General features: G+C 38.5%; 2 protein-coding genes across 4 annotated transcripts; both read right to left on the reverse strand.

Moving 5' to 3' along the window:
* Nucleotides 1-14,029: 14,029 nt before the first annotated feature.
* On the reverse strand, nucleotides 14,030-51,309 carry NIT1_1 (Nitrilase). 2 transcript variants are annotated; one of them, XM_051217056.1, is made up of 11 exons: nucleotides 51,253-51,309; nucleotides 44,418-44,726; nucleotides 44,219-44,374; nucleotides 43,162-43,296; nucleotides 42,000-42,107; nucleotides 40,620-40,793; nucleotides 33,541-33,787; nucleotides 25,519-25,632; nucleotides 21,929-22,104; nucleotides 16,511-16,579; nucleotides 14,030-14,539 (listed from the first exon to the last, which is right to left on the reverse strand). In XM_051217056.1, the coding sequence occupies exons 2-11, from the start codon at nucleotides 44,601-44,603 to the stop codon at nucleotides 14,435-14,437; spliced, it is 1,470 nt and encodes a 489-aa protein (XP_051065689.1). In that variant the 5' UTR covers nucleotides 44,604-44,726; nucleotides 51,253-51,309; the 3' UTR covers nucleotides 14,030-14,434. The 2 variants fall into 2 exon arrangements, with proteins under 2 accessions (XP_051065689.1, XP_051065688.1); XM_051217055.1 differs by lacking the exon at nucleotides 51,253-51,309 and having other exon boundaries at nucleotides 40,620-43,296; nucleotides 44,219-44,382; nucleotides 44,418-45,145.
* A 2,332-nt stretch (nucleotides 51,310-53,641) lies between these two features.
* Nucleotides 53,642-109,337, reverse strand: ARHGEF6_1 (Rho guanine nucleotide exchange factor 6). Of its 2 annotated transcripts, XM_051217058.1 has the most exons (20): nucleotides 109,302-109,337; nucleotides 108,995-109,201; nucleotides 106,108-106,234; nucleotides 106,010-106,074; nucleotides 105,860-105,957; nucleotides 105,724-105,819; nucleotides 105,533-105,652; nucleotides 97,848-97,983; nucleotides 96,432-96,491; nucleotides 94,476-94,556; nucleotides 86,479-86,685; nucleotides 78,678-78,753; nucleotides 73,369-73,637; nucleotides 71,219-71,741; nucleotides 69,486-69,821; nucleotides 67,029-67,085; nucleotides 65,045-65,140; nucleotides 58,195-60,420; nucleotides 57,203-58,154; nucleotides 53,642-53,856 (listed from the first exon to the last, which is right to left on the reverse strand). In XM_051217058.1, the coding sequence occupies exons 2-18, from the start codon at nucleotides 109,055-109,057 to the stop codon at nucleotides 59,918-59,920; spliced, it is 2,913 nt and encodes a 970-aa protein (XP_051065691.1). In that variant the 5' UTR covers nucleotides 109,058-109,201; nucleotides 109,302-109,337; the 3' UTR covers nucleotides 53,642-53,856; nucleotides 57,203-58,154; nucleotides 58,195-59,917. The 2 variants fall into 2 exon arrangements, with proteins under 2 accessions (XP_051065691.1, XP_051065690.1); XM_051217057.1 differs by having other exon boundaries at nucleotides 105,533-105,819; nucleotides 108,995-109,337.
* Nucleotides 109,338-144,179: the final 34,842 nt, after the last annotated feature.

A 144,179-nucleotide genomic window follows, 5' to 3' on the forward strand; every position in this document is an offset into this window, starting at 1 on the left:
ACAATAATAAGTGCACTTCATACACTACTCACAACCACAACTTATCAGTAGACAAGAAATGTCAACTAGCCTCGTTCACACCAAACCCATCGTTGAACACACTCAATGAAACATGCGATCGAGCAAGCGTGCGAGCATGCGAGCGAGCCAATGCGTGAGTGAGTGAGTGAGTGAGTGAGTGAGTGAGTGAGTGAGTGAGTGAGTAATTAAATGAGTAAGTGACAGTTGACTTCATCTGTGTGTTGAGGATGGATAAGATTTGATTTGCACCCAACACATCCGACCACCATACTACTGTGCAATTGATATTAGCCCCATGTGTAGGGCTGCCAAAGAAAACTTCGATTCTTGGTCGACGGTTCTTACCATGCAACAAATCACAAGAGTAAAACCGTGACGGTTAATCCGAACCGCTCACAGTCTACCAACCCTACTATCAAACAACACCTCACTCCCATTCATCCATTTGCAAATTAATCATCTCTGTCAACACAACCACAACTCGACAACAGCAAACACAACACTAATAACTCCTCACCACTACATTCAACACTAATACATGCATACACGCCTGCACACAACCACTGGGAAACCATAATACACCACATACTAACACCAATCTCAACAATAATAAGTGCACTTCATACACTACTCACAACCACAACTTATCAGTAGACAAGAAATGTCAACTAGCCTCGTTCACACCAAACCCATCGTTGAACACACTCAATGAAACATGCGATCGAGCAAGCGTGCGAGCATGCGAGCGAGCCAATGCGTGAGTGAGTGAGTGAGTGAGTGAGTGAGTGAGTGAGTGAGTGAGTGAGTGAGTGAGTGAGTGGTGAGTGAGTGAGTGAGTGAGTGAGTGAGTGAGTGAGTGAGTGAGTGAGTGAGTAATTAAATGAGTAAGTGACAGTTGACTTCATCTGTGTGTTGAGGATGGATAAGATTTGATTTGCACCCAACACATCCGACCACCATACTACTGTGCAATTGATATTAGCCCCATGTGTAGGGCTGCCAAAGAAAACTTCGATTCTTGGTCGACGGTTCTTACCATGCAACAAATCACAAGAGTAAAACCGTGACGGTTAATCCGAACCGCTCACAGTCTACCAACCCTACTATCAAACAACACCTCACTCCCATTCATCCATTTGCAAATTAATCATCTCTGTCAACACAACCACAACTCGACAACAGCAAACACAACACTAATAACTCCTCACCACTACATTCAACACTAATACATGCATACACGCCTGCACACAACCACTGGGAAACCATAATACACCACATACTAACACCAATCTCAACAATAATAAGTGCACTTCATACACTACTCACAACCACAACTTATCAGTAGACAAGAAATGTCAACTAGCCTCGTTCACACCAAACCCATCGTTGAACACACTCAATGAAACATGCGATCGAGCAAGCGTGCGAGCATGCGAGCGAGCCAATGCGTGATGAGGAGTGAGTGAGTGAGTGAGTGAGTGAGTGAGTGAGTGAGTGAGTGAGTGAGTGAGTGAGTGAGTGAGTGAGTGAGTAATTAAATGAGTAAGTGACAGTTGACTTCATCTGTGTGTTGAGGATGGATAAGATTTGATTTGCACCCAACACATCCGACCACCATACTACTGTGCAATTGATATTAGCCCCATGTGTAGGGCTGCCAAAGAAAACTTCGATTCTTGGTCGACGGTTCTTACCATGCAACAAATCACAAGAGTAAAACCGTGACGGTTAATCCGAACCGCTCACAGTCTACCAACCCTACTATCAAACAACACCTCACTCCCATTCATCCATTTGCAAATTAATCATCTCTGTCAACACAACCACAACTCGACAACAGCAAACACAACACTAATAACTCCTCACCACTACATTCAACACTAATACATGCATACACGCCTGCACACAACCACTGGGAAACCATAATACACCACATACTAACACCAATCTCAACAATAATAAGTGCACTTCATACACTACTCACAACCACAACTTATCAGTAGACAAGAAATGTCAACTAGCCTCGTTCACACCAAACCCATCGTTGAACACACTCAATGAAACATGCGATCGAGCAAGCGTGCGAGCATGCGAGCGAGCCAATGCGTGAGTGAGTGAGTGAGTGAGTGAGTGAGTGAGTGAGTGAGTGAGTGAGTGAGTGAGTGAGTGAGTGAGTGAGTGAGTGAGTGAGTGAGTGAGTAATTAAATGAGTAAGTGACAGTTGACTTCATCTGTGTGTTGAGGATGGATAAGATTTGATTTGCACCCAACACATCCGACCACCATACTACTGTGCAATTGATATTAGCCCCATGTGTAGGGCTGCCAAAGAAAACTTCGATTCTTGGTCGACGGTTCTTACCATGCAACAAATCACAAGAGTAAAACCGTGACGGTTAATCCGAACCGCTCACAGTCTACCAACCCTACTATCAAACAACACCTCACTCCCATTCATCCATTTGCAAATTAATCATCTCTGTCAACACAACCACAACTCGACAACAGCAAACACAACACTAATAACTCCTCACCACTACATTCAACACTAATACATGCATACACGCCTGCACACAACCACTGGGAAACCATAATACACCACATACTAACACCAATCTCAACAATAATAAGTGCACTTCATACACTACTCACAACCACAACTTATCAGTAGACAAGAAATGTCAACTAGCCTCGTTCACACCAAACCCATCGTTGAACACACTCAATGAAACATGCGATCGAGCAAGCGTGCGAGCATGCGAGCGAGCCAATGCGTGAGTGAGTGAGTGAGTGAGTGAGTGAGTGAGTGAGTGAGTGAGTGAGTGAGTGAGTGAGTGAGTGAGTGAGTGAGTGAGTGAGTGAGTGAGTGAGTGAGTGAGTGAGTGAGTGAGTAATTAAATGAGTAAGTGACAGTTGACTTCATCTGTGTGTTGAGGATGGATAAGATTTGATTTGCACCCAACACATCCGACCACCATACTACTGTGCAATTGATATTAGCCCCATGTGTAGGGCTGCCAAAGAAAACTTCGATTCTTGGTCGACGGTTCTTACCATGCAACAAATCACAAGAGTAAAACCGTGACGGTTAATCCGAACCGCTCACAGTCTACCAACCCTACTATCAAACAACACCTCACTCCCATTCATCCATTTGCAAATTAATCATCTCTGTCAACACAACCACAACTCGACAACAGCAAACACAACACTAATAACTCCTCACCACTACATTCAACACTAATACATGCATACACGCCTGCACACAACCACTGGGAAACCATAATACACCACATACTAACACCAATCTCAACAATAATAAGTGCACTTCATACACTACTCACAACCACAACTTATCAGTAGACAAGAAATGTCAACTAGCCTCGTTCACACCAAACCCATCGTTGAACACACTCAATGAAACATGCGATCGAGCAAGCGTGCGAGCATGCGAGCGAGCCAATGCGTGAGTGAGTGAGTGAGTGAGTGAGTGAGTGAGTGAGTGAGTGAGTGAGTGAGTGAGTGAGTGAGTGAGTGAGTGAGTGAGTGAGTGAGTAATTAAATGAGTAAGTGACAGTTGACTTCATCTGTGTGTTGAGGATGGATAAGATTTGATTTGCACCCAACACATCCGACCACCATACTACTGTGCAATTGATATTAGCCCCATGTGTAGGGCTGCCAAAGAAAACTTCGATTCTTGGTCGACGGTTCTTACCATGCAACAAATCACAAGAGTAAAACCGTGACGGTTAATCCGAACCGCTCACAGTCTACCAACCCTACTATCAAACAACACCTCACTCCCATTCATCCATTTGCAAATTAATCATCTCTGTCAACACAACCACAACTCGACAACAGCAAACACAACACTAATAACTCCTCACCACTACATTCAACACTAATACATGCATACACGCCTGCACACAACCACTGGGAAACCATAATACACCACATACTAACACCAATCTCAACAATAATAAGTGCACTTCATACACTACTCACAACCACAACTTATCAGTAGACAAGAAATGTCAACTAGCCTCGTTCACACCAAACCCATCGTTGAACACACTCAATGAAACATGCGATCGAGCAAGCGTGCGAGCATGCGAGCGAGCCAATGCGTGAGTGAGTGAGTGAGTGAGTGAGTGAGTGAGTGAGTGAGTGAGTGAGTGAGTGAGTGAGTGAGTGAGTGAGTGAGTGAGTGAGTGAGTGAGTGAGTAATTAAATGAGTAAGTGACAGTTGACTTCATCTGTGTGTTGAGGATGGATAAGATTTGATTTGCACCCAACACATCCGACCACCATACTACTGTGCAATTGATATTAGCCCCATGTGTAGGGCTGCCAAAGAAAACTTCGATTCTTGGTCGACGGTTCTTACCATGCAACAAATCACAAGAGTAAAACCGTGACGGTTAATCCGAACCGCTCACAGTCTACCAACCCTACTATCAAACAACACCTCACTCCCATTCATCCATTTGCAAATTAATCATCTCTGTCAACACAACCACAACTCGACAACAGCAAACACAACACTAATAACTCCTCACCACTACATTCAACACTAATACATGCATACACGCCTGCACACAACCACTGGGAAACCATAATACACCACATACTAACACCAATCTCAACAATAATAAGTGCACTTCATACACTACTCACAACCACAACTTATCAGTAGACAAGAAATGTCAACTAGCCTCGTTCACACCAAACCCATCGTTGAACACACTCAATGAAACATGCGATCGAGCAAGCGTGCGAGCATGCGAGCGAGCCAATGCGTGAGTGAGTGAGTGAGTGAGTGAGTGAGTGAGTGAGTGAGTGAGTGAGTGAGTGAGTGAGTGAGTGAGTGAGTGAGTGAGTGAGTGAGTGAGTGAGTAATTAAATGAGTAAGTGACAGTTGACTTCATCTGTGTGTTGAGGATGGATAAGATTTGATTTGCACCCAACACATCCGACCACCATACTACTGTGCAATTGATATTAGCCCCATGTGTAGGGCTGCCAAAGAAAACTTCGATTCTTGGTCGACGGTTCTTACCATGCAACAAATCACAAGAGTAAAACCGTGACGGTTAATCCGAACCGCTCACAGTCTACCAACCCTACTATCAAACAACACCTCACTCCCATTCATCCATTTGCAAATTAATCATCTCTGTCAACACAACCACAACTCGACAACAGCAAACACAACACTAATAACTCCTCACCACTACATTCAACACTAATACATGCATACACGCCTGCACACAACCACTGGGAAACCATAATACACCACATACTAACACCAATCTCAACAATAATAAGTGCACTTCATACACTACTCACAACCACAACTTATCAGTAGACAAGAAATGTCAACTAGCCTCGTTCACACCAAACCCATCGTTGAACACACTCAATGAAACATGCGATCGAGCAAGCGTGCGAGCATGCGAGCGAGCCAATGCGTGAGTGAGTGAGTGAGTGAGTGAGTGAGTGAGTGAGTGAGTGAGTGAGTGAGTGAGTGAGTGAGTGAGTGAGTGAGTGAGTGAGTGAGTGAGTGAGTGAGTGAGTAATTAAATGAGTAAGTGACAGTTGACTTCATCTGTGTGTTGAGGATGGATAAGATTTGATTTGCACCCAACACATCCGACCACCATACTACTGTGCAATTGATATTAGCCCCATGTGTAGGGCTGCCAAAGAAAACTTCGATTCTTGGTCGACGGTTCTTACCATGCAACAAATCACAAGAGTAAAACCGTGACGGTTAATCCGAACCGCTCACAGTCTACCAACCCTACTATCAAACAACACCTCACTCCCATTCATCCATTTGCAAATTAATCATCTCTGTCAACACAACCACAACTCGACAACAGCAAACACAACACTAATAACTCCTCACCACTACATTCAACACTAATACATGCATACACGCCTGCACACAACCACTGGGAAACCATAATACACCACATACTAACACCAATCTCAACAATAATAAGTGCACTTCATACACTACTCACAACCACAACTTATCAGTAGACAAGAAATGTCAACTAGCCTCGTTCACACCAAACCCATCGTTGAACACACTCAATGAAACATGCGATCGAGCAAGCGTGCGAGCATGCGAGCGAGCCAATGCGTGAGTGAGTGAGTGGTGAGTGAGAGTGAGTGAGTGAGTGAGTGAGTGAGTGAGTGAGTGAGTGAGTGAGTGAGTGAGTGAGAGTGAGTGAGTGAGTGAGTGAGTGAGTGAGTGAGTGAGTGAGTAATTAAATGAGTAAGTGACAGTTGACTTCATCTGTGTGTTGAGGATGGATAAGATTTGATTTGCACCCAACACATCCGACCACCATACTACTGTGCAATTGATATTAGCCCCATGTGTAGGGCTGCCAAAGAAAACTTCGATTCTTGGTCGACGGTTCTTACCATGCAACAAATCACAAGAGTAAAACCGTGACGGTTAATCCGAACCGCTCACAGTCTACCAACCCTACTATCAAACAACACCTCACTCCCATTCATCCATTTGCAAATTAATCATCTCTGTCAACACAACCACAACTCGACAACAGCAAACACAACACTAATAACTCCTCACCACTACATTCAACACTAATACATGCATACACGCCTGCACACAACCACTGGGAAACCATAATACACCACATACTAACACCAATCTCAACAATAATAAGTGCACTTCATACACTACTCACAACCACAACTTATCAGTAGACAAGAAATGTCAACTAGCCTCGTTCACACCAAACCCATCGTTGAACACACTCAATGAAACATGCGATCGAGCAAGCGTGCGAGCATGCGAGCGAGCCAATGCGTGAGTGAGTGAGTGAGTGAGTGAGTGGTGGTGAGTGAGTGAGTGAGTGAGTGAGTGAGTGAGTGAGTGAGTGAGTGAGTGAGTGAGTGAGTGAGTGAGTGAGTGAGTGAGTGAGTAATTAAATGAGTAAGTGACAGTTGACTTCATCTGTGTGTTGAGGATGGATAAGATTTGATTTGCACCCAACACATCCGACCACCATACTACTGTGCAATTGATATTAGCCCCATGTGTAGGGCTGCCAAAGAAAACTTCGATTCTTGGTCGACGGTTCTTACCATGCAACAAATCACAAGAGTAAAACCGTGACGGTTAATCCGAACCGCTCACAGTCTACCAACCCTACTATCAAACAACACCTCACTCCCATTCATCCATTTGCAAATTAATCATCTCTGTCAACACAACCACAACTCGACAACAGCAAACACAACACTAATAACTCCTCACCACTACATTCAACACTAATACATGCATACACGCCTGCACACAACCACTGGGAAACCATAATACACCACATACTAACACCAATCTCAACAATAATAAGTGCACTTCATACACTACTCACAACCACAACTTATCAGTAGACAAGAAATGTCAACTAGCCTCGTTCACACCAAACCCATCGTTGAACACACTCAATGAAACATGCGATCGAGCAAGCGTGCGAGCATGCGAGCGAGCCAATGCGTGAGTGAGTGAGTGAGTGAGTGAGTGAGTGAGTGAGTGAGTGAGTGAGTGAGTGAGTGAGTGAGTGAGTGGTGGTGGTGAGTGAGTGAGTGAGTGAGTGAGTGAGTGAGTGAGTGAGTGAGTGAGTGAGTGAGTGAGTGAGTGAGTGAGTAATTAAATGAGTAAGTGACAGTTGACTTCATCTGTGTGTTGAGGATGGATAAGATTTGATTTGCACCCAACACATCCGACCACCATACTACTGTGCAATTGATATTAGCCCCATGTGTAGGGCTGCCAAAGAAAACTTCGATTCTTGGTCGACGGTTCTTACCATGCAACAAATCACAAGAGTAAAACCGTGACGGTTAATCCGAACCGCTCACAGTCTACCAACCCTACTATCAAACAACACCTCACTCCCATTCATCCATTTGCAAATTAATCATCTCTGTCAACACAACCACAACTCGACAACAGCAAACACAACACTAATAACTCCTCACCACTACATTCAACACTAATACATGCATACACGCCTGCACACAACCACTGGGAAACCATAATACACCACATACTAACACCAATCTCAACAATAATAAGTGCACTTCATACACTACTCACAACCACAACTTATCAGTAGACAAGAAATGTCAACTAGCCTCGTTCACACCAAACCCATCGTTGAACACACTCAATGAAACATGCGATCGAGCAAGCGTGCGAGCATGCGAGCGAGCCAATGCGTGAGTGAGTGAGTGAGTGAGTGAGTGAGTGAGTGAGTGAGTGAGTGAGTGAGTGAGTGAGTGAGTGAGTGAGTGAGTGAGTGAGTGAGTGAGTGAGTGAGTGAGTGAGTAATTAAATGAGTAAGTGACAGTTGACTTCATCTGTGTGTTGAGGATGGATAAGATTTGATTTGCACCCAACACATCCGACCACCATACTACTGTGCAATTGATATTAGCCCCATGTGTAGGGCTGCCAAAGAAAACTTCGATTCTTGGTCGACGGTTCTTACCATGCAACAAATCACAAGAGTAAAACCGTGACGGTTAATCCGAACCGCTCACAGTCTACCAACCCTACTATCAAACAACACCTCACTCCCATTCATCCATTTGCAAATTAATCATCTCTGTCAACACAACCACAACTCGACAACAGCAAACACAACACTAATAACTCCTCACCACTACATTCAACACTAATACATGCATACACGCCTGCACACAACCACTGGGAAACCATAATACACCACATACTAACACCAATCTCAACAATAATAAGTGCACTTCATACACTACTCACAACCACAACTTATCAGTAGACAAGAAATGTCAACTAGCCTCGTTCACACCAAACCCATCGTTGAACACACTCAATGAAACATGCGATCGAGCAAGCGTGCGAGCATGCGAGCGAGCCAATGCGTGAGTGAGTGAGTGAGTGAGTGAGTGAGTGAGTGAGTGAGTGAGTGAGTGAGTGAGTGAGTGAGTGAGTGAGTGAGTGAGTGAGTGAGTGAGTGAGTGAGTGAGTGAGTGAGTGAGTAATTAAATGAGTAAGTGACAGTTGACTTCATCTGTGTGTTGAGGATGGATAAGATTTGATTTGCACCCAACACATCCGACCACCATACTACTGTGCAATTGATATTAGCCCCATGTGTAGGGCTGCCAAAGAAAACTTCGATTCTTGGTCGACGGTTCTTACCATGCAACAAATCACAAGAGTAAAACCGTGACGGTTAATCCGAACCGCTCACAGTCTACCAACCCTACTATCAAACAACACCTCACTCCCATTCATCCATTTGCAAATTAATCATCTCTGTCAACACAACCACAACTCGACAACAGCAAACACAACACTAATAACTCCTCACCACTACATTCAACACTAATACATGCATACACGCCTGCACACAACCACTGGGAAACCATAATACACCACATACTAACACCAATCTCAACAATAATAAGTGCACTTCATACACTACTCACAACCACAACTTATCAGTAGACAAGAAATGTCAACTAGCCTCGTTCACACCAAACCCATCGTTGAACACACTCAATGAAACATGCGATCGAGCAAGCGTGCGAGCATGCGAGCGAGCCAATGCGTGAGTGAGTGAGTGAGTGAGTGAGTGAGTGGTGAGTGAGTGAGTGAGTGAGTGAGTGAGTGAGTGAGTGAGTGAGTGAGTGAGTGAGTGAGTGAGTGAGTGAGTGAGTGAGTGAGTGAGTGAGTAATTAAATGAGTAAGTGACAGTTGACTTCATCTGTGTGTTGAGGATGGATAAGATTTGATTTGCACCCAACACATCCGACCACCATACTACTGTGCAATTGATATTAGCCCCATGTGTAGGGCTGCCAAAGAAAACTTCGATTCTTGGTCGACGGTTCTTACCATGCAACAAATCACAAGAGTAAAACCGTGACGGTTAATCCGAACCGCTCACAGTCTACCAACCCTACTATCAAACAACACCTCACTCCCATTCATCCATTTGCAAATTAATCATCTCTGTCAACACAACCACAACTCGACAACAGCAAACACAACACTAATAACTCCTCACCACTACATTCAACACTAATACATGCATACACGCCTGCACACAACCACTGGGAAACCATAATACACCACATACTAACACCAATCTCAACAATAATAAGTGCACTTCATACACTACTCACAACCACAACTTATCAGTAGACAAGAAATGTCAACTAGCCTCGTTCACACCAAACCCATCGTTGAACACACTCAATGAAACATGCGATCGAGCAAGCGTGCGAGCATGCGAGCGAGCCAATGCGTGAGTGAGTGAGTGAGTGAGTGAGTGAGTGAGTGAGTGAGTGAGTGAGTGAGTGAGTGAGTGAGTGAGTGAGTGAGTGAGTGAGTGAGTGAGTGAGTGAGTGAGTAATTAAATGAGTAAGTGACAGTTGACTTCATCTGTGTGTTGAGGATGGATAAGATTTGATTTGCACCCAACACATCCGACCACCATACTACTGTGCAATTGATATTAGCCCCATGTGTAGGGCTGCCAAAGAAAACTTCGATTCTTGGTCGACGGTTCTTACCATGCAACAAATCACAAGAGTAAAACCGTGACGGTTAATCCGAACCGCTCACAGTCTACCAACCCTACTATCAAACAACACCTCACTCCCATTCATCCATTTGCAAATTAATCATCTCTGTCAACACAACCACAACTCGACAACAGCAAACACAACACTAATAACTCCTCACCACTACATTCAACACTAATACATGCATACACGCCTGCACACAACCACTGGGAAACCATAATACACCACATACTAACACCAATCTCAACAATAATAAGTGCACTTCATACACTACTCACAACCACAACTTATCAGTAGACAAGAAATGTCAACTAGCCTCGTTCACACCAAACCCATCGTTGAACACACTCAATGAAACATGCGATCGAGCAAGCGTGCGAGCATGCGAGCGAGCCAATGCGTGGTGAGTGAGTGAGTGAGTGAGTGAGTGAGTGAGTGAGTGAGTGAGTGAGTGAGTGAGTGAGTGAGTGAGTGAGTGAGTGAGTGAGTGAGTGAGTAATTAAATGAGTAAGTGACAGTTGACTTCATCTGTGTGTTGAGGATGGATAAGATTTGATTTGCACCCAACACATCCGACCACCATACTACTGTGCAATTGATATTAGCCCCATGTGTAGGGCTGCCAAAGAAAACTTCGATTCTTGGTCGACGGTTCTTACCATGCAACAAATCACAAGAGTAAAACCGTGACGGTTAATCCGAACCGCTCACAGTCTACCAACCCTACTATCAAACAACACCTCACTCCCATTCATCCATTTGCAAATTAATCATCTCTGTCAACACAACCACAACTCGACAACAGCAAACACAACACTAATAACTCCTCACCACTACATTCAACACTAATACATGCATACACGCCTGCACACAACCACTGGGAAACCATAATACACCACATACTAACACCAATCTCAACAATAATAAGTGCACTTCATACACTACTCACAACCACAACTTATCAGTAGACAAGAAATGTCAACTAGCCTCGTTCACACCAAACCCATCGTTGAACACACTCAATGAAACATGCGATCGAGCAAGCGTGCGAGCATGCGAGCGAGCCAATGCGTGAGTGAGTGAGTGAGTGAGTGAGTGAGTGAGTGAGTGAGTGAGTGAGTGAGTGAGTGAGTGAGTGAGTGAGTGAGTGAGTGAGTGAGTGAGTGAGTGAGTGAGTGAGTGAGTGAGTGAGTGAGTGAGTGAGTGAGTGAGTGAGTAATTAAATGAGTAAGTGACAGTTGACTTCATCTGTGTGTTGAGGATGGATAAGATTTGATTTGCACCCAACACATCCGACCACCATACTACTGTGCAATTGATATTAGCCCCATGTGTAGGGCTGCCAAAGAAAACTTCGATTCTTGGTCGACGGTTCTTACCATGCAACAAATCACAAGAGTAAAACCGTGACGGTTAATCCGAACCGCTCACAGTCTACCAACCCTACTATCAAACAACACCTCACTCCCATTCATCCATTTGCAAATTAATCATCTCTGTCAACACAACCACAACTCGACAACAGCAAACACAACACTAATAACTCCTCACCACTACATTCAACACTAATACATGCATACACGCCTGCACACAACCACTGGGAAACCATAATACACCACATACTAACACCAATCTCAACAATAATAAGTGCACTTCATACACTACTCACAACCACAACTTATCAGTAGACAAGAAATGTCAACTAGCCTCGTTCACACCAAACCCATCGTTGAACACACTCAATGAAACATGCGATCGAGCAAGCGTGCGAGCATGCGAGCGAGCCAATGCGTGAGTGAGTGAGTGAGTGAGTGAGTGAGTGAGTGAGTGAGTGAGTGAGTGAGTGAGTGAGTGAGTGAGTGAGTGAGTGAGTGAGTGAGTAATTAAATGAGTAAGTGACAGTTGACTTCATCTGTGTGTTGAGGATGGATAAGATTTGATTTGCACCCAACACATCCGACCACCATACTACTGTGCAATTGATATTAGCCCCATGTGTAGGGCTGCCAAAGAAAACTTCGATTCTTGGTCGACGGTTCTTACCATGCAACAAATCACAAGAGTAAAACCGTGACGGTTAATCCGAACCGCTCACAGTCTACCAACCCTACTATCAAACAACACCTCACTCCCATTCATCCATTTGCAAATTAATCATCTCTGTCAACACAACCACAACTCGACAACAGCAAACACAACACTAATAACTCCTCACCACTACATTCAACACTAATACATGCATACACGCCTGCACACAACCACTGGGAAACCATAATACACCACATACTAACACCAATCTCAACAATAATAAGTGCACTTCATACACTACTCACAACCACAACTTATCAGTAGACAAGAAATGTCAACTAGCCTCGTTCACACCAAACCCATCGTTGAACACACTCAATGAAACATGCGATCGAGCAAGCGTGCGAGCATGCGAGCGAGCCAATGCGTGAGTGAGTGAGTGAGTGAGTGAGTGAGTGAGTGAGTGAGTGAGTGAGTGAGTGAGTAATTAAATGAGTAAGTGACAGTTGACTTCATCTGTGTGTTGAGGATGGATAAGATTTGATTTGCACCCAACACATCCGACCACCATACTACTGTGCAATTGATATTAGCCCCATGTGTAGGGCTGCCAAAGAAAACTTCGATTCTTGGTCGACGGTTCTTACCATGCAACAAATCACAAGAGTAAAACCGTGACGGTGATTTCGAGCAACTTGCAGACCACCATGTTTGAATACCATGAATTTATCTGTTTGTCATCAATTTTTTTTTTCTGGAAGTTCTACATGAGCGCACATTTATGTTTTAATGATTTTACGTACTGTTTCTTTTTGAATTAACTTGCTTAATTGCTGTCTGCTTTTATGATTGACTTCTGCGGTGAAAATATATGTTACTACTGTTTCATAAATATCGCACTTGTCAGTGAAGTTTATGTTTTACTAATATCGTGTACGTAGAAAAACTGCCTCTGCATATTGTAGTTGCTACTGACAATTCCCTGCTATCATATATCTTTACTATAATATCAACACATATAAACCGTTTTTGACATAATATTACTGCTACATGGATTTGTGGAATCATTTTGGACTTATTGCCTCAGAAGTAACAAATTGCACACTTGTTTATCATTGTTAAGTTACTTTTTGTATTAATTTTCACGTGTTTTTCATAAACTTGGTTATAAATTTGTAGGACACCGACACTATCTGAATGGCGCTGGAAGCCAGACAAATAGACTAAACATAACATAGCTACGGTAAATTTAGTTATAAACTGAAGATGTCTATCGACATTTAATTGAAGTCAAAGTAGACAGATATAAAGATACGATACCCGAAAATCAACTTAAAGCACAACACTTTTAAAGAAATTGAGACAGAAAGGCTTGTATTTATAGTAAGACAAATACATTTTCTTAAAATAATATAAATGATTATTAGCTCAGTCTGAAAGAAACTGAATGCTAAATCAAATATCAGCAACAAACAAAAATATTTTTATGTCCGTAATAAAGAGAAATAACTAAAACTACAATAACAATCTCGCTTCTAAACAAATTACGCTTTCGTGTTACCGCATCTAATTATTCAGCATCGAAAATAGTAAATACGAAAGGGTAGTTAGAAAGGTAATATAGACAACAAACAGTACATAACATCAATAGCAAATAACTAATGCATAATTAACATGAAAGTGAAAATTAAAACAGAACAAAGGAATGAACGAGGTACATAGTAGGATAGAAGGAAGAAAAATATTAACGGTTTGATGAACGTTATGAAGTGTTTTGGTAGTATAACTGCCGAAGTTGTTTGGCTTCTGCACTCATTACATCGTGTGATCGATAGACGCGATCCCTCACTTTATCATGACTTTGTAACTACAATGAGAACATACATAAAATGAAATGTACTTCTTAAAAATTTATGTGAATTACAAGATTTACATTTATGCATTAGTTTTTCTCGATATACTAAAGCAATCTGAGAGTGCTACAGATCACATATTGCAATATTCAGAGAGATAGTGTAGTACGCTGTTAGAACCCGACCGTTGTTGCTACCTTGACGTGGTGGTCGGGCTTGCCTATCGTGATGAAGCAATCGAGCTATACTGACTGGAACAACTGTTCCTCAAGGTCCTACCATGTCAGACAGGTCGGTTGAAGAGCGGTAAGACTAAAAGCAACAAACCCAAGGTCCGAACGCGAAGTCGTACTGCTGACTGTACAGAGGTGTGACAGCAGTAAGGTGTTTCCTTCAGACAACCAGCATGACAGCGATGCTGCCTTCCCACCTTGCCTTATCCCACGGATATCCGTCTCTGGCGGTAAGGTCCCAAAAAGTACGGAGCTAACACAAAAATTACCCATAAAAAGGTCGTGTGTGACCGACCTCAAGCAGTTGTCCCTTGGGCAGTACGGTCAAGCTCTCAGGTCACTAAGACCACCTCTAATCCAATTTCCTTTTCAGGTACCTCCAGAACAACCCTTCCACGATGTGGGCAACCGGGAAGTGATAACCGCCTTCATACCTCTAACAGCACTCAAGACTGACGCTGTTAGAAGAGTATTGGATAAACAGTAAATAGAACTCGATACAGTGGATAATTGATCTTAAAAGCTATTACTTTCCCTGATATTCAAGAAAACCAATGCGTCAAAACTGGAATGAAATAGCTCCGTAAATAATGGTAACACGTAATGACCTTGGTACAACAAAATTTGCGAATTCGAAGTAACGACAATAAATAAGATAACAGTCATTGTGAAAATACGAATTAGAAGTGTTTTCACAGTAATCCACACCAGGTAGGACTATCTCTTAATGACAAAAAACTGGATTATATGATCGTTCCTTTAGCAGTTTTACTTCATTACAATTATAGTGTTTAGGGCTAGATAATAGTTAGACATTTGTTACTTTTGTTGCCCTAGTAAATACAGATTAACAACTAATTTAGATCCTTAAAGTTTAGCTGTACACGCAATACCACTAGTGCTTACTCAGTAGTCTGAGCATATGCAATTTTTGATTATTCACCATTTCGAGTGTAAAAGCTGCATTAGCACAAAACCCACATTGATCAGTAAACTTAAATCTCCATAGACATCCGTATACCATAGATAGTATATGTAGAGAATGTCAAAAGTACTTATTCTAATCAGATTTAGGCTATTATGGTAACAAAATTTTCAAGGTTGATGTGACTCTTGAATTAAATTTAGTGGCTTAAATGTTCTGCAATCAAACTAGACGCTTTTTTAGCTCAAAACTGGGTCAACTATCTGACGCCTCTAACGTAAGATATTAAACATGTTTATACTTCCACTCAACTTGCTTAAAACACTACATTTTATTAATGTCTTCATCAATTAAACTATAAAAGCTTACAGTAGTTCGGGCAATATCCGGTTGTTTAAGGTTTAATATGGAACAATAGATTGTAAATTTCGAGACTTCACTTCATCGGTTCAACCTTTGAAGTTACTTGCAAAAAGCACAACCAGTGAATAGAGGACAGAATCAGATGTAAGTTGAGATGTCTTTGTTTACATTCTGGTAAGGATAATGTAGTCACAATTTACGCTAGACTGGCCACAAAATCAGGAATATGTGAACAACTTCTACTTTATTGACACAAAGATAGACTATGATAGAATGATGTGAAATTTACAAAATTGGTATTTGTAGGAGTCTATTTGAGAATATAAAGCATTATAATTAAATAAATAAATAAATAAAATGTTAAGTCCGAAAAATAATAAACTTAGTATCCATTTGGTATGATAACTTAGAGGAAATGATTATCATTAACGGAAAGAGAACACTGAACAGTAGAAAGTACTTACTGCTTTATAAATATCATCGTTCTCTGGGAAATCATTTGGTTTTCTTGGCAATACATGGACGTGAACGTGCTGATAATAATAGTGATAATAACAATCGTTATAATGAAATAGAGAACCATCAAAAATGTCAATCATAATGGATGGATTAAAAACAAACTAGAAATACGTTTGTGTACTATTTATACAAAATTTGTCAATATTAGAATAAATAGTTCGACAAATATCGGACGCCAAGTACAGAGAAGACATTATATATTTGAATTAATCTAGGGCAATTGAAATTTAAGTAATTCCAACGTTTCGTTCAGCAAACTTGTCTGGACTTCTTCAGGGTAATAATCAAAATTACCAAAGAAATATATACTATTTAACAATCAAATCAAGTTTCTACTGTGCTTATCTAATCATATTCAGATGTAAGTAGGATAACATGAGCTAGCTATATGAGAATCATGTGAATAGTTTACAATGTGGAAATAAATGAATGATTGTGTATAGGCATATTGATCCTAGGTATTGATTTGTTTTTACATGAAGTAAAAATAATAGTGCTAGTTGAAATTGTTTTTTGAACCGTCTGTGAGTATGTAAAATGAGAATCATCACGTATATAATTGTAATGCTAAAATATTCCAATTAATTCTTGTCAGAATAACGATGCATATGAATAGAGATAGAATTCAGTTACTTGTTAATGAACATTTGCCATGTAGTAGATAGTTGAATACCATCTTCTCTGTTCATATTAGCTCACATATACAGCACTTCCGTTGCCAATCTTTCTTTATATGTAATAAAACCTTTCTGAAGTATTTTGATACCTTCGAAAGTGATCTAGTGCCCAGTTCCTAATGTATGTAACGCTATTACCGATCTATTCTCAAGTTACTTCAGATTAACAGAGGATTTGAAAACATTTTTCATTGTTTGTGTTTCTTCAACCTTACATCTGAATATGACTGGATAAACACAGTAAAGATTTGATTTGATTGTTAAACATCATATATTTTTTGACAATTGTGATTAACACCCTGAAAAAGTTCAGACACGTTTGCTGAACGAAATGTTTTAATCATTTGAATTTCAATCGCTGAGATTGTTTCTCTTATGTGAGGTCCACAAATTATATTGAATTCCAAAGGATTTATCATTATGACTTCAATAGTTAGAAGAAGAGTACATTTTTAAATTATTGAGCTACACTTTACTCAAACATATGCTGTGTTCATGAAACAGGCATTACAACAAAAGACTGAATTATTACACCAGTTAAATGAGATTAAAGAGTTACGAGCACGGAAACTATTCGCGTCACATGGAACAGTCTAGAAAGATTAGTAGTGATAAGTTCGCTACTTAAACGCTTGTTTCTAACTTTCTAGCCACTTCCTATAGCTTCAGACTACTCCTACACTTCAACGTGAATAGGTAAACAGAGCGAACAGTAAGACGTTTACCCAAAGGTTAGTCATATACAAAAAAACTGTGTATACTTATCGTCCCGCGTGACCTCAGGCTTCAAGAACATCCTGGAAACATGTCAAAAATATGATAACAACATAGGCAATGATCCAATCAAAGCGCGATACATCATAATCCCTCATTTCTAGATGCTCCTGAGAAACTTCTATTAAATGCTGAATCATAAGTTTCCAGGGCTTCTAGAAACTTTGACGAAGGACATTATAGGAATTCCCAACAAATAGAAACTTAAAAACTACATCGACCAAAGAGAAAATGTCACACATTCTAAGTTGTGATTTATCTTAAAATTATACCTTTCAAAGCGTAAGTACATTAGCAAATGTTTAAGGATCAGTCAGTCAGTCAGCAACAACGCAGAACTTTGTACGTACGTACATCAGTTCAAGTTGCCATACCACATTACCACACAGATACAATTGTCGATTCAAATCCCGGTAAGAGTAGAGGATATTCGTAGGTTACTAGTATTCGATCATAGGTGTCTTCGAAACATTGCTCGTATATCATGGGACCATCGAGTAAGTAACACAGTTGTTAGGAAACGGGTACTAGGTAAGGATGGCAAATCAATTGATGAAGTAAAACTGCATCAGTTGAGATGGCTGGGACACGTGTTACGTATGCCCAACGACCGACTACCTCGACGTGCTATGTTCAGTGGTATAGGAGTAGGTTGAAAGAAAGCTAGGGGCGGCCAAACCAAAACATGGCACAAGTCCATGAAGTCACTGACAAGTGGACTGAGTCATGTTGGTAGGTGTAGACTACCTGGTTGGGGAGCGCGAGATGATAGCAACCGATGGTTAGAGACCCTGAATGCCAAGGCTCAAAATCGTTTGCAATGGCGCAGGTGCATACACTCTTTGTGTTCTCCCAAATTCTAATCTTCTAAATTCTTCATGTCCCTTTTTTCCACTTTCCAAATTTATTTCACTGGATTATACTCTTTAAATAACATCTCCAAACCCTAATCTTCCCGATTACTGCTTATACTCTTATTACCTCTACCACTACGGGATTTGAATCGACAACTGCATCTCTGTGCTAATGTGGTGTGGCAACTTGAACTGATGTACGTACGTACGAAGTTCTACGTTGTTTCTGACTGACTGACTGGCCATCGGTGGCTGATAGCAATGTGATCTAGTTAGGTTCGACGTTGGGACGAATTAGGGGGTCGCCATGTTAAAAGATGTTTTCCTTATGCTTAAAGTTAGTATTTGCAAGGAACAGGCGGTTATCTGAGCATATCTACAACAGATGATCGCCATCATCTGTTCTTTGAGCCACGACAACATAAAATCCAACCAGGTGTCTTTCCCTATAGCTTAGTCTACCTACTTGAGCATTAAAGTCACCGGCCACTATTACTACATCAGAGCACCTAACTTCTTGGAGAAGGTCAGAAAGCTTTCTGTAAAACTCATCTTTTACATCATCTGAGCTGCAGTCAGTGGGAGAGTGGGCAGAGACGACGAAGAAGTAACGACGTGTGTCCCTATCTTTCTGAGTCCTTACTGTTCCGTTTAGTCAGACAGCGCACAAACGACTGTCTACTGGGATCCAGTCTAGGAGAGCTAGTTCCGCCCTAGAAATCATTGCCACACCTACACCGACGAGGCCATGGGAAGCAGAATCAGGGCTTCCAGATACACGAAGCGTAAATTGAGTCGGTTCTTTATTTTGACATGGTGAGGTTAAATGAATGACGCTACTCGGATCTTGTATGCGCGTTTCGGAGACGCAGCACACATCGATAGTGCGAGATTCTAAAGTCCTAGCTAAGGAAGCCTGCTGTCCTATTTGGCAAAGTGTTCGGATGTTAAAAGCTCCTACATGTAGTTAAGAGTGTGGTTTCAGGAGACCAGGAATAACGTTTCGCATACTCGAATCGTTTGCATTAGCGGCGCGAGGCGACAAAGGGACTTGAGAAAGGTAGGAAGAATTTGATTATGACAAACTTTGTCTCGTGCGTTGTTACGGGTATGAGGTCCGATGTCACTTCCCGGCTGCCCACACCGACGAAGGGTATTTCTTGAAGCTGAAAAAGGAGTTGGATTAGTGTTAGTCTTAACGACCTGAGAGCGCGACCGCAGAGACGGGTCACTCACAGCTTCTTTGTGGGAAGTTTTTAACGTGTTAGCTCCGTTCATCAAAAGGCCTTACCGCCGGAGACGGGAATCCGTGAGATAAGGTGAGGTGTGACAATTTTAGGGTCCACCTTTTCCAATCCCTTCCTTCCTTCTGAGAAGGCAGTATCGCTGCAGATGCTGGTTGTCTGAGGGAAACACCTGAATGCTCTCACACCCGTCTACAGTCAGCAGTACGACTTCGCCCTCAGACCTTGAGTTGCTGCTTTCAATCTTACCGTTCTCCAATCGACCTGCATGGCATGGTAGAACGTACAGGAACATATGTTCCAGCAAGTATAGCTCAGTTGAGTCATCACGATAGGCAAGCCCGACCACCACGTCAAGGTAGACGCTGCGGTCGGGAATGTTTAAGGATAAGTACGTCTAGACATAGATTGGAGTAACTATTGACCTTTTCTAAATACCTTAGGAAAAGGTTAATTGGCCGGAATTATTCTAAGTGAATTCGATATTTTCATTCTAAACATTGAAAACCTAAATATTTAAACAACTTTTGTCAATCGATTGATATCTCATTTCTGTTGACTATTAGAAATTCAATTGACTAACGATTAAAAAAATGGTCATTACAGAAAACTAGTTACAGTAATTTCTGATAAATTACAGAGTACAACCATATGATCATAATTTACATTTGAATAAATGAGTAATTAAGAAAGCATTATGCAAATGAACCAAATTCATTTGCTTCAATCACAAGTTGACTGATACTTGAGGTAGGCTAAAGTACAATAAAATACTAATTTAAGATTGGTCAAATATATGCACAATATTTGTTAATCTGACAGTTTACTTGAATGGGTTTGGTAGAGATTAGATTAGTTTATAAGTTGTATATATCCCGGTTGTCTTATTCAAGGTAGCACTAGAAACAAAGGGGCTCTATGAAATAAATAGACAGTCGGCCGGTAATAATCATGAGTTGTTGGGTATCATTGATGAAGCAAACCCTTGTTTTAGGCGTTTTAAGGGTGATCATACGAAAACTATCCAGCCCTTATTGATTTTTGAGGTTCATCTTTTCTTAACATTAACTTTGGCTCCAGCTTACGAAAGGAAAATAATACATATTTTTAACGTGAGTCTACCCTTTTACACGCAGATGACATGAAAAGGTAACATAACCTAACAAATGTAATGGAATGTAGCTACTCTTATATATCCGAAATGCAGTTATCCTATTGGTATACGATAAACTACGCAAGTCAGTTCAATATCATCAACAGAATCGCCATATGTGAAAGACAGTGAGTTTCGTCCAGCAAATAACCAAACTTGAATGACATTTTACAGCAAACAGCATACAGGCTGTGATACACACGATCAATGAGATTGTATACAATGAAGCACAGCTATGGTGACTAATCAGGAATATTTATACCTAATTATTAGCTTACTAACAAGTTCACCAATCCATCAAATATTGATAACCTAGTTAAATTTTCTAGTGAGATATGAGTGTTATACAATGGAACATTGAGACTACGATTGACCAGCAAGTTAAATATCATATCAGTAGAAATAAAATTAGGCTACTAAACAATACTACTTAATTGTTTAATGCTGAATACAGAATAAAATGAAAAATTTAGCAGTTCAAAACGGTTCTTTTTACTATTACTACGACTACCACTAATGATAATACTTGGATGTCCAAACTGAAAGACAGGATTTCCGTTAGTTGGAACACAAGCATGTGCTTCAATCGCTAAACTATTAAGGCATAATTATTTTACAAAGATAATCTGAAAGAATAACATTTTTTCAGTAAAAAACTTACTGACACACTTTGACCAGCATCTTCTCCATCTTGCATAGATATGGTTAAGCTTGTAGCTGAAAAATATCCAGCTAGTCGTTCAGCAATCTGTCTGACAGTCATATAAAGATCAGCGACTTGTGCCAAATTTAGATGACAAAATCTTTGCACACTAGCAATCGGACAAACAAGTATGTCTATATTGAAACTTATTCGTCAAAAGAAAATAAGCATAATCTGATTTGTGATATGTGTTTAGTAACAATTACTCTAGTAAAAGTAAAATGTGAGAATGATACCATCAGAATCGAGAAAAGGAGCTAGGTTTTTGCGCAAAATACAAAACTGGCCTAAAATGAGTGGTAATAATCTTTATATGGTGTTCAAAACGCTTAAAACAAAAAACTTCCTGTCATCGTGGAGTAAAACTGGTGCTAAATGTATCAAACACTCAATTTTTCCTATGTAGATTGCACATTACAGGGAAAAGAACAATAATTTCTAGTCTTGAAATAAACCTTAATCCAGTGGTATTATAATTTAAGGACGAATAGATGAGACTCAGGATACAATATATTGGATTCTTGCGACAAATCCATCCACCCACATAGTTACAAAACATCTCTATAGTTGAAGCCAGTTCGTAAAGAGCACCTTAACCATTACCAAAAGCAATCTGAAGACCGTCAAAAGTCTATTTGCCTCCATTTAGGGATATGAGAAGACGAGTAAACCATATCCATTTGAACGAACGTGGGTCTCCGCTTTTCTAGTTCATAGCCAAAGTAACATATAAAGTGCTTTGACAAATTAAGTAATTATGTAAACTTTTTTACACTCGATGTTATAACAACAAATACTAAAAAGTTGGAACCAGTTTTCGAATTATTGCCAATTATAATTGGTAGGTGTATGGAACTGGATAACATTCATTGTGATCTTTTCCTTTTTTGTTTTGATAACCCTGGATCCACGAGATTCTTATCACATAAGTAATATTCGTGCTTCTTTGGACAGCATCAGTGTACTTCCGTATGTACGAAGTATTTCATTCTTCACAACCAGTGTACAAAAGAATCTACCACGAAACTAATCTTTCCTGTCCAACTTTCGTACAATCGGTTTCACTTATTTCGAGAACCACCAAGTTAATTTACCTCATTTTCGTAGCTGTTTGATTGATCGATCTCATACATTGTCCGGACATTCCATGTACCTATATTAATTATTGCTATTGTTGTTAGAAGGGTATAAATGGTTTAAATCTTCTTCTCTTGGTCAGTGTTTTTTCGCATGCTTGCTGACTACATGCCCAACTATCCTCATTTCCCCGTGCTTGGGAACTGCAGTAACCCTAGAAAAGTTACAGGAGGAGTTAATTTGGTCATTAAATACTGCTAATTTAAGTCTCCCCTACTTTAGGTGGCAACATTTTACAGCCATAAAGTGAAACAGGGACAACTTGTGAAGCATCCCCGACTATTAGTATGTAGACGAATATTATGCCGATGCTACATGTGACACGGTTGGAGAAAGCCAACCAAGCTTTCTGATAAAGCTTACAAGATGAGTGAAGTGGCCGACGCACACAAATTCTTCATTCACTATAATCGATCTACAGGTTGAAGCAGACCAGGTTGTGTTTGAAAGAGAAATGAATCCCCAGAAAGTTTGCATTGATACTCAACACGATCAGAAGATTTTGTCCTTTGACAGCGTCTTCAACAAACAGGACTGTGTCATTTACGTATTCTAATTCAACAAGTTAGTTTCGTAATAGATCGATTCCTAATAAGTCAGATGATAAAATCGCTGTTTTTAAAAACGTGTCTGTGATAAAATCGTGTATAAACGGTGGCAGCGGACAGTCCTGATGCCTTTCAAAGACAGACACTGTTATAAAACATGTTGATCAACTCAGACACATGTGTCAAACCCTTTACAGCTGATGTTTCACCTAGACAGTTGAACTCTATGTCAAGAAATATAACTAGTTGGCAGCTGGTAGATATTTCTGTGTCCCAGAACGTGACGAAGGGCAAAAATTTAGTCTACACATTCCCATTCAAGTCTCAAACCATCCTGGTTCGTTCTTCATGAGCCCCAGTTAAGTATTGGATGGTAACTGAGACTAATGTTTTAGATAATATATTAGTCAAACTGATTTTCCTGTGGTTAACACAACAGGACTTCTGATATTTCCTATAAACTAGAATAATCAACGACTGTGTCCAGTCAGATAAGATTACAGCGAAACTATAAGTTATGGAGGAACCAATCAGATTCAAGACAGATCTCGGATTTTAGTGCGAAATCCATTCAATTATTTGGCTAAATATCATTTTGGTATTACAGCTGTGGTCAGTCCCTAAACTCAAACTGCTATCCAAGATAATCAAACTTCCAAAAAACCGGACCACCATCTTCACAGAACTACGGAGTTAATTTATCAAAACCTGGATTCTCTCAGTTTAGATTAGTCATGGATTTTTCAATATCACTAAGAGTCGAGGAGCATATGTTGGTATCCCATTCAGGTTGCTTGGTAACAGTAGACAACTGGAGGTAGCTGGAAAGCAGTTAAACTGTTCTTCAAAGTTTACCATCCATCGTCCCAATACATTGGGCTGGGTAGAACATTGTTCGATCTTTTCCGCAATAAATTCATTAACTACTGGATTTTTGGTTTTTTTCATGAGTTTTGTTCCGAAATAGTCTCACTGATAGCTGAATATTTAACATCAGTTTCCTCGATGAACCGTAAAAAATATGTGGTTTTACCTATCGCCACTACCTTATCTTTTCCATTTCTCCTTCATTACTCATAGCTGCTCTCGACGAGACTAAACTTCTTGTCCGTTCACATTGTCACTGTGTGCGAAATTACATCGTTAGATAAATGATAGTTGTCTAGTCGATAGCAGAACGCAACTTCTTGAAAAAGGCACTAAAAAGAATACCTTTTAGTGGATTGGAATATCATATACGAAGAAAGTATCTTTTAGCTTTTAGACCCCCAAATGCCCTGGTACGGTCGAGGGTGGGGAGAGTCAACTCTCCCTCTCCAAATGCTCTCACATGGCCACGTGCATACAACCACTGACAGGGAAGTCCCACTCAATGCCTTCTCGCGGCATTACTGTTCTTTACGAAATTGAGAAAACGAAACGCGAATATCCGGAGCTTTAACCGGTTTAGTGGGTATAGAGGGTCTACACAGAAGAGTCGAAAAACCCTGATTCCAAACAAATGATGCACATGGGCTCCAGTATATTGAGGGAACAAATTGTGTGCGAACCAATCGTTGGTCACCGGCAACCATGAAACTGCATCTCCCTACGTCGCTCCACTGCCTTGTGGACCAGATCGTTAGGTCAAAGGCTCCGGGTGTGGCCTCCTAAGAAAAAACCACCCGCTTCAGTTTCGGCACCCGGGCAGTATTACAGCCCTCACACAAATCGAACGATTTATGTGGTGCAGATCTATTTGGTGCCTCCTTGTACCAATGTTTATGTGTTTAAATATATAAATAAATAAATTTATGTTTTGTTTTCGACAAACATTTACTAGTCCTTTAAGATGTAGATAAAATATGATACAAAAAAGGATACGTCCTGGTACCAATGGACTAATATTTACGAACGCGAAGCTTAACTTCGATTGATAAAAGACACAATCCGATTTGATTATATGAGGACCAAATTTAAAATCCACAGACTGTATAGCTATTTTTGCAAATAAAATTGGACAACAGCAAAAAATGTTTAATATAGCTGGTTTAAAATAAACTTACATGATTATTTTTTATTATTATTATTATTATTATTATTATTATTATTATTATTAATGGCTTTGAGTCATTTTTATTAAGGATATAAATACATAAACGAAGATAAAAATAGTGTTAACCTGAGATCAGGGTTATAGAACAGCTGAATAACTGACTTGGTTGAGACATTGTAACACTTGAAATAATAAAATTAGTAAGAAGTAACTTTAGGCATGTGGAACAAGCAACAACACGAATGAGTAATATAAAATGGTTTGGCAAAATCAACATGAATACAAAGCCATCGTTTAGTAGAAAATGATCACACATATGACTTAATTTTCCAGATGTTGGCATTTTGACAGAACATATTCGCTGTATCAGCAAACCAATTTTTTGATCTGCTCATAAATTTCAAGGGGACACATGCAACTACAGGTAATTAAGTTTATTGTATTGATTTCAAGATGAAATGAGAGGAGATGCCTTGGTGTGTAGGTATGGAGATTAGATGCAACTACAACTCACTGAAAGAAAATAGCAGTCGCTTACAATTGATAAAGACTGATAAGATGCGGTAACTCATGCAGTGTTTCACATTGAGGTTATCTATTTCGGATAAATTTTGGGTACTTATTGTAAAATTAGATAACAAAGCTTGTGGTTTGAAACCTGAAGCATTGATTTCAGTAACACTGAGATGAGAGAAAAAAATGGATTAAAATCAGAAGCGAAGAAGAAAATAAGTAGACGAGTAGCATATAATGAGAAAAACAAGTCAGTTAGAAATACCATCAGAAAGAGTTCTTTCAGTTAATGGAGTTCTCATCAGTTTCTATGAAGAATGCAAAGTAAACCACAATGGGATCGCTATTACCTTATGTTCTCAATTATTTCTGATCATGTTTCAACCCACTGAGTCCTACCATCTACAGGACCTCAAGTGAGAAGTTCTACACAGCGTCCTTCCATACTACGGTGTTGAGTCATAAACTGACTATTCGCTTTATCTACCCAGTTTCAGGGTTCACAAATCGCTGAGATAACATTTGTAACACATGTACAAGCTACCGGAGTTAGTATTTTAAAGTAATGATATCGACTGAATTATTGTCGATGTGCTAAAACACACATTGCTAAACCTTAGCATTACTAACATGGCGTTACCACGGATGTCAGCAATTCTTTGGAGACAAGAACAATGGAACGATTCCCGAACATCCTTAACTCGGAGGCCAGGTTTCACAAGTGCAGAGTATGAATACTTGGCTTGAATGAGTTGAAAGAGTTTCTGATAGTTAAGATGCAGCTGCCACTTCAATCTCGTTAGTAATCTCCGACTACCAAACTTCTCAGTCAGTATGCAAACTTTTTAAGAATTTAAAACTGCCGTCAAACTTACGGTTAGTTGAAGTAGACTGAAGTGTCTCACAAAACCGCAAGAGATGCGACCCGCTATTTCCAAGGCATCATGCAAATCCTGATGGACTGACTACTAGACTTAAACCTAACTCGGTTCGGTATTGTGATTGCAATGGAAGCCTCAACCAATTCACCTATGTCAATCGCTTTGGGATGAGACGTCCGTTAGTCATTAAAAAGCAAGGTCAGCTAAGTGAAAACAAGGACATAATCAGAGTCCGAATAGGTACTCCAAAAAGAGCGGCAGTCCGATGCACAACCATACAAAGAGTAGTTGATAGGGATTTGACCAATATGAGTTCAGGGATGAACTGGAGAGGAAGGAGTTAAGGTAGCACATTAGTGATGCCCTGTTACGGTCGAGGGTGGGGAGAGTCAACTCTCCCTCTCCAAATGCTCTCACATGGCCACGTGCATACAACCACTGACAGGGAAGTCCCACTCAATGCCTTCTCGCGGCATTACTGTTCTTTACGAAATTGAGAAAACGAAACGCGAATATCCGGAGCTTTAACCGGTTTAGTGGGTATAGAGGGTCTACACAGAAGAGTCGAAAAACCCTGATTCCAAACAAATGATGCACATGGGCTCCAGTATATTGAGGGAACAAATTGTGTGCGAACCAATCGTTGGTCACCGGCAACCATGAAACTGCATCTCCCTACGTCGCTCCACTGCCTTGTGGACCAGATCGTTAGGTCAAAGGCTCCGGGTGTGGCCTCCTAAGAAAAAACCACCCGCTTCAGTTTCGGCACCCGGGCAGTATTACAGCCCTCACACAAACCGAACGATTTATGTGGTGCAGATCTATTTGGCGCCTCCTACCTATGTTCATGTGTTTAAATGATAATAAATAAAAGATAGATGACTGTGACAGAAGTAGGTGCTGGCCAGAAACAGATTATTTATGGAACGTTTCAGAAAAGTCATTCTTATCTGACCTGGGACAACGAGTTTCATTTGATCACAAATGACTCTGCTCTGAGCCTAGATGCCCGTACCTAGGTATTTAAATCTCCAATTAGCACTACCATATAATTGTCGAATGCGCTTCCAAGAGATTTTATTGTTGATAGTTCTCATCCTTGATTCCAACCAAACTGCTATTTATCATTGCATAGGCAGATATTTAGAAGAGACATTACATACCATGCCATTTTCTTCCTATTGTTATGAACTTTTCTAACCCTAACATCACATAAACGACTGTTAATGTGGATCCAATCGATTAGTGATGGCTCTAGTCTGGTGCTAAAGGAAACACTAACGCCAGTCAAACCGGATGAAAATAATAGCCCCCAGATAAATCCACATAAAACAAACTTTTCAGATAGGCAGATGAAGAACGAATTCGTCTTTAAACATGGTTTTTTGGATAAAGAGCAAACATTAATGTTAAGACCTTTCAAAGACCTAGTCAAACCTATATGCTGACCAATCTACATCAGTTTGAGGACGTTGAGGGTGGATAATTTAAATAATACAGGCGGTTTTAAGAAGTCTGATCTATACATCACATTCAGTGGTAGCATTCCGAATTTCGACTAGACAGAGACTTAAGATAGTTTAGGAAGGATAGTACTTTCAACACATACAAGGTACTGAGGGGGTTGAGAAATAGAAGTAAACACCGAATGGAAAGAAAATGGAATGGGAAAGTAAAGTAAAACAAGTATACTTGAACATAATGGATAGCAATTATCCTTTGAGCTAAAGAGGACGCAAAGTAAATATATCAATCTTTTCATAATTTTGGTTACATTTGCATAAGAGCTAGGACACTTTTCGATGGCAAAAACAGATGCAAGTGGTTTTCTTAAGGGATCACTCCTTAAACTTGAGATCTAGGGCTCCAATCCACAAAGGGGTGGAGCGGCGTTAAATAACATCCTATGGTAGCCGGTGACTAAAAATGAGCTTATGTGACATTTGTTTCCTTAGAATTCTGAAGTTACTGTGCACAACTGATTCGGAATCCGTTCCCCAACTCGCCCGACAACCCAGTTAAAGCGCCGGATGTTCGCTTTTCGTCCTCTCATTTCTGTAAACACACCCATTGCATGAGTAGGGCTTCTGTGGCAGTGGCTATTAATGCATGGCCATATGAGAGCATTTCAAGAGGTGGAACGGACTCCCCCTAGACTTTAGTCGTACCAGGTGGTTTGAGGTTAAACACTCAAAACACCTTAGCCATCTAGCGAGCTTCCTCAGTTAGATGTGACTGTGCACCGGACAAGTAAGTGTCTGTTCACTCCATGATGTTAATACGCATGTGCACAAGAATAGAGGTGAATCCACACTCACACGCACGGACATACAACTACACAGAACGCCGCTGACATATCTCCAGTTAACAACGTGTACTCAGCCAAAATCCGTTATGCACTGAGATCTGATTCATTCAGCAAGTTTCCCAACGCATGCTCATCCAGCTATGCAAAGGGAGACTAAAAATGAGCTAAAATTGATGAAACCATACACAGATCAAGCAAACACAAATATATTTTTATACATAAATATACATCACTGGAGTAATCCAGATATATGGGTGGTGACTTTTGTCAGATGAATAATCTATTAATTAACAATAAGCCTAGACTTCTCATATACCAAGTGCCCTTGTGACAGCATGAGATCTGTTTGGACCCGATCGACTTATTTGATAGTGAATTTACAACATGATAACAATAACCCCCATCAATGGAGATAGGTTACAGTATAAAATATTTTTTCTTGAAACTAAAGACAGATATTAAAGGGTTTGTGATCAGTAACCACGGTAGATTTTCTTCCAAGTAAAATTTTGTGGAATTCTTACACTTCAAAAATGAGAGACAATCCTTCCCTCTCGACCCAACTACTGTACTCAAACATTCTTAAAACAATGGGATATTACAGTGTCCATATTGTAATAGAGGGCATCGGCAGCAAATAGAAAACTGAGACTAGGATAATAATATATAAAGATCATATCATATATTAGTATTGGCATGTGTTTTGCACCTTCTAAGTGCAAAACACCTTTACACGACTGACAGGACCGTGATCCTGCACTCACCCTGAGTAGTGAACAGGCAGTAACTAATGTTATATCCGGTGAAGATTAAATTACAGGTAACTTCCAAGGACTATTCATGGACTAATATTCTATAAATATTCTTATTGTATAACTACTCAACAATTACACTATGTATATTTATATTCCTCTTATTATAAGCTTTATTTTGACCTATATTTTATTACTGTACGATTTACTGTCCCTAAATTATGCTCAGTCTATTAATTACTGTCCCCCTCATTTACAGCCACTTTTTGGCTTATTTGTGCACAAATATTATTTCCTATTTTATGGTACGTTGTGGTCTGTCTGATTGATATATAAACTGGGTATGTCTGAAATAAACGATCTGGTCTGATCTGCTCTGATTCGATTCATATTACGGAAGCTGGTATTGCGTTCTGGACTCAAGTGGAAGGGCTCGGAGGACATAGGACCAATAAGGACGCTAAACTGCCCACACCGGTTGAACGTCATTGGTTGGCCTAGTTTGAAGGTTCGTATAAGTCGTATTCGGATTGGTAGATAAATCGTGTGATAGAAAAGCCAGACATTCAAGGTCATAACAATTAATAATAATAATAGTAATAGCAACAGTAATATTATAATAATATAATAATGATATTATAATACTATAATAGTAGTGATAATAATGCAATATATAATGTAGTATAATATAATGATAATAATGGTGGAAACAGAAAGGTACAAACAGAAGAATTCTTTCAGTTAAGGAAGTTACGACCACTTTTCATGAAGAAAGTAAAAGATTATGGCAGGATCGCCACTAACTTCTATTCTGATCCATTTCTGATAGTCTCTAGCCACTGTGTTGCACCATCTCTCGGAGATTCGTGAAGGACTGGCTTCTGTTGGTCCTTCACGACTCCTTAGTTGGGGTCCTAGAGATGGTGCAACACAGTGACTAGAGACGTTATTAAACATGGCTCAGAGTATAAGTTAGTGACGATCCTGCCGTAACTTTCTTCTACTTTCTCCATAAAAGTGATCCTAACTTCTCTAAGTGAAAGGATTTTTGCTGGTTGTATTTTTCGTAACTGAACTGTTTCCTCCACTATTGTTCTTTCACTCCCATAAATTAATTTTGGTTCGTTGTTGTTCTTTATTTTACTATACACACTTTACATCATCTATCTCTTCACAACCTCATTGTTGTTGTGCGTCGCATAAGTATTTGGTGCCCCATCGTACCAATGTTTGTGTTCAAATAAATACTAAATAATTGACCTCAACATATGAAACGATTTTTGACATTCAGTAAACCAATTCCATTTCGCACTTTTGAACAGAAAATAACCGTGTGTCTGCCAAATTTTTAAATTCTAAAGTAAACCGAGTTATCGATGAGCTAAAGGATTTATACCAGTAGAATTAACCACTTTCGTCACAGCTCCTAATTTCAAAAATTAGCAAGATGTGGATTCTAACCAGAAATTTCGCGTTACTTTGTGGCTGACTGATCATTGTGGAACAATCACATGAATGGAATTCATCACTCTACATCAACTTCATTGACTACGAAAAGGCATTTGATAGCGCGGACAGAACAACACTATGGAAGCTTCTTCGACACTACGGCGTGCCTCAGAAGATAGTCAATATCATACAGAGTTCATATGATGGATTACACTGCAAAATCGTGCATGGAGGACAGTTGACAAAGTCGTTCGAAGTGAAGACCGGTGTTAGGCAAGGTTGCTTACTCTCACCCTTTCTCTTTCTCCTGGTGATCGACTGGATCATGAAGACGTCAACATCTGAAGGGAAGCACGGGATACAATGGACATCTAGGATGCAGTTGGACGATCTGGACTTCGCAGATGATCTGGCCCTTCTATCCCAAACGCAACAACAAATGCAGGAGAAGACGAACAGTGTGGCAGCAGCCTCAGCAGCAGTAGGTCTCAATATACACAAAGGGAAAAGCAGGATTCTCCGATACAACACAGAATGCACCAATCCAATCACAATTGACGGAGAAGATTTGGAAGATGTAAAAACCTTTACATATTTGGGCAGCATCAATGATGAACAGGGTGGATCTGATGCAGATGTGAAGGCGCGGATCAGCAAAGCAAGAGCAACATATTTACAACTGAAGAACATCTGGAACACAAAGGAACTGTCAACCAACACCAAGGTCAGGATTTTCAATACAAATGTCAAGACAGTTCTACTGTATGGAGCAGAAACCTGGAGAACTATGAAAGCCATCATCCAGAAAATACAGGTGTTTATTAACAATTGTCTGCGCAAAATACTTCAGATCCATTGGCCGGACACTATTAGCAACAATGTACTGTGGGAGAGAACAAACCAGATCCCAGCGGAGGGAGAAATCAGGAAGAGGCGCTGGAAGTGGATAGGACACACATTGAGGAAAGCACCCAATCGCGTCACAAGACAAAGCCCTCACATGGAATCCTCAAGGCCAAAGGAAAAGAGGAAGACCAAAGAACACATTACGCCGAGAAATGGAAATAGACATGAGAAAAATGAACAAGAATTGGATGGAACTAGAAAAGAAGGCCCAGGACAGAGTGGGTTGGAGATTGCTGGTCTGCGGCCTATGCTCCATTGAGAGTAACAGGCGTAAGTAAGTAAGTAAGTTGTGACTGACACTATGTTTAACGACGATAATTAGCTCTTCCAGTAGTAGACGAGGACAATACTGTAAAACACAACAATGTTAGCTGGACTAAGTCAAAGGGTATTTTGCAAATAATAGTTTCGATTTTGCATCAACCGAGGCGACTCAACAAAATTACTGAGAACCAAGTAGCAACAAATACCTATTTAATTTTAGTTTGATACTTCAGTAGTGACTTTATTATCAAATAACTCAACTGAATATTATTTCTAGTGCCCAAGAGTGATATGATGAGTGCATGTTTTAAGGAGCCGTAATCAGTGTAGTCGAACGATATTGAAGATCGATCTCTCAAAGGTAGTTTGATAGTTTTCGAGTAATGTGGGTTTACAGAAGTCTGGTGTGAACCATCGGCTGATGACAATATGTTTATTGTGAGAACCCGAAAGTTCTGAACCACTTTTCTTATGCGGTCAAGGGTGTACACCACTAAGGGGTACCAGGTTGAAAACATAAAAATGTCAACTACCTTTGTATCAGTTTTCTGATTGGTATCAGTCGGTGGTAAGCAGATTCCTTAAACTAAGATCTAATTGATTTTACTAAGTTGCTCCATTTGTAAGTTTTTTTAAAAATTTCTAAATATTTTAGTAAAAGTAGTAGCCTTCTTAAAACAACGATTTTGATAGAATTGTATAACTATTTTTACAGTTGTGAACTCCCTATTACTGAGTAAAATGAAGGACGAAGTAGGTTTGAATATATACACTTACAACGAGGATACCCACTGTCAGACATTGGAAATAAATCGAATCGTCTATGATATTCCACAGGCATTGATCTTCTTACATGATAAATTTTAGGAATAATAGATGTTGTTGAATTAACCATGGTAAATGGACCTATTTCACATGTTAATAAACCAGGACCAGGATTCATCTGTTCAGTGATAATTTGACCCCAAGGATCCACAACTAAACTATGCCCATATGAAGATCGTCCTTCGTTATGTTTACCTTCCTGCACACAAAGAAATCACAAAGAAACTTTCATAAAAATACATACGGATTGTGAGTATAACAAAGAATATAGGCATTACTCTAAATTCATGTATATGTTGATATATTCATCATTGATAGCAGGATAATGTTTGGGGAGATAAAGACAACTGAGTTCCATTTTGAATATTTGACAATTTAACTTCACCTGAAGCATTGATGTTTTCTCGAAAGAGGCACAACAAGCACCCATAAGATGAAAAACCTACGAGTCCGAGATTACCATAGCATTTTTCGAGACAAAAAATGGATTATAATGAACATCATCCAGTGCTACCCATCTCCATCAATGGCAGCAGCGATGATAAATACCATCTCTATTGAATGTTGCAGTCCATCCTAGAAAAATACTAAGGAAGCAATCTGACGCTTCTGATGGGGAACCTAAGCACTAAATCCAGCGAAACCAACAATTTGTAAAGACGCATCAATGGGAGAAATGGAGAGGGAGAAAGCAGAAAGAATGGTAGGTCTAGGTGGTTTCAATAACACATAGGTGGTAGGATTTCTTAATACGAACATATGCATAAACCTACATAGGTTTCGCCGGACCGCAATATAGAAATCTAGGTTAACCAAGCAACACTAAATAAGAAATTCCGAAAGTCTACAAAAGACGTACGAACAAATAAAGAAGCTGATATAGCTTCAGCATTGCGCAATTAGACAAAATTACGAAAGTTTAATACAGCCTTCCTTTCAGATCCTAACAAGTTACAAGACTTAAAAGATCGTCTAGGAGAAACCACTATGAGGAACGACTGGAAAGAAATTAAAAAAGCAGTGACTTCAATATCGTAGGAGGTGCAACTGGAGAGTATCTGGAACTTCAAACAAGTACCAACCAACAACAAAGTCAGAAACTTTAATACAAAGGTAGAGATAGTTCTATTGCACGGGGCTGAAACTTAGGTAACTACTACAACCACCAATGGTGCATATGGGCTTCAGTATCCTGTGGGAACAAATGGCGTATGAACCAATCGTTGGTCACCGGCTACCATGAGATTGCATCTCCTTACGATGCTCTATTGCCTTGTGGGTTAGACCTTTAGGTCAAAGGCTCGGGGTGTGGCCCCCTAAGATAACCACCCGCTTCGATTTGGGCACCCGGGCAGTATCGTAGCCCACACGCAAATGATGGACTCTCTATATCTATGGGAACTACTTTTCTCGCTTCGAATAACAATCAAATGATTCAAATGATTATTATTATTATTGTTATTATTATTATTATTATTATTATTATTATTATTATTATTATTATTATTATTATGTCTAACAACAACTATTAGAAGAACATTTAACGCGGCAAAACTGCGAATATCCTTCACTAGTAGAAACTTATTTTCTGTATCCATAAAAGATAAGCTTCCGCGTCTGGTCGCCTCCGTGTGCATCTACCAGTTCACCTGCTCTTGTGGAGCAAGGTACATTGGCCGTACCCAGCGCTCGCTTTCGACTCGGATACGAGAACATATCCCAGCTTGGTTCTATAAGGGTGAAAGGAAAGCAGTTAGGAGTTCTATACTTGAACACCTAATCGACTATAACCATTCAACGGATCCACAAATTGACTTTAAGGTTGTTTATATGATTCGTTCAAATCTACCCAGATTTCTTCGTATCTAACTTTTTAAAAAAATAGCCGAAGCTCTTACCATCCAGGAGCTTAAACCAGAACTATGCGTACAAAAGAAGTACGTCTTATCGTTATCGTTACCTTGGCCTTAATTATTTTGATTATTATTATTATTATTATTATTATTATTATTACTGCATTCTCCCCTTTACTTATGTCTTATATTCTCATTGTTTTATTCGTGAATGCTCATCATATCACCTTATTTATTTTTTACACCTCTATGACCTTTAACTATTATAACAAAAAAACATTTTAATCATCTTATTATATTCACTAAATCTATTGTTATTATTCATATTACGTAATCTTGTATTATAACCCTTTTTTATTAACTGTGTTCACATTTCCTCACGGAATTAGTACTTTTACAAAAAACAAGAAAATTTCATATATATACGATTGTACAGCTTGATAATAAATACGTTGAAAAGAGATCCCTTCGCTGAAATTCATGTTTTAATTTTAGTGTTTAAATGGGAATTATCTGTCAATATTATTATTATTTACCACATCATTCACCCTCTTTTATACTTATACTGCGGCTCGTCTTCGGTGGAAATTCGACTCTATCTAAACGTTTTCGAGTCACTGTCCGGTTGAAAATTGTATGTTACCACCCAATATGAGTACTGAAGCAGTTTTTCTGAAACCACATGAACCATTCAAACTGGCTGCCTTCAACGTTCGCACACTTATGCAGGTCGGACAACAGATAGGGCTGGCTATGTCTTTGGAAAGTCTTAATATCGATGTCTGCTGTCTATCCGAGACTCGTATTCAAGACTCTGGTGAAGTACTGCAAATTCGATCTCCATCTGTCGCTTCGAAAAGCTTGTTTTACGTGCGCTTATCCGAGGGCCCTGTGGCATCTTCGTCTGGTCTTGCTGGCGTCGGTGTCGCACTAAGCGCTAGAGCTGAGGCAGCACTAGTCGATTGGATCCCCATTAACAGTCGGTTATGTGCTGTTAGATTAGAAGGTTCCAGCAAAGTGAGAAGAAATCGGCGTGAGAAACGATGTCTTTTCGTCATCTCCGCCTATGCTCCGACAGATTGAAGCCCGGATGCAATCAAGGATGAGTTTTACCACCAGTTATCTGTTCTTCTCAAGAAAGTGCGTTCGACAGGTATTGTAGTACTAGCCGGAGACTTGAATGCTCAGGTCGGGCGTCTAGGCACAGAAGAGAGTCGTTTAGGTGGCCGATGGGGACTTGTTGGTCGCAGGTCAGATAACGGGGACCGTCTACTGCAACTGCGCACAGACCACAACCTGTTTCTGGCTAGCACTTACCTCCGGTTCTTTTTAAAGATGGTGGTGACTTTCTGACTAAGGAATTGACGACGTTGTTTACAAAGGTTTGGGAACTAGAGAGTGTACCAACGTCATGGAATGAGTCGAAAGTAGTCCTTATCTTTAAAAAGGGTTCACGTCGTTCCTGGGACAACTATCGGGGGATAAGTCTACTACCTTTGGCGCCTTCGTGATGTTAGTCTGGCTGTAAAAGGTCGGATCTACAACGCGTCGGTGAGAGCAGTTTTGCTCTATGCTTGTGAAACCTGGCCTCTCCGAGTTGAGGACGTTAGACGACTCTCTGTGTTCGATCATCGTTGTCTCCGAAGGCTTGGTGACATCCAGTGGCAACACCATGTCAGTAATGCAGAGGTTCGGCATCGTGTGTTCAGACACAGAGATGATAATGCAATTGGTGTCACTATTTTGAAACACCGACTTCGGTGTCTTGGACATGTTCTACGAATGTCGTCCCAGAGAATTCCACGTCGTGCATTATTTGCCGACTCTGGGACTGGTTGGAAAAAGCGGAGAGGTGGTCAGTATATGACATGGTGTCGTGGGATGAAAGAAAGCTGTAAAGGACTGGCTTCTGTCGGTCCTTCACGATTCCCTGGTTGGGGTCCGAGAGATGGTGTTACACAGTGGCTAGAGACGTTATCAGATATGGCTCAGAATGGAAGCCAGTGGCGATCCTGCTGTAACCTTCTTTTACTTTCTTCATAAAAAGTGGTTGTGTCTTCCTTAACTGAAAGATTTCTTCTGATTGTACCTTTCCGTTCCCTCATTATTATTATTATTATTATTACACTACCTTACACCAACCTCTTTGTTATTGTTCTCTTTTTTTCACGCTCCTTACCTTTTTTCCTTTCTCTTCGAATTCTCATTGTTTTGTGTGGCGTATATATATTGGCGCTCTCTTGTACTAATATTTGTGTTCAAATAAATAATAAATAAATAACCACCAACGAAACTGTGCAAATATTTATAGACAGTTGTTTACGCAAGATACTCAACATCCGTTGGTTGGATACCAACAGCAATTACCTACTATGACAGAGAACAAATCAGCTTCCAGATGAAGAGTAAATTAGAAACAGATGCTGGGAGTAGATAGGACAAACACTGATAAAACCATCAAACTGCATCACAAGGCAAGTTCTAACATGCGATCCTCAAGGGAAAAGGGAAAGAGCCGAAGAGGGGATGGAAAGCATTCAGCAACAGCTGGAGAGTCCAGGGGGGAATTGATTGGAGATCATCAATCGACTTGCCATCCTTACCAAGTACCCTATTCCTAACTCAGGCATTGCTTATTCCGTGGTCCCAAAATGCACGAGCAATACATCGTGGACACCTATAATCGCATACACTACAAATGCCGCGAGTTGGAAAGAGCCAATCGGACCTTCTTAATCCGTACCGAGATTTCGTTGGACACCAAACTATCAGTACTAATGAGACTTTCAAGATAAGTGAAGCAGTCAATGCGTCCAGCTATTCCACTCTCTATCACTAATTCAGGCAATGACGCACGTCAATTTTGAAGTAACATTTCAAATTTGGAGGAAGAAAACCCTATCCCAAATATGCTTGCATTGCTGCCTAAGGCAATCATAAGATTATATTTTGTAAACGCTCTCACTAAACAGAACTATATCGTCTGTACGTCCTAAGTCAACAAGTGAATCTCCCTGTAGAAGACCGACTCCTGAGAAGTCAGCCGATGAGATATTATCCCTAAAAGCATTCTATGACAAAGTTAAATAAAAATGGAGAAAGACAACCCTGAAGAACAACACTTGAAGTAACCAATTCCGATAAGTTCTCAATGAGCCCTGACTCGACCAGTAGTGTTCGGGTAGATAGCCTGTACACCGTTAATGTACTTTTGAAGGACTGCAACACGACCTCACAACCAACAGTCAAACGCTGCCTTAAGGTCAAGTATGTCTATGTTCCGGAGTCTGCCGAAGAATTATTGAGGCTAATATTTTAGACATTATATTAGTCCAACTGATTCCCCTGTGACTGACACGAGAGGATTTTTGCCCTTTCTTATAAACTGGGACGATCAGAGATCGAGACCAGTCAGATGGGATTACGTTTAGTTCCCAGACTTCAGCTAAGATTTCAATTAATCTAACTGCTAAAACTTGATCATCATTCTTAAAATCTCAAGGGTTAGTCCAACAGGTCTTAATGCTTTCTCTCACTACAGATTACTCATAGCCTCTTCAACCTCACTAAGTGGTGGATGACTAACATCAATTTACCATTCAGATTACTCGGAGATGTTGGGTGATTGAAGTGTGGTTGACGACCAGTTGGACTGTTCCCCAGGGTTTTATGCCCATCCATTCAATCTTCTGGAATGAAAACGAATAATATTCCTCAGATAGTTTCACTAAGAGATGGATTTTTAATACCCGTTTACTTGAAAAGTCTGAACAGTTATCTACTTTTACCTATCGCTTCTGCCTTTCCTATCTCTTCTGCTTTCGCTACCCACCGCTGTTCACGACCATTACGTAGGCTTGTTAACAGTCTATATTTAAGCTACCTCAGCTCCTCATAGTGTTTAGAGCCAGACGGGATGAGTTCCTGAGTATCCATCAGTTCTGCAGACGCTGCTGAAAACCGCTGATTCTTCCTAACCTTTTGGTTTAAGTTATTTGTGAATAGCACTGCTGTTCATAGAGCTTTTTGGATATCATACTAAAGCATCGAGGCTACGGGAAGTAGCAGCGGAAACCTTAGATACTCGAAGGGTAAATCGTTCCGGTTCTTTATATTGACAAGACGAGGTCAGATGAATGAACATACTTCGATCCTGTTTGCGGATTTCGGAGTCGCGAAATGCATCGACGGAGCGAAATTCTACATTCCTAGCTAAAGAAGTTTGTTTTCCTATTGGACACAAAGTTCGAAAATCAAACGCTCCAATATGTAGTTTAGAGCGTGGTTTCAAGAGACTGGGAAAAACATTTCATGAGCTCAAATCATTAACAACTGTGGCGCGTGGAGACAAAGATAAGTGAGAATGGTTAGTTGTGGGGAAGGAAGAATTATAGAGAGATGAAGTGGGGGATCGATCGTGAACAAGATGATTTTAGGTACTATTAGAAGTATGGGGGCAGTTGTCACATCCTGGATGCTCACACTGTGGAAAGATATTTCTTATTGAGGGAGGTGAGAAAGAAGCTGAACTAGTGGTGGTCATAGCGACCTAGGTAAGTGATCCAAAGCCCAAGAGCCAAGTTCTTGAAGCCAGTCACACATGGCCTTTTTATGGGGAGTTTTTAATGTGTTAGCTCCGGACTTCAAAAAGTGAATACCTTACTTCTATCGTACCCCTCTATAGTCAACAGTACAACTTCGGCCTGGGGCCTTAAGTTACTGTTTTTAGTTCTATCGTTCTCCAACCGACCAGCTTGGCATGGTAGGGCCTAAAGGAACATATATTCCAGGTAATTTTGTTCGGTTGAGTCATCACAATAGACAAATACGACAACCACGTCAAGATAGAAGATGCGGTAGGTTGGGTCACTCAGGGATCGGCTAAATGACACCGCGTCACAATACATATTCAGTATAATCCATTTTGAATCAATACACTAGTTCTTAATCATATATCAGCTGACTAATATAAAATACACTGTGAAAACTAAAAATTGATGCGCCTTAATTGATCTCAAGAAAACATGATGTACATAATTTAGACTTGCATCAAACAAACAACCAACATAGATACCCCCGGCAGTTAAATTAGCAAGAATATATTAAATTACTAGAAAAAAGGTACAAATTAGGTGAGACAGTTCATCAGAATGAAAAGCACAGGAATGAGTAGGTTACCTGGGCTGCAGCAACTACATAACACTGATTCTCAATAGCTCTGGCTCGAATCAACGTATGCCAATGACCAGCTTCTCCTGTACGTGTAGTATAAGCAGATGGATAACTTAGAACATGAGCATTCTTAGCATATCGAAGATGAGATGCTAGTTCAGGAAATCGCATGTCATAACACTAGGAAGAAATCGATTTATAATTAGGATATCTATATTATTTGGAAAGAACTTTTTAAATATTAATTATTGATTGAGCGTAAAACCTAAGAGGAATAGTGAAATACACATCTGACAAAGAACTTGTAATAAAAACAACTATACACTCACACAAGCACTTAAATCTCAACTGCTGAGTTACAGGATCAGAACCCACCCCATCCACAAACATACGAACAACTTAGAGTCACTATTAACAGGCTTCATACGATGGACGTTCCAGATTACTGCATGATTTTGAAAGTGACTGCCAAATTACATAATAGGCATTAGTATCTTCATAAAATGGAATCGGTAAGAGTTGAACGCTCCGTATAAAATGTCTTTAGTCGAAACCAGATAAGCAGCTATGAATATGGTAAACAGACGTACAAGAAATCACGAGAAGCGTGTACCATGTCTGTCATCCGATATATTTCAGTCATACTGAAAATAAATATCGGATGGTGTTAATATCAATTCTTAAACCTTTGTCAAAAACAGTTCTTGGAGAACCAGTAAGTTTGGAGAACGCTAAATTACTCCTCAAAACATTGTATTTTCTTATCTCATTGGAACTGAACAGGCACATAATTCACTATTGAAACGGCAGCTACTAGCGAAATCCTTGAGATTTTACGTTGATTTTTACCTTTGAAGATAAAAGCTAAGTGATGCACATAAACTGAAGCATCTAACTTTATTACCACCTAACTTGTCTGAGATTCAACGAGCTGATGGTGTTAGCAGTCGAAAGGTCAGTCAAACTACCAGTGTCACTAATATTTACTTTTAGAATATAATATTAGGACACCTCATTGGATGGCTTTTATTGGATGAATTGCGTCATAAACTTATCCAGTCATATTAACCTATATGAATACTGTAAAAGATATTTTTACACTATTTATTTTGTCCCCCTGACCCCATCTATAATCTTTAATATTAGCTATGCAATTATTTTAGACTTGTAAAAGAAAAGAAGATTTTTTGCAAACTAGGTGGTCTTCACCAGGTGAATAACTAAGAGTAATACACATTTAGGAATATTTCTTAACCTGGAGTTTCAACTGAAAAGTAACGTATACTATTATGTGTCGATGTTCTGTTACTGTCTGATTTTTGACAAATTTAACATGACACCAGTAAAATTGTGTCAGATATAGACAAAATAATCACTGTTACGTACGATAGCTAGTCCCAAATTTCCAATAGGGGTGTTTTGGATTACGATTGGAGCCTCGGTACCAGCACATATCGCTTTCGACTCAAAAAACGATGATCGCGTACATGTTGACTACAAAAACAAATTTTTAATCGATGAGTTTAATTGTAAATAATCGACAAATGAGTCAGAATTAAATGATAATGTAGCAACGAACACTTATAAACAAAATACACGAGACGATGTTGAACCAATGGTCTATCAGGTAAATTTGTATTATAGTAAAATAGCAATGAACTGTGACTAGCAGATACATTGACTTAGGTGATGCTAATTCAATAGTAAAAGGAAAAATATAGAGTATATGGTAACTATTTTCGTACATTCAAGAGCTACGCTGTATTCGGTTAACAGTACATGCTTTATTACAAACCTCTACAGGCAAGTTTATGGTTTAAAAAAAATGCTGAATAATCTGTTAAAGGCTTTTCATGTTACTGGATAGATTAAACGTATGTCAAATATCTCGCAGTCACCCTATAAAGTCAGATTAGTCTTATAACGGACATAAAATTTGGGCTATCAATTTAATTTACTGATGATAAACGACTTAAAGAAACATCAAAAGGAATTACATTAGTATAACTCCACACGGCTGAACCTTACCAGAACCAAATACTTTATTTATCTATTTATTTATTTGAATACAAATAATGGTAAAGGGGCATGGAATACATATGGGCCACACAAGTCACATGATTTCCGTGTAGGCTGTGATAGTGCCTGAGTACCCAGACGGAAGCAGGTGGTTTTCTTAGGGGGCCACACCCCGAGCCTTTGACCTAAACGACTAATCCACAAGGCAGTGGAGCAACATCAGGAGATGAAGTCCCATGCTAGCCGGTGACCAACGATTGGTTCATACGCTATTTGTTCCTTCAGGATACTGGAGCGCACGTGTACCACCGGTTTGGAATGAGGGTTTTCTAACTCCCCTAAGTGGATCATCCGTACCCACCAGGCCGGTTAAAGCTCCGGACATTCGCGTTTCGTTTTCTCAATTTCGTAAACATCAGTAATGCCACGAGAAGGCAGTGAATAAGACTTCCCTGTCAGTGGTTTCCAGTACATCAACATAAAACAATAGATAAGAAAGATTAATTATAGAAAACTGAATGAAATTAACTTCTGTATTGGGTGTAGTTTCGTTTGTACTTAAATTGGCATCGAATAAATGGACTTTATGATAAACACCCACTATTTGACCATCTGAATTAATAACTATGTGAGAATTGTACAACTGATCATCGTTCTCTGTGATCTGGATAATTTGGAAACAAAAACGAACATGAAATTAACGGTTATACTTGTAAAAAAGATTAATATTATTTGAGGGATTAACAAGTAACCAAAAATATAATTTTTTTTTTAAATAATGTAGTAATTATTAGTCGCGAGTATTTACACTGTGGCTGAAAACAAAGAACGTGTTCTGACGGCAGTTTAGTCAACATACAAATTTTAGGATTAGTCAATCAAAGTTTTTCATATTTTTGTACACTGCTAAAAGCAGTCTTCTTAGAAATACTTTAAGATGCATGGCCTTTTATCCTTTATGGACTGCTAGTCGTCACAAGCCATTTTAGTCAAGGTAACTGAGCAGAGTTACACGTAGCATAGGAAGAAAACAAAACCTAATTCTCAATAAATCGAAATGACTCACGTACATATGACCCATACCTACCCGCATACATGAAGCATAAGTTACCTGACATTGACGAATACTAAGGTCTTCACTGGTAGAAAAGAGAAGAGCACAATAAAAAAGGGTAAAACCCACACAACTCGATCCTTAACAGTGAAGGGACCTCCTAAGCTTGAGTTGAACTTAAGTGATATGATCCAAGAACTGGTCGGAGCATCGGAGATGCACTTATCCCATATTTACTACTCTATGCCCGTACCCACTAAACCGGTTACAACGCAAGACAATCGCCTGTCATCCTCTCAACTTCGTAAACAACACCCTCGCCGCAAGAAGGCAGTGAGTAAGACTTCCCTGGCAGTGGCTGTATATATGTTGCCATATGAGGGCATTTTGAGATTAAGCTGAATTCTCCCTACCGTCAGCCGTACCTGGGCAGTGGGGGTCGTAACATGCATTAACTTCACACAAAGACAATGTAAATGTGCCAAATAATTGCAAGATAACTTAGTCATTTGAAAGATTTCACATTGCTTACCCTAATATGAGCACCACCAAGACTAATCCAAAGGCTTTCTCGAGAAGCTAAGGCACGGTATTTTGTTATCAAAGGTCCGTCTAACACTTCTGAAAGATCAAGTGTCTCCTCACGTGACCGACCAACAAAATCAAAGCATTCAGGGAGGAAAACGATCTGAATTTCTATTAATGATAAGATGTTCGATATTTAAACTGACCTTGACTCCTGATGCTATGGCCTGGTTAATATACTTAACCGCCTGGTCGAAATTCCGTTCCTTATCTGCTGTTGATTGCATTTGAACTATACCAACTTTTGTTGTCATGTTTCTTAGCAGTGTTATTCTCGAAGACTTGGCAACGCAGACAGCACCCCAAATTGCTTTCAGCGGAGTAAGTCGCATAAGATCAACGTCCAACGCGCCCTTCAAATGGTTCAAATGGTTGTGGACGGAATAGAAGAAGCTTTCGCTCAACAGGCTTCCGTGTCTAGTAGCAGTGGATCACGAATACCTACAGGCAGGAACCTGGGTATATTAACAATGAAAGAGGAAAAGGAAATTATTAAATCATAGTAAGATACTATCCTTAGTCCTTAAGAATAGATCAAGTTGCCTCTTAAAAGGACTCCTGGGAAGTCACTTGGACTAGCTCAGCCGGCAGCGAATTCCAGCATTTGACAACCCTTAAGGAGTAGAAGTTGTGTCTACAGTCCGTTCTGCTATGTTGTGTCTCCAATTTCCGGGTGTTACCCCTTAGGTTTGTATTGGGACTAAGTTTAAGTAGGTGTTTAAGAGGATGTCCAGAAGTGTTAAGGACACTGTAAGCCATCAGAAGGTCACCTCTAAGACGCCTATGCTCTAATGAGTAAAGGTCAAGTGATTAGAGGCGCTCTTCATAAGGTTTAGATTTGAGTCCTCGAACTGATTTCGTGGCTCGCCGTTGGATACGCTCCAAAGTGACCTTGTCTTTTTGGAGTGAGGGGGGAGTACTATGTTTCCGTACTCTAAATGGGGACAGATAAAACTGTTGAAGATTATATGAAAAGTTCTTCTGTCGAAATAGCCAAAAATGCGCTTCAATGTTACCATTGCAAGGTTTGCTCGAAAAGCATTTTTGTCACAGTTAAAGTAAGACTTTGAATCGTGGGGCACCAGCACTCCTAAATATTTTTCGACTTGGGATACTACTAGAGAGGAGTTTCCTATAGTTTCCTATAGTCTGCGACATGTCGCAGATGGACTACTTTACACTTTGAAGTGTTCAAAGTAAGCCCGTTATCGTCTGCCCAACTTTGAAGTCGAGTCAGATCCTCCTGAAGCGCCTGTATATCGTCTTGGTTGCGTATCTCTCTCCAAAGTTTCACGTCGTCGGCAAAAAGTAATAAGTCTAACGTTATGTGTTGAGGAAGATCATTTATATAAATCAAGAAGAGAAAAGGTCTTTGTACTGAGCCCCAGGGGACCCCACTAGGACACTCCATAGCCTGAGATAAAGTGAAGTTAACCCTAACCTTAAAATGTCGATTCTTCAAATATGAAGTGATTAGAGGTGGTCTGATACCCAATCGTTTGAGCTTTTTGATAAGACATGTATGGTTAACTTTATCAGGACTAACACAGGCCATCAGGCCTCCTGTCCTTCCCAAACTGAAACTGAAAAAGCCTTTGAGAAATCTAGGTAGATGATATCAACCTTCCCCTTGTGATCGGGGATGCTTGTTCATCTGTCCACCGCAGTCAGAAGGTTGGTTATACAAGAGTAACCCTTCCTGAAACCATGCTGTTGGGGTGAGAAGAAATTTAAGGACAGTAAATAGTCATTTATACCATCGCATATCAGGGACTCCATGACTTTTGGAGGTATTGAGAGAAGAGCCACCGGTCGGTAACTTCAAGGTTCGCTGCGTCGACCTTCTTTGAAAATTGGTGTGATGTGAGCCAACTTCCAATTTTCCGGTAGTTTTCCTCGGCTGAGCGAGTGTGAGAACATCACGCTAAGCGGCATCGTCAGTATTGAGGCTGCTTCCCTCAGTATGGCAGAATGAACCATATCCGGGCCAGGAGAAGTGTCGATTCTTAAGTGCTGCAGTTTCCGGAACACCAAGTCAGCGCTCGGGTTCACTTCGGAAAGTCTTTTTGAGTTGCAGATGAAGCTTTTGTCAGTATAGTTTATGTGAGTGGGTTGAAATATCCGAGAGTATTGTTCAGCCAAAAGGTTAGTGGCATCGCCGTCGTTACTGGTCGGGCCGTTAGGACCTAGCAGTTGGGAAACTCCAGTTTTGGCTCGACGAAGAGAGGCTGCATAACGGAATAAGCCTTTGGATTGGAGACAAGTTTATCCGTAAGCTTTGTCTGGTACTAAAGTCCGTCTTCCCTTATAGCCTTCGTGCGTACGCTCCTTATACGTTTGTATAGCCTGTACGCTCAACTGTACTCTCCCAACAGTGCCTTTTGCGGCTTAGCAGGCGAAGAGTGCGGTTCTTGATGATTGTAGGTTGCTTGTAGCAATTGGAGACCGTTTGAGGGACTGACTACTTTGTAACACATAAGAGCGTGTGCAGTAAGAAGTCCCAATGAGTATCCAAATCGAATTGAGGGTGAACATCTAATCCTTCTGTTGTAGATAGTCCTGTAGAGCTGACACATTCAACCGTTTGAAACTCCAGCGCCTGTTGTTGGTGGGATATCTTAACTCACATTTGCTGACGAAACTGAAAGCTATAACGGCGTGATCGCTTTTTCCCAGGGGAGCCAGGATTGAAAGGTTGTCAAATAGAAATTCTTCGTTTTTAAATACGCAGTCTAAGCGCGATGGCGTCTGACTGTTCTTCCAACGAGTTACCGACTTCACATTTTCGTATAATCCCAAATATTCAATGAGGTTAAAGAACCGAGCTTCAGTTGAGTTTTTACCTCCAATATACGTATGTCCCGCGAAATTCACTCTAGGGAGATTGAAGTCCCCTATAATCAGGATATGAGTGAATCCGAGACGCGTAGAGATGTATAGTCCTTCCAGCATACAACTGCCATACTCGATATCGGCAGTGGGCTTCCTGTATACGACACTGACTAGGCACCTCGAGGTAGTAGACAATCTTACAGAGCACCATATGGATTCCTCAAGATTTTTAAACTTGAGGTTGTGAACTTGGTGTACCTCCAAGCAAGATCGTATGCATATGGCTGCTCCACCCCCAATTCCTGTCTTTCTGTCGTTGCGAAACCAAGACATCCCAGGTATTGCTAGCTCCTGGTCCGAGAACTGAGAAGATATCCAAGATCAAGGTATTCCTATCAGATGAACCTTATTAGCATTGTTAAGTTGACGTAGCTCATTCATTTTGTTTGGTAGACTCGCGGCGTTCATGCATAAGCAGTTTATGCTTCTTCCTGTTTGTCTGTATGAGCCTTATGTGAATGGACAGGTATCCTACCTATATAAGGCTTGACGAGACGGCAGGCCCTGCCTTTTGCACGTTTTTTTATTATCAAGTCAGTCCACAAGTGGGATGATCAGCTCCGACTTGCATTTGTGCTTGGTCCTGGCTTCATATGGCCTGTCCGGGTGCATATGGATTCCAGTTGGCAATCGACGTCTGTTGGCACGAAATGCTTCCAGAGTTGCAGCCGCCATATGGGAGGATGGGAAAGTTATCCTCATTAGCCGGGGTCTAGAATCACCGTCCTTCTTGGCTAGTCTCGTCAGATGTTGAGTCAGTATGTTTTTGAGCCTCAAGGACTGTTTGATGAATTTCCGTTCCCTAATATCAGAGTTTGCTTGACTAGGGTCCTTGTTTTCCGATACACCTTGCACAATAATATTTCTTCTGCGAAAAAACTTCCGAGATTCTTTAGGTATGTTTCGGATGAAATTGCGCTCAGAATACGTTATGTTGGGCAGTATCCTAACGTTCCCATCGAATTTCAGTAAATGACTAGCTAGCAGGACATCATCTACGTCGGTAGCATTCTCAAGTGTTACACGAAGTAGCCTCGGGTGATTTTGATGCTTAGATTCCTTTCCCCGAGTGAGCCGTGTGACTGTCAAAGTCTCTGTTCTAGGAAGTTCAAGTTTCTTGTCCAAATTCACCCCAGAGCATCCTGTCATTTTTGTCCTGCAGACTGAGAGGAAGGTCAGGGTTGTATTGGGGGTTCGTGATTATGAAAGAGTCATCACGAGCCGTTATTGTTTTCCCATGTTTTCCGGTGCGTTCAGGTTCAGCACCTTGTTGTTTGGAGGTCGAAGCACGTTTCTGAATCCTAGGCTTTTTGATGACCAGGCGGACATTCTTGAGAGTAGACTGTGAGATCAAATCACCAGTTGACTTCCGTACAACACTTGAGGTGTTCAGCTTACACGGGGACGCCTGGTTATTTTTAGCTCTGTTAACGTGGGTCCAATCATCCACAGAGTTTTTGGGAACCACTGTTGCATTCAAGGACCCGAGTTTACTAAGGGAGTCTATTGCCATCAACATGATGATGGTGCTGAGTTTTAACATGTCATCATTAGTGTTAATGCATGGTCCATCAACGGTAGACCTTTCGACATCCTCATTCTTGTTTTCGTCGCGCGCCCTTGTTTGTCTACCCGTTTTATGACTGTCTTTTTCCAAGCTTACTAACAACTTATTCCACAGACCTTTCAATAGGACAACGACGTTACTCAGCCCTTCAGTGTTCAATGTCTTTGTGACAAGCCGGAGTAAATCAAACCAAAACCCAATATTCTTGTGACGAGATTTTATAAACCAAGTAACTCCTTGGCTCTCAATGTTTGTTTTTTCGGTAGCGTTACGGGATTTTTGGAGTGTTCAGTGAACGGTAGTCTAACCATCCGATTCCACTAATTATAGTTTAGTAGTTAATTGTTGGTATGTATATCTTGTAGTCTAAGTAAGTGCTTTTGTCTCATTTCAATACACAAAATCACTATTTACTGGAGTACAAGGAAGATCTAAGGCATCACACAACTATGGGGAACAAATATGTAAAGATGCCACAAGTATTCGGAGTTTGACAATGGCCTAACTATTAACACATTTATAATCGAAATATACCGACCCAGTCATATCAGAAGTCAGAAGCGAAGACGTTCGAAGATATAGTTGATAGAATACGGATATATTTAAATGTGACCAACTTGGTCTCGTGTGCTGTCACGGGTATGAGGGAAGCGAAAGCAAGAGAGATGGAAAAGGCAGCGGCAATGGGTAATAGCAGACAACTGTTCAGACTTGTTAAGGACATATTATACATTCTCAATCCGGGAGATTGGATCGATGGGCAGAACACTTTAGGGATCAGTTAAACTGGCCTACAGCCACACTTCGGTTTCCCACGATCTCTAGTCAACCTGAATTGCAAGGTAATGTAGATCCTCCAATTCTTTACGAAGTTGAAAAAGCCATAGGAAATCTGAAGCGAGGGAGAGCAGCAGGCCCTGACAGGTTTACTCCTGAGATTTTTAAGGATGGTGGTCCAGTATTAGCAATGAGATTAACCGAGGTCTTAGGTAGAATTTGGGAACTGGACGTAATCCCATCTGACTGGTCTCAATCACTGATTGTGCCAGTCTACAAGAAAGGATAAAAGTCCTCTTGTGACAATCACAGAGGAATCAGTTTGACTAATATAGTGTCTAAAATATTAGCCTCAATAATACTTCGACGCCTAATCAAAGCTCATGAAGAGCAGAATAGAGAAAACCAGGCCGGTTTTCGGCCTGGACGTGGTTGTATAGACCAGATATTCACACTACGTCAGGTTCTAGAACACAGACACTCGTTCAGACGCCCCACAATGGTAGTATTTCTCGACCTTCAAGCGGCATTCGACTCTGTAGATCGTGAGGTTCTATGTCAGTGTTTGTCACTGAAAGGAGTACCAAAGAAGTACATTAACCTTATAAAGGCTCTCTACTCGAACACAACTGGTAGAGTGAGAGATTATGGCGAACTGTCATCAGAATTGATTACCTCAAGTGGTGTTCGTCGGGGCTGTCCACTCTCCCCATTCTTGTTCAACTTTGTCATTGACGTACTTTTAGAGATAACACTTTCCTCATCTAAATTTCCAAGGGTTGAACTTCTACCGGGAGGTTCACTTGTTGACTTAGAATATGCTGATGACATAGTTTTATTTGGTGAAGACGCTGACAAAATGCAGAGTCTTCTGACCACTCTAAGCAACAATGCAAGCATGTTCGGGATGCGATTCTCTCCCTCGAAATGCAAAATGTTGCTTCAGGATTGGGTTACATCGACACCCGAACTAGTGATAGGGAGTGAAGTAGTTGAGTGTGTCGACCGCTTCACTTATCTTGGAAGTCTCATCAGCCCTTGTGGTCTGGTGTGTGACGAAATCTCAGCACGGACACAGAAGGCTCGACTAGCTTTTGCCAACTTGCGTCATTTATGGCGTAGGCAAGATATCCGTCTATCAACTAAAGGACTGGTTTACTGCGCAGCAGTTCGTCTCGTCCTACTTTATGGCAGTGAAACGTGGCCGGTAAGAGTAGAGGATATTCGTAGGTTACTAGTATTCGATCATAGGCGTCTTCGAAATATTGCTCATATATCGTGGGACCACCGAGTAAGTAATGCAGTTGTTAGGAAACAGGTACTAGGTGGGGATGGCAAATCAATTGATGAAGTAGTAAAACTTCATCAGTTGAGATGGCTGGGACACGTGTTACGTATGCCCAACGACCGACTACCTCGACGTGCTATGTTCAGTGGTATAGGAGTAGGTTGAAAGAAAGCTAGGGGCGGCCAGACCAAAACATGGCACAAGTCCATGAAGTCACTGACAAGTGGACTGAGTCATGTTGGTAGGTGTAGACTACCTGGTTGGGGACCACGAGATGATAGCAACCGATGGTTAGAGACCCTGAATGACACGGCGTCAAATGTCGAAGACTTACAGGACTATTTATTTCGGGGATTTATTTACCGCTGCATATGTCAGGAGAGAACAGTGTACCAGCACAACAGTTTATATTTTTATAATTAAGTCACCCTGTCATAATCCAAAAGGGAATGCTTACTTACGAAATAGTCCCATGGACCACTACTTTGTAGTGTGGCGTCGAGTCACGTCTGACTATGATCACCACTACAAGGAGACTGCGTACCAGAACAGGCTGAACCTCCGAATAAACCAGAAATCAGAAGGCGATTGAAGGTTGTTGCGAGATATATTTGTTTGCGAAAGCATACCAAGATCGTGCCAAGGGAGCACAAGCGGAACTATTGAGCAAACGTAAGTTCGTGCAAGGTCACAATCAACGGAACGAAGAATGTCTTCTGTACAGTTAAACAAAAAAGTACAGTAAAACAATCACTGGTACAATTGGTTATAATAATAATTGTTCCCATTACACCAATAGAATTCTCTTGATAAAAGTAGGTCGTCACAACTTCATGAAGATACAGTTTTCTAATGTCTCTCACTTAAACTCCCATTTCTGTCTTCAAGTCTGCTTGTCGTACTAAATCACGCATACTAGGTACTACTCTTTGCATGAGACCTAAAGACCACTTATCTCTCTCTGAGAAATCAGAACATGTCACTACTGATTCACTTCTTATACCTCTCTCTAGCCGATTTTATCTGTATCTGCATTGTAACAAAGAAATACATTCTTTGGACGACCACTTTCAGAATACTCGTATCAAACAATTTGCTTGCTTCCATCCTTTAGAATATCTGTTTTTTAATACAGTATCACAGAATTCCCCGATGTTCTCTCTCAACAATAACGGCTAGGGCAGTGTTATAGCCTAGACATCATTCTGATCGTCCGTAGTAGGAACCAGGGGTCGATCGATAAAAATACTTCACGCCACTATCACTACAGTTCATTTACCAATAGACTTGATACCTCACAAATAGAGCGAATCATGTGCTCCCAGATTCCTCGCCAGTGACTAGCAGTCGGAGTGTTGAAATGTCAACCCTCAACCTTTCTGAGCAAGTCTGAATGTATACGCTGTCATGCTCAATCATAGAGGCACTTCTTCGATTGACTTTCAGCTTCCACCAAATACGGCCCATTATTATGATAGATCTGTTTTGGATAGATTCTTCTACTGAAAAACCTCGTTAGTGTCATGTTTAACGAGTGAGCAGTTAAATTGTATGCCCTCTACAGATTCACAGTCTTCGTTCTTAGACAATCAAATACATTACAATCATGCTTCTCAAAAATTCCACCTTGCTCTACCATGATAAGTCCGATAAAACGGGTCGTCAGCATTCTCTATTCTGACCGATGTTCGGGGTGCTGCTAGCTGTTGAATAGCACACAGGTTTCTTTTTTTACAATAAACAGTTCCTCGTCAATGTTCTCATGAGTACACCAACTTCAAATAACCAAACCTTTTGTCGGACTGTTGCCATCACCTGTGTAGCACTGACATGTTTTTCTAATTAAGTAATGTGCTGTAAAACTAGATCCGTAATTGTATGCTTCAATGAGAACATGATGAGATATGTCCTGAATTCAAGCCAATAAATGTCAGGAGGACGACCACCAATGCATACTAATCCATTCATCACCAAAGGATTCAACGTTCGTGGTGGTGAGTTTGTAGAATTATGGTCTACTATGATATTAGTGCTGCTCCAATAATAGACCTAATCCCAAAATCATACGTTTGTCATGACGTAACTGCCTAATGTATAATATCTTACGTGCAAGTTTCATCATATGATGTGACAATATAGAAAATATTGTCTACACCAACTCATCACATCGTACCAATCATCAATATATGATAGAAAACATACTTAGGCTAGAGATAGAACAATATATTTAATATGAATAAAAGATTATGTTACAACACCTAAGAATCACCACGCCTGCAAGGCTGAGCCATGCTATCCGATCAATTAAGATTCACTTTATTCATTTTTCCCGCCTCCTCCATCGTTGGGTTTGTCTCCGCGTTAAATATTGAATATCTATTTTCCCAGTTGTCTTGTGTTCAGCATTGAGGATTGTGTGGTTATGGGCCAATGCCATTACAAGATCATCACATTTATTTTCAGACTTGTCTCAGGCGACAAAGGGTATCTAGTCTCTTTTCCAAATACTATGTCTTAAACAATTCGAATCCATTATAAAACAGCAAAATTTGACTCGCTAAACCTGAGCATATCCATCTGAATAGGCCAATCACATACCTTTGGCACACCTCGATATACTCCAGAAAGAGATATCCCTTGGTTAATCGAGATATCAGGTCACTGAGACGAACAACATCATATCTGCAGATCACCGACGTAGACGATCTGTGTCGAGATGATTGGAGGCCTAATCGAGTTAGACGTGAATGGTGTGACAAACTAGCTAACGTTGAAGTCACACCTCGTGTTCAGCACCTTACGTGGACTACCCCATTGACGTATCAAGGTACCATAGATGCTTTGAAAACAGTACAACACAGAGGACGTTATTACAAAAATACGTTAGTTAAAGTAGATACAAGTGAAAGTAAGGCCACTGCCGCATGGGCCAGTCGATGGCATACGATTAATTGATGAGCGTTGGTTGTCCTTGACCTTGAAGAAGACCGATGATTTGATCGATATTCAATAGCCCAACTGCTGGATGATTTGGCTAGGGCTTAGTGACATTTCCCTGGCCCTACATATTAACCATTTTACAAAATACTCTATAATCCATGGAAATTCATACAAGTTAACGTAAATATGAACATATAATTCCAAATCAGATATTAAACCACTAATGTCTTTACTTACCGGGAATTTTTCCGACTTATTCTGAACTACCATTTTGCTAAAACACATTATTAGGCTATACCCAAGAGGATAGTACGCACTTTTCATCCTCAGAGTTGAGATCACCATTTTCGAGAACAGTTCATAACCCTCAGCCACTCGAACGTATCATAATAAAAACCAATGTTTTTTCGACCTTCACAGTCCATAACGAACATTGGTATAGACTGCATATAGACTAATAACTCGGTATTCTTTATATACTAAGCTGATATATCATCCTTCCGAAACTGATGATACAATATGTCATGTAGATTGTGTGAATCTGAAATCCGCTTATATACAAATTCCTCAGGCTCACTGATCTACTGGTTAGACCTGTTTGTAGGTCAAATATCAGAAGGCGGTTGAAGGCTGTTTTTAAAATGTATTCGTTGGCGATCTCGTGGTATCGAAATAATGCCGAAATCGTGTCAAAATCTACAAGCGAGACTTACGAACGTACAAGAGTTCGTGCAAGGTTACAAACAACGGAAAAGCATTTTTCTTACACCTAAACAAACAGGTATAGTAAAAACATCCCTGTTACAGTTGGTTATTATAATGTTTTGAATTATTTGAATTATAGCACGAACTAAGAGTCCCAGAAATAACGCAATTGAATTAAGAAGTGAGACACAAGCACAAACGAATGTATTGTATTTGGAATTCGAAATCAAGCATTCAACAAGTACAAAGGTATCATTAGTCCATTCAAGCACCACAGTTATAATAATTGTTTCCGTTATACGAATCGCGTAGGTCATTACAATATCAATCACCGCCTTATATCTTGAAAGTATATGACATCATATGATTCTAGTTATGCGCCAACATATTCTAAGTTTCATGGTAAACTATCACTAATATAGCCAGCAATATGCTCATACTTCTCAAAATATTCTGCCATACCAAGGTCAATCGTATGATTAAATTTTTAAAGTTCAGAGCCTTTACTATTCAACAACGTATCATCATTCATGCAATAAAGGAAGCCCCCGGATTCGTTAGTAAGTGATGCACAGTTGTTTATTCCCTATTCCAAATCATTATGCAATCATGTCCTCCTTACCTCTCAGGTAGATGAATAACCACACTGCATGTGTTCACAGATACTTGTGAATTCACAGACGAACGACTTTTTAACTCACTGGGAAAACAGGAAGCCCATCCATTCATAACCATCGGTCAATAATTCGAGTAGTTTACAGCATTCCCTGATAGTAATGTCATTTGTTGGTCCGATATCTGAATCCAGTTAAATCGAACCACTAATGCCTCTAACCTTCGTATATTCTTAATTGATTTAGTTTGAATTAGAGACTAACGGAATAAAATAAACCGAGTACAAGAATGAATTTTGGTTACGTATATTTAATACATTCATTGGTTCAGACAAACAACCAGAGAAATGAAACGAAACGAAACGAAATGACGCGCATAAGAGAAAGCGGGTGGGCCACCGCGTTTTGATCGCGAGTGACCTAGTATTTATATCCAGACAAAAATAATTTACTGACGGGTGATGAGTTGGGTAAGTAATTAGCACACATGCGATCATATAAAAACAATCGGAGTTATTAAGCGAACAACCAGGAGAGTCGAAACGTCGCTTGGGGCGAATGAATAAATTGGCCTGTCCAAAAGCTAGCATACACTATGTGGACTGGATAAAGTACCAGCCACTACAGTCACATTTAAACTATTTTGGCACGAATTCTCGTGTCGTAAACACAGATGAAGAACTAGTCAGTTTCCCTAAGGTTCTTTACTCGATACATTAACACCAAAATAACCTTATCGATTGTAAACCGAATCTCTTAAACTATTTTTACGTAGTCCCAACGTTGTAACAACCTGTCAATAAGGTGAGCTGTGTTTATGAATGCAGTCTGTAAGAGACTCAAATCAAAGTGACAATATCACTCCTGTTTCAACTTGATCTTTTGGGGAAATCACAATTTAACCGGAAATCAATTCTGTAGTTATTTAGCTAAATGTCTAAAATCACTATTAACAGATAATCCAGGTTCTGATTTCATTTCAGCCACCTAACTATCATCCACCGATCCAAAGTGACCACAAAACATTTCTGATGTTCTCATGTTCAGTGTTGTTTATCGTTCATATCCAAGTGCCTCGCTGCTCCTCAGTTCCTCTTTTTTTAAGAATCATGTTCTTAAAGCACAGCTATGGAACTCCTGACATCTGGAACAAACTAGACGTACGTGTTTTCCCAAGGTCATAGTTTACACCGACGCTCTACAAGTCTACTTTCTAACAACTATAAACTTAAAAAGTTGCATTGCATAAATACTTAGCACGACCAAAATCCTAACACAATAATGAGGAGATTGGATCTCGTGTGTAACGTGGACGCGATGCCACTTTGGAGAATATTTTGAAGATTACTCAGTATATCTGAAGGAATGAACTAATATTCCTTTTTATAGACTATAATTATTTAACGTGTATACTAAGAAACGATAAATGTTGCAATTTACAGACCATGCCTGTAAAAATGGCATATACCTGCCATTGCAGAAATATATTATTGTTATATCTTCAACAAAATACTATTCAAGTATCCGAATTAACGTGCTAACTATGAATCTAGGGAATAACTCAACTTAAGACTGACAGAACTGGACGAGCACAACTGGAAGTAAAATATTTAGAATCCGTGATAAGCGCCCAATCAATTATAAAGGAATCATCAGCTAGTACAAATAACACATACGCTCATTAAAATCCTTGTAATCACGATTGTTCAATCATTCTAGATCCTGTACAACATAGTGCGTTGGAAAACAAGTCCTCTCTTGGGCACTGAGGCCACCCTCTCAGGTCACTAAGACCACCCCAATCCCAATTTCTTTAACAAATACTTCTGGAAGCTTTTAGTCTGGGAAATAAAGATCGATTGTTAGGAGTCCCTCCATAAAGTCGTCAAATAATCGATATAAATACTTTAGTAATCAGATCAGTTTTATACAGCCATGTATTGACGTCGCTATGTCCAATTTTCAAGTGTACAAAATAAGATAATGCACCAAAAGATGTTTTAAGAGCTAATTGTTATCCAAAAAATTTGTGTATTCCTTGTTGTGTATTATGGAAGACCATACTATTAAAATTCAATTTATATGAATTCCATATTGATTATCTGAATACTAGTTATTAACATCTAAAGAAATCAATTTGAATCCTACTTCTTTTGATTTTGCTTTCAAACCCAGCAATGACAACAGATGACCGATATCAACAGTTGTTTCCAATTGTATGCAAGGAACGGCTAGACATCTAGTTATTTGATGATAACCACCATTGAACACGGGAGTGTTTACTTCGTATAAATTGAGCAACTGCTAAGTCCGATAAAACAAAACAACAATCTATTGGTTGTTGATTCGCCATAGGACCGCGAACTGTCACTGATAATAAACATGATTGTAATAAACAGTTTTCATTCATTTTCTAGTTTGAAAATCTAGCACTAGAAAACATAACTCCAAGTGAATTATTCGTTATCAATCAGTGAGTTAATTCCAAAGTATTTAAAAAACTTATGAATTAGCGTTTTTAGAAATTAAATTTTATTCTAGTGAAAATAAGCAATTTTCTATGAAACTCATTAGTGTAATTTTTTCGTCCAGTGAGAATTCGATTTGTTGTGACGTAGATCGCATAAGAAAAACGGAACTAAAGGTTTTACTATGATTTGTTCAGTAAACAGGGGCTCCAAAGGTCCTAAAGGAGCCGAATATTTTCTACCTGATCAGAATTTGATGGAGGTCTGAAGAATATTAACGTGGCATGCTATGAACGGACAGTAGCATTGTGGTGTCTGCTACTGATGTCGACAGATATAAGTAGTATGTATAATCAACCGAAAGTGAAATGTTTGGCAACGGAAGGTTAAGAAGAGTGAAGGAAAGAGGACGAGAACAAAGAGTGATTGCAGTAGAAATTGAAGGAAGAGTGCAGTCTGAGACAATTCAATGACATTTTTGCTGATTAAGCACTTACTGTTTGGTTCTCAGATTTTGCTAAGAAGTCCTGTAATTCATTCCATTGTCCCCACTTGTGTTCTCGTTCACTACAGCAAACTTACCTCCTTGTGGATTGGCTGAATTATAATGATGTTATAACCAACGCTAATAACTATAAATACACATGTTTTTTGTACATTTTTGATTCTTACTCAACAACCACTTTTTCTGCTTCTTGTGTCTTCTTATTTGAGACTGTGGGGGTTTTATACGTTCGAGTGCTATCAGCTGTATATAGTATTCTGCGTTAACCAAGTACTGAACGTAACAATGGACTCAAATATTAATTAATTTTATAGGTTTTGTAGAGGCTTGTAAATTCAATATTAATAGTGTACCTAAATGGACAATCGGTAGATCCAACTTCTGAACATGCATATGGGCCTAAAAGTTTATAGAAACTTAGTTTTATCAGGATAAACACAAGCACTTACTATATCACGATGAAAGTTCGAGAAATCAAATGAGCTTCAAATGTTATTGAGTCATTTTCCCAATCTAGATGAAATGATGAGTGGTTAGTCTATATTTTAAAAATAGTTGTTTTATAGTAGTTGTATCCGGATGAGAACAGTGAATAGACGAACACTATACGTCTACTTTTATCGTATAATTGTTCAGTAACTAAACTATCCATATTCGTGTTCCTCTTATTATGAGCTTTAATTTGGCTCATAAACTATTACTGTATGATTTACCGTTCTTGAATTATGCCCAGCCTATTGATTAGTCTTCCTCATTCACAGCCACAATTGGCCAAATCTTGTATAAATGTTTTTCCCTATTTTATGGTACGATTTGGTCTTGAAATAAAGGATTCACATCGCGAGGCTGAGATTGGTGTTCTGGACATACCTGGCTGGGCTAGGTGGGAAGCAGGACCAATAAGTACTCTAGACTGCTTGCACGGGTTTTATGCGTCATTGGTCCGATAGATAAATCACTGCTCTCTAATTGTCAGTGTCGTTACGTTATACATTAATAGGATACAGGGCACAAGTTATAACAACAGTATAAACTAAAGGTCATGTCTGAGATGGGTCTACCAAATAGAATTCCATTTATGTTAGTACGTCCATCAACTATAATTAATTATAACTTACCACTTCATCTTTTCTTACATGAACGTGGAACTTAACAGATGACACATGTTATGTGCACTTGAATTGTAATCGACATAATAAGTCACTACTGTATAATTCAAGCACAACATAAATATCCATTGAAATAATATTTATTATGAATCTATAACCGTAGAATCTGATGAAGATATTATAAACAATTGTACCTTTAAATATTCCTTGTCTTTGGAGTAGTGTGTAAAGAATTTTAGATAAATTGTCACTACTTTTAAAAATTTAACTTTCATAAGAAAAAAGAAATTATGAAACTGATTTCAATCTTTATTAATAGAATAATGTCACCAGTATAGGTAATAATAAAGATAATAGTGATAATAATAATAATATCACTAGGAGTAATAGTAGTGGTAGTAGTAGCAGTAGTAGTAATAGTACTAGTAGTTGTAGTTGTTGTTGTTGTAGTAACAATACCATCAACAGCTAAATTGAATAGTGAATACACAATAAAACAAATTCAATAACTTGAACAAAAAGACAAATATTTATCATTAATAAAAAACAATGATGAAAATTATAAGGATATTGAGAATATTATCGCTTAGGTGTTAAAAGAAGAAAAAGTAAATGAATGATGATATTAATAAACAAATAACAAATACTAAATCCGATAACAAAACAAGTAAATAACTAAATGCCTTAATTTAAAAATAATGAAATGAGCCGTAATGATAGAGATGAAATTGAAGTAAACAAATATAGATCACAAAATAATAAACATGGATAATTCATTAAGTTAACGGCGACCACTGTGTGTTGGTAGAATTACTGGAGGTGGTGAAAATGTTTTTAAAATTGATTCACATTGTATGTTATGCGTATAACTGGAAGATTGATTAGAATTGCATGGAGTACAGTTAGTACAACTAGAAGTAGTTGTAACACTGGAGATAATCTTACTGTTTGAACTGATCACATTAGCTGCTATATTCTGATTCAAACAAACCGTACCATCTTGTGATAAGCACGTTTGTGATTTATTCTTTGATTCAGATCGTTTCAATGATGCTTTCGAACTAAACATAGAAAGAGGTAAGCTTTGTCGAGACAATTCAAATATGGAAGCATCTGTTATATGTGAGTCTTGTTCTTGTCTTGAATGCATACCCGAAGATGATGTGGATAGAAATGATGTAGACGGCTTTTTAGGATATCGGAAATGTTGTAATAATGTTCGGCTTTCAACTGGCGATAGAATACCTTGACCACCTATTTGACATTCATTTTTTACAGAGTCCACTAATTTTAAACATAGAGAAAAGAAAAATCCGAAAGTGCAAAGATTTATATAACTTAAATTACAGTGCATTATTGAAGAGAACCGGAAATATTAAACGAAGTATTTAGAATGTTAACTCCGCCTGTAGCTCTTCTAGAGTTACTGCCGGTCTCAAGCCCGGGTAAAGGAGGAGGGTTGGGCATGTGGTTAGCGTCCCCATCCCGTAGAAAACTAACTCGCTAAAAAAAACGCTTACCAGAAAAAATAATTCAAACCATTTTAACTCTGCCCTGGGAGTTAGAAGGTCCTCATTTAGATGAACTACGACGCCTCATGGTGAAAGCCGAGTTCCTTCGGAAGCCACGAGGCCGATGCCCCTTCTAACAACCAGAGCAAAAACTTTTGTAGGTACATGCAACGTCCGAACAATGCGGGACACCGGGAAGACCAGTCAAATATCAATGGAAACGAGGAGATACAACTTAGCAGTACGGGGAATCAGCGAAACCCACTGGACCCAAGCTGGACAGAAAAGGCTAGCTACGGGAGAGATGCTGTTATACTCCCGTCACGAAAAGGAAAATGCTCCACACACTCAGGGAGTCGCTCTAATGCTGTCCAAAGTAGCACGAAATGCACTTGTAGGATGGGAATATCAAGGATCCAGAATCATCAAAGCATCATTCAAAACAAAGAAGGAGGGGATCACAATGAATATCATCCAATGTTATGCACCCACCAATGATAGCAACGACGACAATAATGACCAGTTCTATGGGAGGCTGCAATCAATCATAGAGAAATGCCCAAGAAAGGACCTAACCATTCTGATGGGAGATCTAAATGCCAAAGTCGGAATAGACAACACCGGATATAAAGATATCATGGACGACATTGACGGGGGGAAAGAAACGAAAATGGAGAAAGATTTGCAAATCTATGTGCATTCAACAAATTGGATATAGGGGGCACAATATTTCCACACAAGCGTATACACAAGGCAACATGGATCTCACCGGACCACACTACAGAGAACCAGATAGATCAAATTTGCATCAACAAAAAATTCCGAAGGACAATGGAAGATGTGAAAACTAGGAGAGGAGCTGACATAGCTTCAGATCACCACCTAGTTGTAGCCAATTTAAAACTGAAGCTAAAAAAGAACTGGACAAGTGGACAAACAGCAATACAAAGGTTCAATACAGCCTTCCTTCGAGATACTGACAAACTCAATGAATTCAAGATAGCTCTCAACAACAGGTTTCAAGCCTTACAAGATCTACTGAAGGAAGAAGAAACTACTATGTAAGACAACTGGAAAGGCATCAAAGAAGCATTAACTTCAGCGTGTCAAGAGGTTCTGGGCCTAAAGAAACACCATCATAAGGAGTGGATCTCTATAGAAACTCTGGACAAGATCAAAGAAAGGAAGAACAAGAAGGCAGCAATTAACAACAGCTGAACACGAACAGAGAGAGTCCAAGCACAAGCTGAATACATAGAAGCAAACAAGCAAGTGAAGAAGAGCATTAAAGCCGACAAGAAGAAATACGTGGAAGAACTAGCAACGACGGCGGAAAAAGCTGCAAGAGAAGGAAATATGAAACAGCTTTATAATACAACGAAGAAACTACCAGGGAAATACAGTAAACCAGAGAGACCGGTCAAAGACAAAGAAGGCAAGCCAATCACTGAAATTCAAGAACAGCGGAACAGATGGGTAGAATACTTCGAGGAACTCCTAAATAGGCCGGCTCCAATGAATCCACCGGACATCGAAGCAGCACACATAGATCTTCCTATACATGTCAATCCACCAACTACGGAAGAAATTAGAATGGCCGTCAGACAAATCAAGAACGGGAAAGCAGCAGGACCCGACAATATACCAGCTGAAGCACTGAAGTCAGACATCGAAGTAACTACAAACACGCTTCACCTTCTATTCAAAAAGATTTGGGAGGAGGAACAAGTGCCGATGGACTGCAAAGAAGGGCACCTCGTCAAGATTCCAAAGAAAGGAGATCTGAGCAAATGTGAAAACTACAGAGGCATTACACTGCTGTCAGTACCAGGGAAAGCCCTTAACAGAGTGTTGCTGAACCGGATGAAAGATGCAGTAGACGCCCAACTTCGAGATCAACAAGCTGGATTCCGTAAGGATCGGTTGTGCACAGACCAAATTGAGACAATACGGATCACCGTCGAACAATCAGTTGAGTGGAACTCGTCACTATACATCAACTTCATTGATTATGAAAAGGCATTTGACAGTGTAGATAGGAGAAAGTTATGGAAACTTCTTCGACACTACGGAGTTCCTGAAAAGATTGTCAATATTATCCGGAACTCATACGACAGACTACAATGCAAAGTCGCGCATGGAGGACAGCTGACAGATGCATACCAAGTAAGGACCGGAGTCAGACAAGACTGCCTACTCTCTCCCTTCCTCTTTCTTCTGATGGTCGACTGGATTATGAAGACCTCAACATCTGAGGAAAAACACGGAATACAATGGACAGCTCAGAATCAACTAGACGATTTGGACTTCGCAGATGACCTAGCCCTCCTACCGCATACACACGAACAGATGCAGACAAAGACAGCCAGTGTGGCAGCAGTCTCTGCATCAATAGGCCTCAAAATACACAAAGGGAAAACCAAGGTCCTCAAATTCAAGGCGGAGAACAGCATTCCAATCACTCTTGATGGCGAAACTCTGGAAGATGTAGAATCCTTCACATACCTGGAAAGCATCATCGATGAACAAGGAGGTTCAGATGCAGACGTTAAGGCGAGGATTGACAAAGCAACGACAGCATTCCTTCAATTGAAGAACATATGGAACTCAAAACAACTTTCAAACAACATCAAAGTGAGAATCTTCAATACGAACGTCAAGGTAGTTCTACTGTATGGAACTGAAACTTAGAGAACTACAACAACCACCATCAAGAAGGTACAAGTATTTATAAATAGCTGTCTTCGCAAGATACTCAACATCCATTGGCCGGATACCATCAGCAATAGCCTTCTGTGGGAGAGAACAAACCAACTTCCAGCTGAAGAAATTAGGAAAAGACGATGGAAATGGATAGGACATATATTACGCAAATCGTCAAACTGCGTTACGAGACAAGCCTTAACTTGGAATCCTGAAGGGAAACGGAAAAGAAGAAGGCCTAAGAACACACTACGTCGGATAATAGAAGCAGATATGAAAAAGATGAATAACAACTGGAAAGGACTGCCCAGGACAGGGTTGGATGGCGAATGCTGGTGAGCGGCCTACGCTCCTTCACGAGGAGTAACAGGCGTAAGTAAGTAAATAATTTAAAATTTTAACCATAGAACTGAATAATATTTCAAGAGATCTAAATTAATATTCATAAACAAATCAGATGATCGATAAGCGTTTCATCCTATTTGGGACTCGTCGGCTGGATGTACCTGCATCTCAGAGTTGAAGTTCACTCTGGAACTCGAACGCAGTACCGTTCATTTCAAACGCCATCGCGTTTTTCACTTAGCTACTGAGTCCTGATAGCCACCTGTTAGGCGGTGCAATGCGGTTAAGTTATATTTACTTGGCGTTGTTTATTTGTAATTTCGCATTGTTATTTAGGACTGCGATTGATCAGTCTCTTACTGGCAGATGTGCGGACTGCCTCGATATTGTGAACATCAACTCTGAGATGCAGGTACATCCAGTTGACGAGTCCCAAATACGACAAAACGCGCTTCCTCCATTCCACTGTTAGCCACTATCGATCTTTGCTTATAAAGCTTGTGACTTCAGGCAATATCGAGGCAGTCCGCACAAGATGTACATATGCCAATAAGAGACTGATCAATTGCAGTCCTAAATAACAATGGGAAGATACAAGTAAACAACACTAAGTGAATACAAAATTAAATGTTTATAACTACAAGGAAAGTTTGTAGTATTTATCCTTCCTCTGACAGATGGATATTGAACACTGTATTCGTTATTAGATACCAGAATGGGAATCAAATCTTTTGGTGATCGGAATTTACGTTTCTTGGTCGATATTTTTCGATTAACATTAGCTAAAATAAGATGATGTTTTAAAAGAAAGTATAGGACAACGAAAGTATGGTATTAATCTATGTAGCCTGAGATTGTAAACTTTTTCAAATTACAATCAAGCTACGTTAGGTACTAACTCTAAATAATTAGTACTGATATATAGTTAAGCTGGAAATTTAGTTGACTAAATAATACGAAAGTTTAATTTTGATTAAAATCTAAATATGGTTGAATTAAATCCCCGGTTAAACAACAAAGGAAATATTCAATTCCCATTTCATTATTAAACGATAAGCAGAACAAGTGTTTACTGCTTTCAAGGACCACTCATTGCGTATGTATGAAAGCATAGCCTAATTCAACTCACATTAGCCGTGAACAATTTAATATCTAAAGTTTTTAGAAATATCAACCGTGTGGAAATTGAACATACGATCTGATAGCATAAGCATGATATGTGAATGATAAACTAGACTTGCGATTTAGTTATTGAAGAAAGTATCTAGAAATAGTTCAATTATTGATTTCATCTATTACAAGTGTGTTAAACGTAAACAATATCCCACAAAAAATAAACATTAGCTTACATGTTCGATAACTAGGATGTGTCCATGAACTAGCGCAATATGCTTCAATAACTTGTAAAATTTTTGTATCATCCGCCGTTCGAAGTTCATTTTCATCTAATTATTGAAAAAAAACAGGATGACAAACGAGAGGAGTCATAAACTAAATTAATTTATTCATTGATTAGCTTAGCACGATTCACATTTAAATCAAATTAAAGAAAATGAGATATGTACGAGAAGATGAAATGAACAAATAAAGACAAACAACATATTTACCACGAACAAATCAACTAGTGAGTAAGTAGGCAAAGTCAAGTATTTGATTGAAGGGATTAAATACGAAGGGAAATATAATCGGATTTACAAAAAAAGCATATATACATATATATCATGAGAAGCTCTATGATAATTAAAGTGTGTAACTGTAGTGAACAAGAACAGGAGTTGGTACAATCGAATGTATTTGAGCACAAAATTACAGAACATCTCACTAAAATCTGAGAACCATACAATAAATAGTTAATTTGCAAAATATCAATCCATTGTCTCAAAGGTGACTGTTCCTTTTGTAAATATCAGTCCATCGTCTTAGATTTAACTGTTCATGCATTTTTATACTAATTGCTTTCCGCTCCCGTTCTTTCCTACTCGATTTTCTACTGAAATACATTCTATTCCTGACCATCGTTATATACTACTTATGTGGATATAAGTAGCGCACACCACATAGCCAATAAATTTATTTGTGACCAATCTCCCAACATTTTATCGTTAATAAGAATTTTAGCAGTGTATTCATCACTTAATAATTAATAATGAAGTTGGAAGATATAATTCAATTCAAAATAGAAAAAAGAAGAATATTATAAAAGTAATCTATGTGCTTTAGATACGAAAAAAATGTTATCCAAGATACTTATCTAAACGTCTTTGAGATTGTTGCCATAACAACATAAACACAGACAGACAGAAATTCTGATATACTACATTGTACAAAAGTGAAATGATCTATTAAGCTATACTTGACACGTTAAGAAGAAAATCTATCGACTAAATGACAACTATACTAAATCAATTAATGATGAAGCGATAGCGATAAGAAAAACTTAAACCAGATCTAGGTATTCAAAAAGATACAGTAATAAACTTATTACCTCTAAAATGATCACACAATTTATCTTAACTGTCTCTAGAACCCACCAACTTGGTTCTAACACCTAGTAACCTCTGACCTGTTCTTGAATATATATATATATATATATATATATATATATATAGTTATCAATTGTCAATTGTTCCATGCTATTTCTTACCTCTATGTAAAATTCTAATGCATATTTGGTTGTAAGCAGCTGATGAGAAACCACGAAATATGATGAATTCATACTATTCTGCATCAATATTTTTTTCTGGCTTTATTTAAATTCATAAAGGGAACTAATTGCATGAAATGATGATTTAGTTATTCTATATACTATACATGACTCTTTTCAATAGCTTTATGGTAAAAATTAAACTGTAGTCAAATAGCGCTTAGCAAAATATTGAGTTCTGATATACTTCATCTTAATTTAAGGAATGAGTGGATATACTTGTAATTTGAATAATGATTAGTCAAATATAACTTAAGGGATCTAATAACGCCTTTAAACAAAACAAAAAAGTAGTAGTAATCACATTTGAGAAACGTGAATTCACTAACATTGACGAAATAAACCCATTCAATTTAACTTGATACATTTGAAAATATCTCGTCTGACTTCTAAAAAGGTTGATGATCATAAGCTAGTTTAATCGTGACAAATTCATTACAATCATAATTTGAATCTAATTAAAAGAATTGAACTTTGTAAGTGCATGCATAAACAAACTAGTACATACAAGAATAGTTATAGTTAAAAGCCAGTTTGTATTTAATACAGAAATACAAAAAAAGTAGAAGACAATAAATTGAAACACTTCAATTATAATTATAAAACAATACATGAACATTATGATTTACGGATTTTTCCAGTTGAACGTAATACATCTTCTGCAGTGATAGCACTTTTCTGACGATCTAAATTAAAATTTAACATCACATTACAATTATATATATATATATATATATAGTGTAACAAGGTATTTTTAGTCAATGAGTAAACGAAACTTATCTTGTTTGCTTGATGATCATTAGCCATGTGGTTCAAAAAGAACATTTCATTTCATTTCTGATTCAGAATGAATAAGTCTATTACGTGCAACTCATAGAGTAATGAACATCTGTTGTTAAAGAGATGGCTAACACGGACCATTGAAGTTTAACACAATGGATACCTTAGTCGATTCATATATAGTTAGTGGTTAAACCAATAATCATAAATGAATCACATGTTCAAACCCTACTCCTTTAATGTCAGTTTGAGGAGTTAAGTAGTATTACAGGACCACACAAAAATATTTTGACTCGGAATCAAGTACAAAATTTGTAGCGGTTACATTATTAATTGATTTTTTTAAGGAGAAAGTAGGTAAGAGAAAGAAATGCACCAAATGGTTTGAAGCGGTAACATTTTTACATCATATTTCTAATGACCGTGTCCTATACATATATGCAGTAGATTGATAGTTATTACTTCACATATACATGAAAAATGTAAAACTAGAGGTATGAAAAAGTTGTACACAAGTAGAATATTATTATTATCTCGAGGACATAGCATATGAATTCAAACAAAATATATCAGAAACAGGAAGTTAATCAGAAGTAGCATGATGAAAAGATCAATCAATGGCAATCAGAAGTGACCTAAAAGTCAGGTTTATTTCATTGGCTAACGAGTGGATGAATTTCCTAAGGATTAGAGTGGTGTTTATATGAGTATTTATGCATTTTATTCGATCGTCGAAAACACTTTCTCGTTCAAGTAGTCATTTCGGGGATTAGCGCATAGTATACCATGTACCAGTATAAGTTTTCGGACACCGCTCATCACAACATCTTTTTAAAATTTTTCTCAGAGGAAATGACTAGTTACATATGCACTTGTCACCAATGAATGGAGAAATAAACTAAATGGGAAATTGAGGCAAACGCGTACATTAAAAGTATGAAGTAAAGAACAACTTACTATTACATAAGAATTGTACAGTTCCTAAAGGGAATATATGTATATATCCATTTTCATTCGTAAGTTATTGAAAATAAGAGACGAAAGCTTAATTTTATGCATAATAAGCTAATTAATTTGATGTCGTGTTGTAGATTACAACAGTTAATTGCGGTAGCACATTATTTTTTTCTAATTCACCCTTAGTGAGTCAGTAAGCATCTCTTATAGTGCTTCAAAACAAGTCAACAGTGATCATGCTGCAGATAGAACTAAAGCATTTAGGCTTATTTATGATATTTTGTTCCATATTTCTAGAGTAGTTTTCACGTATATTCCATAAAAATTGATAAATACAAGGATATGAGAAAACAGTCTTAATCTTTGTATTCAAGAGACGTATAGTGTCTTCACCCCTTATGTAATTAAAGAAAATTTAATAAATGATCCAACCAACTGTTTACTCATTTAATCAACCTCTTTCCGTGTCTCTACAATAATTTCGGTTTTAAATATTGTTAACGAAATGGTGGATTTGTAACTCACGTGAATGATTTAGGTAGAATTTTGTTTTCTGAGATAGATGAAGAACAATGAAAGCTTCAAGAACAAATCATCCAGCTCAGAGAACAAAACTCCACCTGAAACACTGCTTATTCATATACAATATATCATTTAGTAGTTTCTCTCTCTTAACATATTTGTTTTGTTTATCATGATAACCTTGTATGTGTTATTACCTTCTGCATACTGCACACTAAGTTAAGAAGTGAGAGGGATCAACGGGGATGCATTGTCATTTTTTTATACGTCAGGTATATTTTAGAATTGATTATATTTAGTAGTTTAAAAAAACAAATTCACTGTGACATACATCTCTATATAGGATGCATGAAATAATATAGAAAAAAGTTAGTAAGTTCGAAGTTGCTTAAGCATAAGCGTACTCCCATAATGTGAACCCTATCAGCCTAGTCAAAAATTGTTTAAATTCTCCACAAACAAGATGAAAAGAGAGGCTAGATGCCCAGTAAGTAACGCTCAAAGCCAATTTGTGATGAATAACTTTTAAAATCCTAAAATCCCGATTCATATGGCACACAAAACATCTAATGATAAACAGGCTTAATAAGACTATGAATATTACTGAATATTTATTGGTTCAGTTAAAACTCATACTATTATGTATTATTTTCATGTCAAAAAGTTTAGTTTACTCTATGAGCAGACAGTGTAAAAAACCATATGGTTAGTGAAGTAAATATTCAGTTATACAGTATATGTGCTAGCATATGAACAATAAGATTTATGGATCAAAGATAAATGACAGTAAACAAATAAGTTTATAAAAAAGCAATTGATTAACATACCACCACGTTTACGATGCGATTCCTTACTTGAATCGGTAACCTTAGGACTTTGAGCTCTCACACGGTTGTGTTGATTTTTGTGCGAAATAGAAAAATCTAACAACAGACCAGGAATATTCTGATCAATAAGCAATCCCAAATTATTTAATGCATTAACTGAACCGATTCTATCGTCTCTATTAAAATCTAATGGACCATCGACACGAAGACAATGAATTGCATGAATTAAGTCATTATCAGATGATAATTGTTCATTATTTTTATAAGGAATAATACCAGGCAAATCAATCGATGTTGAATATGACTGTCGTGTACCAACTATCGATTTATCAATATCTAAACGGAAAAAATATATATTCATATGAATAATAAGTTTCGTGGTGATTATTTAATGTCATTGAAACTGTATTAATACAGAAGAAATTTTCCTTACAGAAAAGACACCATACAAATATAAAACTGAATTAAAAATAAAACAAACTTAGTTAAATTTGGTTATGTCCAATTTGGTGATGAATACTTATTGTAGAAACTTTGTAAACACATGTCACTCAACTAAAGAGGTCAGTCAGCTACAACGTAGGACCAGGCACATATATGCAACGGTCCAAGTTACCGTACCTCATTAACACAACAAGATGGACAACGGATCCATAAAAGTAGTTAATTCAGAGGTGGTAATATATAAAAGAAAGATTGAGATAAGGAGATAGTACAGGAAGAAAGAATCAGTTCGTAGAAAGAAAGAATGAAGCAATTTTAATCTCTTAGTCTAAGGGAAGACAGAGAGTGTATACACCGACGCCATTGTGATCGATTCTGAGCCATATCACCAAGAGTCTCCAACCATTGGTTACGATTGTCACGCGGACCCCAGCCAAGTAGTCTGCATCTACCAACATGGCTCAGACTAGAAGTTAGTGACTTCAAGCACTGATGCCACGTTTTGGTTTGGCCGCCCCTAACTTTCTTCCAACCATCCCCTACACCGGTTAGCATTGCACGTGGTGGTAAACTGTATTCAGGCATACATAACACGTGGCCCAACCATCTCAGTCGATAAAGATTCACAACCACATCGACTGATTTACCATCATTTCCTAATACGCTGCGTCTAACCTCACTATTACTTAACCGGTGATCCCAGCAGACGCCAGCAACATTTCTGAGGCATCTGTGGTCAAATACTAGTAGCTTACGAGTGTCTTCTACTCTTAATGGCCAAGTTTCGCTGCCGTAAATAAAAACAGAACGAACTGCCGCGCAGTATACTCGTCCTTTTATTGATAGACGGATATCTCGCCTTCGCCATAGGTGACGTAAGTTGGCAAAAGCCAAACGAGCTTTTCGAATCCGTGTTGAGATTTCATCAGACACCAACCCATTAGGGCTGATCAGACTTTCAAGATAAGTGAAGTTGCCAACGCGTTCGACTACTTCACTACCCATCCTTAGTTCAGGTTTTGACGCAGACCAGTCCTGAAGCAACAACTTGCATTTAGAGGGAGAGAAGCGCATTCCAAACATTCTGGCATTGTTGCTCAGTGCAACTAAAGAGGACTCTGCATTTAAATTCATCTACAAGGTAAATAGAAGGTTATCAAAGCCACTTATATTCCATTTTCTTAACGTTGACGAACCAATAGCTATACATCTACAAGAACCAAAATTGTGTCCAAAACAAAATGGTACAACCTCTTCGAAACAGTAGATTCTGAATGCAAAGAACTTACCAAACCAGAGAACATGGGCATTAGTAGTAATTCTATGCGGTAAAAAACGTAAGCCTGAAGATGATGTTAATACATCTGAAGTTAGAACCACTGTGCAGGTGTTATCCACTGGTGCGAAGATTTGTTTTGATTGAGGGTCAATAACGGATGATTGACGATGTTGACTTTCATTGTTTAGTTCTTCAGCACATATATTCGATGGTTCAGTTAATGGTCTAAGAGCTTTACTTTTTTTCAATGATGAAGAGAAGCGACGTTTATTATCATCATTATTGTTAGTCGAATTGCTGATGAAATTATAAATATCTGTGATTTTTACAGCATTATCATTATTGACAAAGGATATTTTAGAAATATCTTTTGTGTAAGTGTGTTGAGCAGCCAAATTGTCAGTGGAGTCAGGAGGAAACTTGAAACTTTGAGGATCTTTCATTGACAATGTCGACATCACCAGTGTTGATTGATGCTGATCAATCTGATTATTTTCATCTCTTGTTATTTTTGATGATTTTAATTTTTCATTCTAGAAAGCAGGTAAAACATTCGTTAGAAGGATAGGAAATACTAAAGAGATCTGATTCACTGCCCAAAGTTAACATAAAAATAAGACTAAATAACTTTCACTGAAGTCCCATTCTTTGCCCTGGTTGATTTAATAGTGAAGCTTTCAATATTTTACTGAAAAACACTATTAACATAAACTTCAGGTGGAAAATGACATAGAAACACCAACAATAACCAATCAAGTTTGAGATCGACAGGACAAGCTGTCAGTCATATATGGAGAAATTCAAGTAAACCACTTTTAACTGAAGTCGGTGCTGATAGCGTTGATCATCCAGCACAGAAGATAAGACTTCACTAAAATCATCCATTTATGAAAAAATACAATGAGAAACAACTTCAATTTTAGGAAAAATATACTGGGATAATTACTCTGAACTAACAGAAAAAATTCTCATCTTCAAACATTAGGACATAACTACTGATGTATTAGAACCATGGTTACTGTGATTATCCGGTAGACACGTTGTTAATCTAACTCTTTTTGTCATATTTGTCGTTCTTGAGTACCGCATATTTCTGGATATCAGAGACGTTGACAATTCCTGTTATTCGGATGAAATCTGCTCTATCTTTAGAAAGTTCAAATATCAAAGTTAAATAAAATCAAGTCATCTGCCACCTACATAGAGATCTTTAAGGCTAGTAAACGAATTGCAAAAATATACAACCTAATTAAAACCTTATTTATTTCACTCTGAGCTTCCGTTCAACGATAGGATTTACTGTATACACAGTTATACACAAAGTCTTTAAAGTTCAACAATTTTGTTGAATCTGGCACTCTAGCCATTCTCCCGTCTACTAGGTGAGTGATTGCTGAATATCGGTGTATTTTCGCTAGAGATTACATTCGGAACAGTTGGAGTTGCACTCGTCCGTCTACTATGAAAATGTCAGTGCAGTACAGCTCAACTTGCTAGACAGAAAACAAATATAGCGAAATATAAGGCTTTAAATGAAATCGCTAAAACATTTTCACTATAATATGCAGTACTAATGCAATAAAAGAGAAGATAAATAGTCGGAGGCAATGGATACAACAAGTTTATTGAACAATGAGAACGCTGTGGATAAACTTAACAAATTTTCTGTATCGTAAAATTTATAAGTTGATCTTAATATAAAGGGAATAACTTTTAACATTTTGTACGGTGAATAAAACAGTGATTGGACCTACAGACTAATCATTGAAAACCAACTTGGAAAACTATTGAATCACAGATTTCGCATTTTTGCAGTATTACTCGGATAAGAATCTACTCTAATAGATGGTTATTTATGATCGAAATAGTCCACTTTAAATGTAATTGATTCAAGAATCGAATAATGCAAAGTTGGTCAAGTAACGATATATGGTGGAGACTTCGCTGAGGAATTACCCAATTACCAATTACAAATTAGTGGAGTCAGTTTCGAAGCACACAATTTGTGGGTGTCCTAGTGACAATATCACTACTGTTAACCCACCGCCTTTTGAAAGTTGAAACAATCAACGGTTTTTCGGAAAATTCTTTCATTATCACCCGTTCAACCAATTTCTTAAAGATCTCAACAACAAAAAATGATAATAGTAAAATTTTTACATCTAGTGTGTCCTTTCGTAAAGGTAAAGAACTTAGAGATGTATTTCCATGTCTGTCCAAACTATTCGAATCAGGTTGACTGAAGAAGTCCAAAGAAATACTCTCATTTTTTGTATGACATTGATCAATATCTGGTGACTGTTGTTCATTCTGGGTCTGATATTGTATTAGGTCAGTTAATGTAGATACCAAAAGATCTCTAGCATTTTGATCTGTACATGCAAGTGTTATTTGACAAGGAATAACATCCATATTCATGGAATTAAGATCTAAATGAGAGACAAACAAACCAGGGGAAATATGGAGAGAGTACATACATGAGAAATTTACTGTAAGAAGAAAGATATTTTTGTAAACTTTCAATCAGAAGCTCTGTACACGAATATCCTAACGGTTAATTAAACCAATGTAGTAATACTTAGTATGCAACTGATAAAACAAAAAAAAAATGAAATGAAAATAATGACAATATCAACGGTAGTGGGAAAAACTAAATATTGATGAGTAAATTTCGAAAAGAAGGGATAAATTCGGGGAATAAAAAGTACGAACTAATTTTGGAGCTCTGCAGTTACGGATATGTAAAGCGTAAATGCACCTACACCGTCGTCACTGACTCCGATCCATGTTATCCGACGTTTCCAAACACTGATTACGATTATCGTGTGGACTTCAGGCAGGTATTCTGTGCCTACTAACACGCCTCAGTCCAATAGTTAAGGACTAGTGTCACATCCTGGTTTGGCCGCGGTACAAAATAGTTTATGTGCATTAAACACGCCTCTTCGCTGACAAGAGAACCTTGTCTATATCAACGTAATAGGGTTTCCAGGATAACTGTTATAACTCTCTCTTTTCTTACGGTTATGACCCAGCTATTCCTATTGCTTAGTATTCTCGGACACCGATTCACTCGACAAGTCCCCAAATCAAAACACGGTTGAACAGGAAGAGAATATATTCCAAATAACAAGGTTAGATGGAAGTAAGGAGCAAGTCAGAAGCACAATAGGGAAAAACGTCAGTATATTTATAGTTTTTACATAAGAAGATTCCAGAATATTCTCCAACTATCGACTAGTGCTGATTGGATAAGAATTAGCCAATCAGCGTGCACCAAAGCAATCATGCATTGAGCATGCTTTAATCTAGTCTATGTCCCGCTAACACCTCCCCTCTGAGCAGATTCGTAGGATCTGGTGCTAGGGTCCAACTGCAACTGAGTGACTGGCTTGTGCTTTCGATTAGTTCATCGTCTAGGCAATAAAGAATTGTCACTTTTTTTCTTGCACAGAGACTGACATGTCTGTTCCCGGCGTTTTGATTTTTTTAAAATAAAAGTATGCATAACTTTTAGTTCTCCAACATTCTCCTCCTCCGCGAAACAATGTCGGATCCATATATCTCCAAGTTACAAATAATAGGACTTTATTTAAACGATGTTTCTTGCATTGAATGTCGGATCCACTAGAAATGACTAGATGATAATGAACGACCTTTGATTTGAGGTCAGAGTTTAATTCTTCTGAAGCATTACTTTCAAATCCATTAGAAATTTCATCAGTGGATAATGGATCATTACGGAAATCAACATCTAACAAAATTAAATTAGACTTTTGACCATAATTTGACTCAGCCGACATATCTTCCTCATTTTTATAAGAAATTTCATCAAAATTACATGCATTATTCTTAGAACCCATATCTGATACATTGTCATTAGAAATCGGATAAGCTGATTCGGTATAAATTTCTGTTTCACAATGATTTTGAGTAACATTCAGTATATTTGGGTTCATCGTGTCACTGCAGTTATTTTCTGAATACGAGTCCCCATAGCTTTTTCGGCTAATATCACGTGGACCATAATTTTGTTCTAGCTGAAGTTTATTTTCAGAGCTAGACAGGACCAGTAGTGTTTCATTCAATTCTGGACTCCGGGCTTCATCTACAGGGTCTGGCTCTTGATCATCTCGTATTGCCACAACTTTATGAGCATTCAGCACAGTATTTTCTTTCTGTGAGCCGGACACGTTACAAATATTACGTTCTGATTCAGGTATAAAAGGATTTGAACCCTCCACTAGATATGCTTCTGAAATGTCTGTTACTGCATCATAAACAGATTTCTTATTTTCTGGTCGAGTGAAAAGTGTGCTCAATAGTTGTTGTTGCAAGGCTAACAACTTCTGCTGGTGCTGTAATATTAACCGCAACTGTTCTAAAGAAATCGCCATTTTTCTTTAGTTTTTCACCGTCGCCACTGTTATAAATCTCTCTTTTCTTACGGTTATGACCCAGCTATTCCTATTGCTTAGTATTCTCGGACACCGATTCACTCGACAAGTCCCCAAATCAAAACACGGTTGAACAGGAAGAGAATATATTCCAAATAACAAGGTTAGATGGAAGTAAGGAGCAAGTCAGAAGCACAATAGGGAAAAACGTCAGTATATTTATAGTTTTTACATAAGAAGATTCCAGAATATTCTCCAACTATCGACTAGTGCTGATTGGATAAGAATTAGCCAATCAGCGTGCACCAAAGCAATCATGCATTGAGCATGCTTTAATCTAGTCTATGTCCCGCTAACAATAACCAACGGTGTCCACGCACTCAAATAATTCACTCTCTATAACCAATTTAGGGGGTCATGCAGGCTAGTCGTGAGACAGTATTTTGTATCTAGAGAAAGAGAAATGTATACCAAACATCCTTGAATTGTGTTCGGAAGACTTTGGACGTATTAGGGTTTCTACCTAACAGAACTACATCATCACCATATTTCAAGTCAGTAAGTGATTTTCCTGATAAGAGGTCAATCCTTGAAAAGCCAGAAAAGAAAAGAGATTTGACCAAATGAATATTCATGGCAAAGTTAAATGAAACTATAGGGAGTGGCCAATCATAGCGAACACCTCGTAACGTTACCAAATTTAACGACAGTTCGTCATAAGCTCTGAATTGATGAATAATCACATGAGATTATATCCAACTGCACCACTAGTTTCAGGTTTCTAACAAACGTCTGACATGTATATACAGCAGACCCCATACTATGATTCGCTACCTCAATATGCATACACACTACATAGACAATGTCTCTCCATATGACTAAAGTTGGTGCTCTGCAAAGATTAAGCGGTCGTATCGGCATAGTCGCAATAGACGATCACCGTCATGTGTTCACTGGTTAAGGACGTCAAAAAACTCAACTTGAATTAGCAAACAGACTTAGGTATTTAAATTACCTGCTACCATAACCACGTTTCTGAGCCCCGGGGATTCTGAAGGATCGGAAAGCTTTCTATAGAACTCAGCCTTGGTGCAGACATTGGAGGGTGTTAGTAGAAACGATGAAGAGGCAACAGTGTGTATCCGCGTCTTTCTGAGTTGTTATTTAACCATCTAAAGGGACAGCATGTAAACGACAGTGAAAAGGAATCCAGTCAGAGAGTACCGACCCTGTCATTGGACACCGGTAGAACCACGAGAAGAGACGGTTGTCACTTTTCTATTGCCCACACCGTAGAAGGATAATTCTTCCTGACAGACGTGGAAATGGAACTGGACCAGTATTGGCATTGTCATAACCGAGACGGCTAGGAACCAACAGCTCGAGGTCGGTCACATACGACATTTTAGTGAGTAATTTTAAAGCCCATGTAACAAAGCCTTACAGCCGGTGACAGAAATTTCTGGGCCAAGTCAAGGCGTCCTACTTTAAAAAGTTAGACTTTTCTAACCCACACTTCTGAGAGAAAGTGGTATTGCTGCTAATGCTGGTCATCTGAAGCAAACGCCTTGATGCAATCACACCGTACACCTGACAGTATTTCGACATGGAGTTGACTAACAAACTAACGTTTTGAAGATTAAGGAAATTACGAGAACTATTATTACAAATCATAAGGATGGAAGCCACTTCCCTCTATTGAATTTATTCCTTCAAAATATGACTCCTTACAAGAGCAGACAGTAAGTCAGTAAACAACGCAGAACTTCGTATGTACGTACATCAGTTCAAGTTGCCACACCACATTACCACACAGATACAATTGTCGATTCAAATCCCGTAGTGGTAGAGGTAATAAGAGTATAAGCAGTAATCGGGAAGATTAGGGTTTGGAGATGTTATTTAAAGAGTATAATCCAGTGAAATAAATTTGGAAAGTGGAAAAAAGGGACATGAAGAATTTAGAAGATTAGAATTTGGGAGAACACAAAGAGTGTATGCACCTGCGCCATTCCAAACGATTCCGAGCAATGTCATTCAGGGTCTCTAACCATCGGTTGCTATCATCTCGTGGTCCCCAACCAGGTAGTCTACACCTACCAACATGACTCAGTCCACTTGTCAGTGACTTCATGGACTTGTGCCATGTTTTGGTCTGGCCGCCCCTAGCTTTCTTTCAACCTACTCCTATACCACTGAACATAGCACGTCGAGGTAGTCGGTCGTTGGGCATACGTAACACGTGTCCCAGCCATCTCAACTGATGAAGTTTTACTACTTCATCAATTGATTTGCCATCCCCACCTAGTACCTGTTTCCTAACAACTGCATTACTTACTCGGTGGTCCCACGATATATGAGCAATATTTCGAAGACGCCTATGATCGAATACTAGTAACCTACGAATATCCTCTACTCTTACCGGCCACGTTTCACTGCCATAAAGTAGGACGAGACGAACTGCTGCGCAGTAAACCAGTCCTTTAGTTGATAGACGGATATCTTGCCTACGCCATAAATGACGCAAGTTGGCAAAAGCTAGTCGAGCCTTCTGTGTCCGTGCTGAGATTTCGTCACACACCAGACCACAAGGGCTGATGAGACTTCCAAGATAAGTGAAGCGGTCGACACACTCAACTACTTCACTCCCTATCACTAGTTCGGGTGTCGATGTAACCCAATCCTGAAGCAACATTTTGCATTTCGAGGGAGAGAATCGCATCCCGAACATGCTTGCATTGTTGCTTAGAGTGGTCAGAAGACTCTGCATTTTGTCAGCGTCTTCACCAAATAAAACTATGTCATCAGCATATTCTAAGTCAACAAGTGAACCTCCCGGTAGAAGTTCAACCCTTGGAAATTTAGATGAGGAAAGTGTTATCTCTAAAAGTACGTCAACAACAAAGTTAAACAAGAGCAGTGTTTTGGTAGTTAGACTAGTAAGCTCAGCTTACAAAAGGAAGTGTGATTCATTGCCAGATACATCTACTTAATTACTGGACTGGTTTAATAATATAATTTTAGTTACGAAATATACAGTGAGAATATTTACACAGTAAATTATCTATTTACCTTTAATCAATAAATCTAAATCTGTTTCACTTTCGGTTGATCTAATCACAGCCAAATTGTTCAATGGTATTTTGACCTGTTTTCAACAAATCATCAACAAAATTTGTATGAAATGTACTGCTCAATAAAAATTCTAATGAGCATTACAAAAAAACAGGACTAAACGAATGAAACGATAACCCAAAAATACTCATTTTATCAATAAGGAAAAGGAGTAATCAATGTTTTTCATGGTGGTCTAGCTTCATTTAACTTATGAATTCAATTATAAATTTACTAAAATCTCCACAAAAATCCTTCCGATAATTTTGAATACGTAAATTTTGTACACTCGTTTATCCGGACGACTATTCAGAATAAAAAGCAATAAAGCGAAGCGAAGGCGAATGAGCCAACTCGACTTGATGAAACATGACTCAAAATTTATAGTCAGATAAAAATAAGCTACAAACATGCCATGAATGGCGTAAGAAATACACACAGATGCTCATGTAGAAACAGAAATGATTAATAAGAGAATAATTAACGAGGTCAAAACGTGACTCAAGAAGAATGAATAAATTGGTCTATTCGGAAGCTAGAATAATCCATATAAGCTTGACATAGCATCAGACACTACAGGCCGATCGATGCGTATTTTACTCAAAAGAATTCGAGAACATTATCCGACCTGGCTCAAAAGAGGCGGAAATGGCTCAATAAGAAGCTCAATAATCGAACGCAGATCACTCAATCAGAGTGGACTGAATTCAAATTCATTTACAAGGTAAATAGAAGGTTATCAAAGCCACTTATATTCCATTTTCTTAACGTTGACGAACCAATAGCTATACATCTACAAGAACCAAAATTGTGTCCAAAACAAACTGGTACAACCTCTTCTTCTACCATGATCTCAATATCTTGGAATTTTCATTCTTCTTTATGCTTTTCTTCATTCATAGCCATCTGCTTCCCTTCCATATTCTCCATAGAATTTTTATCCCCAAACGGTATTTTTCTGTTTCTATGATCCGCCTGATTGCAGTTCCTCCCAATTTTGACATTTCATCTTATCATACTGAGTCTCTCATTCCCAGTTATAATTTCCCTATATTCATGATGAATATACAAGTCCTAAACAACAAAGTTATTATTAGTTTCCCTGATGAAAATAATCTTTAATGCTTTTTTATCCCACCTCACTGTTACCATGTTTAACAGAATTTCATTATCACTATTATTGTAATTATTATCATTTTCAAAAATAAGTATATATTTGCGAATGTACAGTTTGGAAATGAATTCGCCGAAAAGAGAACTTTTATGTCGAATAACACAATACAGTAATCCACTTATTCAAGCCTGACAAGTCTTTCAATAATTAACAGATATTTACCACAAACACGTATTTATGTTGCCTCAAAAATGTTGCACACGGTAAGATAAAGGAAGAATAGTATGATTAGAAAATCATTTTCAAACCCACTGTTAAACTGTAAGAATGAAGAGTAATTGAACATTGTTACTCCGCGCAAAAAGATTGGTAAGAAAAGTGCATTTCGCTGATCACCTGTATGGAATCAGGGTTTCCCAACTTCCATAAGTGGCCCATCAGTACCAAATGACATGGTTTGAACACTAGATATCCACTCTTACCTTATCACAGTACATATAGCCAAGTATGGCTATGCTATAACAACTTATATATAATTCAGTGCAAAGCATCAACAGCCTAAATAATTCAGACTTTACTAAAACTGTGGGAGAAGGGGGTCGAAAAACAATTGTGTAACTGAACCTCATAAAAAGTACTGCAGTATACTGATTCTTCTATTTGGCTACCAACATCAAATTAAGTGGATCAAGCTTTAACCTTGTGAACCAAAATTAACCATAATACTCACGTAAATGTGAATATGTGTTATTAGCAGTAACATTAGGATTAACGTCTAATAACCAACAAAAGCATCGGTTTCAAATATAGGTTTTCGTGTTTTATAGAGGAGACGTCTTGCTTGAAATTGTGTTAATTTTAGTGGTATTTTAGTTACTACATTATTACTATCATCTTATTCACAGCTGCCATTAACTACTACATATTAAAACAGTCGTACCAATCTTAACAACTTCAGTCAGTCAGTCAGTAAACAACGCAGAACTTCGTATGTACGTACATCAGTTCAAGTTGCCACACCACATTACCACACAGATACAATTGTCGATTCAAATCCCGTAGTGGTAGAGGTAATAAGAGTATAAGCAGTAATCGGGAAGATTAGGGTTTGGAGATGTTATTTAAAGAGTATAATCCAGTGAAATAAATTTGGAAAGTGGAAAAAAGGGACATGAAGAATTTAGAAGATTAGAATTTGGGAGAACACAAAGAGTGTATGCACCTGCGCCATTCCAAACGATTCCGAGCAATGTCATTCAGGGTCTCTAACCATCGGTTGCTATCATCTCGTGGTCCCCAACCAGGTAGTCTACACCTACCAACATGACTCAGTCCACTTGTCAGTGACTTCATGGACTTGTGCCATGTTTTGGTCTGGCCGCCCCTAGCTTTCTTTCAACCTACTCCTATACCACTGAACATAGCACGTCGAGGTAGTCGGTCGTTGGGCATACGTAACACGTGTCCCAGCCATCTCAACTGATGAAGTTTTACTACTTCATCAATTGATTTGCCATCCCCACCTAGTACCTGTTTCCTAACAACTGCATTACTTACTCGGTGGTCCCACGATATATGAGCAATATTTCGAAGACGCCTATGATCGAATACTAGTAACCTACGAATATCCTCTACTCTTACCGGCCACGTTTCACTGCCATAAAGTAGGACGAGACGAACTGCTGCGCAGTAAACCAGTCCTTTAGTTGATAGACGGATATCTTGCCTACGCCATAAATGACGCAAGTTGGCAAAAGCTAGTCGAGCCTTCTGTGTCCGTGCTGAGATTTCGTCACACACCAGACCACAAGGGCTGATGAGACTTCCAAGATAAGTGAAGCGGTCGACACACTCAACTACTTCACTCCCTATCACTAGTTCGGGTGTCGATGTAACCCAATCCTGAAGCAACATTTTGCATTTCGAGGGAGAGAATCGCATCCCGAACATGCTTGCATTGTTGCTTAGAGTGGTCAGAAGACTCTGCATTTTGTCAGCGTCTTCACCAAATAAAACTATGTCATCAGCATATTCTAAGTCAACAAGTGAACCTCCCGGTAGAAGTTCAACCCTTGGAAATTTAGATGAGGAGAGTGTTATCTCTAAAAGTACGTCAATGACAAAGTTGAACAAGAATGGGGAGAGTGGACAGCCCTGACGAACACCACTTGAGGTAATCAATTCTGATGACAGTTCGCCATAAGCTCTCACTCTACCAGTTGTGTTCGAGTAGAGAGCCTTTATAAGGTTAATGTACTTCTTTGGTTCTCCTTTCAGTGACAAACACTGACATAGAACCTCACGATCAACAGTGTCCAATGCTGCCTTAAGGTCGAGAAATACTACCATTGTGGGGCGTCTGAATGTGTGTCTGTGTTCTAGAACCTGACGTAGTGTGAATATCTGATCTATACAACCACGTCCAGGTCGAAAACCGGCCTGGTTTTCTCTAATCTGCTCTTCACGAGCTTTGATTAGGCGTCGAAGTATTATTGAAGCTAATATTTTAGATACTATATTTGTCAAACTGATTCCTCTGTGATTGTCACAAGAGGACTTTTATCCTTTCTTGTAGACTGGCACAATCAGTGATTGAGACCAGTCAGATGGGATTACGTCCAGTTCCCAAATTCTACCTAAGACCTCGGTTAATCTCATTGCTAATACTGGACCACCATCCTTAAAAATCTCAGGAGTAAACCTGTCAGGGCCTGCTGCTTTCCCTCGTTTCAGATTGACTGGAGATCGTGGGAAACCGAAGTGTGGCTGAAGGCCAGTTGAACTGATCCCTAAAGTGTTCTGCCCATCGATCCAATCTCCTGGATTGAGAATGAATAATATGTCCATCTTTCTCTGAGATTGTTTCGCTAACGGTCGGGTTCCTAATTCCGGTTTCCTTAACGAGTCTGAACAATTGTCTGCTATTACCTATTGCCGCTGCCTTTTCCATCTCTCTTGCTTTCGCTACCCACCAATGCTCGCGATCATTGCGTAGGCTTCTTGTCAGCTTGCGCTTAAGCTGACTCCGCTCTTCATTATGTTCAGAGCCAGGTGGAATGAGTTTCCGAGCATCTATCAGTGCGATAGATGCTGCTGAGATCCAGTGTTGCTCCCTAACCTTCTGGTTTACCTTACTAGCAGATATCACTGCTGTTTCCACAGCTTTTCGGATATCATTCCATGCTGCCTCGGGGTGGACATCACATACACGGCTGCCTAACTGTTTTCCTAGTTGTTCCCCAAATATACTCTTAGCTTGACTATCATTAAGTAGGCCCCTAAGAGGTTTCCTTGCAGCGTCTTTCCTACGTCCAGTAAGACACAAGCGAATACGCGCTCGTACTAGAGCATGATCTGAATCTAAGCATGTGCTCCAGAATGAGCGACAGTCTTCTATCGAGCCCCTCCATCGGTGGCTGATAGCGATGTGATCTATTTGGGTCCAACGTTGGGACGAATTAGGAGGTCGCCATGTTAAAAGATGTTTTTCCTTATGCTTAAAATTAGTATTTGCAAGGAACAGGCGCATAGCATATCTGAGCATAGCTGCAACAGACGGCCGCCATTATCTGCTCTTTGAGCCACGACACCATGAGATCCACCTAGGTGTCTTTCCCTATAGCTTAGTTTACCTACTTGAGCATTAAAGTCACCGGCCACTATTACTACATCAGAGCGCCTAGCTTTTTGGAGAAGGTCAGAAAGCTTTCTGTAAAACTCATCTTTTACATCATCTGAGCTGCAGTCAGTGGGAGAATAGGCAGAAACGACGAAGAGGCAACGATGAATGTCCCTATCTTTCCAGATTCTTGCTGTTCCGTTCAGTCGGACAGCGCACAAACGGCTGTCTACTGGGATCCACTCTAAGAGAGCTAGTTCTGCCTTAGGACTCAATGCTATACCTACACCGACAAGGCCACGGGAAGCAGAATCAGGGCTTCCAGATACACGAAGCGTAAATCGAGTCGGTTCTTTATTTTGACATGGTGAGGTTAAATGAATGACGCTACTCGGATCTTGTACGCGCGTTTCGGAGACGCAGCACACATCGATGGTGCGAGATTCTAAAGTCCTAGCTAAGGAAGCCTGCTGTCCTATTTGGCAAAGTGTTCGTACGTTAAAAGGTCCTACGTGTAGTTTAGAGCGTGGTTTCAGGAGACCAAGAATAGCGTTCCGCGTACTCGAATCGTTTGCTCTAGCGGTGCGAGGTGATAAAGAGACGTGAGGAGGGTTAGTCATGGAGATAAGAGAGGTATTAGAAGGTGTAGGAAGAATTTGAATGTGACCAACTTGGTCTCGTGTGCTGTTACGGGTATGAGGGCTGATGTCACTTCCCCGCTGCCCACACTGTGGAACGGTATTTCTTGAGGAACCTGAAAAGGAAATTGGATTAGTGTTGGTCTTGACGACCTGGGAGCGTGACCGCAGAGCCCAAGGGACAACTGCTTGAGGCCGGTCGCGCACGGCCTTTTTGTGGAAGATTTTTGATGTGTTAGCTCCGTTCTTCAAAGGGCCTTACCGCCGGAGACGGAAATCCGTGAGGTAAGGTGAGGTGTGGCATTTTTAGGGCCGACCTTTTCTAACCCCACCCCTCCTTGTGGGAAGGCAGCATCGCTGTCATGCTGGTTGTCCGAGGAAAACACCTTACTGCTGTCACACCCCTCTACAGTCAGCAGTACGACTTCGCCCTCAGACCTTGAGTTGCTGCTTTTAGTCTTACCGTTCACCAATCGACCTGCCTGGCATGATAGAACCTACAGGAACATATGTTCCAGCCATTATAGCTCGGTTGGGTCATCACGATAAGCAAGCCCGACCACCGCGTCAAGGTAGCAGCTCGGTCGGGAATTTTAACAACTTAATCGATAAAGTCTTAATTGCATATTACGTACTCCATAGTAGCGAGTCAGTAAAGGATGTATCGCTCGTAGAGAAACTCAAAGTTCAGGGTAGAATAAAACAGCTACTGAATCCTCCTCGATTTTTAAGAGTTCTCTAAATTATTTCAGTTTATTATGAGTCCCAAATAGGAGGAAACACGCGTCTTCCATCCCACTGCTAGCCACTATCCACCTTTGCTTATAAAGCTTGTGGATTAAGGCAATACGCACAGGATGTACATATGCCAATAAGAGACTGATCAATTGCAGTCTTAAACTTCAATGAGAAGATTCAAGCAAACAACACCTAGTGTATTTACATTCAAATTAAGTGAAAATCGGGACTCAGTAGCTAAGTGGATAACGCGATGGCGTTTGAAACGAATGGCACTGGGTTCGAGTTCCAGAGTGAACATCTACTCTGAGATGCAGGTACATCCAGCTGATGAGTCCCAAATAGGACGAAACGCGCGTCTTCCATCCCACTGCTAGCCACTACCCATCTTTGCCAATAATCAGATAGATTTGAAATACGGAAAAAAAGGATACTGATTTTACTACGATAAATGAATATAAAAATGGAAATTATAAATTCAACCTCGTCGTTGAATTCATTGACCACGTAGACAGATATACGTCGGTTTATTAGTATGTCATGAAATTTCGGGTTCTCATTTGATTTAATTATTACCTTTACATGTACAACGTAGATAATTTCAGATAATGTATTTCATTAAAATTTTAAGTTACCAAGTGTCCATTCGTCAAAGTAAATTTTTGGAAGTAAAAATATCCAAGCTATTTTCTGGAATTCCATCAGTAATAGTATTAGTAGAGAAAAAGACACTGGGGAAAGAATATGTTTGTTTAGTGAAATTACAAAAGGCTTACAGAACATATACACCTATTATTCAGTGATCCATTTGCGCAGGCCAAGGAGTGGGGAGAGTCCACTCTCCCTCTCGAAATGCTCTCACATGGCCACGCGTATATAGCCTCTGCCAGGGAAGTCCTACTCACTACCTTCTCGTGACGGGGTGTTGTCTACGGAAATGAGAGGACGAAGAGCGAATATCCGGCGCTTTAACCGGGTTGGTGGACATTTAGAGTTCACCTAGGGGGATTGGAAAACCATGACTCCAAACCAATGGTGCACATGGGCTCCACGATCCTAAAGGAACAAATGGCGTATGAACCAATTGTTGGTCACCGACTACTATGGGACTGCATCTCCTTACGATGCTCCACTACCTTGTGGATCAGACCTTCAGGTCGAAGGCTCCTAGTGTGGCCTTCTAAGAAAACTACCTACTTCGGCTTGGACAACCGGGCAGTATCACAGCCCTCACACATATCAAATGAGACTTGTATGGTGCATATGTATTTGGTGCCTTGTACCAATATCTGTGTGTTAAAATAATAAAATTGCGTCCGGTTAGATATTCTCTGATTCAATTTCGTCCTAGCCTGGTCTCGAAAGTATTCTGCTTACTCCATGGTTTGTGACCCCTTGGAACTCTCCACTTTGACTGTATCAACTTCCATGCGACCAATAAGTAATCTTATGAGTAGCATTCACCACAGCAGTAGTAGTAGTAGTATTTGTTATTTATGATTTAGCTATTGCTTAGCCGTAGACCTATGAGTATTTCCTGAATAAATATTGATCTATTTATATATTGAATTAATAAATTATTGGTAATTCTAAGTTTTATAAAATGAAGCAATAAAATCTAAAAAAGACACAGAGGTGAATTTCACTTACAGTATAATCGTAAACATTAGTTTGGTTTGTTCTAGCCAACAGGAGAACACAGGTAGGAAATATAACCAATAATGATAATTGTGTTTTTCTTGTTAATATATCATTTATATGGATGAAATCCGGTAGGGTTATCATTGATTGGTTTACTTGTATGTTAACTAGGAGAACACGTAGAGTGAGAATTGGGTCACCAAGTTGTTGTATAGGCTAATTGTAGTACAAAACAAGAAAATCGGCAGTATTAACAATTAATAGAAATACTAAATATGGGAGGAAAGATTTAGAAATTATAAATAACAAATATTTCATCTCCTGTAATTTACTCTCCAGGTTCAATCAGCTCTTATTTAGGTTTTAGCATAATCTATTGAAAAGTCGCAAAACAAAACCATAGTTTTCATTATATCAATTAATATAGTCATGAAGTACTAGCGGCACCATAACGGCGTCGAGAACACAAGAACAACATGCATCAGCAAATATTGATTACCTCTACTATGCTAAATGAAAATGTTGTCTACTTTATTTATACATAATTTCGAAAAGGATTCAACATTCAAAGGCGTTTTCAATATGTACAACAATATTTTGTACAGAACTTGAATACTCAACTAAGACTATATGTTTCTATACAGAGTAATCACCTCAGACTCCGAACTTATGGATATTCCAATCTCTAGTGCCTTTATCAAAATAATTATTACTGGCGTAAGAACGTGATCCCCTGAACTTTGCATTTATCCAAGATTTTGAATGAAATGTAAATTATATATATATATATATATATATATATATATATTGTGGCTCATAATTCTTAAGACTCAGGAAACCGTTTATTAAATTTGTTGAAGAAATGGTCAAAGAGCAGCAAGGAGACCTAGAAATATTATTTGACGGACGTAAGCTGGTGTGTTTTATTATCTTGTTTGTTCAGGAGGCCAGTCTTCGTATTTTGAAAATGGTCATAGTGATCTCAGTCGTCTTCACTTGTCGTGAATCCTCGACAATACTCACTTGACTTCTGTTATTCTTTAAGTGTTCAACTAATAATCAAGAACTGCCTGAGATTGTCTTCTACGTTTGATGGGTGAAAGCTGTTGAAATAACAGAAGTATGTCCGAAATTGCATTACCTTTAATGTCAAGTACATCTAATTCAAAATATCGTAAAAAAGGTATAGATCAATTTATGCTCAACTGTAACTAAAATCATAGAAGCTGAGTTCAGAAAATATTCACCTATTCTTCCGTCTGATGTTAACAAAATTTTTATCCTTAATAAATAATAAATAATTTATGGACGACTGTTGAGTGACCCTGATAATGTCCGCCTACTTTACTAGGGCTAAACGAGGGTTATAAACCAGCATGAAGAATTAGGATTATGATTTACTGTTGACAGTCATTGTTGAGGACTATACTTAGGGTTTTCATCACGAACTGACACCAGCTAAAATGCTGAAACGCTATTTAGACAAATGGGTGAAAGAATTTCGTGCCAAAATCCAAAACCTGTTGTCCCAAATCTGATTGTTTCGTCTAAAGATGTTAATTTTGACATCCAAACAAAACAGTTTATGGATTTCAACTAATCAGGTTACAGCAATGCAGTATTTACAGCCAATTAATGAATTCCTATAGCAAACAAAAGGTGTGATCCAAATTTTGAAAGCATACATCTTTGGAACACAAGTTAATTGAGCACTGATTCTTAAATATTTATATATTCATACCACTTGATTTTAATCAATAGGGATCAGTAATATCAACCACAGTGAAAATAACCACCTACTAAACATTTTACTGGCTATTTAGATAGAAACGAGTAAATTATTTAAATGAGTATTTTATTCGAAAACTATAAAGCTCTCCTTTGACTAAATTGAAAATACAATTACAGTTGAAATCGCTGTATTTGGTATACAAGAATATTAATAGAAATCGATCACTCCAAACTAATTAACTTGTCTTCGGAGATAAATGATAAACACAATAATGATAATTTATACTTGCACTGCCTCATACTAAGAAGAACGGAAACAGTATCCATCAGGATTACCAGTTGCCGAAGGGGTTTTAGCTTCAAATCGATTGTGCAAGAAGCCAATTCGGCCAGCATTGTTGTGGAAAGACATAAACAATACTATATGTGGTTGGTCAACAAACACTATTGTAAAAGTTATTAAATCATTTTGGAATATGATCCTTTGTTTTTATCAAGAAATTCAATGAGTGAATGTTTACTGCCAACTTAAGCATTAAAGATTCCTGTTTGTTGTATATAATTCCGTCCCTTGTTACACTTAACTTTTAAAAAGAGTGAAGACGTTTCAGCGAAGAGGATTTTCTTTTTGATCTCCACGATCAAACCATCCAGCTCGAAGAACAAAACTCCATCAAAATCATCCACATGAGCCGCAAATCTCCACCATCTTAAGATGACAGTATTTGGTTAATTGCTTAGTCAGACTTGTAGACAGTCTGACAGGAATTAGATGAGTTATATATTCTCCTATCCTTATTATTATTGTGATTGTTGTTGAATTTTGTCGGATTGTTGTCGGTTTTTGGTGTGGAAATATAGTTACGTTCTAGTCAAGCTAATCACGTGTTCTTGATCTGAGTTGTGTTGAAGTCCTGCAGAATAGACACTAGGAGGTTATCTAGTGTAGATATCCATCTGAGTCAAATTAAAGTCCCATTTGTAAAGACGAAGAAAGTCCGAGCGTTATAACGTATATATATAAATATATATAACTCCGCCTGTAGCTCTTCTAGAGTTACTGCCGGTCTCAAGCCCGGGTAAAGGAGGAGGGTTGGGCATGTGGTTAGCGTCCCCATCCCGTAGAAAACTAACTCGCTAAAAAAAACGCTTACCAGAAAAAATAATTCAAACCATTTTAACTCTGCCCTGGGAGTTAGAAGGTCCTCATTTAGATGAACTACGACGCCTCATGGTGAAAGCCGAGTTCCTTCGGAAGCCACGAGGCCGATGCCCCTTCTAACAACCAGAGCAAAAACTTTTGTAGGTACATGCAACGTCCGAACAATGCGGGACACCGGGAAGACCAGTCAAATATCAATGGAAATGAGGAGATACAACTTAGCAGTACGGGGAATCAGCGAAACCCACTGGACCCAAGCTGGACAGAAAAGGCTAGATACGGGAGAGATGCTGCTATACTCCCGTCACGAAAAGGAAAATGCTCCACACACTCAGGGAGTCGCTCTAACGCTGTCCAAAGTAGCACGAAATGCACTTGTAGGATGGGAATATCAAGGATCCAGAATCATCAAAGCATCATTCAAAACAAAGAAGGAGGGGATCACAATGAATATTATCCAATGTTATGCACCCACCAATGATAGCAACGACGACAATAATGACCAGTTCTATGGGAGGCTGCAATCAATCATAGAGAAATGCCCAAGAAAGGACCTAACCATTCTGATGGGAGATCTAAATGCCAAAGTCGGAATAGACAACACCGGATATAAAGATATCATGGACGACATTGACGGGGGGAAAGAAACGAAAATGGAGAAAGATTTGCAAATCTATGTGCATTCAACAAATTGGATATAGGGGGCACAATATTTCCACACAAGCGTATACACAAGGCAACATGGATCTCACCGGACCACACTACAGAGAACCAGATAGATCAAATTTGCATCAACAAAAAATTCCGAAGGACAATGGAAGATGTGAAAACTAGGAGAGGAGCTGACATAGCTTCAGATCACCACCTAGTTGTAGCCAATTTAAAACTGAAGCTAAAGATGAACTGGACAAACAGCAATACAAAGGTTCAATACAGCCTTCCTTCGAGATACTGACAAACTCAATGAATTCAAGATAGCTCTCAACAACAGGTTTCAAGCCTTACAAGATCTACTGAAGGAAGAAGAAACTACTATGTAAGACAACTGGAAAGGCATCAAAGAAGCATTAACTTCAGCGTGTCAAGAGGTTCTGGGCCTAAAGAAACACCATCATAAGGAGTGGATCTCTATAGAAACTCTGGACAAGATCAAAGAAAGGAAGAACAAGAAGGCAGCAATTAACAACAGCTGAACACGAACAGAGAGAGTCCAAGCACAAGCTGAATACATAGAAGCAAACAAGCAAGTGAAGAAGAGCATTAAAGCCGACAAGAAGAAATACGTGGAAGAACTAGCAACGACGGCGGAAAAAGCTGCAAGAGAAGGAAATATGAAACAGCTTTATAATACAACGAAGAAACTACCAGGGAAATACAGTAAACCAGAGAGACCGGTCAAAGACAAAGAAGGCAAGCCAATCACTGAAATTCAAGAACAGCGGAACAGATGGGTAGAATACTTCGAGGAACTCCTAAATAGGCCGGCTCCAATGAATCCACCGGACATCGAAGCAGCACACATAGATCTTCCTATACATGTCAATCCACCAACTACGGAAGAAATTAGAATGGCCGTCAGACAAATCAAGAACGGGAAAGCAGCAGGACCCGACAATATACCAGCTGAAGCACTGAAGTCAGACATCGAAGTAACTACAAACACGCTTCACCTTCTATTCAAAAAGATTTGGGAGGAGGAACAAGTGCCGATGGACTGCAAAGAAGGGCACCTCGTCAAGATTCCAAAGAAAGGAGATCTGAGCAAATGTGAAAACTACAGAGGCATTACACTGCTGTCAGTACCAGGGAAAGCCCTTAACAGAGTGTTGCTGAACCGGATGAAAGATGCAGTAGACGCCCAACTTCGAGATCAACAAGCTGGATTCCGTAAGGATCGGTTGTGCACAGACCAAATTGAGACAATACGGATCACCGTCGAACAATCAGTTGAGTGGAACTCGTCACTATACATCAACTTCATTGATTATGAAAAGGCATTTGACAGTGTAGATAGGAGAAAGTTATGGAAACTTCTTCGACACTACGGAGTTCCTGAAAAGATTGTCAATATTATCCGGAACTCATACGACAGACTACAATGCAAAGTCGTGCATGGAGGACAGCTGACAGATGCATACCAAGTAAGGACCGGAGTCAGACAAGACTGCCTACTCTCTCCCTTCCTCTTTCTTCTGATGGTCGACTGGATTATGAAAACCTCAACATCTGAGGAAAAACACGGAATACAATGGACAGCTCAGAATCAACTAGACGATTTGGACTTCGCAGATGACCTAGCCCTCCTACCGCATACACACGAACAGATGCAGACAAAGACAGCCAGTGTGGCAGCAGTCTCTGCATCAATAGGCCTCAAAATACACAAAGGGAAAACCAAGGTCCTCAAATTCAAGGCGGAGAACAGCATTCCAATCACTCTTGATGGCGAAACTCTGGAAGATGTAGAATCCTTCACATACCTGGAAAGCATCATCGATGAACAAGGAGGTTCAGATGCAGACGTTAAGGCGAGGATTGACAAAGCAACGACAGCATTCCTTCAATTGAAGAACATATGGAACTCAAAACAACTTTCAAACAACATCAAAGTGAGAATCTTCAATACGAACGTCAAGGTAGTTCTACTGTATGGAACTGAAACTTAGAGAACTACAACAACCACCATCAAGAAGGTACAAGTATTTATAAATAGCTGTCTTCGCAAGATACTCAACATCCATTGGCCGGATACCATCAGCAATAGCCTTCTGTGGGAGAGAACAAACCAACTTCCAGCTGAAGAAATTAGGAAAAGACGATGGAAATGGATAGGACATATATTACGCAAATCGTCAAACTGCGTTACGAGACAAGCCTTAACTTGGAATCCTGAAGGGAAACGGAAAAGAAGAAGGCCTAAGAACACACTACGTCGGATAATAGAAGCAGATATGAAAAAGATGAATAACAACTGGAAAGGACTGCCCAGGACAGGGTTGGATGGCGAATGCTGGTGAGCGGCCTACGCTCCTTCACGAGGAGTAACAGGCGTAAGTAATATATATATATATATATATATATATATATATATATATATATATATAAGAGAGAGAGAGAGAGAGAGAGAGTAATGTTAATATCAAACTGCTACAAATAAACAAGAATAAGGAGCTACTACACAAAATCATTAACTAAACTTGTAAAAAGATTTTGCGAATTGTAGGCACTACAAAATTCACATAACTAAACGTGTTCTTGTCACCCTTTTTCAGATGAGAACTATTTAGAGAATACGTCAACCTCTACAAAATAATTCCAACGTCAATAAGTAAAAGTTAGTCGGTTAATTGTTTATCATGTGTTTAATTTCGTGAAAGTTTTCTGTTTAAACCTTAACTAAATAAAACAAATATCGACTCATGTCAACCTTAAGAAGAAAGTGAAATAGAACACGTTACCGATTCCAGAATTGCATTTTTATGTTGTGGAAAACAAGAAATTGAAAAAATTGAAAAGTATAACAACTAATGGTCGAACTGTTCAAAATTAAGTACTTCTAAATTCCACAACATGTAAGTGACCATTTAGGGGATGACTAGTGCTTTTGATAAATAATGGAGAACAAAAACAGTTGATTGACATGGATTGATAAGAAAAATGAGCCACAGATTTTGATTATATTTATTAAGACATTCTGTAGACTGACTTCAATAACATGAAATCAAAAACGTGTACTGATATCTAGCCACTTAGTGCAAAGCCACAAGACGAACTTGGTCTAAAGAATCTGATCAACAGAGAGGGCCAGTGACTGATTAGTGAAATCCTAGAATCCTTTGGGAGTAAAAAGATACCACGTAATGTCATGTCGAATAAATAAACTCGAAATAAAAAGCGTTTTTTAGAAACTTTGATTTGGACGTGACAAGTCAACCACTGAAACGCTTATTTCTCCCTTTTAAGCCGCTTTCTATGATGGCTAACAACTTTAACAATACAACTGTGAGATTTACTGCAAGATTAGTTTATGTACAGGAAATTTGTTGGGGATGTTAGATCCCCAGAATACACTTGGTAAATACCTTATTTTTGTAATTTTATTTTGAGAAATTGAATTTCTTTGTTTTCGCGCCAAAAGCGCTCTTTTAACTTTCATGTTGTATTTCCCACTTGGGAGAATCTTAAACGCTATTGGTCCGTTGTATCTTTCAGTATGCTATTTTGTAACGCTTCCCAAGGACAGTTTTATGCTGTATATATACGTTTGATTCGTGTCTGTTGTTATCGGTCGTGCTTCTGGTTGCTTAAGGAATATATTTCCCCGTTCGAACTTCGACTTCTTTCTCTAGTTAGATGGGCCGGGAAGCATTAGAATAGCTAGCTTATTGGTCTTTGGTCACAAAGTCTTTGTTCCGTTCGCAGACTAGGTGAACTCGTAATCGCTTCAAATATAGCAAAATCAAGAGAACCTACAGATTTATATATGGCCTCGGGACTCTAGAACCTTCTGGAAACATACTTAACGTGGTAATGATGCCAGTAAATATACAATTTAAGACGTGACACATGATTTTTTATTTCCTAGATGTTTCTGAGAAGTTTCTATTCAATGCCAATGAACAGAACACTGCTCGACATCCAAAATAAAACTAATATATATGATATGTGATATAACAGAAACAGAAACGAATCAATGACAAGTCGTGCGAAGGAAAACTATGGAAGTATCTACAAAAACGTATGTGTTCATACCTATATAAATATGAATATACGTATGAGTGTATATGTGTATGGAAGTATTCAGAAATGTGCAGGGATAAATGAGAAAGACAATCCCAAGGTCAAAAATGTGCGTTAGCCATGGAAAGTTACGAACTGTCCAACTAATCAATATTGTGAATAAAACAATTCACTTAGTAAATTGTTAAAATAACGACGTCAAATCTATTTATCACATTATTGGAACATATGGAATGATGGACAATGTTTATGAAGCTGTATTACAAAAACACTTGTAAAACTTGTTATCAACATGTACAGAAACAAACTTATAGACGAGAAGCTTCAGCAAAGTCGGAAAAACTAACGGTATGCTGCATAAAAAATAACTTACCGGTCCTCGCCATCCCTTTATTACTGACAGTAATACATTGATATCATACTCTTTAAATTTTCTAAGGATTGCACACCTTTCCTATTTATTTATTGTTAGAAAGAAAAACAAATAAAAGTTGGAAACTTATACTCTTTGAATGTAAAACGTTTGAGACCTCACCTTATTTGATTGCTGTTTCAATTACCTAATTGTTTCGAATAAACATGTTATACAATTAGTTTTTTAAACACAGTTCATTTTATTAACTTGAGATCAATTAGAACAACGAACTAAGTACAATGTTATTCGTGATTTTTGGCAATTGCTTTCACTGGTTGAAAGTAAGTAGATTTCATGCGCTTAATGAGCCATCAGCCTACGCCCAATCTCTTTCAAATTCCTGCACATAAGCGTTTATTAACATACATAACAAAGTACCTTCACTTTTCCCAAAACGCCTTGTTACGGCCGAGGGTAGGAGAGTCAGCTCTTCCTCTCCAAATGCTCTCACATGACCACGCGTAAACAGCCACTGCCAGGGAAGTCCTACTCACTACCTTCCCGTGTTGTTTACAAAATTAAGAGGACGAAAGGCGAATATCCAGTGTTTTTAACCACTTTAGTGGGTACGGAGGATTTACATAGCGGAGTTGGAAAACCCTGATTCCAAACTAATGGTGCACATGGATTCCAGTATACTGAGGGGACAAATGGCGTATCAACCTATTGTTGGTCATCGGCTATCATGGTAATCCATCTCCTAACGTTGCTCCACTGCCTTGTGGATTAGACCTCTAGGTTAAAGGCTCGAAGAGTGGTCTTATAAGAAACCACCTACTTCAGTTAGGGCGCTCGGACAATATTCCATGTACATTTTTGTTAGTGGGACATAGATTGGATTAAAGAATGCTCCACGCACAATTGATTTGGTGCACGCTGATCGGCTAATTCATATCCAATCAGCGCTAGTCGATACTTGGTGAACACTAGAAATCTTCTCATGTATAACTATAAATATACTAACGTTTTTCCTATTGTGCTTATTACTTCTATATAACCTTGTTATTTGGAATATAATCTTTTTCCTGTTCAACCGTGTTCTGATTTGGGGACTTTGTCGAGTGAATTGGTATCCAAGAATAATAAGCAATAGGAATAGCTGGGTTGTAATAAGAGAAAATTATAACAATTTGGTACCTCCTTATACCAATGTTTGTATAAAACCTTCACTCTGGACAGTTACCTGACGACGATATTATGTGACAATAATAGCTGAATATTTACTGTACATCGTATATTAGTTAACGAAGATTGGTAACGATTAAAAGAAACACAAAATCGTTCATAGTTTTTTACCGAATAGGATTTGTTTAGAGATTTGTGAACATTATTTATTTAACCTCTTGGTTAAGACTATCTTAATACTGGTGCTATTTAGGAATCCACAAATCTGTTATCTTGCAATGTACTAACTCAATGATTCAGTTTACTTTACCATTTGACAATAAATTTGAATTCACGTTACAAAAGTGCCATATAAATACGATATGTGAGCATGGATCATGTGAAATGTTTACAACAAAAACTGTCGCTCAAATATTTGTAGCTATAAAATCTTGATCACTAAACTTAGAAGTCTAAAATTATTGAACTTATTCCTACCTGTCCATACACTTATTTGCCCTCAGGTAACTAAGTATAGCTCACATACTAACTTAACCTATGCGTGGGATTATTTGTCTTGGAACCAAATCAATGAGAACCTAATTAGTGGAGTGTTTGCTCAGTGGTCAGAACGTTCGACTTTCAGTTACTAAGTAGCAAGTTCAAACCTGTTTCATCTAATTGCGTTCAGGCAATCAGGTAGTATCACTAGCCCTCATAATTTAAATGTGTGTTAGCTAGTTAGTTAGTTATCAATGTATTGAATAAGGTTAATCAATCAAGTAATGATACGAAAATTTCAAAACTCACCGTTATTTCACTATAAACATTCATTGCACGAAGAATGTCGGGTCGATCAACATGTGGCTCCTAAAGAAAAAGCGAGATAACTTTACCAATAGACTTCGTATTTATACAGTTAATTACATTGACAGTTTTAACTCACAATCCTCCTTTACGCTAAAACCAAAGAACTTGGAAAGAAGAACAAATCACGACCGCTAAGTTTATGATGTCCTAAACAGCATTATCGGAACTGGTAGCATTTCCCATAGTATCTCAATCAGATTGAATGAAATGCATTGATATGGTTTACTGTATGATATGTTATGAACTTTCAAAAGTAATGTTTGGTTTAGAAGTGTCTTGACTATTCTAAGGGCTCTGCTAAATACTTCGATAAGTTACAGTTAAACTACAGAACCACCATGAGAACAGTTCAATCAATTACTTATTCGATAAAAATGTAAAGTGAATTGGTTTCTTGCATTTTCTAGTTCACAAAATCTCAGAGACAGCATGTTACAGTGGCGGTATTACTCAATCACATATGTCAGATTTATGGCCGAAATGTGTGCTAAGATGTATTCTTCTGAACTTCTAAAACCGTTCACAAAAATTACACATTTACACCTTCTTGGGTTTATCAAAATATGATCAACATCATATAGAATGCATGTGACTAAGGTAAACGTAAATATTCGAATCCGTTTTCCATCACGCAGTTGCATAGTCAAAAACAATAGGCAGTTCTACTTTTATGGAGGTAATTACAAGGAAGTATTTAAAAAAAGAATATTCACTGAGGTAGTTCTTTTAGCATTTTTATGGTAATATCTTAATGCTTAAGATAAAAAACCAATTTCATGTACACAAACACAACATATAAATGTTATACACATATCCTATCATACTAAAACTCAGAAAAACTGCTCCCCTAATTGTCTCCACTGCCATTAAGAGAAAAGTTATGGTGTTGATTCAAAGGATCTTAAAGAACAATTAGCTGTTAATGTAAAACTGATTTTCTCGTCGACTCCTCTCCGACACTCAAGATTTCATGATAATAAAGATTAGGATTGCATAATGTAAACGACGTTGAAAGATATAAGAAAATAGTTTCTCACAGATTGTTCGTTACTACGCAATGATAATTGGCCAGTTGTTAAGCAACAAACGACACGATTACATTATCTAGCACGGTTACGCGGTTGTCAACTACAATTTAATCAAATTTCAGTGAAGTAACAGATAGCAGTCAGCTGTAGGAAAGAGTTGACAAGCGATCGCTTACCGACATTACTTTTGATATATACTAATATCTACAGACCCCGTTTTTGATGGAGCAATGTTATATGAAATAACTTAGAGAAGCACAAACAATAATGTTTGATAGTACAGCCATACTACGAAATTAATTGAACTTTATAAGTTTAATCAACATACCTCTAAATAGCGTTCCATTTCTTTTAAAAGTAAAGGATAACGACCCAAACGTTCAAATATAAGAATGAGTTGTTGCTTACAATGGACCAATTGTAATTTAATATTAAATGAACTCATATATTTTGTTACTTCTGTACTGTATCGAAAAAAAATTGAACAGGTATTTCAGTGAGAAGAGGAACGGACCTTAATTACATCAAAGACTTATCGAAAAAAGTACCTTATGTAACCGGCCTTAAGCTGTTATCCCTTGGGCTTTGCGGTCACGCTCTCAGTTATCTAAGGTTTCTCTACTAACCTAGTTTCCCATTCGGATCCATCAAGAAATATCCTTCCACGATGTGGGCAACAGGAAAGTCATAAGCGCCCCCATACTCGATACTCTGTTGTCCATGAGCGGACCTCTTTGTCACTTCATAGTATTTTTTCTATCCCCAATACTAACCCTTGTCCCATAACTCTATCGTTATCTACACGTGCCACCAATAATAAAAATTCGAGTTCACGAAAATGTATTCCTGGTCTTCGAAAACAGAGCTCGAAACTATATGTTGAAGTATTCATTGTTTGTTTCTCATGTCAATTTGGGCAATAGACTTCAGATGAAAATCGATGTTAGCGGAATATAGATTGTATTAAAGCACGTTCCGTGCATGATTACGTTGGAACAGGCTGATTGACTATTTCTTATCCAATCAGCGATAGTCGATACTTGAAATAGAATCTAGAATCTTCTTATGTCAAAATATAAATATACTAACACTTTTCTTATTGTGTTTCCTACTTCCATTTACCAATGTTATTTGGAATATAATTTCGTTCCTGTTCAACTGTGTTCTGATTTGGGGACTTGTCGAGTGAAGTAATGTCCAAGAATACTAAGCAATAGGAGTAGCTGGGTGGTAATAAGAGTAATCATAACACTAGTTTTGTGCTATCGATATATGCTATTTTTCCAAAATACACAAACAAGATCAGAGCTTAGTAATTAACTTGACCTCACCTACTCAATAAAGAAATCTGGTGCGATTTATCCTTCGCGCATCAGGAGACTTGACTACCACGTTTTATGGCCTCGCTGAAAGCAGAACAGGCTCTCGCAAACTTGATTCCGATAGCCAGTCGCCTGTGTGCGAGAACGTAAGGGAAAGGAGATATAGAGATACACGCCATTGCTTCGCCGCCATCTACGCCTACGCTCCCACTGACTGCAAATCCGATGAAGTAAAGGATGAGTGTTATAGAGAGCTTTCAATTCTCGATCAAAAAGTCAATCGCTCAAATATCATAATATTAGCACATGATTTTAATACTTGAATAGATAGTCTAAGCCAACGAGACAATTAAATGGGTCTTACAGTAATCTAGCTAAACGCACAGAAACTGAGAATCATCTGCTGAAAATTTGTTCATCCAAATGTTTATTCTTACCAAGTACCAATGTTAAGTATAAAAACAGACATTATTTGAAATGGTGACCTCTACAACCAACTCGATGATGGAATTGAATAAGCTGCACTGTCATCAAGCATAGTTGCAAAATCTCAACAGAACAATCCCATTCATTCTGAAGCGCATTTTAAGATTCTGATCATGCTCTAATGTGGGGCAAGTGTTTATTTGCACCTCCCTAGAAGTAGAAACCCCCCAAAAGGAAGACCAATTGGGGTTCCGCTTAACAGTGGAAAAGTTTTAAAAATATCTCCGAAACAACTAAAGAAGTAGTAAGTCAATCAGCAAGGTGTTGTAGGCTCAAATTAAATCCAATTAGCTGTGAAAAACAGAAGTGATATCTTCAAGTGACTTGAACCAAAAGGTTGGGAAAAATCAGTGTATTTCCGTAGCGTTTGTTCAATTGATAAATGCTCGAAAACTCCTCGCATCAGACTCAGAAAACGATGAGGATCTAAAACTACTTAGAAACAGAATGACAAAAGGTCTATCCAATGGTCGTGATTGGTCGTTGAAAGCGAAAGAAAACGAAATGAAAAAGGCAGACATGATAAACAACAACAGACAACCTTCCTAACTTACCAGTGTTATGATCAGTCTTATGGCTTAGTATTCTTCGGACACTACTTCACTTGACAAGTCCCTAGATCAGAACACGGTTGAGTAGGAATGGAATTATATGGCAAATAAACAAGGTTGAATGGGAGTAAGAATTGCAATAAAAATATTCTAAAGTCTTCTCCAACTACCCGCTAGTGCCGACTGACCAAAAAATTCAGGTAAAGGCAGCCATTATAGCAGCAGCCTGTGTAGCAGTAAGCCTCAACATACACAAGGGAAAAAGCTGGATCCTCAAATACAACACGGAGAACACCAACCCGATCACACTTGATGGAGAAACTGGAAGATGTGGAATCATTCACGTACCTATGAAGCATCATCAATGAACGTGGATGACCCGGAGCAGACGTAAAGGCAAGGATTGGTAAAGCAAGGACAGCATTTCTACAGTTGAAGGACATATATAATTCAAAACAAATTTCAAACAATGTCAAAGACAGAATCATCAATACGAAGGCCAAGACAGTTCTACTGTATGGAGATGAAACTTGGAGAACTACCACAACCACCATCAAAAAAGTAAAAGTATTTACAAACAATTGTTTACACAATATACTCAATGTCCGTTGGCCGGATACTATCAACAATAAACTACTGTGGAAGAGAAAGAACCAACTTCCAGGTGAAGAGGAAATTAGGAAAAGACTTTGGAAGCGAATAGGACACACATTGCGGAAATCACCAAACTGCATTCCAAGGCAAGCACTAACTTGGAATCTTCAAGGGAAGCGCAAAAGAGGAAGACTAAAGAACACACTGTATCGAGAATTGGAAGCACATATCGAAAGGACGAACAGCAACTGGAAAGGACTGCCCAGGACAAAGTTAGATGGAGAATACTGGTGGGCTGTCTATGCTCCTCCATGAGGGGTAACAGGACTTCAACACACTGGTCATATATTTTGGGACTATCAAGTGATTAATGCTGAGGCTAGATGAAGGATAACACGTAAAATTGATGAGGTATCTATTCCTCATCGACTGAAACGGTTGTGACTTGTTTTGCGTGTACGTAAATACCGACTATCTCAATGCATACTGGTGGCTGGTGTAGGAGTTATTTTATTATTTATTTTATTTGAACACATAAATATTGGTACAAGAATGTGCCAAATATATATGCGCCACGCAAAACAATGAGAATTTAAGGGGAAGGAGAAAAAAAGGAAAAAAAGAGATTGATGTAAGGTGGTGTAATAATAATGATGGTAAAAATGGCGGAACAGACAGGTACAATCAGAAGAAATCTTTCAGTTAAGGAAGACGCAACCACTTTTTATGAAGAAAGTAAAAGAAGGTTACAGCAGGATCGCCACTGGCTTCTATTCTGAGCCATATCTGATAACGTCTCTAGCCACTGTGTCACACCATCTCTCGGACCCCAGCCAGGGAGTCGTGAAGGACCGACAGAAGCCAGTCCTTTACAGCTTTCTTTCATCCCACGACACCATGTCATATACTGACCACCTCTCCGCTTCTTCCAACCAGTCCCAGTGTCGACAAATATTGCACGACGTGGAATTCTCTGGGACGACATTTGTAGAACATGTCCAAGCCACCGAAGTCGGTGTTTCAAAATAGTGACACCAATTGCATTATCATCTCTGTGCCCGAACACACGATGCCGAACCTCTGCATTACTAACATGGTGTTGCCACTGGATGTCACCAAGCCTTCGGAGACAACGATGATCGAACACAGAGAGTCGTCTAACGTCCTCAACTCGGAGAGGCCAGGCTTCACAAGCATAGAGCAGAACTGCTCTCACCGACGCGTTGTAGATCCGACCTTTTACAGCCAGACTAACATCACGAAGGCGCCAAAGGTGGCCCAGATTGGCATAAGCCGCTCTGGCTTTCACTATACGTGCATTGATCTCATCACTCACACCCCCACCAGCACTCATACAGCTACCCAGATACACGAACTTCTCGACTACTTCTATCTGCTCACCATCCAGAGTGAGTACAGGGTTAGAATCCTGCCAGTCTTGTAGAAGTACTTTGCACTTCGAAGGTGCAAAGTACATACCATACCTACGGACACTGATTGCCAACTGATTAAGTGTGCATTGCATGCCTTGGGCATTGTCGCACAGTAAGACAATATCATCCGCATACTCAAGGTCGAGAAGTCTTTCTCCAGGCAACAGGTCCACAGCGCCATTACCTACATCCATCAGAGCTGTTTCCAGAATGTCATCGATGGCAAAGTTGAAGAGGAATGGTGAGATTGGGCAACCCTGCCTAACCCCACTGCTCGAATGGAACAATGGAGAGAGGTAGTTGTATGCCCTCACTCTGCCTGAGGTGTTTGTATATAGGGCTGTTAGGATGTTAATAAACTTCTCAGGCACACCCTACTTCAATACACAATCCCAGAGAACAGTACTGCCAAACAAATCGAAGGCAGCCATGATGTCAAGAAACACTACGATTGTTGGCCTTTGACAAGTATGACGGTGTTCTAAGATTTGGCGGAGGGTGAAGATATGATCAATACATCCTCGACCCGAACGAAACCCAGCCTGCTTCTCGCGAGTCAATCTTTCTCGGGTTTTGAACAACCTACGAAGTATGACGGAAGCCAATAGCTTGGACGCAATCGGAAGTAGACTTATCCCCCGATAGTTGTTACAGGAACGACGTGAACCCTTTTTAAAGATAGGGACAACTATCGACTAATTCCATGACGTTGGTACACTCTCTAGTTCCCAAACCTTTGTAAACAACGTCGTCAATTCCTTAGTCAAAAAGTCACCGCCATCTTTAAAAAAAGCCGGAGGTAATTCGTCTGGGCCAGGTGATTTGTAGCGCTTCAAGAGTTGGAGTTCCTTGCGGACTTCCGCTTCATTTGGTGGATCAATGGTCACCGGCCATGGAGGGCAGGACAGTCTGACCGATGTTGCCGGAGCAACAGGCCAGTTGAACTGCCCTTCGAAAAATTCTGCCCATCGTCTAAGACGTCAATGGATGTTAGTGACTGGCATCCTGTCATCCTCGCAGATTGTTTCACTCACACCAGACTTCTTGCTACCAGTGGCTCGGATGAGTTGGAAGAGCTTCCGGTAATTACCAGATGAAGCTGCTGCTTCCAGCTCATTAGCACGCTTCGACCACCAGGCTTCTCGGTCCTTACGCAAGCCAGAAACAGGTTGTGGTCTGTACACAGTTGCAGTAGACAGTCCCCGTTATCTGTCCTGCGACCAGCAAGTCCCCATCGGCCACCTAAACGACTCTCTCCTGTGCCTAGACGCCCGACCTGAGCATTCAAGTCTCCGGCTAGTACTACAATACCTGTCGAACGCACTTTCTTGAGAAGAACAGATAACTGGTGGTAAAACTCATCCTTGATTGCATCCGGGCTTCAATCTGTCGGAGCATAGGCGGAGATGACGAAAAGACATCGTTTCTCACGCCGATTTCTCACTTTGCTGGAACCTTCTAATCTAACAGCACATAACCGACTGTTAATGGGGATCCAATCGACTAGTGCTGCCTCAGCTTTAGCGCTTAGTGCGACACCAACGCCAGCAAGACCAGACGAAGATGCCACAGGGCCCTCGGATAAGCGCACGTAAAACAAGCTTTTCGAAGCGACAGATGGAGATCGAATTTGCAGTACTTCACCAGAGTCTTGAATACGAGTCTCGGATAGACAGCAGACATCGATATTAAGACTTTCCAAAGACATAGCCAGCCCTATCTGTTGTCCGACCTGCATAAGTGTGCGAACGTTGAAGGCAGCCAGTTTGAATGGTTCATGTGGTTTCAGAAAAACTGCTTCACTACTCATATTCGGTGGTAACATACAATTTTCAACCAGACAGTGACTCGAAAACGTTTAGATAGAGTCGAATTTCCACCAAAGACGAGCTGCTGTATAAACCGAAAAAATAAGTATAGACGGAGTAGGAATAAAAGAGGGTGAATAACGATGTAGTAAATAATAATAATAATAATAATAATAATAATAATAATAATAATAATAATAGTAATGATAATAATTTGGATCATTTGACTGTTATTCAGAGCGAGAAATGTAGTTTCCATAGATACAGAGAGTTCATCATTTGCGTGTGGGCTGTGATACTGCCCAGGTGCCCAGACCGAAGCAGGTGGTTATCTTAAAGGGCCACACCCCGAGCCTTTGACCTAAAGGTCTAACCCACAAGGCAGTGGAGCATCGTAAGGAGATGCATTCCCATGGTAGCCGGTGACCGAAAATTGGTTCATACGCCATTCGCTCCCGCAGGATACTGGAGCTCATGTGCACCATTGATTTGGGATCCGGTTAAAGCGCCGGACATTCGCTTTTCGTCCTGTCATTTTCGTAAACAACACCCGGGTGAGAGAAGGCAGTGAGTAGGACTTCCCTGGCAGAGGCTATATACGTGTGGCCGTGTGAGAGCATTTCGAGAGGGAGAGTGGACTCTCCCCACTCTCGGCTGTACCAGGGCATTTGAAGGTGTAGGAGTAGGTGAGAAGAGAGCTAGAGAGAGACAAACCAAGATATGACATCAGTCCATAAGGTCACTTACAGTTGGACTAAGCCGTGTAGGCATTCAATAAACCAGTATTTTCTTCCTAAGTCACATCCTATGTTTCTAATCTTTCGTATTAATACTAATAATGTTACCACCAATAAACGAAATTAGCATAGATCTAATTGATACTAAGGTTTTAAGATTGAGTTCTCCACAGTTTGGATAGTTTGTTTGCAAAGATCTCGTTATTGTCTAGAACGCTAAAAGAAGGATTGGCAACTAACCCACTCAGCTGAGAGAGTCAACTTCACCAAAGCTACAAATGGTATACAATGTTAGTCATAGTGATATAACTGATTGTCTAAGATATACTTCTCACTCTCGAGTGTACTACGATAATGCGTTAATGTGACGATAACACTGGTCACGTTATATCAGATCAACGATTCACGACCCATAATATAGAACTAGATACTTTATTCAATATAATTACAAGGGGTTACACTCAGTGAGTCCGGAGTAGAAATCAATGAGAGGAAAGGAAATCAAATATTAAATAGCCAGTAGGCTGTGCCTCTTTGTCTCAACGACCAATCATATTTTACTACCACTACCACACATTAAAGTATAAAGTGGTCGCCGTCGCAGACAGGAAAAGTCCAGAGTCTGACGCAACTGTAAACTTCTCCACACAACCCGATAGAAAATGCCTTTTGGATTCGTTTCATACCTGGGTTCGACGACCTCGGTGATTTTAACGCTCAGTACTTACGCAAATCATCACAGCACCTTGAGGTATACGGTCACTAACACATATGCTACGTTTCACAGAAAACCTTACCGGAATTTATAATCTCATTAAAAATAGTTTATCCTTCAACAAAAATTTTGCATCTGGCCTTAAAAAAGATCATTCGTCAGTAATACAGAATCAATCATATTGACTAAATACTTGGAATTTTTGTGTTGTCTACCCACAACCATGTCACATTGGGTAATGGTATGCATCATAGCAATCTAGTCTTCCCTTAATAGAACGAGTATTTAAATAGTGACTAAAAGTCTTAGAAACTTACAAGACTTGTAGGATGGAAAATTAATTTAAGTGATTAAGATAATAACTTACATATGTTCTTCTAATCCTGTTATAACATGTAAATAAATTTTTGAATAATCACACCCGACTGCGTTAATTGCTGGAGCAAAATCTAAAAATAGCCGACCCATACATTTCGGTCCATGTGTACTATTGGGAAAAAAATATCCATGAGTAATAAAAGGTAAATATGTATTCAGAAGAACGACGAACAAACCTACTATTTCATTTCTGTTAAAGCCGAGGCCAAATGTTGATGTATACTAATGGTTTGAAATAATATGTCTCTTAAATTGACGAGTTTGTTCAAGAATGATCTACGAAAGAGAGGTGGTCGTATTAAGTACATGAAATTACAAGTGAAGTAGAGGCTCCAGGTTAATCATAAACACTGACAATAACTGAGATAGTTCACTAACTTGTCTTAATTCACCTTCTAAAACATGTTGTATAATCTTATGAAGATAGATCCGAATAAACAGGTAGATAATATATTCGATTTCTCACCTCGTTTTGAAAGTTTTGTAAGTGTATCAACGAACTTTCATCAGTAGTGGAGTTACCCTTCTCATCTACAAGTAAATTTATTAGTGACAGAAAAATACCTGAACTGGTAGCATATGTTACATAGTTACTAGGAAACCAGCCAACGAATCCATTCAAACTACCTTCCCACCAACCACCTTCTAATTGTTTCAAAACTCTTAGTACGTCGCCTTTTTTAAATGAAAGCTATCAGCAAAATAAAAAGTATGAGTAAGATTAAAAGAAAATAAGATGAGGTTATAGCAAAAACATCTGAAATAATGAATGAATGGATAGATAGAGTTTAGATTTTAACCATTCGACTTTCTACCACTGGGTGGAAAGTTAGAAACTCGCTTCATTGACTTAATAACGTTTAGTAGTATTGTAATGAACGAGAACACAGGTGGGGACGATCAGTGCATTTTAATACAAAACTACAGAATCTCCTGGTAAAATATGAGAACCATGCATTGAATACTTGATTTGCGAAATTCTAGCATTTGTCCTTCAAATTATGCGTGATTCTTCCAAGTCATAATTTCTTTTCTATTTTCGTTTTTGTTTTCTTCAAGTCGACCCTCATAGCCTTCTGCTGCCATGCATCACTCTTCTGATTGGTGTTACATACTACTTATATTTGTCGATATAAGTAGCATAAACTACAGTATTTCTAGACCTCAAAATGTAGATATCAATCATTATTTTACATAATAAACAATGAATAAATACATGTGTTAATGCTTAAAAGTAATTAACAATCACATAATTGATCAGTTGGTATGCAAAATGATGGAATTGGACAAAGTTAATAGCAACCTAGTAACTAGTGAGAAAAGATCTTACAAGACATGAATTACGAATATGGTCAGATTTAATTTCGTTGTACCCTATTTAAGCCCTTGTTTGTGTATTTTTATTCAAACGACAGATAGTTAACTGCCAAATAGGTGGACTGGGGAATATGTTCTAGTCCTATGGTTATAAAATTAATGGTGCTTATGTTAAAAAATGGCATCAGTCCAATAGATTAATGTTTTGGTTTCAACAATGAAAGATATTCAGTATCCTCCATAATAGTATGGAAGACAAATGAAGTCAAGTGATTGTTGGTCTGCCATGGTACTGCATCTCCTAACGTTGCTGCACTGCCTTGTGTATTAGACCTTTAGGTCGAAGGCTCCGGATGAGGCCCCCTAAGAAGATCACCAGCATCGGTTTTGGCACCCAGGCAATATTACAGCCCTCACACAAATCAAGTGAGTTGTATGGCGCATATGTATTCGGTGCCCCTTTGTACCAATATGTGTTCGAATAAATAAATAAAAATAAACAATCACAGCAACAGTGGACCTAGCTACCACAGAATTTGGATTAGGATGCACTGACCGCTGATTTTAACCAGCCTATTTCTTCGTTGCTCACTAATCTTACTAGGAGTAGGAATGTGTGCATGTGATCTTTAGTGCTTAGTTAGAGACTCGCTTTTAGTGTTTGAGTCGTGGCCTCTGCAGCACACAGATTCATTGCCTGGTATCGTCCCTGGTTTTATTATAAGCTTGTGGTTAGCTATAGGGATTTTCGACTTATTACTAGTCCCTGAATAAAGACCTCTACTAACTGTACTTGTGGCTATAGTGTTAGTAGTAGTGGCAACGCTAATTCTGTGCATGTTACTAAATAGACTGAATTAGATGTAAGAAAATTTAAGGATGTACACGATGTAAGGTTGTAAAGAGAAAAATAATAAAAATAAGTGAAAATATGCTACACAAGAATAGTATCTGAAAAACACTTAAAATTGCGATGTCACCACCTTTCGACGTTCTAATAAGTAACTTCGCGTAGGTTCAGTAACACCCCAAGTGAACGAACGTGTGTATGTTGCGGTTGCAGTTACTAGTCAGTCAGTCAGCTACAACGTAGGACTATGCACATATTACACACAAGTTGCCACACCTCATTAGCACAAGATGAACACCAAATTCATAGTGGTCACTTAAGTGGTAGTAATATATAATATTGTGTAAAAGGACATAGTACAGGAAGAAAGATATAAAATAATTTTAATCTCACAGCTCAAGGGAAGACAGAGTGTATAAACCTACGCCATTGTGATCGATTCTGAGCCATATCACTCAGTCCCCAACTATTGATCACGATAGTCACGCGGTCCCCAACCAAGCAGTCTGCATCTACTAACATAGCTGGGACCAGAAGTTAGTGACTTCAAGCACTGATGCCACGTTTTGGTTTGGCCGACCTTAACTTTCTTCCAACTATCCCCAACACTGGTCAGCATTATGCGTCGTAGTAATCGGTGTTCAGGCATGCGTAACACGTGGTCCGACCATCTCAGTCGACGTACATTTACAACCTCGTCAATTGATTTACCATAAGTCCCTAATACCTTGCGTCTAACCTCACTATTACATAACCGGTGATCCCAGCAGATGCGAGCAATATTCCCAAGACATCTGTGGTCGAATACTAGTAACCTGCGAATATCTTCTACCCTGAATGACCACATTTCTCAGCCTTAAATTAGAACAGAACGAACTACCGCGCAGTATACTCGTCCTTTAATTGATAGACGGATATCTCGCCTTTGACAACGGGCACGTAAGTTGGTAAAAGCCAAACGAGGTTCCTGAATCCGTGCAGAGATTTCATCAGACACCAACCCATTAGGGTTGATCAGACTTCCAAGATAAGTGGAGTTTTCGACACATCTGACTAGTTCACTCCCTATCCTTGGTTCAGGTGTTAAGCAGGCCATTGATGAAGAAACAATTTGCATTTAGGGGGGAGCGCACTTCAAGCCTTTTGACATCGTTGCTCAGTGCCACCAAAAGACTCAGCATTTTATTAGCGTCTTCACCAAACTAGGCGTTAAAAAATCACCATAGAACTTTAAAGCCTAGCTCTCGAATGGTAAAAAAGCTGAGCAAAAATAAAACAACTAACCTCATCGGTATGTTGACGGTTATAATCATATAAAGCACAGACAAGCAATTGCTTTTGTGACATTTATAAAGTAACATTGAGATTCCGATAAATTAAAAATAGGCTTCGTCTACAACCCGAAGTTTGGAAGACCATTATGTAGCGGATCGCATCAGGTCAGGAGGTATTTTGTGTACTAGTGGGGCATGCAGCGTGACGTCAGGAGGACTGGAAAAAAGAACAGACAAGGTGATTTGACGACCTGGAGAGCGCACAAAATTTGCTCACACTTATTGCAGATAGCCAATATGGGCAATATGTGACTTACCATTCTTGCGTTGACCGCTACTGACCTACACTGCCTTCAATAGCCAATGTAGACTTTCATTGTCAGTGTATGAATTGCTTTAAGAATGATTTGAGATTATATTTCAGCATTATCTCGTTGTCACTACAATTTGTCCAGTTGAAGTGATTTCGTTTTCACTGATACCAGCTTGAGAGTTAGGTTACATCTCAAAACCACCTGATACAAAAGTAACAGTATTTCAGAAAGAGATTTTGTGTTGTAAGGACAGAAGGCCTACAGCCTTTGCTATTCCTTTTCTAGTATGCTTCTGTGAGTATCCAGTCTTCTATTGAAAGGGTCAATTGAAGATGTGAACACCACAGTTTCGGGCAACAGGTTCCAAGAATTAACGACTCAGTGTGAAAACCTGTATGCCACTGGTATTTTGTTCGTTTTTTGGCTTTTCTACTCGCCTACTTCGTCCTCTGAGATGTGGGAAGAAAAATAGAAGATATGTAAAGTCCGAAATTATCTCTTGGTATTCTATACATCAAAATTAGATCACCTCTTAGTTTGTGATACGACTGAGTATGGTAAACCCCGGAGTTATGGAATTGCAGGAATAGGCCGCCCTCTGTACGTTTTCCATGATATCTGAATCTCTCTTTAAACAGGAGCCTGCAGTCTGGATGCAGTTCTCAAGCCTAGTCCTCACTAAGGTTCCGTATACTGTATTGAACATGGTAGTATCTAACTTAGTAAATGTCCGTCTTAAAGCTTAGAGGGTTATAAACCCCTTAGCTGCGATCTTCCGGTAATGGGCCGTGACTTACTGCCACCCAAAGATCCTTTTTAGACCGGACCACGGGTACTGGCACTTTCCCCATACTGTATTCATTTAACTTTGTATCCCCAAGTTGCACGAAGGCACACTTGGGTGCGTTCGTAGACATTAGCTACCCTTCAGACTAGCGAATCAGAATATCTAAGTCTGCCTGAAATTCCCATGCGTCGGAGTCTCCTGTTATTTCACGCCAGATGTTTTACATCATCAGAGTATAGTAGCGAGACTCAACTATACTTAGGAGTTCATTTACATACTGTGTAAAAAATAAATGACCTAGAACCGAGCATTGTGATATTCAACTGTCTCCAGGTGCAGCACTTCGAATTGACTCTTACTTTCTGTCTACGACCCACGAGGAAATCTGTTATGTCCGAGTGGAGATTAAATTACAGGTAACTCCCGAGGACTATTAATGGACTAATATTCTATAAATATTCTTATTGTATAATTATTCAACAATTACATTACATATATTTATATTCCTCTTATTATAAGCTTTATTTTGACCTATAACTTATTATTGTACGATTTACGGTTCTTAAGTTATGTTCAGCTTATTAACTACTGCCTCCCACATCCACAGCCACTTTTTGGGCTTATTTGTGTACAAATATTATTTCCTATTTTATGGTACGTTGAGGTCTGTGTGATGGATATATAAACGAAGTATGCCTGAAATAAACGATCTGCTCTGATTCGGAAGCTGGTATCTTGTTCTGGACTCAAGTGGGAGGGCTCGTAGGACATAGGACCAATAAGGACACTAAACTGCCCACACCGGTTAAACGTCATTGGTTGGCCTAGTGTGAAGATTCGTATAAGTCGTATCCGGATTGGTCGATAGGTCGCGTGGTAGCAAAACAAGACATCCAAGGTCATAACAATTGGCGACGGGGTGGAGAAAAGTTTTGAACCCTCAACTTCAAGGTCATAACAATTGGCGACGGGGATTTTGGCAAAAACAAAATAATTGGGAGACGCAAGGTCATAACAACTGGCGACGGGGATTTTGGCAACAAAGAAATAATAATAATACAAGTGGTGACTCAGATTTTGGAAATAAATTAGCTGTATAATTGCCGGTGATTTTTGGAGCTAATATTATTGGCAAAAAAGAAATGTCGATTTCTTTCGAACAGTTGCGGTTAATATTACAGCACCAGCAGAAGATGTTTGCCTTGCAACAAGAGCTATTTATAACAGTTTTGGGCAGACTTTGCATTCAAGCAGAAAATAAGAAATCTATATATCATGCAGATAATGGTGCAGTAATGGACATTTCAGAAGCATATCCTGTGCAGGATTCAAATCCCTCTATACCAGAAGGGAAACGTAATATTGGTAACGTGTCCAGCTCAGAGCAAGAAAATATTGTGTTAAATGCACATGAAGTTGTGACAATACCAGATGATCAGAAGCCAGATCCTGTAGATGATGTCCAGAGTCCAGAATCAAATGAAACACTACTGGTACTGTCTAGCTGCGAAAATAAACGTCAGCTCGAACAAAATTGTGGTCCACGTGCTACTAGTCGAGAAAGCTATGGTGACTCGTATTCAGAAAATAACTGGAGCAACACGATGAACAAAATTGTACCAGATGTTACTCAAAATCACCGGAAGACAGAATTTTATATTGAGTCAACTTATCCCATTTCTAATGACAGTGTGCCAGATATTGATTCTCAGAATAATGCATATGATTTTGATGAAACTTCTTATAACAATGAGGGAAATATGTCAGCTGAGTCGAATGATGGCCAAAAATCTAATTTAATTCTGTTAGACGTTGACTTTCTTAATGACTCGTTATCTGCTAACGAGATCCATAATGAATTTGAAAATAATGAACTCAGATCAAAGGTCGTTCATCATCATCTAGTCATTTTTAGTGGATTCTCCAGTCAATACAAGAAACATGGTTTAAATAAAGTCCTACTAGTTGTAATTTGGAGCCATAAGGACCCAACATTATTTCGAGGAGGAGGAGAATGTTGAGGAATTTAAAGTCACATATAATTTTTTTTAATCAGAATCTAAAGTTGGAATTTTCAAAAAAAAAAGGGGAGGTGTTATGTCCGAGTGGAGATTAAATTACAGGTAACTCCCGAGGACTATTAATGGACTAATATTCTATAAATATTCTTATTGTATAATTATTCAACAATTACATTACATATATTTATATTCCTCTTATTATAAGCTTTATTTTGACCTATAACTTATTATTGTACGATTTACGGTTCTTAAGTTATGTTCAGCTTATTAACTACTGCCTCCCACATCCACAGCCACTTTTTGGGCTTATTTGTGTACAAATATTATTTCGTATTTTATGGTACGTTGAGGTCTGTGTGATGGATATATAAACGAAGTATGCCTGAAATAAACGATCTGCTCTGATTCGGAAGCTGGTATCTTGTTCTGGACTCAAGTGGGAGGGCTCGTAGGACATAGGACCAATAAGGACACTAAACTGCCCACACCGGTTAAACGTCATTGGTTGGCCTAGTGTGAAGATTCGTATAAGTCGTATCCGGATTGGTCGATAGGTCGCGTGGTAGCAAAACAAGACATCCAAGGTCATAACAATTGGCGACGGGGTGGAGAAAAGTTTTGAACCCTCAACTTCAAGGTCATAACAATTGGCGACGGGGATTTTGGCAAAAACAAAATAATTGGGAGACGCAAGGTCATAACAAAATCCTTAATCCATTTTGGGAGAGGTCTGACAATGTCTTGATTTTTCAGCTCCAAAAGCAGTCTATTTATTGTTACCTTATCAAATGCCTTGCTGAAGTCTATGCAAACAACGTCCACTGGTTCTCCATTGTCTAAAGCCTCTATCTATTGCTCCCCTGTTATAAGAAGGTTTGGTGTGCAAGAAAAACTTTTTCTAAAACCAAGTTGTTCACTGTTTAACAAGTTGTTGTTTTCCATGAATGTCATTATGGTCATTTTGACCATTTTTCCCATCATTTTAACTATGATACTGTTGAAGATGACTGGTCTGTAGTTTGATGGAAGTTGTCTTGGTCCTGTTCTATGTATCAGAGTGACAATAGCATCCTTCTAGTCTGTAGGTAACACACCTTGGCTAAACGGCACACTGAATATCGCGACCAGTGGGGCTGCAATATATTGGGCAATTTCTCTAAGGATTTTGGAATGTAGTTCATCTGGTCCTGCTGACGTTTCCATGTTTGTGTCGAGAGCCCTAAGTAAATCGTCTCGGTCAAAGTCCACGATGAGCAGGTGGTTTGTTGACTGTGTATTTTGGTCTAGTTCCTTGTCTAGAAGAGGTTTCTGAGTGAAACTGCCCCAAAATAGTTACTCATAGCCTCTGCTTTATCTTTCTCTATCATTTCAGATTCACTCTCTTCTTTAATTAACTCCGCCTGTAGCACTTATAGGGTTGCTGCCGGTCCCAAGCTTGGGTAAAGGAGGAGGGTTGGGCATGGGGTTAGCGTCCCCATCCCGTAGAAAACTAACTCGCTAAAAAAACGCTTACCAGAAAAAATAATTCAAACCATTTTAACTCTGCCCTGGGAGTTAGAAGGTCTTCATTTAGAAGAATTATGACGCTTCATGGTGAAAGCCGAGTTCCTTCGGAAGCCACAAGGCCGATGCCCCTTCTAACAACTAGAGCAAAAATTTTTATAGGTACATGGAACGTTCGAACAATGTGGGAAACCGGGAAGACCAGTCAAATATCAATGGAAATGAGGAGATACAACTTAGCAGTACGGGGAATCAGCGAAACCCACTGGACCCAAGCTGGACAGAAAAGGCTAGCTACGGGAGAGATGCTGCTATACTCCCGTCACGAAAAGGAAAATGCTCCACACACTCAGGGAGTCGCTCTAACGCTGTCCAAAGTAGCACGAAATGCACTTGTAGGATGGGAATATCAAGGATCCAGAATCATCAAAGCATCATTCAAAACAAAGAAGGAGGGGATCACAATGAATATTATCCAATGTTATGCACCCACCAATGATAGCAACGACGACAATAATGACCAGTTCTATGGGAGGCTGCAATCAATCATAGAGAAATGCCCAAGAAAGGACCTAACCATTCTGATGGGAGATCTAAATGCCAAAGTCGGAATAGACAACACCGGATATGAAGATATCATGGGACAACATGGACTGGGAGAGAGAAATGATAATATAGAAAGATTTGCAAATCTGTGTGCATTCAACAAACTGGCAGCACAATACACCTACACAAACGCATACACAAAGCCACATTGGTCTCACCAGACAACACCACAGAGAACCAGATAGATCATATTTGTATCAATAAGAAATTCCGAAGGACGATTGAAGATGTGAGACACAGAAGAGGAGCTGACATAGCTTCAGATAATCAACTGGTTGTGGCCAATATGAATCTGGAGAATCACTGGACAACTCGGGAAACAGCATTACAAAGGTTTAATACAGTCTTCCTTCGAGATACTGACAAACTCAATGAATTCAAGATAGCTCTCAACAACAGGTTTCAAGCCTTACAAGATCTACTGAAGGAAGAAGAAACTACTATGTAAGACAACTGGAAAGGCATCAAAGAAGCATTAACTTCAGTGTGTCAAGAGGTTCTGGGCCTAAAGAAACACCATCATAAGGAGTGGATCTCTATAGAAACTCTGGACAAGATCAAAGAAAGGAAGAACAAGAAGGCAGCAATTAACAACAGCTGAACACGAACAGAGAGAGTCCAAGCACAAGCTGAATACATAGAAGCAAACAAGCAAGTGAAGAAGAGCATTAAAGCCGACAAGAAGAAATACGTGGAAGAACTAGCAACGACGGCGGAAAAAGCTGCAAGAGAAGGAAATATGAAACAGCTTTATAATACAACGAAGAAACTACCAGGGAAATACAGTAAACCAGAGAGACCGGTCAAAGACAAAGAAGGCAAGCCAATCACTGAAATTCAAGAACAGCGGAACAGATGGGTAGAATACTTCGAGGAACTCCTAAATAGGCCGGCTCCAATGAATCCACCGGACATCGAAGCAGCACACATAGATCTTCCTATACATGTCAATCCACCAACTACGGAAGAAATTAGAATGGCCGTCAGACAAATCAAGAACGGGAAAGCAGCAGGACCCGACAATATACCAGCTGAAGCACTGAAGTCAGACATCGAAGTAACTACAAACACGCTTCACCTTCTATTCAAAAAGATTTGGGAGGAGGAACAAGTGCCGATGGACTGCAAAGAAGGGCACCTCGTCAAGATTCCAAAGAAAGGAGATCTGAGCAAATGTGAAAACTACAGAGGCATTACACTGCTGTCAGTACCAGGGAAAGCCCTTAACAGAGTGTTGCTGAACCGGATGAAAGATGCAGTAGACGCCCAACTTCGAGATCAACAAGCTGGATTCCGTAAGGATCGGTTGTGCACAGACCAAATTGAGACAATACGGATCACCGTCGAACAATCAGTTGAGTGGAACTCGTCACTATACATCAACTTCATTGATTATGAAAAGGCATTTGACAGTGTAGATAGGAGAAAGTTATGGAAACTTCTTCGACACTACGGAGTTCCTGAAAAGATTGTCAATATTATCCGGAACTCATACGACAGACTACAATGCAAAGTCGTGCATGGAGGACAGCTGACAGATGCATACCAAGTAAGGACCGGAGTCAGACAAGACTGCCTACTCTCTCCCTTCCTCTTTCTTCTGATGGTCGACTGGATTATGAAAACCTCAACATCTGAGGAAAAACACGGAATACAATGGACAGCTCAGAATCAACTAGACGATTTGGACTTCGCAGATGACCTAGCCCTCCTACCGCATACACACGAACAGATGCAGACAAAGACAGCCAGTGTGGCAGCAGTCTCTGCATCAATAGGCCTCAAAATACACAAAGGGAAAACCAAGGTCCTCAAATTCAAGGCGGAGAACAGCATTCCAATCACTCTTGATGGCGAAACTCTGGAAGATGTAGAATCCTTCACATACCTGGAAAGCATCATCGATGAACAAGGAGGTTCAGATGCAGACGTTAAGGCGAGGATTGACAAAGCAACGACAGCATTCCTTCAATTGAAGAACATATGGAACTCAAAACAACTTTCAAACAACATCAAAGTGAGAATCTTCAATACGAACGTCAAGGCAGTTCTACTGTATGGAGCTGAAACTTAGAGAACTACAACAACCACCATCAAGAAGGTACAAGTATTTATAAATAGCTGTCTACGCAAGATACTCAACATCCATTGGCCGGATACCATCAGTAATAGCCTTCTGTGGGAGAGAACAAACCAACTTCCAGCTGAAGAAGAAATTAGGAAAAGACGATGGAAATGGATAGGACATATATTACGCAAATCGTCAAACTGCGTTACGAGACAAGCCTTAACTTGGAATCCTGAAGGGAAGCGAAAAGGAGGAAGGCCAAAGAACACATTGCGTCGGATAATAGAAGCGGATATGAAAACGATGAATTACAACTGGACGGAGCTAGAAAGGATTGCTCAGGACAGGGTTGGATGGCGAATGCTGGTGAGCGACCTATGCTCCTTCACGAGGAGTAACAGGCGTAAGTAAGTAAGTAAGTAAGTCTCTTCTTTAATTAGGTTTGGAATCCAACGATGCATCATTGTTCTGTAATTTCTGTATGTAGCACACCATTAACTCTGTGGAGAACTTTTCCTTGCCACCCAGAGTGGTATGGGGATATATCCATTAGGTCATTGATCTCAGGAGTCATTCCTGAGTACCTCGTATCTTTTGACTAGCTTAGTGTGGATATGTTTTTTATAGTTTTGCACACCAGCATTTCATCTACTTCTGGATGTGTAATAAGACTTAGGTAAGAATCCTGTACAATAACCTCATTTTTCCTCTATGCTCTCCTGCTTTTCCTAAGCGTAGACTCTGTGACTCATCTCGGACCGGTTGCTCTCCCTCCAGAGGAGTTTTCGAGAATAAGAGGCGCTATTCGAAATGCCCTATAGATAATATACTTTACTATTTTCCAATAATTGTTGAAAGTCAGTATCAACCAATCTTGTGACGACGGGGCATTTTGGTGAGGCACACTCGTTCCCATGTAGTTTGGCCTACTGTAGCAAAGGGAGGCAGAATTACCCTTCCTCTGTGGTATCTCTTTTATAACCAAAATCAAAGTGATTATACATTGGTCACTACCCGTTGCTGACGTTCAACAATGGAATCCTTTGACTACATGCTGATCATTTGACAGTAAAGTAGAGTCTTTGTAATTTCTCGTCCTTCCAAACCCTTGAGGTTAGTTAAACGTTTAGTCAGTCGTAAACCTTTAATGCGACGGTTGTGTAGTTTGATGATGAGAAAACTTTGACATTTGTAGGCTTTTTTGTCATTTGACATTTTCATTGTTCCACTTACTGAACGTAAAAAACTCAAACACAAAACCTATGAATAATATGCTTCTCTTCCATTTAATTCTCTTTATAGCACCCCTTTACGTGGTATATATATATATAGAGAGAGAGACTCATTTATATAAGAAGAACAGTACTCACCTACCTTGAAGGGACAACATATTGTTACTATAGGTCTTAAACAGTATGACCGAAATCAGGGCATCTGACATTTTTAGTGATAGAACGAAATGGTATTATTAACAATGTTGGTACATTTCTGTTACGAAGTTCTTTTAGCGAAATTGACAAAACTCAAGCGGCTGACTCCCGTCACGTGAGCGGTTGCTTAGTATCTTTCCCCAATGACGAAGATGCAAAAAACCTTTGTGGTACAAATGAACGAACTGATTGTTCGAGGGGGTCTCAAGTTTAAAAAGTAGATAACTAACTCATTTCCGATAAGGGAAGTTTTTCTGCAATCCGATAGTATGTAAACGTTAGCTGATATGCCTTTGAATCAAGGATCCTTTCTCTGAGCCCTTGAGATTGAGTGGTACAGCATACAGGATGTTTTCAAACTTTGATTTGGATCATGAGGAAAATACTCTGGTCGGGAAAGGAGCAATGTCCACCGTTTCATCCATTTTCGATCCACTAGACCTAATTGCTTTAATATATCTTCCTGCTAAGCAACTCTGACAGGACTTTTGTAAATCACATTGGTTGAGACCAGTCTCTTAATGCTAATGTTTTATCCTTGTGGATCGATTGAGTTACATTTGTTTTCCTATGTCTCCGAAACAAGTCACGGTGTGGTGGCCTACTTATGGAACATACGTAGGCGCAAACTCTACAGCGTTCTTCTCTATAGAACGGCTGAGGTCGCACACATGAAGCCAGTAACTGTTTCTAGAGCCGGCATCAGTATTGAGTACCCGAGTTATTGAAGTTTTGAATAGAAATCTTTCACATATATTTGATAAGATTAACTTTTGTACGTGTCCCATGATGTTTTTGTACTATACGAAAAATACAGAGAGCAGGTATTCCACCTTTGTCGATAGTCGTCTAGACGCCATTCACCGGTTAACGCCTGTGGGATCCAATGAAAATCCTGCTGAGATAACGTCCACAAGTGTGGGCTACATAGCAGTTGATTACTTGATGTAACCAGACGTAATGTTCCAGTTTTAGGGCAAAAGAGAGAACACAGGAAAGCTGCGAAAGCTTTATCTACTGAAGGGAGTCAAATAACTGCAGATTGTATATTCTTTTTCGGGTGTAAGGGCGTGCTGTTGTAGGTCCTCTGTTTCACAGTGACATAGAGTATAAGAGTATAAGCAGCACCTCTTTCTGCTGATCTCAACATTTAGATGGTCCTACCTTCGTATAGTGTTACTTTGGACGTTGGAGAACTGTCCTCAAGTTGGCAATACGCCATACGAGTGTGCTGTTATGCACAATAATGTTATCAATGTATATTAGGCAGTTGTGTGGTTTCAGGCAGTGTAAAACTGTTTGTGTTAATTGTTTTAGGATGGCTGGGGCATCAGTTAGTCCGAAAGGCATCTGAAATTTGCGAAGTCCATTTGATACGACAAACATATTTTTATCACAATGGGTTTTGTGGAGATTTTTAGAAATTTCGCTGGTTGAAATCATGGGTCAATTGAAAATAGACCACCATGGAAAACCTGGAAGCACTGGACGGCCGTTTCGCCCTAGTATGGGACACATCAGCAGTGCGCATCCACGATCCCGCACCCCGCGAGATTCCAACCCAAGAACTATCAGTCTCGTGCTAGGCGCTTAACCAACTAGACTACTGTCAGGGCAGGTACACGTAGTTTTTACAGGTATGATCTGCAAATTACAATATTAGATTGTTTACAGCATACTTTCCAAGTAGTGTCATTAAATGAATAAAATCAACAAAAGTAAATAACAGTACATTCATGCAGATGTCCTGGAGTGTCATTGATTAGGTTTATACTTTAGTATTATACTGAGTACGGTCTTTAAAATATTTTCCAATGTGGCATCGCGTCCACGTTACACACCAGATTCAAGCTCAGAATAATTGGGTTAGAATTGTGGTCGTGCTAAGTATTTATGCAATACAACTTTTCAATTTAATAGTTGTTATAAAGTAGATTTGTAGAACGCTTGGTGTGGACTATAACCTTGAGGAAACACGTATGTCAAGATTTTTCAGGCGTCAAAGGCTCCATACATGTGCCCTCAGAGCAAGATTCTGAAAAAAAGCAAAGCAAAGGAGCAGCAAGGCACTTGGATATGAACGCTTAACAATGCTTAACATTTTGTAGTGGAGTAGACAGAAGTATGATAAATTAATAGATTAAACTTGTGCTAGTTCTTGTTCCAAGATCTAAAGTCGAAAACCAGCAACAGCCTCCCATGGCATGAGAAGGGTGAATTTATACGCAACGTTTCCATGTCAACCTAATGTATCGCTCGGTGCAACAACGGTCATGTCTGCATTCATGTAATCATAGAATTTGTCATTTTATGATGTATTCTTTATTAAATAACTAGATTATGCTGTGAATTCTGCTCTGGTTGTAATTTTATGGCCAAAACAGCAAACATACACTACGCAATGGTAGCAGATTTCCGGCATTTCAATGTTAAGCTTGCTTTCGCTCACGACGCAATGAGTACATCCCCCCTTTTGCTGCTTTATGGTATATTTTTTAATAACAAATGAGTTCGACCATATGATAGACTTAGGTATCATAAGACTGTCAAGCAGACCATGGGCATCTCCGTTGCACATGTTCCCTAAAAAGGACAGCAACGGTTGGCGTCCAACTGGTGACTATCGATGTTTGGATGCAAAAACCACTCCCGAACGTTTACCGTTGCCCGACATTCACGACTTGATGGCTACCTTAAAAGGCACAATTGTCATTTTGAAAATCGACTTGGTTAAAGCTTATAACCAAATTTCAATGGCCACTGACGATATCCCAAAAACCGCAATCATTACTCCTTTCGGTCTTTATGAATTTTCGAGCATGCCTTCCGGCCTAAGAAACGCTGCTCAAACATTCCAAAGGCTCATAGATGACGTTTTTGGAGGTCTCAACTTCGTATGTTGATGACTGCTCGGTGGCGAGTCCGGACAGAGAATCCCATCTCCAGTATCTGGATCAATAAGTCAATCAATCTGTGATGTGGATTGTCATCTTACGACCACCACTCAGACTCATGTTTCCAATTTTATGCTGGGTTAGCTACTTCCACCAAGACAACCTATAACATGCTAACTCGGACTTTTACACTAGGATTGTGTATCTGGCATCGGATGGACAAAAAAAGAAAAGAAAGAAAAAAGTAGACAATAAAAGATATAGTTAATAGTATTCTTAACACTTCACCCTCTATATGCACACTCCGTTCTAATAAACCGCTTTCCTTGTACCAACCCTGACTTCCCTTCCTTCATGTGAGCTGACGCGAACTTGTTAAACATCACAACTTATTGTTCTTGATTACTACATTCTCTTATATGGAGCCTATGACTTCATTTCACTCTAACAAGAGATAATATGGATTTAACCTAACTTATTATACCTCTGTCTGTTCTACCACAAAATGTTAAGCAAAGTTTGGCGTTCATATCCAAGTGCCTTGCTGCTCTTCTGTTTCTCTTTTTTCTTGCTCTGAGGGCACAGCTATGGGATCTCTGGCGTCTGGAAAAAATTTGACGTACGTGTCTCCTCAAGGTTATGGTTTACAACAAACGCTCTACGACTTTACTTTATAACAACTATAAACTTAATAAGTTGGAAAGCATGCTGTGCACCAACAAATGTTGTAATTTGTAGATCATGCCTGTAAAAAATGTACCTGCTCATGCAGAAACATATTATTATTATCTTCTGTTCGAACGACTATAAAAGCATGGCATTACTGTAAACCCTCAGAAATGCCGAATAGGATCCGACTTTTTAGACTTGCTAAAACACACTATTGATGCGCAAGGCATCCGACCTATTAGAAGCAAGGTGGCGGCCATTCTGGATTACCCAGAACCGACCACCATCAAGCAATTACGCACATTTGACGGCCTTGTAAGTTTCTATAGACGCTAACATCCAACTTCGTGGCAATGCGATATCCATTAGCCTGGACGACACCTCGCGAAAAGCATTCTCCACAGTTAAGGAACTTGTAGCTAAAGCAACAATCTTTGCACATCGGGACACTCAAGCACCCATGAGTGTCGCAATAGACGCATCCGACTCAGCAATCAGAGTCTTACAACAATGGGTTAACCACTCTTAGCAACCTTCGGTATTTTTCTCTAGACGGTTGCTAGACACCGGATCGAGGTACAGCACATTCGGTAGGAAAATCTTAGCTACGTATTGTGCCGTAGGGCATCTTCAACACTCTGTCGAAGGCCGAGAACTTACTATTTATACTGACCATAAGCCGCTTACTTTTTCTTTAAGCTCCTCTTCAGACAAGTACTCACCACGTGAGTCTCAAAAACTGGACTACATTTCGCAGTTTATTTCAGATACACAACACATTTCTGGAGTAAAGAATGTGGTTGCCGACGCGTTGTCCCTCATGACGTCCTTGAACAGTTTCCAAAGGATCGACCTTCTTAAACTCACCCAGCTTCAAAATGAAGACACCGATCTTCAGCACGAGTTAGCCTCAACAACACTTAAATGGCCCATTAAACAGATGGGAACAGGTAAAGAAACCCTACTTTGTGACACATCTTCAGGTAGCGATCACCCAACTGTGCTGAAACATTATCGGCGCAACGTCTTCAATACGTTGCACAAGCTTTCTCATCCAGGTGTTCCAGCAACCATCAAGCTCATAGCAGGACGGTTTTGCTGGCCTGGTATGAATAAAGACGTGAGGGAGTGGGCACGCTGCTCTGTAAGCCTCCAGAAATCTAAGGTTATTCGATACAACAAATGTCCCTTGATCTCATTCACAACTACCGATGCTCGTTTTGACCATGTTCATCTTAATTTGGTGGGACCCTTACTAGATTCAAATGGATATTCTTATCTTTTACCCTGCGTAGACAGTTTCATTCGGTGGCCGGAGGCAGTACCTATCAAACACATCACTGCTGAAACAGTGGCTCGCACCTACGTCGAACGATGGGTAGCAAACTTCGGCTGCCCTTCAGATATCTCTACCGACCGCGGACGTCAGTTCGAATCTGAACTTTTCAGTTTTCTGACCACAGTTTTACGAATCACTCGCTTCCGAACGACCGCCTACCACCCACAAGCAATCGGGTTGGTAGAACGCTTTCACCGACAATTAAAAGCTTCGCTATCAGCTGTGAACGTTAAAAGGCGAACCGTCGCTCTTCCACTCGTCTTACTAGGTATTCGCAATGCAGTGAAGGCTGACATTGAATACATTGATCACTTATCCGACAGCCAACACGCAAGGTTGATACTTCGGCGTTATCTGAAAGTAAACTTAAAACAACGCGTTCTAGAAGAGGAGTAAGATCTCAAGAGCATTTAAACGAGTATTGCAGGGAAGACAACGGTTAACATTTTGCTTCATCTCCATTTTTATCGGCATTATATATAATAGTAAGAAAACCGACTTTAATATGCTCGATATTTATATATTTATTTTTAAAAAAACATTTTTCACAATATATGTATATTAAGTTTCTTTTGAAAACAAAAAGACAGAAAATCGTTTTCTAAAAATTGTTTATACGTTATCTCACGTGTATAAACTTATTTTCTTTTTCTCGACTACTTTGTGTCTTAAAGCGCGTACGAGTTTATTTTGACATGCACTTATATATTCTTTTTTTCTTTACCAGGACGGCTGGAAAAGACGATAAAAGAACGATGAGGATTACGAGGAACCAGAATTTTCATTGTACATCATTTTTTACTATAATGTACTTCATGGTCCCTTATAGTAAGGAGGACGACCAGACAATGCTAAGCATAGCGAGCTATCAGAGGAGGGTTAGCCAACAACAAACTCGTTGGCTTTAAGCTTCTGTCTGGTCACGTCTTAGGGTCATCATTACTCCACTAGGAGTGATCTATAGAGGTAAATAAATCCCCAAAATAAATAGCTCTGTAAATTTTCAACAGTTGGTGCTGACCACATTAGTTTTAGTGGACTCACCTAGCTGAAGGCGCCTATTCATGCATCCGCACCAGATCAAGAGTGGATACGCCGTGCTCAACATCTACTGCAATCGCTAGCCAGGTCAAATCAGACAATCCCCGATATATTGATAGCTTATCAAATTTATCTTCGAACCACTTTGCCTCTGTCTTTCTATTTCACTTAATGTGTACGATCCATATTAGAAAGTGTTACTAGTAAAAGCGTTGTCAGGCTCCGAAAACCTGAGGCGTCTTCAACTCCTTCCTTGGAGTGTAACTATTAGCGAAGACCCAAATACTTTACTCTATTCAGCACCAGTTCAGATAAGTCAAGTTGTCCATTTCACTTTCTCAAGGTGATGATAGCTACTTTGCGAATTGTACAAGTTTGCAGAAAGACTTTGTTTAAATATGTAGAGTATACATTTCTATGGTGTTAAATTAGTCCGCATATATGAACTTACTGCGCTATCAAATAATTTTACTGGTGCAGTTTTTGTTAATATTATATGATTTGTTTGCCAATGCATCCTCTGAATTGTTTAGTCACGTTAATGTTAATCTTTCGGTTATATATGTGTAAGAACATTACAATATGTAATTAATTATTTCATCCTAGCGTTCAAGACCTATGTATACTTTTCTGCAGTTTGATTTTTTGCCTACTTCTGTCTAGCACGTTCGTTTTTCAAGCGGGCTATATAAATCTTCTCTTGTCACAATTCAAAGATGCTATACTCGTTACATTGTGCTATCTGATTTTGAGTATTTCTTTACATTGCTGGGGAGCGGTACGAAAATTTGTAAATCTTACTCATTTCTAGATATCGAGATGGAACGATCCTGCTAAGATGCCATCTTCAGTCGGATACCAAATACTCTATGCTTTTCAGAGGACATGTAAGGACTCATTTGAATCGCATACACATTTGTAAAATTGTACTCAAGAAAATGTCATTAAACTCTGGTATTCTCAGTTTACACTCACGTATAATGTTTTGATCTAGTACAACTATAAAGTTAAGCTCGCAAAGTAACTTGGCGAAAATCAGGGGCATTTTTGGTTTTACCTGAAACATTACTTTAAATAGTATTTTTATGGCAAATAAATAACCGAGATGTTTTATCTGAAAATATCATGTCCGACTTCCAGTTTCTAACCAGTAAAGATTCTTGATTTTTTCAGTCATAGCTGGGAAGCACAACTACTAGTACATCTGGCTGAAGAAAAGTTTGTCGGTTTGGTAAAAACTGGATGATGAAGAGACGTTATGTAATACCACACTTTAAAGTACAAATTGCTTATGAAGCACAAATATTTATGACAGAAAAATGCACGCATTTAAGACTATCAAATATGATTAGTTATTTTCTAAAAATACTACAACTACATAAGATATCATACAGTAATCCATATAATCATGGAATATATGAACCTATCTCGCTGAAAAATTTGTCCCTCAACGTTATGGTCTGTAGCCTGATTCATTCAACAAAAATGCTCTTTGCACTTGAATGATCCAGTGGCGTATATGCTGAAGTCCATCAAAAATGCCTGTAACTCGTGTTTATCTATTGGTAACCAGTCTGACTCAAATAGCGACTTTTGAACGCTGACCATAAAGCTGAATATATCCCTACCTTAGAAGACTGCTCAATGAATGTTGGGTTGTTTACCAAAGTTTATTGAGTATGATTATTACAAACCAATCATTGCGCCGGACGAAAATGGTACATACGTCTTTCAGTCCGTCCTTATACATATTACATTTTTATTCTCTTTGTATTTAAGTACGAAATTCACTTGGTAAAGTTCTATCTGTTATACAACCTTGACATGGAAGCAGGACAGCTTAATTACCAAGAGGATGCGTCAGGATAGATATCTATCCTATAGTTTGACTTGGATATAAGAGTACTTAAGTAGGATAATCACTGCATTTCAATCCAGCTGTGATGTATGAAACCCATTATTCGAATTAAATGAGTAAATGGATCTATAGAAATGATAGTCATAAAAATTACAATATTGTATTTCACTAAAAACAATGAAGGATTAGCATTTCCGAATTCACATAAGCGTTTCATATCAAAAGTAAAGATAACTTTCATGTAATAGGTTTTTAAATAATTAGCAACTATTTAGATATTTTTTATAGCATGTTTATTTACTGACTAATGTCAAGTAACATTTGTACTTTACTAAATTTTAATAAAGGGTCAGTATTATACTACTTTTTTTACAAGAGAACAATTTATCGACTAGGAGATTCTAGATATTATGAAGACTGTGAATGGATAAAGAAACAAATCGAAAATAATTCTTGAAGATAAAAAAAATCATTATTTATATTTGAAAAACTGCATACTTCTGACTATCTTTGTGTAGCAAACAACATCTTAAATAAATGATTTTATGTGCAAATTAGTTTACCTAAAATTATCCAAAAAGAATGTTAAAGATACTTTAGTTTTTAATTTGACCCTTTTACTTGCCGATTTCTCTCAATATTTTTAACCTATTCATTGCTGTGTTAAAAACGACTAGGGTCCAGTAAGGAAGTTGTCAAATAAAATTATGAGGCTTTGTTCCTTAACTTGATCAGGATGTAAATTAACAACGATATTAATCTTAGAAAAATTCTCTTCATTGGTAATAATTTTCTTAGGGGGGTCAGCTGGATAATCAAGCTAAGACAAACCACTCACAACTCTGGTGTTTTTGCCTTGAAAACAATTTTAGAACTTTTTTCGTGGAATCCGAATTGTACCGGGAACGGCCTACCAAAGTACGGATGGAATATTAATACACGCCAAATTTACGGTTCCGAATGGAGTGTAGCGGATAAATGTATTACTATACGAATCAGTCATGCACATCAAAATAAGTGCCATAAGGAGGACTTACAACTATAATAGACAGGTACTAGTTCCAAGAACTATTTTTTCTCGACAGAACTTTCTACTCTACTTGGATTCTTACTCAAGCAAGCCCCGGTTGGGTTAGAATTAGGAACATTTATAAATAGCTAAATCTGAGACTAGAGTATACCACTTTAGACTCATGTTGAGAATAGTGTCTTTAAGTTATATATTTTGCTTCGCAGAGACCAAGTGAATTAATAACTGGACAACAAAGCAATAACACGGGATAACAAACTAGCATAACCAGGGAAAGCTTTCATCTGACTGACTTTTTTGAAGAATTGGCTGTAAGTATCTGTAGTCAGTCATATGCACCGTGGAACCTCGTAAATATATGCGTGGGTTTGACATGCAAAAAATATCAACACGGTAGAGCGAAGTTATCGAGATGAATGTTGGTAAGCCTCAAGTGTATTACAGAACCATTTGGGATCGAAAAAGTGACTTTAAGGTCAAAGCGTGTAAATCGATCTTGAACGAAGTTTTTCGAATCATATTAGATCAAGGTGTTAACTGTGGATCATATAATGATTACGTATAATAAGGAAAATATCATTTACTATTTAAAGGATGTTAGATTGCTAGGAAAGTACTCACATGTAGATGAGGAAACGGAATAGCTGTTTAAGATTGAGATTATGAATTGTGATATATATAATAGGCCTGAACATTGCTCTTGGTCTTAAACTTCAACGTCGAAGGACCTATAACCATATTAGAAAAGTTCATTATTCACCTGAAAACAAAACCAGTAGAAGCAATAGCAGTGTTAGTGATGGTAAAAAAAATAGAAGTAACGAATATGATATGCGAAAAATGAATAAGTTTAAATAATAAAAGATACGACGTAAATTTGAACGTTAGCGTCTACAGATAAACAAAAAGTAAATTTTTCTGACCTAAGTCACCTGGAGTTTTCAACTATAGGTCACATTAACCACGCGAGCACCAACCAGGTATATTGCACTTATAAGCATGGCTGTTTACAAGTCAAAGACTTCAGAGACTGATCACATGTTTTGGTTTGGTCACCTTTGTCTTTCTTCCAACCTACTCCGATACCAGCCATCATCGCGCTTTGAAGTACGCAGTGATTGAGCAAACGCAGTGTATGTCCTAACTGCTTCAGTAGATGAATGTTTACAATATTTACCTAGTACCTTTGTGATGTGAGCTACTTATATCCACATAAGTAGTACATAACGATGGTCAGAAATAGAATGTATTTCAGTGGAAGATCAAGAGGAAAAGAACGGAAACAGGAAGCGATTGGTATGAAAACGCATGAACAATGAAATCTGAGACGACGAACTGATATTTGCAGAAGTAACAGTTAAGTTTGAAACAATTGATTGATATTTTGCAAATCAACTATTTACTGTATGATTCTCAGATTTTAGTGAGATGTTCTGTAATTTTGTTTTTGTTCACCGCACCTTGAGTTCGATCTCCGAATTGCTAACTCAGCGGTCTCATCATACGCAACCAATGCTTTAAAGACACTTGTAATTAAATGCTTGAACTCTGTGAATGTCACGAAATTTTAAAAATCATACTCATTAAAATAGAACGTGGCAAATTCCTATGAAGTATATTCACCATTCAGTTTGATAGAAAGACTTCTCACTTATGTCACAAGTGATAAAAATCGATAAAAGAGGATAAAACTATCCAGATGCATTCAGATAATTCACCAAATACCAATCCGCCTAGGGTGATAAGAATCCAAAGATAAGTGAAGTGATCAACGCACTCAAGTGCTTCGCTCTCGATAATCAATATAGACAATGAGTGACACAAGCAAGTTTCGATGCAAAATTTTTCATTTAGATGAAAAGGAATGCACTCCAAACATCCTTGCGTTGTTGCTCAAGGTGGTCAGAAGATTCCGTTTACTGTCAGTATCTAAACTCCACCTGCAGCTCTTCTAGAGTTACTACCGGTTCCAAGCCCACACAAAGTAGGAGGGTTGGGCATGGGGTCGGCAACCTCATCTCGTAGGAAAAGACCTTGCTAAAAAACACCAACCAGATTAAATAAATCACACCATTTAAATTTTGTCCTGGTAGTTGAAAGAAGAATTTTGACGCCTCATGATAAAGACCAAAATTCTTCGAAAGTCACGAGGCTGATGCTCCTTCTAACAACCAGAGTAACAGTTTCTATAGGTAAATGGGACGTCCGGAGAATAAGGGAGACCGGGAGGATCAGTCTAATAGCTACGAAAATGAGGAGATGCAACATAAAAATACTCGAAACCAGCGAAACCCATTAAATTCAAGCTGGAGATCAAAGGCTAGATACGGGAGAGATGCTGCTATACTCCGGTCGCGAAGTGGAAAATACTCCACACATTCAGGAATTTTCTCTAATGTTGTCCAAAGAAGCACGAAATGCACTTGTAGGATGGGAATATCAAGGATCCAGAATCATCAAAGCATCATTCAAAACAAAGAAGGTGGGGATCACAATGAATATTATCCAATGTTATGCACCCACCAATGATAGCAACGACGACAATAATGACCAGTTCTATGGGAGGCTGCAATCAATCATAGAGAAATGCCCAAGAAAGGACCTAACCATTCTGATGGGAGATCTAAATGCCAAAGTCGGAATAGACAACACCGGATATGAAGATATCATGGGACAACATGGACTGGGAGAGAGAAATGATAATATAGAAAGATTTGCAAATCTGTGTGCATTCAACAAACTGGCAGCACAATACACCTACACAAACGCATACACAAAGCCACATTGGTCTCACCAGACAACACCACAGAGAACCAGATAGATCATATTTGTATCAATAAGAAATTCCGAAGGACGATTGAAGATGTGAGACACAGAAGAGGAGCTGACATAGCTTCAGATAATCAACTGGTTGTGGCCAATATGAATCTGGAGAATCACTGGACAACTCGGGAAACAGCATTACAAAGGTTTAATACAGTCTTCCTTCGAGATACTAACAAACTCAACGTATTCAAGATAGCTCTCAACAACAGATTCCAAGCCTTACAGGATATATGTGATAATTAGGAGTATTTAAATTATAGTACAAACTAAGAATCCCAGAAATAACGCCATTTAACCAAGAAGTATTAGATGTTCACAAACAAATGCATACTATTTGGAATTCAAAATCAAGCAGTCAGCAAGTACAAAAGGAATCATTAGTTCATACTAACACCACAATCTACAGAAAGAAGAAACTGCTATGGAGGACAACTGAAAAGGTATCAAAGAAGCAATGATGTCAACATATCAGGAGGTTCTGGGCCGCAAGAAGCATCATCATAACAAATGGATTTCTATCGAAACCCTGGACAAGATTCAGGAAACGTAGAACAAGCAGACAGCAACTAACAACAGCCGGACACGAGCGCAAACTGCATACACAGAAGTGAAGAGGAGTATTAGAGTTGACAAGCAGAGATTCTTGGAGGACGTGGCGACGATGGCATAAAAAATCTGCAAGAGAAGGAAATATGAAACAACCCTATGGTGGTATGAAGAGAAACTGGCAGGAAAATATAGTAAACCAGAGATAGCAGTCAAGAACAAACAAGACAAGCCAATCACTGAGATTCAGGAACAGCGGAACGGGTGGGTAGAACGCTTTGAAGAACTCTTGAATAGACCAGCCTCATCAAACCCACCAGACATAGAAGCGGCGTACACAGATCCTCCTTTAGCTGTCACTACAATAACAATCAGAAAAATCAGGATGTTCATCAGACAAATCAAGAGAGGGAAAGTAACAGGACCTGACAACATATTAGCTGAAGCACTGAGGTCAGACGTAAAGTCACTGCAAAGGTGCTCCACATTCTATTCAGGAAGGTTTGGGGGAAGGACAGGTGCCGACAGGATAGATAGAAGGATACCTCGTCGACCTACCAATGAGAGGAGATCTGAGTAATTGTGAGAACTACAGAGGCATCACACTACTATCGGTACCAGGAAAAGCTTTCAACAGAGTGTTGCTGAACCGGATGAAAGACTTAGTAGACGCCAGAATTCCAGATCAACAGGTCGGATTCCGTAAGGATCAGTCGTGTATAGACCAAACTGAGACAATACGGATCATCTGTGAACGATCGATTGAATGAAACTTGTCACTGTACATCAACTTCATTGACTATGAGAAAGCGTTTGACAGTGTGGACAGGAGAGCATTATGGAAACTTCTTCGACACCATGGAGTCCCTAAGAAGATTGCTAATATCATCCGAACTACAGTGCGAAGTCGTGCATGGAGGACAGCTAACAGACACATTGAAATTAAGGACTGGAGTAAGAAAAGATTGCCTTATCTCACCTTTCCCAATTCTTCTGGTGGTTGAATGGATTGTGAAAACCCCTGCATCTCATAGGAAGCACGGAATACAATGAACAGCTTGTATGCAGCTATACAATATAGACTTCGCAGACGACCCAACTCTTCTATCCAATACACACCAAAAAATTAGGTTAAGGCAGCCATTATAGCAGCAGCCTGTGTAGCAGTAAGCCTCAACATACACAAGGGAAAAAGCTGGATCCTCAAATACAACACGGAGAACACCAACCCGATCACACTTGATGGAGAAACTGGAAGATGTGGAATCATTCACGTACCTATGAAGCATCATCAATGAACGTGGATGACCCGGAGCAGACGTAAAGGCAAGGATTGGCAAAGCAAGGACAGCATTTCTACAGTTGAAGGACATATATAATTCAAAACAAATTTCAAACAATGTCAAAGACAGAATCATCAATACGAAGGCCAAGACAGTTCTACTGTATGGAGATGAAACTTGGAGAACTACCACAACCACCATCAAAAAAGTAAAAGTATTTACAAACAATTGTTTACACAATATACTCAATGTCCGTTGGCCGGATACTATCAACAATAAACTACTGTGGAAGAGAAAGAACCAACTTCCAGGTGAAGAGGAAATTAGGAAAAGACTTTGGAAGCGAATAGGACACACATTGCGGAAATCACCAAACTGCATTCCAAGGCAAGCACTAACTTGGAATCTTCAAGGGAAGCGCAAAAGAGGAAGACTAAAGAACACACTGTATCGAGAATTGGAAGCACATATCGAAAGGACGAACAGCAACTGGAAAGGACTGCCCAGGACAAAGTTAGATGGAGAATACTGGTGGGCTGTCTATGCTCCTCCACCAAGAATAACAGGCGTAAGTAAGTAAGTGAGTACCTACTTAAGACCACTGAATTGATTTATAAAATTCGTCCTGAATACTGACTTTCTAACTGTTATTTTTTATTAAATTTTTACTTCCGTTAGATAAATGAAACAACTTTTTATTTATATCACTCCTGGAACTTTTGGTGCATCTTTTGTTCAGTTTATTCGAACAATGCAGAAGTAATGAAAAAACTTTACTTACTGACCACCTAATGTTTAAAAATCGGTCAACTTGTTGTTCTATATATTTTATGTGCTGGTTTATCCTTTCAGTGAACTCAGTAGCTGAGTAGATAACGCGATGACGTTTGAAGTGAATGATACTTGGTTCGAGTCCCAGAGTGAACATCAACTCTCTGAGATGCAGGTTATTCTTTCAGTAAATCAATACTGATCCTTCACAAAACAATATAAAATTGTTATTCATTTTAATTCCTTTCATATAATAAAATTTCAGTCTAAATAGTGATTGAAAAATATGAATGTTTATTGTAATGTTCTCATAACATGTAATAACCATCTTATCCGTGTATCTTACTTAAATGTTCAATGTCTAAATTAAGCTTCATATACTTTTGGTTAATGGTCATTAATTAGACAGGAAAACCTTCAGTATTTAGAATGAACATAATTTCCTAAATGTATTATTTTGACTAAATTGTTTCAACTATGAAATATATTTCAACCTTTCCAGGTAGATCTATTTTGTGCAGTTGAAACAAGTTATCTGAAGTTCATTATCCAACTTAAATCAATAATCGGATACTGTATTTAATTAATGATCATTGGTAAAACTTTATACAAATACAGTGAGTTGTTTGTCAAGTCATTATTGCATAATGTTGTCATGATGTCAACACTGTAGAAATATGAAGTATCATTTTTAGTGAAGTCAGTAGCTTAATGGAAAGTTTGAAGCGAGCGGTATAGCGTTCGACTTCTAGAGTGAACATCAAATCTGAGATGCAGGTACATACAGTTGACGAGTTTGAAATAGGACGAAACCCGTGTCCTGGATTCCACTACTAGCCACTATCCATCTTTGCTTATAATGCTTGTGACTTCATGAAATATTGGGGCAATCCGCACAAGATGCACATATGTCAATAAGAGGCTGATCAATTGCAGTTTTAAATAACAATCGGGAGATACAAGTAAAACAACATCAAGTGAAAATGGAAAATTGTTTATTAAAAACTATCAAGACAACAACAATGTATCACCTATTTAAAGTAAGAATAAAAATGATGAATTCTAAGTAGACATTTAAAATTGAAGTAAACTAGGAAATATTAAAGAAAATTACATCATAAATATAAGATTATATTATAAATAATTTCAACATTTAAATCGTTAAAATGTAAACTAAATTAATAACCTTTTTTGATGAACAACTGAATACTACTTAAATAAAATTGAGTAGGCTAAGATATCACAAAGTCATTTTAAACTAGAAAGCTCAATAATGATTGTTATCATTGATAATATTTACGAAAATTAGATAAAAACAAATATCATTATTATATATACTTATATACACCAATAAGAGAAAGATGGAATAGGTACATAAAATTCTAATCATATATAAGTTTTATGGTGTCAATTTGACGATACAATACTTTACAATTGATATGCTCGGGTTACAAGGTTGTTTGAGTCAATATTGATTTATTTGTTGTTAGTGATTAATCCTATTAGAAACACCTTTTGTATTGTTTTGTTTTACATCAGTGAATATAGTGAATGTGAAATACTGGCGCAAAACAACACTGGATTATTTATAAAACTGTACAAATTCACAGCACTTTGACAATTGTTTAGCATAGAATAAGATAATTCATCAATTTGTTTATTATATATGGAAAATAACAACATCTATCATTATTGATAAATAATGTTTATCACAGAAGGCAAGATTAGCTGCCAATATATAACACTGATGACTTTCCTGTTCTAATCTGAAAACAAAACAAAACAAATAGAAACGAAATACATTTTTATAACTAAATTATGAACTAGTAATGAAATAATAGTAAAACAATAGGTAATTCAATAGACAAACTCAAAACTTGTTCATTTATGTTATTTCTAATAGTTGAATTCATGAGTCATTTGAAGCTAGACCACCACCAAGGAAAACTTGGAAGCATTAAACAGCTGTTTCGTCCCATTGTGGAACTCGTCAGCAATGCACATCCTTCGGTGGCTTGGACATATTCCTTAACTAGAAGAATTCTTTCTGATTGTACCTTTCCGTTTCCCCTATTATTATTATTATTATTATTATTATTATTATTGCACTAGCATACATTAATCTGTGGTCGTTATCGTTCTCTTTTTTTCCATTTTTCCCCCTTATACGCACCCAACATTCTTTTTCTCTTCCTATTCTCATTATTATTGTGTGACGCGTATATATTTGATGCCCTCCTTGTACACATATTTATGTGTCCAAATAATAAATAAATAACATCCATAGGACGAAACGGCCATCCAGTACTTCCAAGTTCTCCACGGTTGTCTAGTTTCAATTATCTTATGAACTCAACTATTGATATTTACTATAAACATACACAAAAATACCCTTTCTGATATAAACTTTTTATTCAACTTATAATAACACTACAATTGATCACTATCAAATCTATTAGAAATCATTTATTGATCGATTGATCGACTGATTGATTGATTGATTATATTTTGAAATTTCTTATTCTTCAAATAATAACAGCAACCATTCATTAGATCAATTAAAAGTCAACTAATTAATTATAAACCCCTCTGATTATAATTAGTGTATAAATTTCACAAATAAATAATATTGTATTTTAGTTTATTCAAAGAAGGATTAGATTATTAACATTTTATTGTAATCTACATTAATACTTTCATCGATTAGTTGACGTTAGACATGAACACCATTGGATGCCAACTAAGTGGTCTAGAGGTTATGCGTTCGCGCACACCAGACTAATAGGTCCTGGGTTCAAATCATACCGGGCAGAATCGCTGAGGAGTCCTACAATAGGACAAAATGATCGTTCAGTGCTTACAAATTCTCCATGGCGGTCTAGATGCAATTGACTCACGAATTGAATTATTAAATACTACTAGTTTGCTTTTATTCAGATTAATCATTTTGTTGTTTTACTTAAGTTTCTGTATAACTATGAGAAAACTGTGTGTGTGTGTGTGAGAGAGAGAGAGAGAGAAAGAAAAAAAACAGAGGGGACAAATTGGGGGGAGAGTGTAGAGAGACAGAGAGAGTGGGGAGAAGTAGTATTTATTGTGAAATAAATCAAAGCAAGTGATGAGAATAGAATGTAAATTGTTTAGTTTTAAAAGAAAATAAATTAGAGATTAGTATAATATATAGAGATGTGCATAAATACAGCTATCTATGCATTAAAAGAAATATACCACTTCAATATATTAACACTTTAATTAAAAATAACCCATTGTGTCATGATTTATTTGTTTATTTATTAACACTTTCATGATAGGGTGTGAATTAAATATGAAAATATTTTTGTTCATTTATATATATATTTATTTAAGGTCATTTACACATGAGAGTGGAGTGGTTCATTGTTCAGTTTGTTTCAAACTAATCTCCACAACCCTATACAGATAATTACCATGTCCTCACTAGTGACTAGTTTCGTGAGGGAATTTTCGGAGTTCTAGTGAGAAGCCGTAAGCAGTGAACCTATTCCATGTCGGGTAGTGATAGGTATCTACCTTACTACAATGGAAGATGGTGGCGTAATTTCGTGGATTGGTTGAGGTTAGATATTAACACCGTTGGATGCCGGTCGGCTCAGTGATGTAAAAGGTTAAGTGATCGTGCGCGAGACTGATAGATCCTGGATTGGAGTCTCGAGAGTCGGGATCGTGAATACGCACTGCTGATAAGCCCCTATACTAGGATGAAACAGCCATTCAATGCTTCCAGGTTTTAAATGTTGGTCTAACGTCAGTCAGTTCATGAACTCAATCAAAAACTTAATAGTCTCCACAACCCTTTACTGATTGTTTCAAAAAAGTTTTCTGAAAAGTGTAATAGATTAGGATAAATATTTTCACATACACTATAGATAATCAGAATATTATTTATTTGATTGACGGATGAATTAAATTATTAAAATGACTACAATCTCCACAAAACCCTTCTTTGATTATAATCATTATGTGCTCACTAGTGACTGACTTCAAGAGGTATTTCCTACAGATCTAGTGAGAAGCAGTGACGAGTGCAGATGGACTGTGTCTGTTGTGAGGCAGTTACTGACTGAAGAAAATGATGGACGGTGGCACATCATGGTGGATCGGTTAAAGTTGGACATTAACACTTGGATGTGGGCTCAGTGGTCTCGAGGTTACCCTTTCCCGCGCGACATTGATAGACCCTGGGTTCTAATCCTGGACCCTGGATGCGCGCTTCTGAAGAGTCCCATACTAGAACGAAACGGCGGTTCAATGCTTCCAGGTTTTTTCATGGTGGTCTACCTTCAGTTGACTCAGGAATTCAATTGTTAAATTATTATTTGTTTTGTTTAAAAAAAATTTAATGTAATAACTACAAAATATTGGTTTTGTTTTAGTATTACACTGTCAAAAATTCTGTAAAAGAATTACAAAATACTGGTTATTTACAATTTATCCTTTACTGCAGATTTTAGTGTGAGTACGAAATGAAATCCTTTGTATACAAGAGTAAACAATACTAATCCGTTATTATATCATAAACACTAAACATGTTAATAAATAATTAGTTAGATCAGTAAGCATCAGTTATATTCTAAACTTCTATAATTTGTCTATCCAAATATAGTAAAATGAATAAATGTAATGTTTGAAATTATAGGGTTTGTTTCGTCCTATTGTAGAACTCATCAGCGGTGCGCATTCATGATATCGCCACCTCGCGAAATTCCAACCCACGACCTACCAGTCTCGCGCGCGAGCGTTTAACAACTAGACAACTGAGCCGGCCGACATCCAGTGGTGTTAATGTTTAAATTCAACTAATCCATGAAATTGAGCGACACATCCACCATTGTTTTCAGTGAGTTACTATCTCACAACAGACCCGGTTGAACTCCACTCGTCACTGTTTCTCACTACAACTCCAGGAAATATCTGTTGAAGCCAGTCACTAGTAAGCATATGATGATTATAATCACAGAAGGGTTTTGTGGATATTATAGTAATTTTAATAGTTGGGATTGAGTCATTCGAAGCTCATAGTGATCTAACTTCAATTGACTCATGATCAGAACTATTAAAATATTTAGATATCTTAGGGTTATAAGTATTGAGCTAATATTTTATTCTTCTTAGCAGAGTAAAAAATCTACTGAGTTGAAGTTACATTCATCTAATAAGTCCCAAACAAATTAAAACTTTTCATTTAAATTATAAATACTAAAAGTTGAGTAATATGCTAATAATGAAAATTCTTGAAATATGTGGGACTCGTCAGCTAGATGTATCTGCATGAAATAGGACAAAACGCGCGTCAAACTGGATTCTACTACTAGCCACTATCCATCTTTGCTTGTATTGCTTGTAAATTAAAGCAGTATCTGGGCAATCAGTACAGGATGCATATATAGCAATAAGAGAGTGACTGATCAATTGCAGTCTTAAACATAAATGAGAAGATACAAGTATAAGAACATCAAGTGAATTTAAACTTCACCCTATTTCACATGCAACTGGCTATCAGGATTCAGTAGTTAAATGGATAATGTGATGGCATTTGAAGCAAACGGTACTGTTTCGAGTCTTAATGCGAACATCAACTGTGAGTTGTAGGTACATTCAGCCGATGAGTTTCAAATAGGATGAAACTCGCGTCTCGGATTTCACTGTTAACCACTATTCATTTTTGCTGAAAAAATGAGTGTTTAATTATCACGGAATTTGTATATCAGACAACTATTTAGATAATTTGTAAAGAAGCGATGCCATTTAAAAAGGGGTAATATCAGTATGTAACTAAATTTACTGATCAGTAATTAATGAATTTTTTTTCTTTTTAAATCACTTAAATGGAAACATTTTAAACGATACAGTGGTTTATTTATCTTAGGTCAAAACATCGGTGATTGACTAAGCCTTTTACCAGATCGTAATATATATTACTTAGTATTAGAGTGATTTGTTATTTTTAAGATAGTTGCCAATTGCATAACTTTAATAACGAAAATATAGTGTCTAATAGTGGAATCCAGGGCACCCTATTTAGAACTCGTTAGTTGAATGTACCTACATCACAAAGTTGATCTTCACCCTGGGACTCAAACCCAGTACCGTTCGCTTCAAATGCCATCGCATTATCCACTTATCTACTGAGTCCTAATGAAAAATATAGCTCAGTTAATATTTGTCTTATGGACGCACTATAGCACTGGTTGACGAATTCATGAAACATAAACTAGAATCTCAATAATTTATGCTTCTTCTTCTAAATGAAATCTTTAACAGTCAACTTTATTACAGTTCAACCTTGAACACTGAGATTTCAAATGTATTTTAGACTACTACTGATTAATTTCAATGTAAAATTTATTTTGAAATCCAGAAGTTGCTTCACATTGATTCTAAACGAATATTAGTACTATAAGACGGTCCCAACTGTTGCTGCTACCTTGACATGGTGGTCAGCATTGCCTATCGTGATGAATCAATCGAGCTATACTATTTGGAACAATTGTTCGTCAAGGTCCTATCATGCCAGACGGGTCGGTTGAAGAGTGGTAGAACTAAAAGCAGCAAACCTAAAGTTCAAAGGCGAAATCATACTGCTGACTGTACAGAAGTGTGACGGCAGTAAGGTATTTCCTTCAGACAACCAGCATAACAGCAATGCTGCCTTCCCACAAGAAGGGGTGGGGTTGGAAAAGGCCGACTTTAGAAATATACACCTTGCCTTGTCTCTCAGATTTCCGTCTCCGGCGGTAAGGTCGCAACAAGTAAGAAGGTAACATTACTACTACTAACACTACTAACACTACATTGTTAAGATCTTATTCGTGGTACAATTTGAATTATGGTAATTATTAGTTATCAATTTGGTATTTTGGTTACACTTAACACATAAGTGAAATCAAAGATCAATTATTGTAGATTAACTGAAGAATAATTCCGTATTTAATGTTCTCTTCTTATTAATGAGAAACTATTAAATTGTCAAACGAATTATGATGTTGAAATCAATAAGCAATTAGTCTGTTTGATAAATATCGATTATGTAATAATAAGAAGATTATCAGAACTAATATGATGATATATTGGTGCAATACATTTCGAACAATCTGATCACACATACAAAATATACTTGTTAAGAATATTTTTATCTGAAGAATAAAAAGTTAACTAGACTAGAAATGGTGGGTAACAGAAGGTAAGGACAATAAATGAAATAATAAATGTGAAAACAATTGGAAACCTCATCACTCTGGATAATAAGCAAATATTACTAGAGTAGGTTTAAGGTGAAAACAAACTGTTTTTTCAATACGAAAATTCAAACCCCCTCTGTTGTTCTTCCTTTGAGAATCTATCCTATGAGCATTCGTTTCAATTCACGCATGACTAATTTCATGGCTTCTGACCAGGGGTTCGTAGACGATCTTATTTGAGCCATTAATAGTTACCACAAAAGATTTAAATTCAAAAAGGATGACTACTTCATATTACCATGGTAGGTTTAAGGCGAGAACAAACCGTTTTGAATACACAAAGAGGGTTTCAATTTCCGTATTACTGAGGCTACAATAAACCTTGGTATACGCCCTTTTACACTTTTGTACAACACCAAAAAAGCCGGGTTAAGATCAATCTTATGACCTTTTTCAATTATGTGTTTGATAATAGATACTCATTTGGTACTATCTGTTTTTGTAGCCATTTAAGTACATGTTCACACACCCTAATTTAGAGATTACGATAACTCCTCTCTATGTATGTGTGACTAAACACACATTTAAATTGGTAAACACAGTGGGATGCGACACAATCGTTTTCATGTCTTTTAGGTTTTGGATGAAGCATGCACCTTGTTTTTTTCTTTGATAATGACATTTGCTGAGCAATATGTTTTGTTGATGATTGATTTAAGCCTTTGTTTCAATAAAAGGCTATTTGAATCACCTCTGAATGGTAAGATGATGTAGACAGGCTTTTTTCCTCCAAGGCTACGGTAGGTCTCACTGTACTATGAACTTTCTATGTATTTATGAGTTTAAGCGTATAGCCATTTCCCATTAATGTTTAATTCAGCAACCTAACATCATCATCAATGGCAACAATTGTACAGATATGTATTAACTAAATTAAATCTAGTATGCTTTCTGTTAACTTTAAATAAGTCGAATGTGTAAATGAATATTTATATTAAAGTATAATAAAATATCACCAATTAAGAAACATTGGCATCTTCATTTTAACCTAATGCCTCAAAATCGCAATACAGTTCATGATTCTAAAACATCCTTGAATTCGGTATCATAAAGGGTTAATAACTTAATCTCTGAAGCGAACGGTACTAGGTTTGAGAACTAGAGCGAACATCAACTATGAGATGTAGGTACATCCAGTTGATGAGTCGCAAATAGGACAAAACGTGCGTCAAACTGGATTCCACTTCTAGTCACTATCCCTCCTCGCTTAACGAGCTTGTGACTTAAGGCTTTATCGAAGCAATCCGTACAGGATGCACATATCTCAGTAATAAGAGACTGATTAATTGCAGTCCTTAACATCAATAGGAAGGTTCAAACAAACAATACCAAGTGAATTTTATATAGCCTAATAACTTGTGATGAATACTATAAATCATAAATCTATGAATTATATCAATCAGTAGTATACGTGGATATTTTCTTGTTAACAAAATGTATTATGGAATATTTCTTAGATTCACTTCTTTATTACTAAAGTAACACTTGAAATCTACACTGCTAGACTTTGTGATGGTTATACTTTTAGTTTCTATGGTGTGAACTACTTACATAACTAGTAAAATATCAATTGCCTTTTTCGCTTTCTGGAAGTAAATATTAATGAAATCCACCTTGTGAATTTCTTATTATATAAGATGTCTATATCAAGAGTCTATGTACCAAGTTGAAACTGACTAATTTATCCTTAACATGTAGTAACAACATCATTTGGGCAGTAACATACAAACAAATGGTAAATATATATATGTTCAGTAATTCAGTGGTTATGTGTTAATGTAAATTAGGTAATGAGATATGAATATCAGTATCTAACTGATATGGGACGGTTATGATAGATAAATTCACTTTCTTAGAAGAATAAAAGATTGATAGATGTGATATGAATTTCATATCATATCAGTAATAGAAATATTAGTATGTCAGTTCTCTCATCAGACTTCCCTAAGTAACAATCTACCTATGAATCAAGTCTAATCTAACTACATTATAATTTCAGAAGAGATTTTGTGGATATTATAGTAATTTCAATAGTTGAGATCATGAGTCGATTGAAGCTAGACCAGTATGGAGAACCTGGAAACAATGGACAGCCGTTTCGTCCTGTTGTGGGACTCCTCAGTAGTGCGCATCCATGATCCCGCCACCTCGAGAAATTCCAACCCAGGACCTTTCAGTCCCACGCGTGAGTGCTTAACCACTACATAATCATTCCACTATTATAAAAAAAGTATAATCGTAATAATACTAATCAACAAAATTTATTAAAATCAATGTAATTTTATTACTTACCAATTAATTACAAAATGGTCTATCTAACCCATTTATCAGTTTTTCTATCGGTCTACATTTCCTTTTCCTAAATAATATCGAAAATATTATTTCTCTATTGTAATCGTGGTATTTATATACTAATTATTATTATTTTTATCTTTTTTTTAGAAAAAAAAACGAAAACAAACTGATTTCTTTTACACCTACTCAGTCACAAATTTTGAATTTTTGTTGTATACCCTCCCTTCCCACCCACCCACCCCCCAAAAGAGCCCTACTTTTCTTTGTATGGTAAAAAAAACAACAACAGAATTCACGAACTGATGGTGTGTTGTTTTTTTTTAATAAAAGGAAAAGGGGAATGATTGAAAAAACTTTAAAATATTAAAATAGGTATTACCCTATTTACCCTATAATAGACAAATATCATTTTCATCATTATGTATTACAGACAATAAATTAAAAATGATTGGTTAAACGACAAAAGTTCACTATATTACTCTACTCAATAATCGGTTTGCCTAGCACACCACCCTTTAAAAGGTTGAGCCAACCAGAAGAACTACTCAATTCCTTATCTTGTAAGAATCCTGTTGGATAAAAGTTTGTAAACACTACATATATGTATATATGTATGAAAAGATATGGTATGTTTGTTGTCTACAAATGGTTACTTAGTTGTGTATATGTACATATGATAAGAATAATAGATACCACAATAAAAAAATCTTGAGTAGTAATAGTAGTACTAGTAGTATTAAAATGAAATTTGTTCAATACTAATTTCTTTCATGTTACACTTGATAAATGTTGTCAAAATCTATTCAACTTTCCTGTAGTCATATTGACAATACTTTACATTTCTAATCGATATGGTAGAGACTAAAATATATAGTATACATTAAGTATGTGTTGATATCTATTGATGAGAGAAGTATTTAGGTTTGTAAATGTCAGAATAACATAGATATTATGATATGGTAGCTGTAGATATATATGAAAATTGGCGAGACTATAATTTATGGACGAACCAATCACGTATAAAATAACAGATCTTGGATTTTGGCGCGAAATTCACCCATGCATTTGGCTAAATAGAGTTTTGGTATTATAGTTAATGTCAGTTGGTGATGAAAACCCTATATCTAATTTCTAACCTTAATGATCAACTGTAAATCATAATTCTAATTTCTCATACAAGTTTATAACTCTCATTTGGTCCTGGTTATTAGGTGAGTACTCTGAAGATCAGTTTAGCGTCGTTCAAAGGTCATTCATAAATTATAGTCTCACCGGAAAGTCTTTATTCCATGAGTTTTGATATAGTTGAAATTTTCTGACAAGATATGATCATAATCTTGATGGACGATAAGTGCTACCAAGTGACAAAGCAATGGAGTTATTCGTGTCGAAATAGTTTTCAGTTTTTCAGGTTTTGAATACCTTAAAGAGAGATAGATGTGCTCTGCTATCCAATGCTCTAACATTCTGACTATTGCCCTCAAGTTCAAATTTCATATATAATGAACTAAGATAGATACTCTAAAAAAATTCGTCAACAGAAGTAAGTCAACCTAAATGAAAAGAAAATATGATGAGGATAAGAAGTGTTTGTCTTTTAGAATGAAGTTTTTAATTTGAAATCATAAATTTTTCAATTAACCAAATATAATAAGATCCGTTCTTTCGTACTTACAACAAGCCAATCAGATAATCGAAAGCATTGAAACCAGAGTCCAAGTAAATAAATTGGGTCAAGGTCGGACAGCCAATGAGTTGTTTTCATGTATCATGAGTCTATTGCGAACTTATAAAATTTCAAGTGAAATTCAGATGTTATGGGATTTTAGATGCAGTGAAAAGTTTTACAGAACACATAAATTGGTTTAACTGTTTAATAAACATTATTAGTGGATCACTTTTAGTGTTACTACAGGTTCCAAGCCAAGATAGAGGAGGGTCGGGCATGGGATTAGCAATTCCATCATGTAGAAAACAAACTTTCTAAAATACACTAACCAGAAAAAAACATTTTAACCATTTAAAGTCTGTCTTGAGAGTAGAAGGATTTCTATTTAGGAGAGCTATGATATCTCATGATGAAAACCGTGATTCTTCGAAAATCACTAGTCCTATGTCCCTTCTGACATTCAGTACAGGGATTAACATGGGTACCTGGAATGCTCGGATACTATGGGAGACCAAGATAATTAATCAAGTAGCTGTGCAAATCTAAAAAATGTAACCTACTAGTGCTCAGACTAAGTGAAACTCATTGTAGGCAAGCTGTAAAAAGAAAGATCAGATTCAGGAGCGGTGCTGTTATACTATGATTACGAAGAACATGCCTCGCACACATATGGAGTTGCAATTATACTGTCCAAAGAAATACGAAGAGCATTATAGGATGCGAATCTCATAGATCCATGATCAACAAAACATCTCTCTAGACAAAGAACGAAAGGATTACAATAAAGATCATCCGCTGCTATGTACATACCAATGATAGCAGTGGATACGATAAAGATCAAGTTTGTGAGAGACTATATTCTATTATAGAGAAATACATGGGAAAGAACCTGACCATCTTAACGAAAGATATAAACTCCAAGGCTGAAGTGGAAAAAACCGGATCTGAAGATATTATAGGGCGACAAT

The sequence above is a fragment of the Schistosoma haematobium genome, chromosome 6 (genome assembly GCF_000699445.3).
Source record: "Schistosoma haematobium chromosome 6, whole genome shotgun sequence".
NCBI classification, from domain to species: domain Eukaryota; kingdom Metazoa; phylum Platyhelminthes; class Trematoda; order Strigeidida; family Schistosomatidae; genus Schistosoma; species Schistosoma haematobium.

Bases quoted from the DNA above. Each gene is read 5' to 3' on its own strand.
- NIT1_1 (XM_051217056.1), bottom strand. From the start codon at position 44,603: ATGCGACTTACTCCGCTGAAAGCAATTTGGGGTGCTGTCTGCGTTGCC. The intron at 40,794-41,999 runs GTACGTAACAGT...ATTTCTTCCTAG, and splicing joins GAAATTTGGGACTAGCTATC to TGTTATGACATGCGATTTCC. The intron at 14,540-16,510 runs GTAAGTACTTTC...TTCTCATTGTAG, and splicing joins ACGATGATATTTATAAAGCA to TTACAAAGTCATGATAAAGT.
- ARHGEF6_1 (XM_051217058.1), bottom strand. From the start codon at position 109,057: ATGTCACAAAAGCAATTGCTTGTCTGTGCTTTATATGATTATAACCGT. The intron at 106,235-108,994 runs GTTAGTTGTTTT...TTTTGCTGATAG, and splicing joins ACCGTCAACATACCGATGAG to CTTTCATTTAAAAAAGGCGA. The intron at 105,653-105,723 runs GTAGGTTTGTTC...TTTTCCCAATAG, and splicing joins GCTTTAACAGAAATGAAATA to TACACATGGACCGAAATGTA.